Source organism: Neoarius graeffei, chromosome 2 (assembly GCF_027579695.1).
Source record: "Neoarius graeffei isolate fNeoGra1 chromosome 2, fNeoGra1.pri, whole genome shotgun sequence".
NCBI classification, from domain to species: Eukaryota; Metazoa; Chordata; class Actinopteri; order Siluriformes; family Ariidae; genus Neoarius; species Neoarius graeffei.
The window spans coordinates 115,727,151-115,867,155 of record NC_083570.1 but is presented as its reverse complement, the minus strand read 5'-3'; the positions used below and the strand labels follow the sequence as shown (position 1 = coordinate 115,867,155).

At 42.5% G+C, this 140,005-nt stretch overlaps 3 protein-coding genes and 3 non-coding genes across 7 annotated transcripts; 5 read left to right on the top strand and 1 right to left on the bottom strand.

Moving 5' to 3' along the window:
- The first annotated feature begins 36,741 nt into the window (after positions 1–36,741).
- rps5 (ribosomal protein S5) lies at positions 36,742–101,626 on the top strand. Of its 2 annotated transcripts, none has more exons than XM_060915395.1 (6): positions 36,742–36,746; positions 86,810–86,915; positions 87,179–87,388; positions 91,606–91,734; positions 101,089–101,187; positions 101,510–101,626. In XM_060915395.1, the coding sequence occupies exons 2-6, from the start codon at positions 86,811–86,813 to the stop codon at positions 101,576–101,578; spliced, it is 612 nt and encodes a 203-aa protein (XP_060771378.1). In that variant the 5' UTR covers positions 36,742–36,746; position 86,810; the 3' UTR covers positions 101,579–101,626. The 2 variants fall into 2 exon arrangements, with proteins under 2 accessions (XP_060771378.1, XP_060771377.1); XM_060915394.1 differs by lacking the exon at positions 36,742–36,746 and adding an exon at positions 81,574–81,652.
- Positions 38,761–62,855, top strand: ppt2b (palmitoyl-protein thioesterase 2b). Its single transcript, XM_060915393.1, has 8 exons — positions 38,761–39,218; positions 51,725–51,878; positions 52,115–52,210; positions 52,410–52,517; positions 55,377–55,460; positions 57,511–57,595; positions 57,700–57,754; positions 57,910–62,855. Exons 1-8 carry the CDS (start codon positions 39,054–39,056, stop codon positions 58,051–58,053), a joined length of 891 nt encoding a protein of 296 aa, XP_060771376.1. The 5' UTR covers positions 38,761–39,053; the 3' UTR covers positions 58,054–62,855.
- LOC132882333 (small nucleolar RNA SNORA3/SNORA45 family) lies at positions 86,987–87,120 on the top strand. The gene has a single exon (XR_009654199.1). It is a non-coding gene; the product is annotated as a small nucleolar RNA SNORA3/SNORA45 family (small nucleolar RNA).
- LOC132882332 (small nucleolar RNA SNORA3/SNORA45 family) lies at positions 91,365–91,498 on the top strand. Its single transcript, XR_009654198.1, has one exon. It is a non-coding gene; the product is annotated as a small nucleolar RNA SNORA3/SNORA45 family (small nucleolar RNA).
- Positions 101,269–101,400, top strand: LOC132882331 (small nucleolar RNA SNORA3/SNORA45 family). Its single transcript, XR_009654197.1, has one exon. It is a non-coding gene; the product is annotated as a small nucleolar RNA SNORA3/SNORA45 family (small nucleolar RNA).
- Positions 101,627–107,665: 6,039 nt separating the features above from the next.
- Positions 107,666–133,413, bottom strand: ddah2 (DDAH family member 2, ADMA-independent). The gene is made up of 6 exons (XM_060915392.1): positions 133,266–133,413; positions 129,631–130,056; positions 127,200–127,373; positions 114,152–114,271; positions 109,417–109,560; positions 107,666–107,954 (listed from the first exon to the last, which is right to left on the bottom strand). The coding sequence occupies exons 2-6, from the start codon at positions 129,916–129,918 to the stop codon at positions 107,838–107,840; spliced, it is 843 nt and encodes a 280-aa protein (XP_060771375.1). The 5' UTR covers positions 129,919–130,056; positions 133,266–133,413; the 3' UTR covers positions 107,666–107,837.
- Positions 133,414–140,005: the final 6,592 nt, after the last annotated feature.

Below are 140,005 nucleotides of genomic sequence, written 5' to 3'. Positions count from 1 at the left end.
AAGTACTGGATGGCCAAAAATCTTAGAGCCATTGATCGCTGCTAAAAATAAGGCACACAAGTTCTACAAGGAACGAGCTACATGGAGCTCGTTGTTTGCTTTGAAAAACATGCAATGCCAGTTGCAAAAGACTGTATGATATTGCACCAACCGGTACTGGAACGAGCTTTGTGATGAGATCCAATGGGCATCAGACACAGAAAACCTACAAGAATTGTACAGGGGCCTGAACAAGGCCATCAGTCCCTCAGAAAGGAAGGTATGCCTGCTGAAGTCTGCAGATGGAATGCTGATCACTGGCACAAGGCAGCAGATGGTACAATGGATTGAGCACTACTCTGAGCTCTATAGCCTACAAAGCTATGAAAAATTTTACTGTGCAGGTTAAGTGGACACTGTTCTTCTGTGCTTGTGGGCAAGTCCACACAGCCACTCTTTGTCCAGTCTCGCAACTTCTTCTTGCAGCTTCTGACAACACTTCACCCAATGATCGGCCAGTTCCTCCCAGACATCCATTGCAATGTCCAGGAACAATCAGGCCAGGTATAGGATAATTTTCATATCTGAACCTAGTTGTATTGTCGTGGGAAAAAATGTATCTGTAACTTACAAAGATTAAGCTTTAATAACTGTTATGCAAAATTAAACAAAGTAAAATCATTCTTTAAAAGTTTGAGCAGAAATGAAGCTCTCAGACATCTCCTGTTAGCAGGGGCAGCAGGCCATTATTGCAGCACAGCAAACACGAGACTTCAGCCCAGATTAAAGTCTATAAATTCTGCCACCTTTTTATACTCTCTGAAACTGCAGTACACAATTGTGACATAGGGGAGCACCTTGAGTTGTGAAGCCTGTCTTCCAGTTCCTCATTCCCTGAGCTACAAGAGTGTTACAACAATCTTATTCTTGGAATTCACGTGACACATTTCTCAGAACCATGCCCCTTCCTTACCTAGCCCCATCTTTTTTCCACCATCATAACAAATTCTTCCACTTTTTTGGCCCATGGGGCCCCACGTTTCTGTAATGGAATTTTTGGTATAGCCCTGTATGTGTTAGGGATTCATGACCCGTCCATGAACCCAGTGCTCTGTGTGTGTGTGTGTGTGTGTGTGTGTGTGTGTGTGTGTGTGTGTGTGTGAGAGAGACACGGTAAGAAGAATAAACTTTCACATTCCAGATAGCAGACAACACATACTAGAGTATTATTGAATTGGCATAATATAAAATGGAACAAAAAGGCATACTATAAAATGGGACAAAAAGGGGTCCAAGCAGAGGAAAGGTTTAGTTCAGCTACCATGGTTGGCCAATATTATTTTTATGACCACCAATTAAGGGCCAAAGTCATGTTTCCCAGTTCAGATTTTGGGTAGAGAAGTGTGGGTTCCATGAAGGGAGAAGTTTTAGTTTGAAATAATTAAATGCACTCAGAGATGGATTAAATAAGTTGAACAAGATAATGAGAAATGTAAAAAAAAATAATAATAATAAAGTATGTATAGGTTGGCCCGCCTTTGACATGTGGATGGCAGAAGCGCAGACAAGAAATAGACACTCACAATCACTAGAGAAAGGGGTCATTGGCGCTACTGCTGCTTTTGATCTCACTTTGTCTTCTTTTTCCTCTATGTTGTGTGTTAAGCAGGTTTCATTCTCCAGACTGTATTCAGACTTAGATTTATTAGACTCATGCCCACCTCAGGCCCCTCCTCGACAGGGAAATGTAGAAGTGTCACCAGAACAAGACCCACCACTATATCCAGCAGAGGCTGAGACAGCTTTTTCTCCTGTGGCAAGCCACACCTGCAGCAAAAAGAGACTCAGAGCCATGGGAGGAGAGAAAGCTGGAGAGCAGCTGTGAGTCTTCTGTGCTGAATTTAAGCCCATGACCTTTGAGCTCCAGCACACCTGTGCATTGCAGCTGGGCCTGGACATGCACACCTGAAGAATGCTTGGCTGAATGGCATGAGGCTGGAGCTCGCTTGAACACACAGAGACAGCTTCAACACCTGGGAAACATGCAGACTGACAGAACTAATTAACCACGTAGTGCACACAGAGAAGCAGGCAAAAGAACAGACTGAAAAGGTCAACAGAAAGAAGGAAGACATTCTGCACAAAGCCATGCTCACTATGGTCCTAACCCACCCTGAGTGTCCACACATTGGACATGGGAGAGGACGGGGTTGTGGCAGAGGCAGGGGAAGAGGACAGAACATGAATGACCAATGAGGATGTTACAACTGTGGTAAAATGGGGCACTGGGCAAAGGATTGTCCTGAAGAAAGTGCGAATAGGCAGGCATACAACAGCAGTGACTGACTAGAAGACACTCCTTCCTCTTCTTTGCTTCTTTCTCTCTCTCTCTGCCCTCTTGCAATGAAGAAGTGCTTGCTGCACTTCCTATGAATTTACCTATCTCGCTTTCTTACATTGAAGATAAGCTTGCTGAATCATCCCCTGATTTCCGCTGCTTCCTTTATGCTACCTACTGACGTGACTGCTCACCTAGAACAGAAACAGGTAAAGATGGTGGGTAGACATTCAAATTCTGATTATCTTAAGATGCCTGTGATCACTTTGAGTGTTTTAGGCCAAGATATTGATTTCCTGATCGACTCAGGAGCAGGTCATTCCGTCCTTAAAGCTTCTGAATTCACTGAGATGCCAAAGCTCAGTGGGAGGTTCCTGCACACTGTGGGTGCGTCAGGCCAAGCTGTGAATGAAAATTCACCGTGCCCCTACATTGTAGCTATGCTGGGAAGGTAAGCTTTAAGTTCTCATTCTCATCTCATTATCTCTAGCCGCTTTATCCTGTTCTACAGGGTCGCAGGCAAGCTGGAGCCTATCCCAGCTGACTACGGGCGAAAGGCGGGATACACCCTGGACAAGTCGCCAGGTCATCACAGGGCTGACGCATAGACACAACCATTTACACTCACATCTATGGTCAATTTAGAGTCACCAGTTAACCTAACCTGCATGTCTTTGGACTGTGGGGGAAACCGGAGCACCTGGAGGAAACCCACACAGACACAGGGAGAACATGCAAACTCTGCACAGAAAGGCCCTCGTCGGCCACGGGGCTCAAACCTGGACCTTCTTGCTGTGAGGCAACAGCGCTAACCACTACACCACCGTGCTGCCCACTTTAAGTTCTCATTTTTGTTATCACATTACTGTCTGATTAATCTAATACGTCGTGATTTAATGTGTAAATTAGGTATTAGCTTAACCAGCACACCACAGGGGCTACGGGTGGTAGATCCCTAAGAGAGGGACAAACTTGATTTAATCCTAGTAAAGCACAGCTGTGAGCTGCTGCTGTATGTGTATGCATGGCATTTCGTGCCCACGGCAGTGGGATCAGTGAACTGGTGCACATTGCAAAAGAATGCACAAACACACCTGGCACCGAGTACATGCTTACAGAATGCACTACATTGCACTGCACGTGTGTCAAAGGGAGGTCCAGATGAGCATTCTGAGCAAGTGTGGTTTAAGCTGCAGAGTAAAAGCAAAAAATTGGTATTAAATCAGTTTTGGGGCAGACATAGGTGCGCAGCATATGTGAAGTTAAAAGAAAGGTATCCTTTTACAGTGCCAGGTTGTGTGCCACATGTATTCCTGGCAAAGAGGCAGCAGGACAGGTGGAAAGACTTGGAGCCTTGGATAAGACAGTGTTTGAATACTGCTGACTGGGAATATACCTCTGACCCATCCATGAAATATAGTCCAAGCTTGCAAGCATACCAAACTAGTTTAAAATTCATGGCACTAACTAAAAGAAACAGTGAATTAACAGCTGATAGAGCCTGGCCAAGCAAACATGCAGATTATCAATTTACACAGCTGAGGACTGACTCCCCATGTCTCTCTGAGGTTCCACATGAGTTATGGGCCCAAGGTAAACATGATGTAGGCCTTTTTAAAGGTGCCAAGCCAGTAGTAATAACTCCTAAGTGTCTGACTTCCATCCATGTAAACAACAGTACCCACTGAAACCTGAAGCAGTATGGGGAATTCAACCAGTGTTCAAATCGCTGAAGAAGGTGGGGGTAATTATTCCATGCATGTACTCACCAGTACGCACTCCAATTTTCCCGGTGAAAAAGCACACAAAGCCAGGTGAACCTGGAGAGTAGCATTTTCTTCAAGACTTACAGGCAGTAAATGCTGCAGTCCAGCCTAGAGACCCTAATGTACCAAATCCATATACTATCTTGTCACAAATACCGCCAGGAAGCACACACTTCTCTGTGGTAGACCTGGCAAACACATTCTTCAGTGTTCCTGTGCATCCAGATAGTCAATTCTGGTTTGCATTTCACTTTGAGAGCAAGCCATACACATTCACACATTTGTGTCAGGACTACTATGAGTCGCCCACCATTTACAATGAAATGCTAAGGCTAGTCTGCACAAATTGCAATTTGTTCAAACCGAGGTTAAGTTTTTGGGTCATGGTATCTTTGTGCAAGGTAAGGTGCTGGGAGAAGATAGGGTGGCCATGATCCAGAATTTGCCAAAACCTGTCACGAAGAAACAGATGATGTCATTCTTAGGCATGTGTTCATATTGCAGAACTTTTATACCTAATTATGCTGTCCTTGAGTCTCCCCTCAGCAGTCTGATCCATGGGAAAGGATTGCAGGCACATGATGCTGTCACATGGACAGATGAAGCTGAGGAAGCTTTGTCAATCTTAAACTGGCACGCCAAGCCCCACCCATCTTGGGCATTCCTGATCCATCTCGTCCATTCATTCAGACAGTAGATGAGAAAAAAAGGTTGTGTAATGTATGTCCTCTTAGAAGAACATGGAGGTAAGTTATGACTGGTAGCCTATTATTCCCCGAAACTTGATTCGGCAGCAGCAGGGCTGCCAGTTTGTCTATGGGCAGTCGCAGCTGCTGAAAAGGCTGTTGTAGCATCATGTGATATTGTGGGTTATTCTGAACTAACACTTTTGGTCCCACATGCTGTCTCTATGCTCTTTCTTGAACAGAAAACCTCTCACCTATCTGCTGCTAGGCAGCTGAGATACAATGTTGTCCTCCTGGAAATGCCCAACATCACAGTGAAAAGCTGTACCGTTTTGAACCCAGCTACTCTGCTTCCTGTCAAAGGAGATGGGGGAAACCCACTGTTGCCTAGCAACAGTCAATCAGGTCTGTTCTCCTTGTCCTGACTTACAAGAGACTCCTCTTCACAACGCTGACCTAGTCCTTTTTGTAGATGGCTCAGCCTTGAGGGATACGGCTACAGGCCTGAATAAGGTAGGGTATGCTGTCATTACACATCATGAAACCCTACTTTCTGGTTCATTTGCGGGCAACTACTCAGCTCAAGCTGTGGAGTGGTTGCCCTCACTGAAGCATGCAAATTAGCATGAGGGAAGACAGCCACAATATATACTGACACTAGGTATGCCTTCGGGGTAGCACATGATTTTGGCACACCGTGGAAGCAAAGGGGGTTCCTTACTTCTACAGGAAAACCAATTACTCATCATACATTGATAGCTCCACTCCTAGAAGCCATATTATTACCTAAGCAACTTGCCATTTGTAAGTGTGATGCTCACACTAACGATTTAGATCTATCTCCACAAGAAATGCAGCAGCGGATGCAGCGGCCAAGCAAGCCGCGTCCCAAGGGCCTTCCAAACTCATGCTGAGTGCTAACACAAATACTAACAGTACTAACCTTATTGTGACACCTATTGCTGGGTTACAGTTTTGGTCAGAAGTTTACATACAGTGATATGAATGTCATTGTGGATATGAATATCATGGCAATATTTGGGTTTTCAGTAATTTCTTTGAACTGTTCTTTTTTCTGTGGCAGAATGATTGTACAGCATACAGCTTTAATTAAAAAAAACATTAGAATTTGGTGCACAAGTTTTAATTTTCTTTGGGTTTTCTGAAATCAGCACAGTGTCATAATTATACATACAGGGTCAAAAATGTATATATGTTCACTTAGATTATTAATTCAGAGGTGCTGAAACTTCCAAAATGTCTTTTATCTTGCCAAGGCTGAGGTCTCTTAACTTCCTGTTAGTGGTCATGATTGACTACAACTGGTAGCTTCTCTGTGCCTTCATAAAAAGGGTTTGTTTATTGGATTGACCAACACACAATACAATGAGAAAGTCCAAGGAGCTCAGTGCAGATCTGAGAAAGAGGATTGCAGATGTACACAACTCCTGAATATCTTTTGGAGCCATTTCTAAACAACTGCAAATTCCAAGATCAGTTCAAACAATTGTATGCAAGTTATTGAGAGGTGTAGTCACTTTGCTAAGCCACTTTGCCAAACTGAAAACCCAAATTGTCACCTTCAGCTGAAAGGAAATTGGTTTGGATGGTCAGGAACAACCTGGGAACCACCATGGCACAGCCCTGCCATGAACTGGAAGCTGATGGATCACTGTCTACAGTTCAGATCACTGTGGACTAAGAGGCTGCTATCCAGGAAATAACCCCCTGCTCCAAAATTGACACCTTCAAGCTTAACTAAAGTTTGGAGCTGATCACACAGACAAAGAAAAAGTATGCTGTATGGTCAGATGAGACAAAGATTGAGTTATTTGGCCACAATGACCACCATGTACAGAGGAACACCGTACCAACTGGTGGTGGTGGTAGCAGCATTATGCTCTAGGGCTGTTTTGCAGCCAGTGGAACTGGTTCATTGCACAAAGTGGATGGAATAATGAAGGAGGACTACCTCAGAATTCCTCAGCATAAACCGTCAGAAACTTGAACATGATAGTTATAACAAGACAATGAACCCAAACACGCATCAGAGCTGGTTGTGGAAGATAAAGCAGGCTAACATTAAGCTTAAAACAAGTCCTGTCTTCAACCCTATTGAAAATATATGGACCGTGGTTATAAGTTGAGTCCATGCCAAGAAAAAATAATTAATTGAACTCTACCAATTCTACCATGAAGAGTTGTGAAATATCCAACCAGAATTCTGTCAGAAGCTTGTTCATGGAAAACAAAATTGTTTGGTCAAGGTGAATCTTGCGAAGAGACACTTTACCCAAATACTAGGTGTGCTGCATGTATATTTTTGACCCTGTATGTATAATTTTGACCCTGTGCTGATTTCAGAAAACCCAAAGAAAATTAAAACTTTTGCAACAAATTCGAGTGGGTTTTTTTTTAATTAAAGATGTATGCTGTACAATCATTCTGCCATAGAAAAAGAACAGTACTGAAAGCCCAAATATTGCCATGACATTCATATCCAAGATGACATTCATGTCACTGTATGTAAACTTCTGACCACAACTGTATATGTTGAGAAAGGACAATTCCTTCTATGGTAAGAGTTTAAATTCTTGCTTCTGATTGGGTTATGGTTTTTAAAACAATGTTTTACAAGAATATAAAATGCCATTGTAAAGAAGGGGAGGCGCACACGCCCGGAACCATTTTCTTTGTCCTGCATTTCTTTTGCATTGAGAAACCAACAATAAAGATTCTTTGTCCCTGCTTGGATCTAAACGAGTGAGTGTATTTCTTTTTTCCACCACAGTTTTCTTACAATTATTTCTGCTCTCATTATTTCTACTTCATTTTCAAGCCCTATATTAGGCCTCACCCAGACCATCAAAATGTCATATTTCCTTTCTACCATTATCATTACTCTTCACAACTTTAACTTTCCTATTTTCAGGCCCAGTGCTTTTATTTTTACCATTATAACTATCGCAGAACATTTTTACTTCCCTTTTTCTCAGACCCCTGCACCTCCTTTCACTTCTTACCTTTTAGTTCCTCTTTTTCATACAGTTTTTGAATGGTCTCATAATTCTTCTTCTAAGAAGAAATATATGATTGTTCCTCTACAAGGATCACACAGAGGTACATGATTCTTTCCAATTTTCCACCACAGTATCCTAAACCTGAATGTGTTTCCCTGTGGTAAAAGGTGGTAAATGGATAGCCTTTGCTGAAAAGAAATTGTTGTACAAAATATTTTGATGTTTGATACTTCACTATAGTAAACCTGTTGTAATTATTGTAGTTAATCTGATTCTTTGGTAGTGACTGTGTGTCACAGTAAAGGCTGGTGGCATATCATGGCAATATTGTCAACGTTGTCAACTATTATCAGTGTTTGTTTATGTTTGTAGATGTGATTTATAATTGTATTTTTTATTGTCTGAGAATATGTTGAAGAAGTTCAAACTTCTGGATCTTGATGGTCAAAGACCATCAACTTCTCGCCCAGACAAGGCTGACTGGAAGCTCTGTATTATATGCTAAGAACCCAAGGCAGAGGCACCAACATGTCCTTTGCAGTCCAAGTGAGCAAAGGGAATGGATAAATTTCATTTGAAGAGCATTTGAGCCAGCTCAATAAAGTTGGCCAGCTCAACATTCCTACTTGAAAGATTGGATGAGGGCCAAGGTATTGAAGCAGCCATGATTGCAAATAAGCTCAATACCATCATAAATGCAGGCTGAAGTACATAGAGCACAAATATTTGTCTTTAAAGCTGCTTTTCAACAATGTCTACTGATAAAAGCACTATACAAATAAAATTGACTTGACTTGACAAAGTCCTAATAATCAAGTAGAACTTCTGAAATGAGACTAGACCAGTGGTGGCTGGTAGTCTTTCAAACAGGGGAGGCTGGTCGGTTACGATATTTCCAGATTTTAAAAGAAAAAACATCAATTTTGCCCATACTCTTGCCTCTGATCTGGCTGATTGTTGGCAGCGTCACAAACTGTGAAATAACAGGTTCTTTTGGCCCATTAGCCTACTGTCCAATATACATGATGGTGGTGTTGGGGGGGAGGGGTATATTTTAACATTTTATATTTTAAAATTGTGGCATGTTGTTTAAAAATTGATCATTATTGAAAGCAGCTCTTTGTCAGGAACCTCAGCAGTAGAGCTGGGTGCCACACATTTCATTCAATGACACTTTCCCTATATTTTACTTATTTTGACTGAGTAAATTTACTTGTTTTATTGACAATTTTGATAACCTTTCACTTTTAATCCAGGTCTGTAGTGTGAAATGTTCTCGGCTGTGTTTTTGTTTAAAAATGTTTTCCAAATTGTAGCTGTGTTTAATTCATATCCAGAAAAATATATATTCCAATATAATATACTCAGCATAAACATTTTAAATAGATTCTATATTTTTGGTCCATCCATGACATATTACTAAAGTAGCCTATTTACTGTTGTTGATGTGGGTCACTTGCTGTTAGCCAATTCACTTTCTCATACCAGGAGAGCTGAAAGGAACGAGTATTATTCCCTACCTTTTTCACCAAGTCAATTTGAGGCGTTGGTCTACCCTGCTCTTTAATTTAAATTTTTTCCTCGAAAGGAAGACTGGCAAATGGCTTCGCCAAAATTAAATCAGCAATGCTTGGCATCTGTGCGCAGCTTTCTTGCTAGCTGACTAGCCCCCTCAAGTTCTAGTTCAGTCACTCAAATAAACGAAATTTCTGGAACTAAGATAGCAAACTTGACAACACTATATTTACACTTTATTTACAATGAAAATATATACAAACTAAAAAAGCTGGTAGAAACCGTATGTAATGAATGAAATCGAAATGTAAGCTGATCTCTTACAATACACCACAGCACTTGCGAATCTGCATGGGACTGAACTGAAATTCACCGCTGCCTGTCTATATTTGAAACGAGCTGTCAATCAAAGAAAATATCCGGCCGCTTTCACCAGTCACCAGTCTCCTCGCGGAAACTGCCATGTCCCTCCCATGTGAGGCTCGGAGTCCGTGGGGCGGGTGTTTTCACAATATTTGTCCAATAACCGTCTTGCATTTTGAGATTGAAAAGCACATAGTTCCCAAATGCCATTGAAGTGCACGGAGGCTGGGAGTCCGTGAGACTCCGTGGGCGGGCGTTTTCGCAGTATTTGTCCAATAATCGTCTTGCATTTTGAGACTAAAAAGCGCATAGCTCCCAAATGCCATTGAAGTCCACTGAGGCTGCGCTTCATCATGCTGTCACGAGGGGGAAAAACTCACGCGCACATTAAAGTTATAAGGGAATGATTTCGCACTGTAGTGGGTTGAGCACATATATTTCTATGATTCTGGATCTGAAATAGCAATGTTATAAGGTCGGCTATAACATAAGCCTAGCGCAATTCATCCTACACGATGTTCGTCATTTTTAGAGGAGGCTGAGCCTCCCTCATTGTCTTGGAGCAATCGCCCGTGGACTAGACACATGCTTCTTCTGCAGACAGCCTGCTGGCCATAGAGGCTTAGAAGCAGATGCCTAATAGGTCTCTATAATTATGCTGGAAAGGCCAACATAGATGGCCTTGATGATAATAGCCAGGGATCTGGCATCATGTTTGCTGAGCCGGTCCTTTACATAGAAGAGACCAGACAAGATGAGGAGACAGAACCAGTCTTGAACCTAGTTGAACTTGCCCAGCTCTACAAGTCACAAATGGAAGAGCTAGGAGTAGAGGTTGATAACAGCATTCACATTATATAGCTAAAGGAGAGGCTTCTTGCCAAGATCCCTGATATCTAAGCATACACCAAGACAAGAGACATCCTGATGGTCTTTAAAGAAGATGTCGGCACTGATATGGCTAAAGTAAAATTTGAGTAGAATAGAATACCTTTATTGTCACTGCACAAAGTGCAACAAAATTTAGTTCATCATAGGAGAGCAAAACCGCTGTGTACGTGCACGCCACCACTCTTGGGCACTTCAGCCCAAGGCCATCCCATGTTAACCTAACTGCATGTCTTTGGATTTCAGTTTTCGGTTGAGAGTACACTGCGCATTTTGGCTGTGGCTTCTCACTGGAGCTTTTATTTTTCTTTTCCCCCTTTGTTTTTCTTTTTGTGTTTGTATAATTTGATGTTTGTTGTTTGTTTGAATGTTCTTTTTTGAATGTTTTGTCTGCCAGTTGTGGTGTAGCTCCGGACCCAGTTTTGGACATTGGCTCCCTTCAGGCCTTGATCCGCCATGCATGATGCCTGTGCTCCTCACTATGGAATGCAGTGAGCTCGTTGTTCTTTTAACATTGAGGTTGTCCAGTGATTTGTGCAGCGGTGCTTCTGTGCTTGGTGCAGTGTTCTGAGCGATGCTGCCTGGTCTAGGATGGATCCGGCAGGTCCGAGGAGCAGAAGAGGTCAGCATCTCAATCTCAGGACTGACATGTAACTCAGAGGGACAGACGGGTGGACAACAGGTTGTTAGGTATGCCCAATGTCACCTGATGAGTAGGAACAGTATATATTTTGTGCTGAGTGCAAGCAGGGACTCCGGCAAAACTAACTATGACAGCATAACTAAAAGGGGAGAGCCAGAAGGTAACACAGGCATGAGGACATAAAGCAACCAGCCACTACACCATCAACAAACTTGATTGAGCAAGTGAGTGGGGGACTGACAGCATCCATACATCCCAGCTTACCAAAACACTTTATGCCTGAGGATCCTCCAGATCTACTCCTTTACCTAATAAAATTAACAAAAGGCTTGACTAAACATATATGTTTTCAGCCAAGACTTAAATGCTGAGACTGAGTCTGATTCCCGAACACTATTTGGAAGGCTGCTCCATAACTGTGGGGCTTTGTAAGAAAAGCCTCTGCCCCCTGATGTAGCCTTCACTATATGAGGTACCAGCAGATAGCCTGTACCTTTTGATCTAAGTAGGCGTGGCGGGTCATAAAGGGCCAGAAGTTCGCTCAGGTACTGTGGCGCAAGACCATTCAGTGTTTTAAAAGTCAATAGTAGTATTTTATAAACAATATGGAATGTGATTGGGAGCCAATGTAGTGTGGATAAAACAGGGGTGATGTGGTTATATTTTCTAGTTCTAGTAAGGACTCTTGCTGCTGCTTGCATGTTCTCCCTATGTCTGTGTGGGTTTCCTCCGGGTGCTCTGGTTTCCCCCACAGTCCAAAGATATGCAGTTAGGCTACCTGACTACTCTACATTGCCCATAGGTGTGAATGGTTGTTTGTCTGGGGAAGCTCCCTTAGCAAAAAGTAGTATACTTAAAGTTCATTTTATTAAGTATGCTTCAGTATAAGTATAGCAAGTATACTACAGACTATGTACTTTTAGTGTACTAGAAAGTATACAAATTAATACTTTTTCGGACTAAATTGGAACATTTCAAGTTTATAAAAGTATACTTTGAAGTTCATTTTAAGTTTGCAAAAGTACACAAATCTATATACTATCAATGTACTTGGTATATCCTTCTCATATGCTTAAAGTATACCACAAGTACACTTATCGATATACTGCCATTGTACTAGTTATATACTTCTTTTTTAAAGATTTTTTTGGGCTTTTTTCACCTTTATTGGATAGGACAGTGTAGAAACAGGAAATGAGCTGGAGAGAGAGATGGGGAGGGATCGGGAAATGACCTCGGGTCAGAATCGAACCCGGATTTATGGTATGGCGCCTTAGTCAACTGAGCCACAATGCCCCTTAGTTATATACTTCAAGTCCCTATTTTTAGTTTATTATTGTATACTTTAAGTATACTGTTATAAATGTTGGTTATTTCACTAGTTTACTTGTTATACTTTAAGTTTGCTTGGCATATTACTTGTAGCTTATTATTTATATACTGGAAATATACTCCTTAAAGTATTCTTAAAGTTTACTCATACTGTATGTACACAAGAGTGTGATGCATTTACAAAATCACAAGACAGAATGTTGAAAACAAGTTTGATGTCATGGTCCTACCTGTGGGCTTCTCTCTTCAGGTAACATCTCCACTCAGCATTACCGGCCACGCCCGCTCTCACTTCCTCTTATTAACTTTCAGTGACCGTCATTGGCTGTTGCCGATCACCTGCTTCTCCCCTGTGTGCATTTAAGCTGCAGTTCTCCCAAGCCTCAGTGTCAGATCGTCTGCAACTTCCAGCGTGATAACCTGCTCTGTGTTCCTACTACTCTGACTCCTGACGATATTCTGTTCTGTCTTACTCTGTCTGCTCTCCAGCCCTGGTAACCTGATCTGCCTTCTGTCCTGTCAACTCTGCCTCTTGCCTGCCTCTCCTGTACCTTCGCCTGATCTCCAGCTTGCCTAGCCCTGCTGCTCGCCTGCCTCGAGCCTTACTCTTCAGCCCGGTAACCTGACCCTGAATTTCTGTCCCCTATCTTGCTATCTGATCTGTGACTCTGTGTTCCAGCCTGCTCACTAATTCCAGCCTGCTGAGGGACTACTGCTGGGAGACTGTCTGAAACCCAAGTGCTGTCAGCCTACAGCCACACCTCTCTGACAACGCCTGATCCTGTTGGATCTCAGCTGCTAAGCAGGGTTGGGCCTGGTCAGTATTTGGATGGGAGACATCACCACCATGCTCCCACCAATCATCCTTGCCACTGAACTTTACACACAAACATTCTTCCAACTCCCTTATCTCCTGTTATTATTAAACTGTGGTTTGAGTGCATTTGATCTCCTCTCCTGTCTGGTCCTTGACAGTTTGATATATTTTCAAACATTTCAAAAACAAAGACCTATGAAATCAAGTCCTTCCTTACTGGAGAAAATGAAAGGAAAAAGTGCACATTTGCATGTAAAAATGTAAACATAATGGTCTCTTGATCAATAAAGTCAAGTCAAAAGTTTTTGTGTATGATTTTGTTAGGACTGGGACTGTTTTGGCCTCTAGAGGCCGCTGTTATGTTTATCTTGTCATGGTTGTTTTGGCCTCTAGAGGCCACCACTGTGTTTTGTGTTTGTCTTGATTGCCTGTTTCCTGCCCCGCCCTGTTCCTTAATGAGTTTGTGTATAATACCCCTCTGTTTGTTCCCCTAGTCACGGAGTCTTTATGCTATGTTGTCTAGTGCTAGTTTCCTCTGTCCCACGTATCTTGCCTGTGCCCTTGTGTTTTTGATGTTTTTGCTTTCTTTGGACTTTGTATTTTTGATCTTCTGAGCGTTCTGCATTTTTGCCTTTCCTTTTGTTTTTTGGGACTTTGAACCTTTGGATATTTTTATTTTTGGTCATCATCTGAGCTTTTGGATTTTCTTTTTGTTTTTTCCATAGGATTGTATATATTGTAAATAAACTGTTTTTTGATACTCTACCTATGCCTCATGCCTCTGCACTTGAGTCATCCCCCTGGTGGCCTAGTGGGGGTTTGCTAGATTATCACACCAGCGACCCGGGTTCGTATCCCAGCAAAACCCTAACAGAAAGACTCCGTCATGACCAACTCAGCAGAGGCGTCTTCAACGGTCTACCCGGCTAACCTTCAGGGAATTATGGCTTCTTTAACACACTTCGGAGCTACCATGGACGGACTCTTGCAAGCCAACGTGAGACCCTTGCTTGCCATGAGGTACTGCTTCAGCAAATTGGGAAAACCCTGGCACAGCTGACTTCTCTGCCCCCATCTCCTGTTCCTGCTCCAGTGCCTCCTGCCATGCTGCCTCCTTCACCTCATTAACCCAGCTTTCCTGCACCACAGAGGTATGAAGACAAGCACAGTGAGTGTCGGGAGTTCCTTACCCAGTGCCAACTCACCTTTGAGCTCCAGCCTACCACCTACACTACGGATCGCCGCAAGATTGCCTTTGTGATAACCTTGTTAGCTGGTAAGGCACGAGCTTGGGCAACAGCCATCTGGCAGAGACAGGGACCCGAGTGCTCTGATTTCCAGCTGTTTACAGAGGAGATGCTTTGTGTCTTCGATCAAGCAGACATCAGCAAAGACGCAGCCAGAAAGCTCATGTCCATCCGGCAAGGAGGAAGCGTCGCAGACTACGCCATATTGTTCCGGATGCTCGTAGCAGTAAGTGGATGGAACGAGACTGCCCTGGTTTCAGCCTTTCACTATGGTCTGTCTGACCTCATCAAAGATGGTCTGGCCTCTATCGGGTGACCTCGAAACACTGATTTCTCATGCCATTCGTCTGGACAACAGGATTGGAGAACGCCGCCAAGTCCTGAGTCTCCTCGGCCTCACTGCCTCAACATGGAGCCCGTCTACCTCCTCCAGTGACTGCCCAGAACCCATGCAAGTGGGTCGTACACGCCTCTCTGCATCTGAGAGGGAGCGCAGAAGGAGGGACAAGTGCTGCATCTACTGTGGCAAGCCTGGTTACTTCCGAGCATCATGTCCCGAGCTCTCGGGAAAAGGACCGCCCCGTCCAGCCGAGGGAGGGTTGTGACGGGGCCTACCCTCTCTCCCAGACTTCCTGGCCAAGGAATCTACATCCCGGTTTCCATCTCCTGGGGTGAGTCCGTCCACTCTTGCCAGGCCTTGTTAGACTCAGGGGCGGCTGGAAACTTTATGGATATCCACTTCGCCCAAAGTATCAATGTCCCGACTGCGCCTCTTGAAGTCCCACTGTCTGTGTCTGCCCTGGATGGCCAAGCTTTAGGTGATGGAAGAGTCACCCAAGTTACTTCTCCAGTCTTTCTCCAGTCTCAAGGTCACAAAGAAGAAATATCCCTGCACCTTATTCATTCACCTGAGTTCCCAGTTATTCTAGGCCTTCCTTGGCTTACTTGCCACAACCCTCGCATAGACTGGGTAACAAGCCAGGTTGTGGAATGGGGTCCTGCGTGCCATGCCTCTTGTCTGCTCTCTAGCTCTCCTGTGTCTCCTGCTGAGCCTCCTGATCTCACCGAGTTATCTCAAGTTCCCACAGAGTACTGGGATCTCAAGGAAGTTTTCAGCAAGAGCAGGGCCGCCGTTCTTCGTCCGCACCGTGCCTATGACTGTACCATCGACTTGCTCCCTGGGACTACCCCTCCTCGTGGCAGACTGTTTTCCCTCTCTCAGCCAGAATGCAAGGCCATGGAGGAGTACATCAAGGACGCCTTGGCTTCTGGGTTCATTCGACCATCCACTTCACCTGCTGGTGCTGGCTTCTTCTTTGTTGGCAAGAAGGATGGGGGGCTCCGACCGTGTATTGACTATAGGGGCCTGAACAAGATCACCGTGCGCAACCGCTATCCCCTTCCGCTGATGTCCACAGCATTCGACCTGCTCCAAGGCGCCACCGTCTTCACCAAGTTGGACTTGCGGAACGCATACCACCTCGTCCGTATCCGACAAGGAGACGAGTGGAAGACTCCCTTTAACACCCCGTCAGGGCACTACGAGTACCAGGTGATGCCCTTCAGACTCACCAACGCACCAGCTGTTTTTCAGGCCCTAATCAACGACGTCTTGAGGGACATGATTAACCTGTATGTTTTTGTCTACCTCGACGACATCCTAATCTTTTCCAAGACCGTGCAGGAGCACCGCCACCATGTCCGCCAGGTTCTCCAGAGGCTGCTACAGAGCAATCTGTTCGCTAAGGCCCAGAAATGCGAATTTCATGTTCCCGAGGTCTCCTTTCTGGGTTTTATTGTACGGACAGGCCAACTCCAGATGGATCCAGCCAAGACCCTGGCCGTCTGGGACTGGCCCACCCCCAAGTCTGTCAAAGAGGTTCAGCGGTTCTTAGGATTTGTTAACTTCTACCGCAAGTTCAACAGGAACTTTAGTTCTGTAGCAGCGCCCATATCGGACCTCACCAAAGGGACAGGTGGATCATATGTCTGGTCTCCTCAGGCGGAAAAGGCATTCAAAGACCTCAAGCGCCGCTTCTGCATGGCACCCATTCTGGTCCTCCCAGACCCTTCAACTCTTCATCGTCAAGGTGGACGCCTCGGACAGCGGTGTCGGCGCAGTCCTCTCTCAATGCTCGGAAGGAAGGTTGCACCCCTGCGCATATTTCTCCCACCACCTGAGTTCTGCGGAGTCCCGGTATGACGTGGGGGATCGAGAACTGCTAGCAGTTAAACTGGCCCTTGAGGAGTGGAGGCACTGGCTGGAGCGAGCGCAACACCCATTTTTGGTCTGGATGGACCACAAGAACCTGGAGTACCTCCAGCAAGCAAAGAGATTTAATCCACGACAGGCTAGGTGGGCCTTATTTTTCAGTCTGTTCGACTTTACCCTATCATACCGCCCCGGCTCCAAAAATACCAAACCTGATGCGCTTTCCAGGCTGTTCGCTCCCACCAACAGGGAGAGCAAAGTTGGTCCTATTATCCCTGTGTCCCGGATTGTGGCCCCTGTCCGCTGGGGTATTGAGGAGGCCATCCGACGAGCCCAACGCCAGGACCCCGGTCCTGGGACGGGGCCACCGGGCCTCTTGTACATCCCACATCAAGCCCGGGCCAAGGTTCCCCAGTGGGGTCACTCGTCCCCTCTCACTGCCCACCCGGGAGCTTGAAGGACCCTGGACTTTTTGAAAAGACGCTTCTGGTGGCCTAGCATGGAGAAGGAAGTGAGGTCATTCGTCCTTTCCTGCAAAGTGTGCACCAGAAGCAAGAACCCATGACAGCATCCCCAGGGTCTCCTGCATCCTCTGACCATTCCCCGGCGTCCCTGGTCCCATGTGGCAGTCGACTTCATCACGGGTCTCCCTGAGTCACAAGGTAATACTGTCATTTTGGTCATAGTAGACAGATTCTCTAAGGCCTGCCGCTTCATACCACTGTGCAAGCTCCCTTCTGCCCTGGAAACTGCCAAACTCATGTTCAATCATGTCTTCCGAGTTTTTGGTCTCCCACAGGACATTGTTTCTGACCGGGGGCCCCAGTTCTCCTCCCGAGTGTGGCACAGGTTTTGCAAGGTCATCGGAGCCACTGCCAGCCTCTCCTCTGGGTTCCACCCACAGTCCAATGGCCAGACGGAGAGGCTCAACCAGGACCTGGAAACCACCCTGCGAGGCCTGGCTATGGATAACCCGACATTGTGGAGCACCTGGCTGCCATGGGCAGAGTACGCCCACAACACCCTGCAGTCATTGGCCACCAAGCTGTCGCCATTCCAGTGCCAATTCAGGTTCCAGCCACCTCTGTTCCCGGACCAGGAGGAGGACGTGGGGGTGCCCTCGGTCAACCAATATGTGAGACGGTGTTGCAAGACCTGGAGCAAGGTCAGGAAGACCCTCATCCAGACCTCCAAAACCAACCAGACTCAGGCCAACTGCCAGAGAAGACCTGCCCATGCTTTCTGCCCTGGGCAGCGGGTTTGGCTGTCCACCAAGGACCTTCTGCTGCGGGTGGAGAACCACAAGCTTGCTCCTCGCTACATTGGCCCCTTCAAGGTGGTGCGCAGGGTGAACCCTGTCGCCTACCGGCTCCAGTTGCCCCGGACTCTGAGGATCAACCCCACATTCCATGTTTCTCTGTTGCGGCCCGTACTGACGTCCATGTATGCCCCTGCTCCTAGGAATCCCCCACCCCCCACATCTTCCAGGGTCAGACTGTGTTCACTGTGCATCGCCTGCTTGACTCCTGCCGGGTCCGTGGCGGGCTTCAATACCTGGTAGAATGGGAGGGCTATGGCCCTGAGGAACGCTGTTGGGCCCGGGACATTTTAGATAAAGGACTGTGCCGGGACTTCCATTCGGCCCATCCGGATCGCCCTGGGAACGTCAGGAGACGCTCCTGGGGGGGGGTCCTGTTAGGACTGGGACTGTTTTGGCCTCTAGAGGCCGCTGTCATGTTTATCTTGTCATGGTTGTTTTGGCCTCTAGAGGCCGCCACTGTGTTTTGTGTTTGTCTTGATTGACTGTTTCCTGCCCCGCCCTGTTCCTTAATGAGTTTGTGTATAATACCCCTCTGTTTGTTCCCCTAGTCACAGAGTCTTTATGTTATGTTGTCTAGTGCTAGTTTCCTCTGTCCCACGTATCTTGCCTGTGCCCTTGTGTTTTTGATGTTTTTGCTTTCTTTGGACTTTGTATTTTTGATCTTCTGAGCGTTCTGCATTTTAGCCTTTCCTTTTGTTTTTTGGGACTTTGAACCTTTGGATATTTTTATTTTTGGTCATCATCTGAGCTTTTGGATTTTCTTTTTGTTTTTTCCATAGGATTGTATATATTGTAAATAAACTGTTTTTTGATACTCTACCTATGCCTCATGCCTCTGCACTTGAGTCATCCCCCTGGTGGCCTAGTGGGGGTTTGCTAGATTATCACACCAGCAACCTGGGTTTGTATCCCAGCAAAACCCTAACATTTTAAGGTACATAAAGATAATGCAATTGAGCACACATACTATATACTGTAAAGGTTTTAAACTCCAGCATTATATTATATTAATATATACTAAGTAACTGTTAGGATTGCGCTGTGTGCTGTTCAGATGCGTTACCAAAGGAGTACTCCTGGGACAAAAGAGAGCAAACCACACGAGTTAAATCAATCTGGTTTATTCTCAGCCGTGCCCCACGCGCAGCTGCGTCGGGGCATTTATATACACTCCTCGCAGGGAGTATCAGCAGTGGAAAATTACAGAATGTGCTTGCACACACTCAAGGTCACACAAGAGTTATGCACAGTTTTCACAGGATGTTTCACATGAAAACATATACAAAATCAGGATATGAAACGGGAACAGAACATGTGGAAGTGCAAAATGTACAGAGCAGCATGTATTGTAGCTGGCCTAAAGTAAACCCTAAACTACTACACTAAACGACAGTCACCCTTGGGCCGCACATTTACAAGAGTAGGTTTAGGAGTATTCAGGATTATATTCTTACAGTAACTTTAAAAACGCACATTGATAAAACTTGCTGAATTCGTGCTGAGTTTATCTCAAGAAGAAAAGAAATGTATCACAATGGAAAAATAACTTCGTTCCGCCCGAATAAGTTCCAAATCTGTGCTCAAATCAGAATTTAAGGGAGTTGTACTCAATAACGTACAATATGAATCGGGTAGTCAATGACATGGACAGGCTTTAATTTTCAAACAAATTTTGCATACACTGTACACACACAATCTTGCCTATAAATACCCGGGGGAAATGATGGGAAAATTGTCATTATTGAAGATGCCACGCCTAAGCCAAAATCAACGTGAACAGGCCATCGGGATGTTGCGTGCCAGAAGTACACAGACAGAGGTCGCCCGGCACTTCGGTGTTCATCATTCGACCATTTCCCGTTTGAGTCAGCGTTACAGACAGACAGGGAGCACCAGGGATCGTCCACGCCCTGGTCAGCCTCAAGTCACGATGCCAGTTCAGGATCAGCACATCAGGCTAGCTCACCTCCGTGACAGATTCCTGACACCCTCAGTCACTGCTGCCACGAAGAGTGAACGCCTTGTTGCAAGCAAACGGAGGTCATACACGATACTGAACCTGTAATTTCGTGAACATGGACCAACTGTCACTTTGAATTTTTTTATTGTGAATTAATTCTTGAGTTTGACAATAAATGTCCTTTATCGATGTTTCAAGATGTGTGTGCATTACATACAATATCATAAATTTCAAATATATGCATGGATCTAAAGTGATATCGTGTTGAATTCCATTGTGTGTTTTTAAAGTTACTTAGTGTATAAATTAAATGTTAAGCATGAGTCAATGACTTGACCTTATTATGCACTTGGAGCAAGATATACTAAGTATTAGTACTTTGTGACAGAAAAACGTAAAAAGTATACTAAAGTATAAGTTTTAGTATTAAAGTATAAGTGTAAAGGCCAATTTATGCTGACAACGCAGTCCTCGCAGACGGTGTCGCAGATAGCGTCTGCGTAGCCCCCCCACCTTCGCAGATGCTCTGCGCGCACCTCCCAAAAATTGTGACCACCGCAGAAGCCTCGCAGACAGCGTTGCAGACAAGAGGGCTCTGATTGGTCCACTCTACATCCGCTGTACACGCACTTCCGCTTCCCTACTTTCCCGGTTTGGTTTGTTTTCACGACCGCCATTTTTAAAAACACGAGCGAAGATGGAGCAGCACGAAGAGCGGTTTATCGAGGAAGTGAGGAAGTACGTACATCTATACAACTCCAGTTCTAGTCATTATAAGTAACCAGAGGATAAACACTCCACTAACCACACCCACCAACTACTCCTAGCGATTTCGCAACTTCGCGCCCCCTTGCATTGTGGCGGTGAATAACATCGCGCACACCTATTACTCCCCGCTCAACGATAAATTACAACTGTCTGCGAAAAGCTATCTGCGAAAGCCTTGTCGCAACAGCATGCAGAGGCCTTAAGTCTTAGTATTAATGTACTTAGTCTTAGACTTTTGTTTATACTTTTCAGTATAAGCCAAGTATACTTCACTATACTATTCTTAAGTATATAAAATATAGTTTATAAAAAGTCAACTTCAAGTATACTTCCTCAGTTTTAGTAAAAAATAAGTATACTCATAGTACACTTGAATAAACTTCTTTTTGCTAAGGGTTAGAAAGGCTCTGGACAAGGCTCTCACACCATTTATATGAGGACAGGCTGAATCATTCCTGAACAGCCCAGGACTGAGCCTGTGAAGGAAGTGGAATTCCCCCACCACAAAGTCTCTGTACAAATGAAGTATTCACACACGGACATAAACACATACACATTCGTCATGGAATTTCTTCAAAGAGAGAGAGAGGCAAGCAGATATAGTTCACAAATCATTTGCACAAACAGATTCAGAGCATCAGATGAGCTGAGAGCCCAGAGCATTAAAACTTTACAGTTTATTTATTTATTTATTTATTTATTTATTTTCCTGACACCCTGTAGGCTAATTGGCCTGCAGTTGCCAGCCTCTTATGAGACTATCTGCATCTTATTGTGAGCATGTTATCTACCCCTGGCTTGCAAGGCCTGTCACAGCCCTTAGCAAAAAGAAGTTTATTCAAGTGTACTATGAGTATACTTATTGTTTACTAAAACTGAGGAAGTATACTTGAAGTTGACTTTTTATAAACTATATTTTATATACTTAAGAATAGTATAGTGAAGTATACTTGGCTTATACTGAAAAGTATAAACAAAAGTCTAAGACTAAGTACATTAATACTAAGACTTATACTTTAATACTAAAACTTATACTTTAGTATACTTTTTACGTTTTTCTGCCACAAAGTACTAATATTTAGTATATCTTGCTCCAAGTGAATAATAAGGTCAACTCATGCTTAACATTTAATTTATATATTAATATAATATAATGCTGGAGTTTAAAACTTTACAGTGTATAGTATGTGTGCTCAATTGCAGTTATGTACCTTAAAATCATACACAAAAACAGAAAAACTTTTGACTTGACTTTATTGATCAATTTCTCCAGTAAGGAAGGACTTAATTTCATAGGTCTTTGTTTTTGAAATGTTTGAAAATATATCAAACTTGTTTTCAACATTCTGTCTTGTGATTTTGTAAATGCATCACACTCTTGTGTACATACAGTATGAGTAAACTTTAAGAATACTTTAAAGGAACAGTCCACCGTACTTCCATAATGAAATATGCTCTTATCTGAATTGAGACGAGCTGCTCCGTGCCTGTCCGAGCTTTGTGCGACCTCCCAGTCAGTCAGACGCGCTGTCACTCCTGTTAGCAATGTTAGCAATGTAGCTAGGCTCAGTATGGCCAACGGTATTTTTTGGGGCTGTAGTTAGATGCGACCAAACTCTTCCGTGTTTTTCCTGTTTACATAGGTTTATATGACCAGTGATATGAAACAAGTTCAGTTACACAAATTGAAACGTAGCGATTTTCTATGCTATGGAAAGTCCGCACTATAATGACAGGCGTACTAACACCTTCTGCGTGCTTCGACAGCGCATTGATATCTGAGCTCCGTATCAATGCGCTGCCGAAGCGCGCAGAAGGTGTTAGTATGCCTGTCATTATAGTGCGGACTTTCCATAGCATAGAAAATCGCTACGTTTCAATTTGTGTAACTGAACTTGTTTCATATCACTGGTCATATAAACCTATGTAAACAGGAAAAACGCGGAAGAGTTTGGTCACATCTAACTACAGCCCCAAAAAATACCGTTGGCCATACTGAGCCTAGCTACATTGCTAACAGGAGTGACAGCGCGTCTGACTGGGAGGTCGTGCAAAGCTCGGACAGGTACGGAGCAGCTCGTCTCAATTCAGATAAGAGCATATTTCATTATGAAAGTACGGTGGACTGTTCCTTTAAGGAGTATATTTCCAGTATATAAATAGTAAGCTACAAGTAATATGCCAAGTGGGGACATCGTGGCTCAGGTGGATAAGGCACCATACCATAAATCCGGGAACCTGGGTTTGATTCTGACCCGAGGTAATTTCCCGATCCCTCCCCGTCTCTCTCCTGCTCATTTCCTGTCTCTACACTGTCCTATCCAATAAAAGGTGAAAAAAGCCCAAAAAAGTCTTTAAAAAAGTAATATGACAAGCAAACTTAAAGTATAACTAGTGAAATAGCCAACGTTTATAACAGTATACTTAAATTATACAATAATAAACTAAAAATAGGGACTCGAAGTATATAACTAGTACAATGGCAGTATATCGATAAGTGTACTTGTGGTATACTTTAAGCATATGAGAGGGATATACCAAGTACATTGATAGTATATAGATGAGTGTACTTGTATACTTTAAAGTGTACTTTTGCAAACTTAAAATGAACTTTAAAGTATACTTTTATAAACTTGAAATGTTCCAATTTAGTCCGAAAAAGTATTAAATTTGTATACTTTCTAGTACACTAAAAGTACATAGTCTGTAGTATACTTGCTATACCTATACTGAAGCATACTTAATAAAATGAACTTTAAGTATACTACTTTTTGCTAAGGGAAGGGCCATAAATCTCCATTGTGTTGACAAAGAGGATGCCATTTGGTCATAATCAACATTCCAAAGAATGTGGTTCCTGGTAGTGTCTACATACAAAGGAATCTTCGAGTCTATGATTTTTTTTCGGCTGCTTAATAAAGAAACACTTGCAATGTTCAGAGTTTTTTATGGATTTGGTCCTGAATTTGATCCTACAACCAGCAACTATCAATACATTTCAGTATGTTTCAGTTATATGATTTGGACTTGTGGCTTTTAGTTGTCCTTTAGAGAAGATGGGAGAAATAGTTAAAAGAAAATGGAGATGTGATGTACAATACCTCTCTCTCACTATCTCTCTCTCCCAAATTAAGGAACTGTTATTTATAGTTGACAACAATAGACACCTAATAATATTCTGTATGATTTGCTTGAGGATAACCTGGCAACTTGTCCAGGGTGTACCCTGCCTCTTGCCCATAGTTAGCTGGGATAGGCTTCAGCTTGCCTGCGATCCTGTAGAACAGGATAAGTCGCTGCAGATAATGGATGGATGGATTTGCTTCAGTTTTTGAGCTCATTACATTCCAGAAAGATCAGAAAAGTGACATGCTATCTAAATCCACAATAAAGCTCAGACGCACTTACAGTGTTCCTGTGAGTTCCTGAGGTCCTTTAAGCTGCATTTTATTATAATGCATGTCTGATTTTCTGGAGAGATATTCTTTTCATAATGATGGAGGACAATAATTTCAGAGCAACATACTTCTGAAGACCATGTGCATGTGGTGATTTAATTAAGGATCAATATGTTTAATTTTTTATTGAACATTTATTTGTATTTAATTAGTATAATCCCAGTATCATGATTTTCAGGAGTTATCGAATGTCTCTGTTCTCTTGTAAGCAAATATGTATAAAAATATAGCAAATGTTTCAGACCAAATTTCAGATTTTGTCTTCTGTGCAGATGTACATACTCCCATCCTGATAGTCCTGGGTATGACTGTAAACTGCAACTGGTGGTGAGTCTCAGGTCCAGGAGAACTTGAGTACTGGGGAAAGTGGAGTTACTCCTTAATCACCATTGCTCCAAGGTCCATTCTGACCCGAAGTAGTAACACCTGCCTGGATTCCAGCTATAGGTTAAATAGTACATCACCAATAAGGCGCTGGCAGCAGGGCGCTTTTCAGTCCAACCGCATTAATAGCACACCACCAGATGGCATGCAGAAGAGCCACTCAAATAGCCAACGGATGACATCACTCAGCAAGTCAGTTGTCACTGCGGGGCAACTTCTATACCCATCAGGTCTGTGGCACTTTTGTGCACCACTTGGCATCAGGTCTGGAGGTCCAGAGAGACAACACAATGGGGGCATGATATCGTTTGTCTTACCTTACTGTGCAAGGTGCTTTGCTAAGAGAGGAGAATAGTATATGAGAGCTCACAAGGCCAGGCATTCCATGGCGGCTTGGCCGGGTCATTTGTGCCACCACTGTGGGCAACTCTGTCACTCTGGTACAGGCCTCGCAGCCCATCTGCATTTCTGTGCATCCTAATGAAGCAGTCATCATCGCTAGTAATGGACAGCCAACAATGACCACTCCCATCCTGACCTTAACATAGTTGAGATAAGGATGTGGTGTCTCAAGCACCAGTGTATACATAGTTTTCATTGACATCACGGCATTCCGGGGAAAGCCCTCCAGCCGCCATCTTGTGGGTTAAACAAAACGGACCATCGCCATTACCGGCTATGTTATCTCGGACGAATTTATGAAGTTATATAGTCAGTTTTCTAAAATAAAGATCAATGTCGGCAAAATCAAGCAAACAGAAGTATATAGATACATTAGACAACATCTCATGACAACGGTATGCAGCCAAACTGGCCTTGATTGGGGGAATTGACCCCTACGAAGTGGACAAAGATGCATTTTCAAGTGACTATGCAGGGCTGCCATCCATATCGTACCCTGATATTGTGAACTATTTCGTGAATAGTAAAAGTGCCTACACACTTGACGACCTCAAAGCATACAAGTCGCTGGAGTCATACAATTATTTTGTCTGTGGCTGGGTCCGTGAAGTCCACTATATATACTTTATTGTTACAGACTCAAAGGTCCAAATAATACATATAAAAATACACACAATTACAAGACATTATATAAAAAAATAAAAAAAAAACATTTAAGATAGGCCTACATAAAGTTGGCTTTTCCAATGTTTCCACATGTCAGAAATATATAAAATATCACTCTCCTTTATATTACACAAACTCATGATGATAACATTTCTAGATTCATATAACCTATACATAAATTTGTGCATAAGTTTCCTCATCAGAGCCTGAAATGTAGGAACATTAGCATTTACTAACAAAGCACTTGCACTTTCCCACCTCGGAGCCTTAAGCAATATTCTCAGTGCATCATTATAAGCCACCTTAATCTTATTTATCTTTGCTTTGCTATAATTATACCAAAGCTGAGCTGTATACAGTGATGTACAATAAGTTCTAAAAAGACATGTTTTGACTTCATATGTACACATATAGAACAAGTGACAGTGATATATAAAAACAAGTGACAGTCGTGTCCTAATTACAGCCAAGGTATGTAAATATTGGAATTTTAGAGCTCTCAACAAGTGTCAAATAGAAACGTGACAAACGAGCGATATTAAGTGTACATTACAATGTAAACGTACACTCAGCGGTTCCAGTTAGGCATTCTCCAGAGATTGTTTACACGATGTTTTGGTTTCCAAAAACAAACTTAAACACAATTGATTGTTTATTTAAACAACTTACCACTTATAAAATGATCGGAGCAGACTTTGCTGTGTCTGGAAGGCTGATAATCCTTGCGGTTGATTCTCGCAAGCCATAGATTTCTCCTTTGTATGCTGAGTTTCTTTGTTTGCTCGCCTTCGTGCTCCCGTACAGTGGGAATTCCATAAAAGCTCCGCTTGACGTCATCATCTGACCTATTACGACAGCCGTGAATACAACAGGTGTGCACCATTGCTAGCTTTAAATAGCCTGCTTGGGTTCTTTTGAAGACTTTGTACTCGTGCGTTACAATGTGTGCTCAGTGACCCGTACGGTAAGCTTGACCCACAAGATGGCCGCCACTAGGGAATCCCCGACTCTGTGACGTCATGTGCAAACTATGTATAAGTACTCTGTAAATAACTTCAAATCAGTAGCTCCTCTGACTTGGTCAAGGTGCTGCTCAGTTCTTCGTAATGATTTAATAAAGGCCTACATGTTTTTGCTTTAGTTTGGTGTCTCTCCATTTCTTAAAGTTAAAACAGCATGTGTGAACTTTATGTAGTGAAGGCTCTATAAATAAAATATTTCTTTTGTGAATTTTGGGCCAGTTTATACAGAAATACGACCTTTGAAAGCAAAAAGAATCAGTTCACCACAAAGCTATTTTTATATATAGCTGAAGTCATAGACCAGAGACAGAGAGAGAGAGAGGGGCGGAAACAGAAAATAGATTGCTACATTCAGCAAAGTGCTAAACAAAGACAAAGGTAAAGGCGAGACTACCGTTGGTTGCTGCTAATTCTGCTGAAAGCAGGAAACCACACAATAACACTGGCAACTTGAGTAAAGGAGCTGAGTTTAAGTACATGGCTGAACAAAACGCTTATGCATGCAGAAGAAAAGGTGACAAGTAAGCCTCGGGTTAACCGAGCAAGTATAACCTTAAAGGACCTCGACATTATATCACATTAAAGGTCAGATGTTGCAAATGTATACAATATCATGTAATTATACATATTATGTGGTTCAGTTCTTGACTGTGAAGTTGTAAGGTGATGCTTATTTAACATTTCTGGAAGGAGTCTCCAGTGTTAGTGTTTTGTAAGATTCAGAGATAAAGGTGTAACAGGATAGGGGCAGAGGAGATTACATTTTGCAGTTTCTCTGTAACATGATAAACTATGTGGGGTTTTTTAACTTCAAGAGAGAGAAAAAGAGAGGCTGATGAGGGAGCAACTGTTTATAACCACTATAATGTAAGTGAGAACAGGAACTAACTCATTTTGTGGCTGTTCCACAACACTTTATTAAAAAACATCCATCCATCCATTGCCGCTTATCCTGTGCAGGGTTGCGAGCAAGCTGGAGCCTATCCCAGCTGACTATGGGCGAGAGGTGGGGTACACCCTGTCCAAGTCGCCAAGTCATCGCAGGGCTGGCACATAGAGACAAACAACTACTCACACTCACATTCACAATGTTAAAAAAACAATGTTAAACAATGTTAAAAACAAATTGGGAAAAAAGTATGATGTATTGTTCTTTACTGAATAAAAAAAATTATTGTTGGTAAACTGCCGTGGTATAAGAGGACTAAAACACTTTGGGTCATGCTATTCTAGAAAAATAAAGAGCTTTGGTTAAGGAAGCTTTTTCCTTAGACATACATGTTTTAACCAAAGAAATCAGCTTTGGCTCTTGGCTCAATATTTATTGCTTGAAGTCAAGTCTCATCTCATCTCATCTCATCTCATTATCTCTAGCCGCTTTATCCTGTTCTACAGGGTCGCAGGCAAGCTGGAGCCTATCCCAGCTGACTACGGGCGAAAGGCGGGGTACACCCTGGACAAGTCGCCAGGTCATCACAGGGCTGACACATAGACACAGACAACCATTCACACTCACATTCACACCTACGGTCAATTTAGAGTCACCAGTTAACCTAACCTGCATGTCTTTGGACTGTGGGGGAAACCGGAGCACCCGGAGGAAACCCACGCGGACACAGGGAGAACATGCAAACTCCGCACAGAAAGGCCCTCGCCGGCCCCGGGGCTCGAACCCAGGACCTTCTTGCTGTGAGGCGACAGCGCTAACCACTACACCACCGTGCCGCCCTGAAGTCAAGTCAAGTCAGATAAATGAATTCATTTGTATAGTGCTTTTAACAACAGACACTGTCGCAGAGCAGCTTTGCAGAAAATTAAAGACTTAAACATATGAGCTAATTTTATCAATAATAAATGTATTTATCCCTGATGAGCAAGCCTGAGGCGACGGTGTTGAGGAAAAACTCCCTCAGACGACACAAGGAAGAAACCTCAAGAGGAACCAGACTCAAAAGGAAACCCATCCTCATCTGGGTGATAACAGATAGAACATGATTATAAATTGGGTGCGATTTGCTGGGGGGGATCATCCCCCCCTCTGGTTTTTATCTCTGCTGAAAAAAAATCCTCGGGGACAACCCCGTCAATAAAACAAACAAACCAAAAAAGAAGTTGACATGACAGGCATGTTGTGACACAGTTTTCTATGGTCTACATTGCACTCACTTTCAAAATGACCCGAAGTGGCAGCTTTGATGTTCACAAACGTCCCCAGCAAATAGATACATTGTAGATAATAACAATATCTTTGCGTTCTATGCAGGGATGCAAACAGTGCGCCTTTTGGCGGATGCCGCCTTTTTCACGGCCAATTTTTTTTTTAGGGGGGACGTTGGAGTGTCTGATTATAATTTCAAAGTAAATTCTGTATTAAAATTACTAAATAAGCAAATCCGTTACAGTCCATGAAACAGGAAGTATAAGGATGAGAAAAAAACAGTTTAAATCGGAAAGCTGCGCACAATGTGAACTGCGCCATCAGAGCAAACTGTTCATTTAGTATTCATGTATTTTAGTGATTTTCGAGTCACTGTCCATTTAATCCGGAGGGAGAGAAACATCACAGCAACGCGACAAGCAATGCGAACTTTGTTGTGTTAGTGTTCGTGTATTTAGTCAGAGAGATAGGAAGATGAATTTACTATCTCTGGTTTAGTGTTCATTTTCATTTAGTGTTATTCATTTGATATCATCAGATGTTATTGAGCTGTTAGCCTATTGTTACCTTAATTTTGTGACGTTTCATGATTAAAAAAAAAACATCCCCCCTTCTGGTTTTTTGACAAATCGCACCCTGATTATAAATAACTCACTTCTATAACTGTGTCCCATAGAGTCACAAAGTACAATTGTGTAACCAGGAAATTCATTATAATTTTTACATGAATTCTGTTTTGTTGAAGTTACGCGTATAAACTGTTCATTGATGGAGACTTGAGTGTAAAACTGTTCATGACAACTGCAGTCCTAAAGTTAGCAAGTCAAATGTCATCCTCAGCCATAGATGCATTACTGTAAGTGCCCAGAGCCATTTTCCAAGTGTGACTTTCCACTGTTCATATGGGGCCATCCTGCACAGGAGGGAAGTGATGAGACTCCAGACAGAAGTAGGGCATCAGGATGGATCAGGCACGTCTGGAGGGCAGAAGAGGTCAGCATCTTACTGGTGCGTCAGGATCGACATGTAAGTCAATGTGGGGTGGGGGGGACAGAGAGAAAACACAGGTTGTTGGTATGCCCATTGTCATCATTGAAGTTTCTGTTACTTTTATTTTGTTACTTAGAGGTCCCCATGGTGTCTCTATATATATTCACTTTCAAAAATGCTTGTCACCAAACTCCAGGAAATACTAAGGCATGGGATGCACATTAATGGGTGCAGATATATTCAGAATGCCCTTTTCTTGACCTGCAACAGTTTGGCGACAAACTGAGAATGAGAAACTGAGAATTTCTCTGAGAATGTATTCCATTCATCTTCTTGTTTAACTTGTTGGGGATTATTTCTGCTGAAATGTCAAAAAGGCCTTGAAAAAACTTGAAATATGAAACAGTTTATTCTTCTTACATTGTGCATGCTCTGCATCATAATGTAATGCTTTGGATCTCATTGACACTATGTGTAATTGTTAGGCTAATGACACATGTTGTCCAATAAATCAACAGCATAGATTGGCCTCAGGTGGTGTAGTGGTTACCACTGTCACCTCACAGCAAGAAGGTCCTGGGTTCAAGCCTAGCGGCCAATGAGGGCCTTTCTGCATGGAGTTTGCATGTTCTCCCCATGTCTGTGTGGGTTTCCTCCAGGTGCTCTGGTTTCCTCCACAGTCCAAAGACATGCAGGTTAGGATAATTGGTAGCTCTAAATTGACCGTAGGTATGAATGTGAATTTGTCTCTGTGTGTCACCCCTGTGATGATCTGGTGTCTTGTCCAGGGTGTACCCCACCTCTTGCCCATAGTCAGCTGGGATAGGCTCCAGCTTGCCTGTGACCCTATACAGGATAAGCGGTTATGGATAATGGATGGATAGATTGGCCTCCTCTGTTGCTTCTATGCTTTCTACAGTGAAAATGACAAAGAACTATGACAGATCAGCAGACTGATCAGCTTTTTTTTCTTTGAATACCATAATAAGCTCTTTGACAGAAAATTGTGATTGAAATTCCAGAAAAAAATCATAGAAAAATCCAGGTAACTGACCATTCATAACGCCTGCATGACCGCCTACAAAAATGCTGTCGGGAGGGGCCTCGTGTTCCTTGAACACATTTCTAGTTTTAAATTATTATTATTATTATTATTATTATTATGACATGTCGGTAGTTGGTCTTGTTGTGGAAACTCTCCCAAGCAAAAATAATCCAATAGTTTGCAGAAAAGTTTAGACTTTTATTAAATCGATTAACCAAAGCCGAGTCAGTCTGCAGAGTGATCTGACTCCAAGTCACAAATCATCAATTTTTATAGTGTTCTGGCATAAAGTTTGATAAGTATAATGAATACAGATTGGTTCACACATCTCAACATTCAGGACCTCGTTTCCACCAATATTTCCAGCGTGGCACTGATGTCATTTTTTTTTAAAAAGGTATTTTCAAGGTCTTGCTCCTCCAAAATTTCCAGGCCATACTGCACTATCTAATAAGAGGATACATTCCAGTCTCACTCCTCCAAAATGTTCAAGGCCTCCCTGAGCTAACTAAAAAAATATTCATCAAAATAAGATTTTATTCTGGTTCAAGGTTATTCTGGTTTAGCATGCTTCAAGGTTCTATAACCATATAATGCTTTAGCCAATCTATTTGTAATTTTAAGTAAAATCAACTTCATTAACTCTTTACTGAAAATCAACATGACTGGCTCTGAATCGAAATACAATCATCATAAAATAAATTACTGTTTGTATGATTAGACCAGAGTGACACGTGGTGTAGTGGTTAGCACTGTCGACTTACAGCAAGAAGGTCCTAGGTTTGAGCCCAGTGGCCAACGGGGGCCTTTCTGTGTGGAGTTTGCATGTTCTCCCTGTGTCTGCATGGGTTTCCTCTGGGTGCTCCGGTTTCCCTCACAGTCCAAAGACGCAGGTTAGGTTAATTGGTGGCTTTAAATTGACCGTAGGTGTGAGTGTGAATGGTTGTTTGTCTCTATGTGTCAGCCCTGCGATGACTTGGCGACTTGTCCAGGGTGTACCCCGCCTCTCGCCCATAGTCAGCTGGGATAGATTCCAGCTTGCCTGCGACCCTGTACAGGATAAGTGGCTACAGATAATGGATGGATGGATGATTACACCAAGGTATGTGTGTGTGGTTACATATATGCATATAAAATCACCACAGTCTCTGCAATCTGTTTAGTACCACTAGACGGGGATGGACAGGACTTTCCTCAGGATGTGCGCCGATCCTAACAGAGCTGTTTGTTGAATGTTTCCTATTCTCTTTGGGTGTACTCCCAGCAAAGCTAGCCTTTCAGTGAGCAGATACAGTTGTGCGTGAAGGTTTGTGAACCCTTTAGAATTTTCTATATGTCTGCATAAATATGACCTAAAAGATCATCAGGTTTTCACACAAGTCCTAAAAGTAGATAAAGAGAACCCAGTTAAACAAATGAGACACAAATATTATACTTGGTCATTTATTTATTGAGGAAAATGATCCAATATTACATATCTGTGAGTGGCAAAAGTATGTGAACCTTTGCTTTCAGTATCTGGTGTGACCCCCTTTTGCAGCAATAACTGCAACTAAATGTTTCCAGTAACTGTTGATCAGTCCTGCACACCGGCTTGGAGGAATTTTAGCCCATTCATCTGTACAGAACAGCTTCAACTCTGGGATGTTGGTGGGTTTCATCACATGAACTGCTCACTTCAGGTCCTTCCACAACATTTTGATTGGATTAAGGTCAGGACTTTGACTTGGCCATTCCAAAACATTTAACTTTATTCTTCTTTAACCATTCTTTGGTAGAACGACTTGTGTGCTTAGGGTCATTGTCTTGCTGCATGACCCACCTTCTCTTGAGATTCAGTTCATGGATGGATGTCCTGACATTTTCCTTTAGAATTCACTGGTATCATTCAGAATTCATTGTTCCATCAATGATGGCAAGCCATCCTGGCCCAGATGCAGCAAAACAGGCCCAAATCATGATACTACGACCACCATGTTTCACAGATGGGATAAGGTTCTTATGTTGGAATGCAGTGTTTTCCTTTCTCCAAACATAACGCTTCTCATTAAATGAGCATTAACATTAGCCAATGTGAGAGAGGCCTTCAGTTGCTTAGAAGTTACCCTGGGGTCCTTTGTGACCTCGCCGACTATTACATGCCTTGCTCTTGAAGTGATCTTTGTTGGTCGACTACTCCTGGGGAGGGTAACAATGGTCTTGAATTTCCTCCATTTGTACACAATCTGTGTGACTGTGGATTGGTGGAGTCCAAACTCTTTAAAGATGGTTTTGCAACCTTTTCCAGCCTGATGAGCATCAACAATGCTTTTTCTGAGGTCCTCAGAAATCTCCTTTGTTTGAGCCATGATACACTTCCACAAACGTGTTGTGTAGCTCAGGCTTTGATAGAGCCCTGTTCTTTAAATAAAACAGGGTGCCCACTCACACCTGATTGTCATCCCATTGATTGAAAACACCTGACTCTAATTTCACCTTCAAATTAACTGCTAATCCTAGAGGTTCACATACTTTTGCCACTCACAGATATGTAACATTGGATCATTTTCCTCAATAAAAAAATGACCAAGTATAATATTTTTGTCTCATTTGTTTAACTGGATTCTCTTCATCTACTTTTAGGACTTGTGTGAAAATCTGATGATGTTTTAGGTCATATTTATGCAGAAATATAGAAAATTCTAAAGGGTTCACAAACTTTCAAGCACCACTGTACTGTATAGTATCTGCTTATTGATTTTTTTCCCATTATACTCATATATCTTAACCTCAGCATCAATCCTGGACTCTTCTATCTTCTCTTTATGACTCAGATTTATTAAAAAAGTTAATAAAAAGTAACACTGACATGTACACCAGAAATATCGTCTCAGCGAGATGTAGACAGACTGTAGAAGCAGATGAGATTTATTTGCAGGAGTTTCTTCAGGTACAGAAGGTAAGCTCAAGGTTATGTTTTGGCTTTGTCACACTACACGCCTTGTTTCCTGTCTGCCTACGTGTGGGAAGGTCTACTCAATATATAGCAAACTTTATCTGATCACATATCTGCTCTTATCTCATCAGAAGGTTGTGAGTTCACACCTCGGCACTGTAACTTTCAGGCCCTTGAGCAAGACCTAGAATCCTTTCTGCTCCAGGAGCTGACCCTGTGCTCGGACCCTCAACTTCAAGAGAGCTGGAATAATGTGAAGAAAAGGATCTTCTTCTTTGACCCTGATATACACTCACCAGTACAGAAGTCTGTGTCTGCCATTTCAATCCTGAAGTCCAAAACACTGACACGTTTTTCACATTGTGTTAGAGCGCCTACTAGTGGAAGTCGCATGAATTTCTCTTAGAAATGTATGCACCTGTTTATTACATAATTTACATGTATGTTTATATTTTGTCTTTTTTACACTGGATATATTATTTTTACATGATTCATTTATAGTCACATGTTATTTTATTTATAATATTTCATTATATTATGAATTATGATTAAATTATGTTGCTTAAGTTCACATGTGGGCGGCACGGTGGTGTAGTGGTTAGCGCTGTCGCCTCACAGCAAGAAGGTCCTGGGTTCGAGCCCCGGGGCCGGCGAGGGCCTTTCTGTGTGGAGTTTGCATGTTCTCCCCGTGTCCGCGTGGGTTTCCTCCGGGTGCTCCGGTTTCCCCCACAGTCCAAAGACATGCAGGTTAGGTTAACTGGTGACTCTAAATTGAGCGTAGGTGTGAATGAGAGTGTGAATGGTTGTCTGTGTCTATGTGTCAGCCCTGTGATGACCTGGCGACTTGTCCAGGGTGTACCCCGCCTTTCGCCCGTAGTCAGCTGGGATAGGCTCCAGCTTGCCTGCGACCCTGTAGAAGGATAAAGCGGCTAGAGATAATGAGATGAGATGAGAAGTTCACATGTACAATTTCCAGGGCATAACATAATGAAATGCACCTTCATATGATTTTCATGTGTAAAATATTTTGTGATCACATGTGATGTTGGGTCATTCGTTCATACATCTCCAATAGGCCTGGTGGTGAAGGGAATGAAGGAGTACATCCTGAGAACACTGGGCGTGAGGCAGGAATACACTCTGGATGGGACACCAGTCCATCACAGGACACCATACATACACACATTCACACATGGATTCACATCAAGGAGATATTTACCAGAGGCAGTCTGCTTACTGGCATGTTTTTGCACAGTGGGAGGAAATTGGAGAGCCCAGAGGAAACTGGAGAACCTGGTGGAAACCCACATGGACATGGGGAAAAACATGAAAAACTCCACAGAGATAATAACCCGAGTTGAGGACTGAACCAAGGACCCTGGAGCTGTGATGTGACAATAAGCTGCTCTCGGCTTCTGTAATATTTGTAATAAACTTTCCAGATACAACTTTATTTGTAAAGTCCATAATTACTGAAAGACATGAAGTGTCTTAATTAATAAAAATAATGAAAATTTGTTGAATTAGAAGGCATGTCCAAACTTTTGATTGGTACTGTACATCCAAAAGTATGTGCACCCCTGCCCATCACATTCATATGTCCTTGTTGAACGTCTCATTCTAGATTTATTCCCCCTTGACTGTTATAATAAGCTCCACTCTTCTCCTTTGGGAAAGCTTTACACAAGATTTTGGGGTGTGGCTGCTGGGATTTGTGTTCATTCAGCTACAAGAGCATTAGTGAAATCAGACACTGATACTGGGATATTGAGGAGGCTCCGGTTCCAGTTCATCTCAAAGGTGTTCAGTGGGGTTGAGTTCAGTCAGGGTTCTGTTCAGGACACTCAAGTTCTTCCACTACAATGTTAACACACCATGTCTTCATGGAGCTCACTTTGCATACAGGGGCATCATTATGCTGGAACAGGTTTGGACTTCTTAGGTTCAGTGGAGTGAAATTGTAATCCTACATCATACAATGACATACAATTGTGTGCTTCCAACTTTGTGGTAACAGTTTGGCAAAGGCCCACATATGGGCATGATGTTTGGTATCCACATACATTTGTCCATATAGTGTACGTTAAAGCAGCTATGAATAGTCATTCCTTCACCAAAACAATCACAGCCATTGTGTTAGCATAAAAGTCCTGAAGATGTCGATAAACCTGTGATTTACAGCTGCACTACCATCAGAGCTGCCGTTATAGAAAATTAATCAACACCCTCTGACCAATAACAATCCATGATTCAAAAGCACTGTGGTGTAAAATGTATTAACAGAGTCCAAATGAAGTGAATTTGATACTGTGATAGGATTAAGTATGAGTTAATAGTCAATAGATCATCAAAAAGCTATAAATTGTACCATTAGAATAACTTTAAAAGAAAATGACAGCCATAAACTGTTGACATTCATTCATTTCCAATGGTATTTATTTATTGCGGGTCATGTGGGAAGCTGGAGCCAATCCCAGCTGATTTTGGGTGAGAGGTGGGGTTCACTTTGGGCAATCTATCACAGAGCTAACACAGAGATGAACAAGCTAAATCGCCTGTGGGCAATTAGAGTAGTCTTCCTCACTTTTCCCTTCTTCTTTCAGCCGCTCCCATTAGGGGTCACCACAGCGGATCATCATGTTCCACATATTTTGATTTGCTACAGGTTTTTACACCAGATGCCCTTCTTGACTCAAACCTCCCCAATCTATCTGGGCTTGGGACCGGCACTAAGTATGCACTGGCTTGTGCAACCCCAGTGGCTAGGTATTTTACCTGATCTGCATGTGGGAGAAAACCAGAGCACCCAGAGGAAACCCACACAGACACGAGAACATGCAAACTCCACACAGAAAGACCACAGATGACGGCGAGGTTTGAACCCAGAACTTGCTTGCTGTGCTGTCCATATTTACCTCCGCCAACTTTGTTAGAGGAGATTATGTTTTCACCTCCGTTTATTTGCTTGTTTGTTTGTTTGTTTGTTTGTTTGTTTGTTTGTTTAACTTTTCTCAACATAGCTCAAAAAGTAGTGAACAGATTTTGATGAAATTTGCAGGAAAGGTGACTCATAGGTCAAGGAACAATTGATTAGATTTTGATGCAAATCCAGATATGTATGTGGATCTAGGATTTTATTTATTTATTTTTTTGCCTGTTCCCAACGTAACTCAAAAAGTAGTGAACGAATTTGGATAAAATTTGGTGGACAGCTTTAGTATTATCCTAGGTTCAAGTGATTTGATTTTGATGTTGATAATATGTGTCTTGATGGAGGTATGGACTCTACTAAGTGTTCTTCTAGTTGTTTATGTTTTCGCCTCAAGTTTTTTGTCTTTTCCCAAAGTAACTCAAAAAGTAGTGAACGGATTTGGATGAAATTTGGTGGAAAGGTGAGCCATGGGCCAAGGAACAATTGATTAGATTTTAATGCGAATCTGGATATGCATGTGGAGCCAGGATTTTTTTTGTTGTTGTTGATGTTTGCCTGTTCCCAACATAACTCAAAAAGTAGTGAACGGATTGGGATGAACTTTGGTGGACAGCTTTAGTATTATCCTAGGTTCAAGTGATTTGATTTTGCTATTGATAATATGTGTCTTGATGGAGGTATGGACTCTACTAAGTGTTCTTCTAGTTGTTTATGTTTTCGCCTCAGGTTTTTTGTCTTTTCCCAAAGTAACTCAAAAAGTAGTGAACGGATTTGGATGAACTTTGTTGGACAGCTTTAGTATTATCCTAGGTTCAAGTGATTTGATTTTGCTATTGATAATATGTGTCTTGATGGAGGTATGGACTCTACTAAGTGTTCTTCTAGTTGTTTATGTTTTCGCCTCAAGTTTTTTGTCTTTTCCCAAAGTAACTCAAAAAGTAGTGAACGGATTTGGATGAAATTTGGTGGAAAGGTGAGCCATGGGCCAAGGCACAATTGATTAGGTTTTGATGCAAATCCAGATATGTAACATATCAGATCCAGGATTTTTTTTTTGTCTGTTTCCAATGCAACTTAAAAAGTAGTGAACGGATTTGGATGAACTTTGGTGGACAGCTTTAGTATTATCCTAGGTTCAAGTAATTTGATTCTGATGGTGATAATATGTGTCTTGATGGAGGTATGGACTCTACCCAGTGCCCTTCTAGTTGTTTATGTTTTCGCCTCAAGTTTTTTGTCTTTTCCCAACATAACTCAAAGAGTAGTGAACGGATTTGGATGAACTTTGGTGGACAGCTTTAGTATTATCCTAGGTTCAAGTAATTTGATTCTGATGGTGATAATATGTGTCTTGATGGAGGTATGGACTCTACCCAGTGCCCTTCTAGTTGTTTATGTTTTCGCCTCAAGTTTTTTGTCTTTTCCCAACATAACTCAAAGAGTAGTGAACGGATTTGGATGAACTTTGGTGGACAGCTTTAGTATTATCCTAGGTTCAAGTAATTTGATTCTGATGGTGATAATATGTGTCTTGATGGAGGTATGGACTCTACCCAGTGCCCTTCTAGTTTATGTTTTTGCCTCAAGTTTTTTGTCTTTTCCCAACATAACTCAAAAAGTAGTGAACGGATTTGGATGAACTTTGGTGGACAGCTTTAGTATTATCCTAGGCTCAAGTGATTTGATTTTGATGTTGATAATATGTGGCTTTATTGAGAATTTGTTGTTAATTTCCGTTTCAAAACAAAGAGAGAAAATCATAATCACGTCAATTTAAACTAAAATTATAATCTTACTTGATAAATTATACTGCAATATCAAAGCACGAAATATGTGAAAACTAAAGTTACTCCTCGCATCCAGCTATAAATATACCGGACGCACTTTTTTGAAACCGGAAGTGACGTGACCTGAAACCGGAACAAACAAATCCGGATGCAAATAGCGTTGTTAGAAAGCGGATTTGTGTGCATGTTCAGCTCAGGTGTTGGATGTAGTTTCTGTGGATCGGATATTTACAGGAATATCAGAAAACAGATGAAGTGAAGATGTTTAAGGAGGAACAGGAGTTATTCCTGGTGTTTAATTCAGCTGAAAGAGAGAAAACAGACGGTTTGTAGGAGATGGTTTAAGAGGAAAAAGAGATATTTGGTGATTATTTTTTTAATCATAAAAGCGAATCGGTTTTTAATTGTATGTGATCACCATGAAAAGGCTGGGTTTGAGAGAGCAGTGTGCTCACAGCTCAGTGCCCTGGCTGCTGCTGCTGTTCTCACTGTGCAGTGTGCTGGGTTACAAACCTGTTATTGTTATTCATGGACTCTTCGACACCTCTGCTGATTTCATCAACCTCAAACGATTCATCAATCAGGTGAAACTTTATTATTATTATTATGCATATCAGAGAAATTCAAATTCTTTTTTTTTTTTACGTTTTTACAGGTATGCATTTTACCAAATAAATCCATTACATTCTGTTACTTCAGTCTCATCTCATTATCTCTAGCCGCTTTATCCTGTTCTACAGGGTCGCAGGCAGGCTGGAGCCTATCCCAGCTGACTACGGGTGAAAGGCGGGGTACACCCTGGACAAGTCGCCAGGTCATCACAGGGCTGACACATAGACACAGACAACCATTCACACTCACATTCACACCTACGCTCAATTTAGAGTCACCAGTTAACCTAACCTGCATGTCTTTGGACTGTGGGGGAAACCGGAGCACCCGGAGGAAACCCACGCGGACACGGGGAGAACATGCAAACTCCGCACAGAAAGGCCCTCGCCGGCCCCGGGGCTCGAACCCAGGACCTTCTTGCTGTGAGGCGACAGCGCTAACCACTACACCACCGTGCCGCCCCCAATGAGATCAAATGGTTTTTTTCTTAATAACTTTTTTTTTTTTTTTTTTGCATGGAAGTTGGCAGCACATAGATGATTTGATTAGATAGAACTTTATTGATCCCTTTGGGCGGGTTCCCTCAGGGAAATTAAAATTCCAGCAGCATCATTACAGATAAATCTCATCTCATTATCTCTAGCCGCTTTATCCTTCTACAGGGTCGCAGGCAAGCTGGAGCCTATCCCAGCTGACTACGGGCGAAAGGCGGGGTACACCCTGGACAAGTCGCCAGGTCATCACAGGGCTGACACATAGACACAGACAACCATTCACACTCACATTCACACCTACGCTCAATTTAGAGTCACCAGTTAACCTAACCTGCATGTCTTTGGACTGTGGGGGAAACCGGAGCACCCGGAGGAAACCCACGCGGACACGGGGAGAACATGCAAACTCCACACAGAAAGGCCCTCGACGGCCCCAGGGCTCGAACCCAGGACCTTCTTGCTGTGAGGCGACAGCGCTAACCACTTCACCACCGCGCCGCCCATCATTACAGATAAATAGAGAATAGAAAATTTCTAGATAAACTAAGTATTTACATATACAAATACGGTGGTGTAGTGGTTAGCGCTGTCGTCTCACAGCAAGAAGGTCCGGGTTCGAGCCCCGTGGGCGGCGAGGGTCTTTCTGTGCGGAGTTTGTGAAATTGAAGCTGTTGAACTATAGATTACCAGGTAAACCATCTTGTTCACATTTATTATTTATGTAGTTTTAACTTATTGTTCATTGTTATCATGAATACGTAATGAAAGAGACCAAAAGAGCAAGGGAAAGCCATATAGAAAGTCAGGAAGAAAAGAGTAGGCTTTCTAAGCTGAAGAAACTGCTAACAAATAAAAGGAAATAAATATAAATATTGACTTGTAAATAGTTGTATATAGTTTTTGACTAGAATCTGTCTAACATGAACAAAGACATTTTGGTATTGAATCAGTTCAAAAACAAGAACATTAGTGACTATTATTTAATATTCAGTCTAGAATTCCCCCCCTGGAAAAGACATTATGGTACCCAATGAATTGATACGAATCGACACAAGAATATAAGTGAATTTATAATATGAGGTATGTTATTGATATATTTTCATTCTTCAAGTGAACCCTTATCAGTTAAAAGGTAAATCAGTTCATATTGTATTATTTCAACATAATAATAACAGTTCAAATTAAATGGCATGGTTGAGAAAATATTTGCTTTCAGATGCTTCAAATCTATCAATATACACAAAATCTGTTCAGCTTCTGGGGCCCTGCGGCCCCCAGGCCCACATCTCCTGGGGGGCTGCACCCCCCAGAACCCCTGCTAAAATTGTTTCCTTGGATTTTGTCATTTCTATTTCACAGTCCTGTCCTTGGATGTGCTGCCCCCCCAGCACACCACGGTGTAAAACAGGACACTGGTGACCACGGACTGATAGAACATCCGCAGGAGTTTCCTGCAGATGTTAAATGTTAGATAGTTGTATACTGAATACAACGTTTGAAATGTTAGTAAAAACAATTGTAGAAATTAGTATTGATTATGCTAATTGGGTAAAAACGTTAAATCGGTACACTCAGTAATAAAATATTATTTCTAATCCCCTCTTTGTGCTCTGTAGGCCTTTGTATTTCTCAAAAGCAGGGCCTACTAGTGTTTATATGAAAGAATATAAATGATAATATTCATAGCTTTCAAGGCGAACCTTGAAAAAACTGTGTGACCCATGTCCAATAATTCACATGAATAGTCCTGGGTATGACTTTAAACTGCAACCGGTGGTGAGTCTCAGGTCCGGGAGGACTTGAATATTGGGGAAAGTGGAGTTGCCCCTTAATCACCATTGCTCCCAGGTCCGCTCTGACCCGGAGTGGTAGCACCTGCCTGGATTCCAGCTATGGGTTAAATAGTACATCACCAATAATACCCCTTTTCCACCAAATCAGTTCCAGGGCTGGTTCGGGGCTGGTGCTGGTTCACAACTTGTTCAACTTGCGAGCCAGCTGAGAACCAGTTTGTTTTTCCATAGCTCGGGGGTGCTAAGGGGAGTCACGTCAGTTACGTCGCTGCGTTTGCATAAACCTTGGCGCGAACATCGAAGCAACAACAACATGGAGAAGAAGCAGCAACAACAATAATAATGGATGACTTCGTTTGTACAGCTGCTGCTTCTCATCGCTTAAAAATGGCGACCTTTCGCGGTCTTGCTATTGTTGTTGGTCTTAACAACCCCCCCCCAGCTGACGTAAGCGGTTCTTTCCTCTGGCCCAGCAGAGAGTTGGTGCTAGCCTGGAACCAGTTTTTCTGGCCCCAGAGCCAGTTCTTTGTCAGTGGAAACAGAAAACCCGGTTCCAAACTAAGCACTGGCCCCGAACCAGCCCTGGAGCTGCTTTGGTGGAAAAGGGGCATAAGGTGTTGGCAGCAGGGTGCTTTTCAGTGCAATATAGCAGATGAACCCAACAGGGTCAATGGCACACCACCAGCATGGCATGCGGAAGAACCACTCAAATGGCCAACGGATGTCATCACTCGGCAAGTCAGTTGTTACTGCGGGGCAACTTCCATACCCATCAGGTATGTGGCACTTTTGTGCATCACTTGGCATCAGGTCTGGAGGTCCAGAGAGACAACATGATGGGGGCACGATATTGTTTGTCTTACCTTACTGTCCAAGGAGGTTCATTAGGAGAGAATAGTATACAAGAGCTCACAAGGCCAGACGTTCCGTGGCGGCTCAGCTGGGCCATCCATGCCACCGCTATGGGCGACACTGTCTCTCTGGTGTGGGCCTCACAGCCCATCTGCATTTCTGTGCATCCTAATGAAGCAGTCATCATCGTTAGTGATGGACAGCTGACAACCAACTAATTGACTTGAAATTGACACTCGCATTTCTGACTTCTGTTTTTTTTAAATCTCATTCCGACCACTAAGTTCTCAATATTTTTCATCAAAACAACTCCAGTTATATTCTAAAATAGTTACTTATTGACAGGAATCAGTTTGACTTGGGAAAAAAAAAGTGGGTAAAGCTATGAAAACTCACTTCAGTCTCCCATGAATCATAACATCAAAACTAGCAGATGGAAAATTGTCCTGAATCCTCCATCAGAAACAGTGAGAGTGAGAGAACATCCTTATAAAAGTGAACTGATTGATATTCATGAGTAATCCAGTGGGATACCGATCAGAAGAGAGGGGGAGAGAGAGAGAGAGAGAGCCTGACCGCTTTCCCGTGACTCAAAAAGAAAAGCACTGGCAGTTTCCAGACATCACGCGAGCAGAGTTTTTATTCTGTTGTACCGACTTCAACCTGCCATTACTCCCAAAGTACTGAACAAATCTTAACCAGATACATTTCTTTGGAAAGCAGAGAGTAGAAACTTTTTTAATGAGAGTATTCATGATGATAAATATTCAAGAGTTAAGCAATGACAGATTTGGAAACTCAGATGGGTGTCTGGATGGACAATTTTCACACCATGGCCAGCAAGCGTCTGATACGCTTCTTCTTCTTATTATTATTATTATTATTATTATTACAATGCAACTCGGAGATGGAGCGAAATTACAAATCCACGGTATAACAAACCCAAAACATATCACAGTTTTTGGTAAAACCTCTTAACCTCACTGTTTATGCTTTAACCCTTTTAGTATTTAATCAGTTTTTTTTTTAAATTTAGGTTTCTTTAGGTATGACTAAACCTTTCACATCATTGAGAAATCTTCTAATCCTTTCAATAAGAGAATCTGAATCAAATTTATTGTCAAGTCCGTTCTTGCATACAAAAAATTTGCTTTGGTGATTAGTACTTGAACAGTTAAGAAAAAGAAGCTGTCTGTGCTGCGATTGAGCTCTAGTCAGGAACAGGTGCATGGGGATTAGTCCTAATGGTGCCGCGCACCAAGGTGAATGGACATGAAAGATGAAACCAGACACCTGTTTGATGTATCAAGCTCTCTCTGTCAGATATTAGATGGTAACTCTACAGTAGTGGTGTAAAGTGAAAGCGCTGGTTCACTGCTGTCCCCCAGGCACCCAGCAGAGTCACACCATAATAAATGTGGCGGTGTTGCTTGTGGCGTCAAAGAAAGGAATAAATATGCATCGTAACTGCGATGCATCTCTCATTATTGGTCTCACTGTCACAAGACAATGCAGTGATTTTTATTGAGGTGAAAAACACAGTGCGACACAATTCGATGTTTCATTCGTGGTGCTGTAATATTATTCTATTCAGGGGGATTTTGTGCCGTTGGAAATATTTTACTCATAAACTCATCAGGAGCTCCGCTTTCAGGCACTGACTAAATATCTTTATTCGCAGCTATAGACAGTCATTCCCTCACTCGCCTCTCTTTTACTCTTGTGTTAGAAACCGCAAAGCAGCGTAAACATCTCTGTACTGAAGATGCTGGGAAACCTAAAGTTACAGTCAAGTCAAGTCAACTTTGTCAAATATGCTATACATGCTCGACATACAGCACAGATGAAATTTCAGTCCTCTCTGACCCACGGTGCAAACAGGCAATGCAATAAATAAAAATAGAATAATTGAAAAAAAACAAACAATATAAACAGTATAAACACTAGATAATAAGAACTAGCCATAGACTCATCTCATCTCATTATCTCTAGCCGCTTTATCCTTCTACAGGGTCGCAGGCGAGCTGGAGCCTATCCCAGCTGACTACGGGCGAAAGGCGGGGTACACCCTGGACAAGTCGCCAGGTCATCACAGGGCTGACACATAGACACAGACAACCATTCACACTCACATTCACACCTACGCTCAATTTAGAGTCACCAGTTAACCTAACCTGCATGTCTTTGGACTGTGGGGGAAACCGGAGCACCCGGAGGAAACCCATGCGGACACGGGGAGAACATGCAAACTCCACACAGAAAGGCCCTCGCCGGCCCCGGGGCTCGAACCCAGGACCTTCTTGCTGTGAGGCGACAGCGCTAACCACTACACCACCGTGCCGCCCTAGACATAGACTAAACACTCATATTTTATATATGCACATAAATTGGTTCAAATAAACAAACGGTCAAGGGCACTTGAGGTATAGCAGGTAAACATGAAATAAGCAGTATAAACAAACTAGCAGCTGTTAAGATGAGGTAGTGCGGAATAGTGCAAATGAGCGAGGTAAAGTGAGATGTGCGGTCCCTGAGTTCAGTGTGTTAATGAACGATAAGGTGTGTGTGCGTGCGTGTGTTGGTGGGGGGAACTGTGAGGATGACATGTCAGATGCTGAAGGGGGGGCAGGGGGGTGTGCGAGCAGAATCTGTGGCAGAGGGGGGAGGAGGGGCAGAACAGGGAGGGAGTTGAGCCTCCTGACCGCCTGGTGAAAGAAACTGTCCTTGAGCCTGCTGGTTTTGGCCCGGAGACTCCGCAGTCTCCTCCCCGACGGCAGCAGGCTGAAGAGGCTGTGAGATGGGTGGGTGGGGTCACCTGCAATCCTGATGGCTTTGCGGGTGAGGCGGGAGTTATAAATATCCATTAGAGAAGGGAGAGAGACACCAATGATCCTCTCAGCTGCTCTCACGATGCGCTGCAGAGCCTTGCAGTAGGACACGGTGCAGGCGCCGTACCACACGGTGATGCAGCTGGTCAGGATGTTCTCGATGGTGCCTCTGTAGAAAGTGTGCATGATGGGGGCTGGGGCTCTTGCTCTCCTCAGTTTGCGGAGGAAGTACAGACACTGTTGGGCTTTTTTGGCTAGTGAGGCGGTGTTGTTGCTCCAGGACAGGTCTTCAGAGATGTGCACACCCAGAAACTTGATGCTGCTCACCCTCTCCACTGCAGCACCATCGATAGATAGTGGAGCATGCTGGGTGTGCTCTCTCCTGAAGTCCACAACAATCTCCTTCGTCTTCTCCACGTTCAGACAGAGATTGTTGTCCTTGCACCACATGGCCAAGCGGCTCACCTCACTCCTGTAGATTGTCTCATCGCCGTTGTTGATGAGACCCACCACAGTCGTGTCATCCGCAAACCTGATGAGATTTGAGCTGGATGTTGGTGTGCAGTCGTGGGTCAGCAGAGTGAAGAGGAGGAGGCTTAGCACACGTTACAAGTTACAGCTTTACCTCTGACTGTGATGCTGGAGGAATGTTATATAAACATCTCCTTACTTTAAGAAAACCTCACCATGTCAGCGATTACACACGTTTTACTTTGTTTACATGGCACGTTTGCTGTACAAGTCTCTATTAAATACGTTACTGTATTTTATATATAAACCTGTGATTTGCTTCTTATTGTTTACAACCCCAATTCCAAAAAAGTTGGGACAAAGTACAAATTGTAAATAAAAACTGAATGCAATAATTTACAAATCTCAAAAACTGATATTGTATTCACAATAGAACATAGACAACATATCAAATGTCGAAAGTGAGACATTTTGAAATTTCATGCCAAATATTGGCTCATTTGAAATTTCATGACAGCAACACATCTCAAAAAAGTTGGGACAGGGGCAATAAGAGGCTGGAAAAGTTAAAGGAACAGCTGGAGGACCAAATTGCAACTCATTAGGTCAATTGGCAATAGGTCATTAACATGACTGGGTATAAAAAGAGCATCTTGGAGTGGCAGCGGCTCTCAGAAGTAAAGATGGGAAGAGGATCACCAATCCCCCTAATTCTGCACCGACAAATAGTGGAGCAATATCAGAAAGGAGTTCGACAGTGTAAAATTGCAAAGAGTTTGAACATATCATCACCTACAGTGCATAATATCATCAAAAGATTCAGAGAATCTGGAAGAATCTCTGTGCGTAAGGGTCAAGGCCGGAAAACCATACTGGGTGCCCATGATCTTCGGGCCCTTAGACGGCACTGCATCACATACAGGCATGCTTCTGTATTGGAAATCACAAAATGGGCTCAGGAATATTTCCAGAGAACATTATCTGTGAACACAATTCACCGTGCCATCCTCCATTGCCAGCTAAAACTCTATAGTTCAAAGAAGATGCCGTATCTAAACATGATCCAGAAGCGCAGATGTCTTCTCTGGGCCAAGGCTCATTTAAAATGGACTGTGGCAAAGTGGAAAACTGTTCTGTGGTCAGACGAATCAAAATTTCAAGTTCTTTATGGAAATCAGGGACGCCGTGTCATTCGGACTAAAGAGGAGAAGGACGACCCAAGTTGTTATCAGCGCTCAGTTCAGAAGCCTGCATCTCTGATGGTATGGGGTTGCATTAGTGCGTGTGGCATGGGCAGCTTACACATCTGGAAAGACACCATCAATGCTGAAAGGTATATCCAGGTTCTAGAGCAACATACAGTATGCTCCCATCCAGACAACGTCTCTTTCAGGGAAGACCTTGCATTTTCCAACATGACAATGCCAAACCACATACTGCATCAATTACAGCATCATGGCTGCGTAGAAGAAGGGTCCGGGTACTGAACTGGCCAGCCTGCAGTCCAGATCTTTCACCCATAGAAAACATTTGGCGCATCATAAAACGGAAGATACGACAAAAAAGACCTAAGACAGTTGAGCAACTAGAATCCTACATTAGACAAGAATGGGTTAACATTCCTATCCCTAAACTTGAGCAACTTGTCTCCTCAGTCCCCAGACGTTTACAGACTGTTGTAAAGAGAAAAGGGGATGTCTCACAGTGGGAAACATGGCCTTGTCCCAACTTTTTTGAGATGTTGTCATGAAATTTAAAATCCCCTAATTTTTCTCTTTAAATGATACATTTTCTCAGTTTAAACATTTGATATGTCATCTACATTCTATTCTGAATAAAATATGGAATTTTGAAACTTCCACATCATTGCATTCCGTTTTTATTTACAATTTGTACTTTGTCCCAACTTTTTTGGAATCAGGGTTGTATTTCTTAACTATTATGTTCTAATCGGAGTACTTTCTCCTGCTGGTATGTGGAAAACGGGACACTGATAATGGCCCATTATATTTACACACGTCTGAATGCTGTTTAAATTAGATTAGATTGGACTTGAGGTAAAAGAACAACCTCTGTCCCTCTGTGATAAGCCACGTGGTGGTGTGATGTACTCGGTTTATTATTACCTTTTTTTATCATAATTTACTTTGCATCAAGAAAGAAAGCACAACTTTATTCATCACACACTTGTGAAATTCCTCTCTGCATTTAACCCATCTGAAGCAGTGAAAACACACACACCCAGAGCAGTGGGCAGCCATGCCAACAGCGCCCGGGGAGCAGTTGGGAGTTCGGTGCCTCGCTTAAGGGCACCTCAGCCCAAGGCCATCCCATATTAACCTAACCGCATGTCTTTGGACTGTGGGGGAAACCGAAGCACCCAGAGGAAACCCACGCAGACACGCGGAGAACATGCAAACTCCACACAGAAAGGCCCTCGCTGGTCACTGGGCTCGAACCCAGAACCTTCTCGCTGTGAGGCGACCGTGCTAACCACTACACCACCGTGGCAGAAGGGTGGTGTTTTTTTTTTGTTTTTTTTTTAATTAATTAATTAATTAATTAATTAATTAAATACTAGTAGTATTTTTGTAGAACCGAACTATACTTCTTTTTAAGTTTTGGCAAATATTTAAATGCAGGAAGACTGTAGTACTGTGTGCGAGACTGATTTTCAGGTGTCACTTCATACTTTTTGACCTAGGTTTGAAAAGGAAAATCTTTTTTCTGTTGGTTTTTTTTTTTAAATGGAGGAGTTGGTCTGTAATTGATAGCAATAATCTAATATGAATCTAATTTAAGAATAAATAAACAAGTTGTTGTCGTTTAAGAATCCCACTCAGGGATAATATAATCTTTATGATACAGAGCTGAGTTTTATTTCGTTTTATGTTTTAAACGTGGTGTAACATCACATCCATAATAAATATGATCACGGGTTTGGATTGGTAATTAACTTCTTCAGGTAGGGGTGTGTGTGTGTGTGTGTGTGTTGTAATGATAAAGATAACGTGTCATGGTGTTAAATTGAGGATCTGTGTGAATTTCCTCCAGGACCAAAAAAAAAAAAAAAACAATTTAGTGCAGCCATCAGCATGTGGAAATCGCTGACTAATCCTCGTCTGTGGCTGAAAAGTTTCCCCAGAGTGAACTCCCTCTCGTTTGGGTTTGTTCAGTAATTACACAACTAAATAAACCATGTACTGGATGCAGAACATGAAAAGTACAAATTAATATTCATGTGTGCTGATGAAGGTATTTATATGGAAAATTGTGCTCTGTGATTCCCTCTGTCTTGACTCCAAATCCAGCAAGACGGGGGGAAAAAGGCAACTCCAAAAATGCAAATTAGTCTTATTGATCTACTGTCTAGAGATTATCGATTTCTCAAAAAAATAAATTTGTGGAATAAGGTGTATTAATTTAGATTATATAATGTCCTCGGAGACCACACCACATGATCTTTGTCACCTGTGGTCAAGCTAGTATTAACAGTGAGTTAGCGTCACAGCTAAGTGAAGAAATGTGGGTTAAAACCTAGCTATGTGTTTTGCATAACGTGTTACTGTGACATGTTGAAATGGCGTATTTACTTAAGTCGCTTTCCAATAATACCAACATTTTTTTGACCTCAGGTTAGCTAACCAGGTGGCTACTGTGCTATTCCAGGTACGGTAGAAAGGCGGTTTCATTGTCAACATTTACAAGCGACTCTAATGGCACTGGTCAAGGAAAAGAGTAAAAATTAATAAGATATGTGGTTAATGGTCACATCAGGGAATTTCATAAAAAGCAACGGCTCTCTAATCTTGAGTGGTGTTGCTTTTTTATTTTTGATTTTATTAAACATAAAATTAACAAACTCCAATCCCAACTGAAAAGAAGCAGCTCCATAGCAGGATGCTGCCACCACCATGTTTCATCATGGCTATGGTGTTCTTTGGGTGTCATCTTTTCACACCAAACCTGTCTTATTCCCAAACGTGTTCTACTATGGTCTCATCAGACTATAACCCATTTTGGCACATGGTTCGGAGTGGTTTAGGCAAGATTGTCACATGTCGGGTGTAGCCAGGACTTTCTAGATGTTCCTGCAGCTCCTTTAATGTTGCTGTAGGTCCCTCAGGAGCCTCCCTGATAAGTTTTTTATTTTTTATTTTTTATTTTTTTATCAGTTTTAGACGGACATCCTGTTCTTGGGAACGTCACTGTGGTACATCGTTTTTCTCCACTTGTTGACGAAGGCCTTCACAGTGTTCCCTGTTACATGTAATGTGTTGGGAATGCTTTTGCACCCCTGACCTGATGGAAACCTTTCGACAGTGAGACCCTGTACATGAGTTAATTCTGAGTGCAGTCACGTGCCTCATTATAAAAAGGGAAGAGATTGGGCATGATGAGTTTGTCTTGTTTAAAGATTTTTGCATCACAAAAACCTGCTATTTTAACAGGGGTGTGTAAATTGTTTACATTTTAATATCCACTGTATGTATCCAATGATGAGAAACAGTCAGTGAAAAAGACTGAAGGTTATATGGATTAAATAGATCCATTATAAAAGGTGTGTAATGCTTTTATATGAAGGTCAGGTGGACATGCTTTCTAATCCAGTATTTATTCTTTGTTATTAATTAAGTCACTTCATTCTTTACTTAGTTGTTTGGTTCTTGACATAATATAGATTACTAGAGTTGTGGTGTTGAATAGGGTTATTTATTTATAGCGTTATTATTTACTGTTTGATCTCAAACGCATTACGAAGGCAAGAAACTCGTCCGCTAATTACCTTTTGACGAGACACCTGTTAATTGAAAAGTATTCCAGGTGACTAACTCATGAAGCTGGTTTAGAGAATGCCAATAGTGTGCAAAGCGTCAAGAGATACACTGAAGAATCTAAAATATCAAACTTTTTTTTGACACTTTTGTTTACTACATAATTCCATACTTGGGATGTTAACCGATGACCGGTTGACCGAATCAGCGTCAACCGGTTAATTTTTTTTGATTGTCAGTTAAAAAAAAAATCAATTGTTTTGGAGCGGAGAACCTGGAATTCTGTGTTGTAAACGCTTGGGGCATGCCATGCGGTGTAAGGACGACAGCTGACAAATCAGAAACACCCATTCAGTTATATCCCGCCCTCCCGCCCCAGTTGAAAACAGCTGCCACTCGGCGAAAGAAAAGTGTAGACACCGGCTTTTTAGCTTACAAATTACTATTCTGTTTTTTTTTTTTTTAATTATTATTAGAAGGCACATCGAGTTTAGTCCTGCCTTGGCCAGTGCATTCTGAAAGTATGTTTCGGTCTGTAGCCAACAATGCATGTTATTGCAGATCATATCTCTCCACACAAACTAAAGGCGCAGATGCCAACTTTTTCACGGCTGAATCGTGCAGATCCGATTTTTTTTTTTTTTTTAGGGGGGGCGTTGGAGTGTGAATAATTTCATCAGAGTAAAATCTGTATTAAAATTACTAAATAAGCAAATGCCGTTACAGTCTATGAAACATAGGAAGTATGAGAAGAAAACAGTAAATCAGAAAGCTGCGCACATTTGCGCAGCTTCCGCGAAAACGTTCGCAGCTTTCTGATTTACTGTTTTCTTCTCATACTTCCTATGTTTCATGGACTGTAACGGCATTTGCTTATTTAGTAATTTTAATACAGAATTTACTCTGAAATTATTCAGACACTCCAACGCCCCCCCTAAAAAAAAAAAATCGGATCTGCACGATTCAGCCGTGAAAAAGGCAGCATCCGCCAAAAGGCGCGCTGTTTGCATCCCTGTTTAAACTCATAGGTTAACTGACTTTAACCGGCTAATGAGGCTCGGTGGTCGGTCAAGATTTTTTTTTTTAGTTTTCACCATCCCTATTCCATACATGTTCTAGATGTTGTTTTCATAGTTTTGATGTCTTCAATCTTGTTCTACAGTATAGAAAATAGTCAAAATGCAGAAGAAACTATCAATGAGTAAAGTACGGGTGTACAAACTTTTGACTGGTACTGTATATAACTTTTTTTTTCTCTCTCTCAGTCTCACCCCGGGACGAACGTGTCGGTGATAGACCTGTTTGACCGCACAGCCAGTCTGGAGCCGTTGTGGAAGCAGGTGGAGGGTTTTAAAGAGGCCATTTATCCCATCATGCAGAATGCTGCAGACGGAGTTCACCTTCTCTGTTACTCACAAGGTGTGTGTGGTTTTTCTCCCTGCTCCTCGTTGCAGATACATACTAACATGATCAACATCTCTCTGTCGCGGTCTCTCTGTCGCGCGCTGTCTGTCGCGGTCTCTGTCATGTGCGCTGTCGTGCACTCACTGTCTCATGCTTTCTATCTAAAAAAAAAAAAAAAGATGTGATGTACAGTAGTTCTCTCTCTCTCTCTCTCTCTCTCTCTCTCTCTCTCTCTCTGTGTCTCTGTGCAGGAGGGTTGATATGTCGAGGAATCCTGTCTATCCTGAATGACCACAACGTTCACTCCTTCATCTCTCTCTCGTCCCCTCAGGCTGGACAGTATGGAGGTCAGTCTGCTCTCTTCACTGTTAAGATTATATTCAGAAGCAAATTAAAAACAAACAACAACAACAACAAAAACCCTCCACCCCACATCAGCACATGGAACAACCACCGGCGTGGCATATTTACAGAAGGCAAGCTGGAAAGTGAGAGTGTGAAATGCAGCAGGGTGTGTATATTGAAGTGTGTGTGGTTTCCTGTTAGACACGGACTATCTGAAGTTCTTCTTCCCTGAGTTCGTCAAGTCCAACCTCTATCACCTGTGTTACACCGCTGTGGGCCAGAGGATCTCCATCTGTAACTACTGGAACGGTGAGTACGGTGGGGGAGAGAGAGATGGATTGAGGGAAATTAATAAAGGAAGAGATGGGTGGGGTATGAGAGTACATCAGTGGACATGAATAGAGAAAGGGATGGATTAAGAAAGGGAGAGCTTGAGAGGTGGATGTATGTATAGAGGCTCCAATGGATGTGATGAATGGAGAGATGCTTGGTGTGACTGGGTGGATAGAAAAAGGATAGATGGAGGCATGGATGGGTGGAAGGCCATCCTTAAAAAAAATCCGTTTCCTGTCCACCGGGTGAGCAAAAAAATTTTCAGTCGGGAGGGGAGGGATTTTTTTTTATTATTTTTTTATATATGGATGGATAAGAAATCGCAATGCTGTTTGCTTTTTCTTTCAGTACTTTTTTTATTACAAAAGCAGACACATTTAATAAAATATGACGGTTTAATCAACTGAAACTTGTACAAAAACTAAGTTAGCATTTTAAATGCTGACTGCAACATTTGCAAAACTTTTACAAAGGTACTTAAAATGTCCGACACACGGACTTTTTGTAGTTCTAAATCGGCCGTTAGGCCTAGTTCGGATGAAATTACACTATTAAAATGATCACTGAGTGATTTGTTTTTCTGAATCTTTACTATTTTGTTGTTTGCTAGAATACCATTTTGCGATTTCACACTTAAGCAAATGTTTGAAAACTCCGGATCTCCTTCCTTCATGGTGGCTGCCATTTTTTTGTGCTGCACAGCGCATGCGCAGAGCTGTTTCGATTCTATATTCTGCGCGGAATGCAGGGCTTTCCACAAGCGCCGGCTGCCGGCCGTACAATTAAGTCCAGCCGGCTACTTTAATGACTATTATTTTTGTAGCCCACAGGCTCTAAATATTAATTTTCGATTTTAATAAAATTAAATGTTTATCTAACGGACTGACCATAATGTCAAACTGAACCGCACTCATTTAAGTTGTGATTCGCGCTGTTTGTACCGATAATAACCACAAATTCCCCGCAGACTTTGTTGATCAAGGGAGAGTAACTCATCCGCGGCCCGACATGCGGTGTGCGCGCGCGCACTCGGCGGAGGCAGTAGTGTGTCGGAGGGAACAGAAGCAGAGATGACGCTTATTTTGTCTCTGGTAAACCAGTCTTCTCTCGTTCAATTACGTGCTGGCATCAAAAGACACCGTTGGTTGTAAATGAACCCAAACAGAGTGGTTGGAGTGTATTTTCATACACAAATAGAGAAATGTTGGCTGAGTGTGTAATTGTGTCGCCCCACTGCAGACCGTTGTCATTGTTAATTCATAGCATGCTCAGCTGCGTGAATGTGTCATGCACCGAAAATAAGAGATTTACAAGCCAGGAACGCCTCATGATGCAATACGCAAGAAAAGAAAGACGATTTACTGCCATTTTACTTTGTATTTGAGTAAAGTGAATAAATAAATGGTCTGTGGAAAATACATTTAATCCTGAGAACTGCGTGCACAGGAGTTTATTTTGTGTTTACTCCCCCCCCCCGCTGGCTACTTATTTGTCATGGCTGGCTAGTATGAGCCTTAGTGGAAAGCCCTGGGAATGCGGAAATGTCAAGTTCGAGTTTAGATTTACGAACCCGAAAAAAAATGTCGAAAAACCGGCGTTAAAAAAAAAAATTTCAACCGCACAAACGGCGCTCACCCGGCCGGTGGGCTGGAAACAAGGCAAGGCAAGTTTATTTGTATAGTGAATTTCATACACACAGGCAATTCAATGTGCTTCACAAAAAATAAAAGCATAAGAACAGTAACAAAGAATTAAAGTAAAAGTGAAATCATTAAAATACAAAATTAAAAAGAAATTTAAAATAAACTAAAATCATTAAAATCAAAATTAAGATAAATTACGTTAAAGGAAATTAATTACTTAGGTAAAAATTAATCAAGTGAAAGCATCTGAAAACAGCTTTGTCTTGAGCCTGGATTTAAAGCTAACAACAGTAGGAGCATTTTTGATCTCATCTGGAAGTTGGTTCCAAAGCTTAGCAGCATAGCAACTAAAGGCTGCTTCACCACACTTCGTTTTGACAGCTGGTATTACTAGCAAGTTTTTCTCCTGTGATCTTAGAGACCTAGTTGGTGCATATAATTGAATCATATCCAGTAGGTAGCTGGGTCCCATCCCATTTAATGTTTTAAATAGAAGAAGTAATGCCTTAAAGTCAATTCTGTAGCTCACTGGGAGCCAGTGCAGAGACCTTAGGATTGGAGTGATGATCATAAAAACAGAACGTTTTTTAATAATGGCCGAAGGATGCAGAAATGGACTGAGAGTGATTGATGTGCCACATAACAGTGAATGAAGAAATGAATGAAGTGATTGTGGTACAAGAGATGAAGAAATGGAGAGAGGAAGGAGAAATGGAAGTGATCTACAGAGGAGTAAATGGAGATGGAATGGAAAAAGGAGTCAAATGGATGAATCGATGGAGGAATCGAGGCGGGGATGGATTAATGGACAAGGCAGGAATGGATAGATGGAAGGATGGAGGATTTGCGGTAGGGATGGATAGATGAAGGATAGTGGATTCAAGGCAGGGACTGATAGATGGAAGGATGGAGGATTTGAGGCAGGGATGGATAGGTGAATGAGGCAGGGACAGATAGGGATGACGCACACCACTGACTCATTTAAACACTAGTCGTTAACATTAAATCAGACTTGTATACAAGCGGGAAGAACATTAAAATGGGTGTGGCTGGAATTTCCTACATACTTCCTCGTGTACAGTGTGTGACTGGAGTGTGTTTCCCCTCGTGAATGTCACACGCTGCTCAGTCCCGTGCTGCTGCATGTGAAGGTGTGACTTCTCGTTAAGTTTCTCCTGTGTTCTCCTTTCAGACCCTCATCACAGAGACATGTACGTGAACACCAGCGATTATCTCGCACTGCTCAACAACGAGAGACCACATCCTGAATCCCTAGGTCAGCACTTGTGCCCCACACACACACACACACACACACACGGCAAGTTTATTTGTATAGCGCATTTCATACACACAGGCAATTCAATGTGCTTCACAAAAAATAAAAGCATAAGAACAGTAACAAAGAATTAAAGTAAAAGTGAAATCATTAAAATCCAAAATTAAAAAGAAATTAAAATAAAGAATTAAAGTAAAATCATTAAAATCAAAATGAAAAGAAATTATGTTAGTGCTGATGACACGTTTCTGACATCTTTGGCGATGTTTTATAACACAAAAAGTAATTCCCGATGATCCATATATTAATTCACGAAGGCGCCTATTTTACAAGTTATGATAAAAAACGCGGCTATTTGGGCAAATTTGACGGGGCTGCAGCACCCAGGAGATGAAAGAGGAGGAGGAGCTATATGACGTCAGCGAAAGAACCTTCCTCCTAACTTACCAGTTTGTTGTTGATGCGACAGCTGTTCAGTTTGTCATTATTAGTATTATTATACATTTTATATATATATATATATATATATATATATTAGTTATTATGCCTTCGCGTTGTGTTGCCGGCTTTTGCTCCAAAACCCACAAGGATGGGGTAAGTTTATTCAAGCTTCCCAGAGATCCCGAGCTGCATGCGAAGTGGGTGAAGCAAGTCAGGCGCACTCGTGACAAGTGGGAGCCCTCACCAACATCCATCCTGTGCTCTGAACACTTCGATTTGGATTGTTTTGACACCCTTCCCAGCTTAAAAGAATCTCTTGGGTGTGCAGTTCAGCACAAACGTGTGCTGCTACCATCAGCAGTGCCTACACAGTGTTGCCAGATTGGGAGGTTTCCCGCCCAGTTGAGCGGTTTCAAGTGCATTTTGGTGGGTTTTGAACATATTTTGGGCTGGAAAACGTCAGCAGTATCTGTTGCCAGATACTGCTGAAGTTTTCCAGCCCAAAATATGTTCAAAATGCACTTGAAACCGCACAACTGGGCGGGAAACCTCCCAATCTGGCAACACTGCCAGTATTCCAGAGGGGATCTACTAGTAGCTATGCCGGATCCAAAGACAGTCCTCCTGTCAGAACATGTGTTGTGAAATGACATAAGATAAAGGTACGTAGAGCTATAGATTCTACATGATAATCATAAATGTAATCATAAAGTCGGCGTGATATCAGTCATGTATTTGCTTGTGAAAGCTTGCGGCTTTCATGTAACTGCCGCCTAGCAACGAGAGGCAAAGGGTAAAGAGGGTATGCTATCATAGATTCTATTCGGAAGAGATCAACACAATTCTAGACTCCCAGAAGAGGAAGAGCTAGCACTAGAGAGTTCACCGGCGTTTTCATGCGCCATTTCCATTGAGTAGAACCAGAGTAGAACAGCCAGTGAACCGCAGCGTGTTCTCCCGCTGACGTCACAACATGGCCGCGAGCCACGGACCCAGTTTTCTTGCGCTGTGCAATTAAAAGTTGGATATTTGCGTAACAATAGCTTCTTTTCACGTAATTATAACAGAAATCTAACATGTTTGCCATGTTGTATAGTTTATTTAAGAAATTGCATAGAGTCATGTTCGTGTCATCAGCCCTTTAAAGGAAATTAATTACACTTTAGGTAAAAATTAATCAAGTGAAAGCATCTGAAAACAGCTTTGTCTTGAGCCTGGATTTAAAACTAACAACAGTAGGATCATTTTTGATATCATCTGGAAGTTGGTTCCAAAGCTTAGCAGCATAGCAACTAAAGGCTGCTTCACCACACTTCGTTTTGACAGCTGGTATTACTAGCAAGTTTTTCTCCTGTGATCTTAGAGACCTAGTTGGTGCATATAATTGAAACATATCCAGTAGGTAGCTGGGTCCCATCCCATGTAATGTTTTAAATAGAAGAAGTAATGCCTTAAAGTCAATTCTATAGCTCACTGGGAGCCAGTGCAGAGACCTTAGGTCTCTGGTACACACCTTAGGTACACACACACACACACACACACACACACACACACACACACACACACACACACACACACAAGTTACTCATAATTTAATTTTACACTGCAGTGTGGAAACAGAACTTCCTGCGTATTAAAAAGCTTGTGCTGATTGGTGGACCTGACGATGGCGTCATCACGCCGTGGCAGTCGAGGTGACTCCGCCCCTTCCCCTTATACTTTAACTAATAAGAGCTGAATGTCTTTCACACGTTGTCACTGTTACTATAGTAATGTGATTTGCTTCTCTTTCATACAGTCAGTTTGGTTTCTATGACGATAATGAGATGGTCGTGGAGATGAAATCTCAGGAAGTAAGGTTTTGTTTTTTTTTGTTGTTTTTTTATGAAAAGGTGATTACCCATAATCCATCATTGTACTGTATTTATCCATGATGATGAAGTGAGTGAACGTGGAGTTACTGTTCCAACCCCAAAGTGTTAGACATTTTCTCCTGATGTTTCTCCAGGTGTTTCTGAGGGATGCGTTTGGTCTGAAGTCTCTGTACGCGAGAGGAGATCTGGAGCTGTGTTCGTTTGCCGGGGTCGAGCACATCTACTGGCACTCCAATGAAACCGTATACAAGAGCTGCATTGATAAATGGCTCACATAAATACACATTAGGGTGCATCAGTTGCCCTCACTTTCATAAAATCTGATGCATTTTTGTCTGGGTGTTCCTTTTCACCAATAAAGACATCCTGTAAAATTTTTTGATCATATTCAAAAGTCTAATGGTGGCACCATGAGGTTCATTTTTTTTTTTTTTGCCAAAAAATGCTTATTTTATGTTTTTGCGCAAGGTTTGAATCACAATGTTGGTGATTTCTTGTGACATATTTAGAATATATACTAAAAATGTGTATCTAAGATATTTGGTATACTCTATAAAGCCTAGGTCACAACCGGATGTACGATTTTTTGGCCGTGCGATTTTTGGCGTTTCCCAAATCACTGTGTTTTTTTTTTTTTTTTTCCAATGGAGAAAGACGCACGTTGGCCGTAAATTTGTCTTGCAACCTGAAAAAAACATAAGCGCCCGTAGAGTTTGTTTGACATGACAAAGAACCTCTGCAGCCGGTCTTCGGCTCGAAAATCAGCATGTGTCACGCGCGCCCTCCGTGCGTTTCTTGCGTTTTTTGCACGTAGACCGGCCGTAGGAGCACGTACGGCCGGTTGTGACCGAGGCTTACAGGGCTGTGAAAAATCCGCAGAATTCCGTGAATTTGGCCCCCAAAAATATCATTTTAGTAAATCATCTAATTTTGCAATAAAAATTTGGGGGGGGGGGAGGTTTCTTTTGCGACAATAACAGACCGGTTTACGGCATTTGCGCCATGCTTACAAACCACGGCGCAAATCTTGTGCTCTTTAAACACGCTTTCAATATCACCGGTTTTGAAAAGGAGAATTTCGCGGCATGTCCGCGTCACGGAGGGACATCGTTCAGAAAGAGGACGGTGAGACCGACGATGTCAAAAACATTTGACAAGGAAAACGGCATCAAAAATCCATGGAATTGGCGATGGCTGGAGTTTAAAGCCGGTAGTGAATATCTCCATGAGCACATACGGAAGATAAAAGAACCGGGGAAAGCTTACTGCATCTTGTGCCATCAGGATGTGAAGTACGGTTCTGGTGGAAGAACACGTTTGGTTGACCACGTTAAAGGAAAAAAACATGCGGAATTGGTGAAATTGAAGCTGTCGAACTATAGATTGCCAGGTAGACCATCTTGTTCACATTTATATATTCAATTTATAATAATAATAATAATAAACAGTTCAAATTAAATGGCATGGTTAAGAAAATATTTGCTTTCAGGAGATGCTTCAAATCTATCAATATACACAAAATCTGTTCAGCTTCTGGGGCCCTGCAGGCCCCCGGCTCCTGGGGGGCTGCTCCTCCCAGACCCCCTGTTAAAATTGTTTCCTTGGATTTTGTCATTTCTATTTCACAGCCCTGGGCTTAAGGTGCCATAATGTTTCATGAAAAGTGATCAAAATTGTCATAAAAGTCATAAAATAGCAGCTTTTTCCATAACTTTGAGCTCCTGGTGCCACCATTAAACTTTTGAATTTTGTCAAAATATTTCACCCAGTGTGTTTTCTTACCAAAAGGAACATAGAAACAAAAATGCATCATGATCGGAGGAACTTTTCATTTTTAGGGGGCAACTGATGCACCCCAATACATACATACATACATACACACACACACACACACACAGTTTTTCTCTCTCTCTCTCACACACACAGACACACACTGATATAGAGACTATTTTTACACACAGGATTTTCACTTTTCTATCAGCACCAATGCCACAAACAAATGATCATCAGCTGCGTTTGTTCCAGTTCAGTGTTGCTCCAAGTCACAGCAGCACTTTATCTCTTTTACCTGCTTGTGTGTGTGCGTGCCACATACAGTTCATCACTCAGGCCTGCTCAGCTTTTTACACACACACACACTGTAAATACCTTTTATTCATTTATATGCTTTCGTAAAGCACAACACAATGCAAATTAGTGCCTCAAGAAAGTTTCTCATCACTTACAAAACTGTTACTGATTAAAAAGGGGTTTTTTTGTTTGTTTGTTTGTATATCCTGTTTCTGGGTGAACAGGGGCGGGGCTTGATCTAAATTTAATCATAAACTCGATGACGTCTTTATAATCTTCAGCACATCATACCACTTGGCGTAAAACCCTGCAACATCAGCTAAGCAACCTGAATGCAGTACAGCAATCAAATTTAATTTAAGCCCCGCCCATCTTTGACATTTTTTTTTTTTCACTCAAAATCAAGGTTTTATTTTTTAAGCCTTTTGTTTCAGATCCTCATCACTATTTTATTTTGCTTGTTATTTTTAAAGGAGGAATTACGATTTTAAAATGAAAATCTCACATTTTACATATCGCTCCTTTTAATCTTTCACCACATGGAGGAATTGTAGTCGAGTTGCAGTAAGAATAATTTTATATTTGTACCAGTTTTATCCTTTAACTGTGGTTATTGGACGACATGGAATGGCATTGTATAAAAACTAGTAAGTGGTTGTAAGTCTATCCCATTATCACTGTCTATTTTAAAACAGCAATAAGTACAATTATGCCACGTTAAGAAAAAAAAAGTGTCATCGGGAAGTGCACAATGTGCAAGGTGGTTATGGTTTAAATTCTCATATTTTGAGAATCATGATGTTAAAATATTGCATATTGGTCCTTTAATACCCCAAAACAAAGCGGTATTGTGGGTACTGGAGTCCAGTTGCAGTAAGAATGGATTGCCTTATGTTTTATTACATTTGTACATATTTTATCCTTTAACTGTTTTATTAGACTTCATGTAGCTTTATGATGAAAGTCGGAAATGAATGTAAAAGACGGATAAATGATAAGGTAGGATTGAAATGACGACAGATACACATAGATGCTCAGGTTGACCTACTAATTTTAAACTTTTGTCTACTTGTTTTAAAACTGACAACTATTAGTCACTTAGCAGTTGTAACTGTAGGCCGTTAGATAAGAATAAGACATTTTAGAGTTGATTCCTACAACTTTACAGTGGCATAAAAAGTCATGGAGAGCATTTGAACGTTGCATATTGCTCCTTTAAGAGCACGCAACAAGGAAGAATTGTAGGTATTTAGGCATGCATCAATAGTACAGTAATTGTTTAAGGTTGTATCCGATATTATAATGATGTAGCAGTCAGTGATGTTATTTTCTCTTTTCTCCTGAATCGTGGGATTGTTTTCTCCAAGACAGACTCGGAATAAGGACCCCGAATGTGAACATGGCCTAAAACAGTCACCTCCTCCTAATAAGAACAATTTCATCCACAATAACAATAGGTTTTTTTCATATAACAGGATTATCAGTGTATGTCTATCAGTGTTTTACAAGTTTATTCTTTAGACTACATGAACGAAATAAAGGGAAAGTAACGAGTATTATATTTTTGATCATGATAACTGATAAAATATGAATCACTGTTTCTGATATCATGATTATTTAGGCAATAATAATCATGAAATACGAGGTGCCAAGTAAGGACCCGAGGAAGATGGCTGGTCTCTGAATGATCACTGCCCCATATTCTACCCACAGTGCCTTGCTTTGGTATTCCCCTTGAACTTTTCCACAATTTTTAAAAAAAGTGTTGCAACCTGGAACTTAAATGGACTTGTTTAGGATTTTTTTTTTTTGTCGTGAAAAAGGGACAACCACGTCCTGGACATGCCACAAGGCCAGATTTTTCAGAGTGACGCAAAGAAAGCCGTTAAGAAAAAAAATGTCAGATGAAATTCCATTTGGTGACTCAGGAACCGTGTGGAAAAATGTTCTCTTGTTTTATAAGACCAAATTTGAACTTTTTAGTCTTTGTGCAAAGCACTACATAAAGTGGAAACCTGACCTTGCTCATCACCTCATCATGTGAAGCATGGTGGTGGGAGCATCATGTTGTTGGGATGCTATTCATCTTCAGGGTTCATGATGCATCTTGAAGAAAACCTGTGCCAGGCTGCAAAAAAGACTTGAGCTGGATGTGGAGCTCCACCTTCTAGTTGGAGCGGTTCAATACCAAGAACCTGAGTGCGTCGGAACGGCCCAAAGCCCAGACCTCAGTCTGATTTGAGAATCTGTCGCAAGACTGACAAATTGCTGCTTATTAATAATGTTCTCTGTGAAATCTTGAAGATCTTGCTTCCAAGAAGAATGGGCAAAAACATCAGGATAGAAACATAGACTGAGCTGTAATTACACTCAAAGGTGATCACCCAAGGGGGTGAATACTTTCAGTGTGAGGCACTGTGTTTAGGGTGTGAATAGGGAGTGATGATATTTTAAAGCCAATATCTAATCATAATGCATCATAAAACTGATTGTTGACTCATACCTCACTCAGCACAGCATGTCAGACCCTCAGGTGGACAATGAAGAGTTTGTGTTATTTTGAAAAGAAACATTAAGCCAAACTCAATGACGTTTTATTAGTGTCTGAATGCAAAGGAGATGCACCAAGTTTTAACAGTTTAGTAGTTTCAGGGGATTTTAGTGTTATTTCGTGAAAAGGAATGAAATTTGCGCAAGATGGTTTAAAATACTCTGAACAGTGTCTTGCGTGGAAAAGTGCGGCAGTACTGGATGTGTGGTTTGATCCTTATCCTGTATTTGTCTGCATTTTAATTCATATGAAACTCATTTATATACACTTTTATTTTAATGACTAAGAGGAGATGAAGGGATTTATTCTGTCTGCTCTCGTTACTAAATGCACTAAACTGTAATGTTCAGTTGTTAAATCCTTGGAACATGAAATAAGTTTTCAAAGCTAATTCTCCAGTGTTTAAGAGTTTTTATAGAAAGTGTTGGTGGGTGTTTTTTTGTTTTGTTTTTTTGTGTGTGTGTGTGTGTGGGGGGGGGGGGGGGGGGTCTGGATACGTTTTAAGCATGTGGCCCAAATGTTGTCACTGCAGATTTATTCTAATAAAGTTTGAGTTTTAAACTGACCATCAGTCTCATTTTTATGTTGGTGAACAAGACATTGTAGGTAATTTGTGCTAACAGCACTGGTGCAAATTTTTACTCAGGATCTCATCTCATTATCTCTAGCCGCTTTATCCTGTTCTACAGGGTCGCAGGCAAGCGGGAGCCTATCCCAACTGACTACGGGCGAAAGGCGGGGTACACCCTGGACAAGTCGCCAGGTCATCACAGGGCTGACACATAGACACAGACAACCATTCACACTCACATTCACACCTACGGTCAATTTAGAGTCACCAGTTAACCTAACCTGCATGTCTTTGGACTGTGGGGGAAACCGGAGCACCCGGAGGAAACCCACGTGGACACGGGGAGAACATGCAAACTCCACACAGAAAGGCCCTCGCCGGCCACAGGGCTCGAACCCGGACCTTCTTGCTGTGAGGCGACAGCGCTAACCACTACACCACCGTGCTGCCCTTTACTCAGGATCTTTCTACTTTATTCTTCTTATTATTCTCAATGTGTTTAGGATGCTATTTCTCCCTCAGTTTTCAACCAATCATTACCAAATTTCACATGACGAATACCTCTGGGCTGACTATGACTTTTCGTGCTGATCTGGATCACTGATCCAGAATGAGCCATGAAAAATGGGATTTTTTTTTCAATCACTTATAACTCGGTCAGTTTTCATGATTGAAAAAAAATCAGGTTTTTTTTCTTTTGTTCAGGGTGGCAGGATGCAACTTTTCCTCACTAAGCGCCATTCTCTATCTCTTACCGTTCTGGATCTACAGGGTACGGTGACCAGATGTCCCATTTTTTTAACAGCTAGCACAAATTACTGTGACTTTAGTCACAGTGTATGTCTAGTTTTATTTCTATTTTCTCAATCACTTTACAGGCATCAGTAGAAAGAGAAACTCCCTAAAGTGGAGCTCAGGAAGAAAAAAAAATGTGAGGAACTCCTCTTTCTCAGACCAGGATGTGAATCAAAAGGCTTTTTAATAAGTTCGAGTACTTTATTGTCATTGTTAAGGCACAATGGAATTTCTTTTGTGCTGGTCTCAAAGGTGCAAGAAGTTAAGGTGCAAAATATTAAGACAAACCCTTACCTAGCAAGTACCTGAGAGCTAAGAAAGGTGATAAGTAAATAAATATATGTGCAAAATGAGCATAAATACTCTTAACAGAAATGATATGGGGAAAAAAATATATTTTTGAGAGTTAAAATTGACCACAAAGTTGTCATTGGAGCTGCCCCACTGAGCCAGCCAGCCCTGAGTGCGTGATGTCGCAGCAGGAACCGGTTTTAAGGCCGATACAGCTATGGACCAAAGTCATATAAATCAAAATTTATGGTGAAAGTAAGAAATCCCGTTACCGACTTGCTCAACTAAGACTAATTTGACTTCGTTGATTGTGGGTTGACTCTCATTAAAACAGGATAGGTGTTATAACTTATGTAACATACATGTACATGCATGCATTTTCACTGATAAAACATAAAAGGCTAATTAAATAATCAGATGAACTGAGACAATCACATTCTGAAGCAAATTAAATAATCTTACACCGGTAACTTAAACACACAATACAAGTTACATGTATTAATCTAAATTCGGGTAAACAACGAGTTGTTTTTGTTGTTTTTTTATCTAAATGAGAGTCGGAGCTTACCAGTCTGCGTTCTCGCTTCTTGAAGGCCGATCTTGTGGCCGATTGTTTTGAAACAATCTGACTTTCAGTTGTTAGTTCAGTTCTCCATTCATTTACTTCTTCCACGTAAGGGTGAGATGGCAACAATATCCAGTGGAGAAATCAGACAGCTGGTCCACTTATTCTCCATTTTCTCCATTACTGAGTACTCCACCATTACTGCTCAGCTCAGGCAATTACTAAAACCCAGGACGGGATGGAACGGAACATCACCAGTTTTAGCAACAACTGTGGGGAGGTCACTGCCCAAGCAATATGTCATGTCCCGTTCCAGCCCGGGTTTTACCAACAACCCTCGGCTCACGCTCCTGGAGAACTGGTGCAACTGAACTTTCCTTTATAAAATAAATAAATTAAATAATTTCCTTTTCTTGTAGTTTTCTTTTCCTTTAATTGTTGGTACTGCACCCTCTTTCAATACGGGCTTATAGCCAACGCTCCTCAACAGATCAGAGGTCTCGTACAAGTCTTCAGTAAAATGTGCAGAGCAGAGGAGAGACCACTTCGTAGGTGCCCGATGTGCCCGTGAACTTCTCGCAAAATGCGTCCAAATCTTTGCAATTTGAACATTCTTGAGCCATGAATGCAATGTAAATCCACCTTCTGTCGTGTTACTGCACCGTCCAGCAACACATCTACGTGGCATGACGATAAATTGGCTCAAAATGGAGGATCGGAGTTGCAGTCAGCTCTTTGTTTTAGTATAGCGGAAATGGTGATGAGACTGATAGACTTCCTGCTGTGACGTTATGAACGTCAAGGTCATTCACTCAGACCACTACCTATATAAATCACTTTAATCATAAAAATTACTATATTAGATGTATTGTTAACACTTAAAACTATTCCTTTGCCATTCTTGAGGTCTCAAGGCATTTATAAACAAAAGTGAGGCCATGGCTCTGCGTATATGCTTTAAACTCCTCAGAAAGTAGAGTCGTCATTGTGCTTTGCCTACTACCCTTGAGGTGTTATCAGTCCAGGAGAGGTCCTCCATGATGGTCACTCCCAGAAACTTCAAGCTGGAGACTGTCTCCACAGCCTCTGCTCTGATGGTTACTGGGCTGTGTGCTGTCTTTTTGGAGGTCCTGAAGTCCACAGTGATTTCTTTGGTCTTCTTGGTGTTCAAGACCAGGTTGTTGGTGTCGCACCATGCTGCCAGGTTCTGAGTCTCCTCTCTGTATGCAGCTTCATCGTTGTTGGATATAAGCCCAATGACCATCGTATCATCTGCAAACTTAACAATAATGTTCGATTTGTGGGTGGGTTGATAGTCGTGGGTGAAAAGTGCATAGAGGAGGGGACTCAGCACACAGCCTTGCGGCACACCGGTACTCAGGGTGAGGATGGAAGATGTATGTCTGCCAAGCCTGACAGACTGGGGGTGATTGGTCAGAAAGTCCAGTAACCGTTTACATATGTGTGGAGTGCAAACAGCTTGTTGATCAGCTGGCTCAGCACAATGTTAAACACTGAGCTGTTGTCAACAAACAGCATCCTAATGTAGGTGTTGGGCTTCTTCAGGTGTGAAAAGGCTGCATGAAGAGCCACACAGATGGCATATAAAAGATGTGTATTAAACTGTGTAGGATTTCTCATTGATACAGAATATAAATAATTGTTTGGCAATAAGCACACCAAAATATACAGTGGGGTCCAAAAGTCTGAGACCCCACAATTTTTTTCCCATTTTAAATTGGAAATAAACAAGGTTTTAGAAAATATTTAAAACAAAATAAATGTTCAGTATTTTGAATATTAAAGATTATGCACTATTTCTAAATCCTTATTTAAATGTAAGCAGATGTATGATGTTGACTGTGTTACCCGCGTTGTTCAAAAGGTCAGATTTTCCTCGTGTAATCTCTTCTGTTGAAACGCCTGATCAGATGACTCTGATAGATTTGATCTAAAATGGATCACGAACTTGTGGAGTCCACGCAGCTCGAGTGCACATCGTCATTAAAGCAAAAAAAGGGGACGAACCAAATACTAAGAAACTCCGAAATTCATATAAATATTTTAGAGATTCTACTTTTCAATCAAGTTGTTTTCAGTAATATAATTTGTAATAAAAACTGGATTAGATAAGAAAAGCATGCAGAATTGAAGCACTTTCACAGGTGCTCTTAGACTTTTGGACTCCACTGTACACTGTAAGCCTGTTACAGCTGTTTGCAGTCCACCTCTGTTGACTACCTGTCATGACTCAGAATCTGAGCACATAGCCAGAAGCATTTATCTTTAAAAACAAAACTAAACCCACACTGTAGTTAGTGTTTGTTTTATGCCGCTCTCTCTCTCTTCTTCTTCTTTCAGTTGTTCCCGTTAGGGGTTGCCACAGTGAATAGTGTCCCTCCATTTCCTCCTGTCTTCCATATTTTTTTCTGTCACACCAACCATCCTGGGTGGCACGGTGGTGTAGTGGTTAGTGCTGTCGCCTCACAGCAAGAAGGTCCGGGTTCGAGCCCCGTGGCCGGCGAGGGCCTTTCTGTGCAGAGTTTGCATGTTCTCCCCGTGTCCGCGTGGGTTTCCTCCGGGTGCTCCGGTTTCCCCCACAGTCCAAAGACATGCAGGTTAGGTTAACTGGTGACTCTAAATTGACCGTAGGTGTGAATGTGAGTGTGAATGGTTGTCTGTGTCTATGTGTCAGCCCTGTGATGACCTGGCGACTTGTCCAGGGTGTAGCCCGCCTTTCGCCCGTAGTCAGCTGGGATAGGCTCCAGCTTGCCTGCGACCCTGTAGAACAGGATAAAGCGGCTACAGATAATGAGATGAGATGAGAAGTTGTCTTACAAAACAGTGGTCTGCGCAGGACAGTTTGTAGCCATACAGTCTGTTAGAGCAAGCCTAACAGCTTGAGCACGGAACTTGTGAACACGGAACTGCCAGTGTTGCCAGATTGGGTGGTTTTAAGTGCATTTTGGCGGATTTGAACATGTTTTGGGCTGGAAAACGTCAGCAGTATCTGGCAACACTGCTGATAACTTTGTTTATACTCTTGAATAGCTCTTCTTCATGATGACAACCAGAAGTGTACCAACACGATGGGACGTGTAGCGCCACCTGTGGCTCGGGTGCACAATGTACAGTGGTGCTTGAAAGTTTGTGAACCCTTTAGAATTTTCTATATTTCTGCAGGAATATGACCTAAAACATCATCAGATTTTCACACAAGTCCTAAAAGTAGATCAAGAGAACCCAGTTAAACAAATGAGACAAAAATATTATACTTGGTCATTTATTTATTGATGAAAATGATCCAATATTACATATCTGTGAGTGGCAAAAGTATGTGAACCTCTAGGATTAGCAGTTAATTTGAAGGTGAAATTAGAGTCAGGTGTTTTCAGTCAATGGGATGACAATCAGGTGTGAGTGGGCACCCTGTTTTATTTAAAGAAGAGGGATCTATCAAAGTCTGATCTTCACAACACGTTTGTGGAAGTGTATCATGGCACGAACAAAGGAGATTTCTGAGGACCTCAGAAAAAGTGTTGTTGTTGCTCATCAGGCTGGAAAAGGTTACAAAACCATCTCTAAAGAGTTTGGACTCCACCAATCTACAGTCAGACAGATTGTGTACAAATGGAGGAAATTCAAGACCATTGTTACCCTCCCAGGAGTGGTTGACCAACAAAGATCACTCCGAGAGCAAGGCGTGTAATAGTCGGCGCGGTCACAAAGGACCCCAGGGTAACTTCTAAGCAACTGAAGGCCTCTCTCACATTGGCTAATGTTAATGTTCATGAGTCCACCATCAGGAGAAGACTGAACAACAATGGTGTGCATGGAAGGGTTGGAAGGAGAAAGCCACTGCTCTCTAAAAAGAACATTGCTGCTCATCTGCAGTTTGCTAAAGATCACGTGGACAAGCCAGAAGGCTATTGGAAAAATGTTTTGTGGACGGATGAGACCAAAATAAAACTTTTTGGTTTAAATGAGAAGCGTTATGTTTGGGGAAAGGAAAACACTGCATTCCAGCATAAGAACCTTATCCCATCTGTGAAACATGGTGGTGGTAGCATCATGGTTTGGGCCTGTTTTGCTGCATCTGGGCCAGGACAGCTTGCCATCATTGATGAAACAATGAATTCTGAATTATACCAGCGAATTCTAAAGGAAAATGGTCAGGACATCTGTCCATGAACTGAATCTCAAGAGAAGGTGGGTCATGCAGCAAGACAACAACCCTGAGCACACAAGTCGTTCTACCAAAGAATGATTAAAGAAGAATAAAGTTAATGTTTTGGAATGGCCAATTCAAAGTCCTGACCTTAATCCAATGGAAATGTTGTGGAAGGACCTGAAGCAAGCAGTTCATGTGAGGAAACCCACCAACATCCCAGAGTTGAAGCTGTTCTGTACGGAGGAATGGGCTAAAATTCCTCCAAGCCGGTGTGCAGGACTGATCAACAGTTACCAGAAATGTTTATTTGCAGTTATTGCTGCACAAGGGGATCACACCAGATACTGAAAGCAAAGGTTCACATACTTTTGCCACTCATAGATATGTAATATTGGATCATTTTCTTCAATAAATAAATGACCAAGTATAATATTTTTGTCTCATTTGTTTAACTGGGTTCTCTTGATCTACTTTTAGGACTTGTTTGAAAATCTGATGATGTTTAAGGTCATATTTATGCAGAAATATAGAAAATTCTAAAGGGTTCACAAACTTTCAAGCACCACTGTACCTCACACAATAGCTCGATTTCCTTGTGTGCATGTAGGATTGGATTTCTCTGGCACCCCTGCTGGGACCCTTTGCTCGATTACCGACAGTAGCTCGATTTGGATGTGCATGTAAACGCACTGAGTGTCTCTTCCAGCTTTTGCTATCAGGCAAGAGATACAGAGCAATGAAAACCAGGACAAACCGCCTGAAAAACAGTTTTTATCCCAAAGCAATCATGGCTTTAAACTCAAATGTGCAACAGAACTATTCTTGGCCAATGTGCAATTTGTGCAATATATATATATATATATAGAGAGAGAGAGAGAGAGAGAGAGAGAGATAATGAGATGAGATATATATGGGTGTATATTTTTTCTTATCAGTGTAATCTGTGTACATACAGAACCAAAACAATTCTGTTCATACTATTTTAAGTGCAATCTGTGTACATATAGAACCATACAATGGATTTCTGTTTATATTCTGTTTATACCATTTTACCAGTGCAACTCTGTATACTTTACTATTTATTTTTATACTTTATTTGTTCTCCCCCTTTTTTTCTTTTTTTCTTTCTATAACTCATAATGAGTCAACAGCATTTTCAATTTTGTTGTACCTTTGGAAAAGTGACAATGACAATAAAGACTTATCTTAATATAACGTAATGTGATTGATCAAAACAGAGGCAAGGTCAAATGTCTTCAATAGAGAGCGTGCACGTGACGTCACGAGGTCACGTGATATTTGTTTATCCGCCATTTTGGACGGCAAGGTCGCGCATCGAACTTAGACGAACCCGTTCTAATTATCAAGTGTGTAGGAGTAGATCTTTCGAGAATGGTTATATCTTGTTCAGCATTTGGTTGTACCAATAGACAGGGCCAAAAGGAGGGCCTGTCATTTTATAGATTCCCCGCAGACAAGGAAAGACGAGCAAAATGGGTGTCCGCTGTGCGAAAAGAAAACTGGTACCCCAGTTCTACCAGCCGAATTTGTAGTAAACACTTCATATCAGGTAGGTGTAATCTTACTCCTAGTACATCTGTTAAGTTGATTTTCGGATTGAATGATAACTGCATACTTAGAAACTAGACAGTCTCTAACATTTAAAATGGCTATGCCTAGCCCTACTACCCTCATTAGCCGGTTAAAGTCGGTTAACCTATGAGTTTAAACAGGGATGCAAACGGCGGATGCGCCTTTTTCACGGCTGAATCGTGCAGATCCGATTTTTTTTAGGGGGGGCGTTGGAGTGTTTACTGTTTTTCAGACAAAAACATACATATTTACAACCCTGTCATTATCTGGAACTGAGTTTAGATTTCGAACATTCTTACGATAAAACATCCTGCATAGTCTCTTTATGATAAACGTCTTAATGCCACTTACCCGTGAGGTTATCAAGTAGACATTCTTCTTCGGAACCTTCCAGAGGTATAGTTGAGATACCCATCCCGCAACAAAATATTTATAAGCTTCCAGGCTCTTGTAAGCTTTGAGGGCTTTGCCAGTGTAACACGATTCACGATTAACGAGAAAATTGTAAATGTCGTGGTCGGCCAGATCGGGCAAATCGCCGGCACCGCAGCTCCGAATTTCCCTGAACAAGGATTGCAGCAAGTTGTACGGATCTGCAATCCCCAACCTGGAACACTTTTCCACGTAACGCTGCCTCACGTCACCTTCAAAATGCTGAACAAACTTAGACAAGTAATCGCGCGATGTAGATGGGGTATTTTCCGAATTTTCTTGGGGATTACTGCCTGGATCCATTACGCTCGCGCAAGGTAAACAATCCTGAAGCCATCCAATATGGCAGAATAGGCAGAGTAAACACGGACGGGTCATGTGACTGCACATCCTCTATAGTTCCCTCTGTGTTTGAAGTATATTTCAGGTGTACAAATGAGCAAGAAGATGAAAGACTAGACTTGTTACAGGCCTTAATGAAGTCATATGCCGCTTTTCCACTACAAACGCGGCTGAGTTGGGCTGAGCCGTGCCGTGCTGAGTCGGGGTGAGCGGGGCTGTTGGAGTTGCATTTCGACTGCAACCGCGCTGAACCGTGCTGGCTGGAAGTGGGTGGACACATTGGGTGGAGTTAGCGAAAGTGGGTGGACGTCAGGTGATGTCGTTAAGCAGCGCAAACAGTGACATCAGTGAGCTTTTAAGCGGTAGTCTCACGACCCGAATAGTAAACAATAAACATGGAGGACATGGAGTCGTTAGTGTTGCTGGTCTTGGTGCTGTGGCTTGTTGTCACCGACAACGCGGACAGATACTGGCAAGAGCGTATAGATGAGGCGAGGCGCATAAGGCTTCAGAAATTCTCGTAATTCGTAATTATTCTCCTTCCGGGTTTACGGCGTTTACAGATCCCAGCGCGCTCGCGGAGCGTGTGTGGGCATGTGAGGACACTCCTCCTCACCAATCAGTGCACAGGGGAGTGTCTGCTCACGCCCCCAGCCTCACTCGGCACGGCTTGGCTCGCTTCAGCCCCACTCCAAAACGGTGCGAGTTTTAGGGGCTAAGCAGGGCTGAAACGAGCTGAGTCGTGCTGGTTTTTGGTAGTCGAAACGTGAGCCGTGTCGGGCTGAAGTGAGCTGAAGCGAGCTGAAAAAGGGTAGTGGAAAAGGGCCAATAGACATCTAGGTCCCCCCCCCGCCCCTTTCAACTGTGTATCATGCTAACTAGCTAGCTAGGCTCCTTTAGCTGTCATGTCCTAATGGAAGATTAAAATAGTCTTTGAATAGTTAGTTCTTTTGCTATAAATAGACTCAGATAGATGTGCTTCAATAATCTGTTAAAGATCATTTTAATTAAAAAAGTGCTAAGTAGGGTTGGGGTTAGCATAGCATATCTTTTTTTTAATGTCCTATATTTACTCGCTTTTAAGTCAAGTCATTTGTATAGCACTTTTAACAATAAACATTGTCGCAAAGCAGCTTTACAGAATTTGAACGACTTAAAATATGAGCTAATTTTATCCCTAATCTATCCCCAATGAGCAAGCCTGTGGCAACGGTGGCGAGGAAAAACTCCCTCAGACGACATGAGGAAGAAACCCCTAGAGGAACCAGACTCAAAAGGGAACCCATCCTCATTTGGGCAACAACAGACAACATGACTGTAACATTAACAGTCCTAACATAAAGTCAGCTTTGTGGATGCTATAAACCCCCCACCGACGGAAACCCGAGCGCAAAACCTTTCACGACAACCGCAGTCCCAAAGTCAGCAAGTCAACTGCAGTCCCCAGCCACAAAAGCACCACTGTAAGAGCCCAGAGCGTCCTCCAGGTGTGACCCCCAACTGTCCACATGGGGCCGCCATCCACAGGAGCGATGCGATGAAACTCCAACCAGACACAGGGCACCAGGATGGACCAGGCAGGTCCGAGGAACAGAAGAGGTCAGCATCTCGATCCCAGGACCGACATGTAACTCAGAGGGACAGATTTGGGGGGGAGAGAGAGAGAGAAAAAAAACACAGGTTGTTAGGTATGCCAAATGTCACCTGATAAGTAGGAACAGTATACATATTGTACTGAGTACAAGCAGGGACTCTGGCAACTAACTATGACAGCGTAACTAAAAGGGGAGAGCCAGAAGGTAACACAGGCATGAGGGAGCCCCGGGACATAAAGCAGCAGCCACTACATCGTCAACAAACTCGAGTGAGCAAGCGAGTGGGGGACTGACAGCATCCATACATCCCAGTTTACCAAAACACTCTATGTCTGAGGACCCTCCAGATCTACACCTTTACCTCATAAACACCATTAACAAAAGGCTTGACTAAACAGATATGTTTTCAGCCGAGACTTAAACACTGAGACTGTGTCTGATTCCCGAACACTATTTGGAAGGCTGTTCCATAACTGTGGGGCTTTGTAAGAAAAAGTGATTCAGAAGCACAGATCATCACTTTAGATTCTTCTTCTTCTTTTGGCTGTTCCAGATTAGGGGTCGCCACAGTGGATCTTTCGTCTCCATTGCTCCTTGTCTTCCGCATCCTTCTCTACCACACCTGCCACTTTCATGTCCTCTCTCACCACATCCATGTATCTCCTCTTTGGCCTTCCTTGTTTTCGTTTGCCTGGCAGCTCCATCCTCAACATTCTCCTTCCCACATGCTCTGCATCCCTTCTCAGGATGTGCCCATACCATCTCAGTCTCATCTCTCTTAGCTTCATTCCCAAGCTCTCCACATGTGCTGTTCCTCTGATGTGCTCGTTCCTTATCCTGTCCAACCTCATCACTCCCATCGCAAACCTTAACATCCTCAACTCTGCCACCTCCAACTTTGCCTCCTGTCTCTTCGTTAAGGGTACTGTCTTCAATCCATACATCACAGCTGGTCTCACTACTGTCTTATACATCTTACCTTTCACTTTTGCTGGGACTTTCCTATCACAAATGACTCCCGAAATCCTTCTCCAACTGCTCCACCCTGCCTGCACTCTCTTTCTCACCTCACTATCGCAGCCTCCATTTTCCTGCACAGTTGACCCCAGGTACTTGAATTCACCAACTTTCTTTACGTCGACTCCTTGCATCTTCACTACACTCTCATCCCCATTCTCATTGATGCACATGTATTCTGTTTTGCTACTGCTCACTTTCATTCCTCTTCATTTCAATGCATACCTCCATCTCTCCAAACCCAGCTCAACCTCCTTTCTACTTTCACCACATATCACAGTATCATCTGCAAACATCATGCTCCATGGTGACTCTTGCCTCATTTCGTCCATCAAGCTATCCATCACTATGGCAAACAAGAAAGGACTCAAAGCAGATTCTTGATGGAGTCCCACCTTCACCTTCAGGCCTAGAAATTCATATATTTTTTCACCAGCCAGCCGGACTAGTTACCTTCCAAAGTAACTAGCCAAACAGAAAATCAACTCGCCAAAATTTGTTATGTATGAATTTTACCTCTGTCAAAAATAACACAAAAGAGAGTAGTTACCATTGTTCATGACTAATGTGCATTTATTTCAAGACCCGAGTATTTTGATACTGTTGTTAAATACATAAATGAGAACAACACACAGCACCATAATATCTCTCATCTCATTATCTCTAGCCGCTTTATCCTGTTCTACAGGGTAGCAGGCAAGCTGGAGCCTATCCCAGCTGACTACGGGCGAAAGGCAGGGTACACCCTGGACAAGTCGCCAGATCATCACAGGGCTGACACATAGACACAGACAACCATTCACACTCACATTCACACCTACGGTCAATTTAGAGTCACCAGTTAACCTAACCTGCATGTCTTTGGACTGTGGGGGAAACCGGAGCACCCGGAGGAAACCCACGCGGACACAGGGAGAACATGCAAACTCCGCACAGAAAGGCCCTCGCCGGCCATGGGGCTCAAACCCGGACCTTCTTGCTGTGAGGCGACAGCGCTAACCACTACACCACCGTGCCGCCGCACCATAATATAATATCAACAAATAATAATATATTGGAAAACTTGGCAACTTGGTGGATGAGTATTGAAAATAAATATACTTACTATCATGACTATAGCACCCAAAATATGTTCAACATGCTTTCTGTATTTAACCATTTATGAGAGAGAAAGCATTAGGAGCTTTATATTGACTAGGAATCAACTTGAAAAAAATTAATTATTCCATAAAAATCGTATTGCAGCCAAGGCCTACCCTGCTCCCACATTTGCTTATAAGTCCTTTGTCGTTTCTCCTTCTCGTACACTTTATCGGTGGCCTTTTTCTCCTCTTCAGACCGAGGTCGCTTTGTCCCTGTCTCTGGCGGTTTCTGTACACCTTTCAGAAAATTCCACATCGCAACATAGCTTTGGCAGATGTAGATGTAAACAACAACAAAAACACGTGTTTAAACGGGCAATAATGTGGCCACATTTATTGAATTTGATAACGTGATTACCGCGATATTCAACGAGATGAATTATATGCATGCGCAGTAGTGAAAAAACCGACAGCCTGACTCGTACATGATATGATTCGGAATTCTTCGGTATTTTCCGTCCTGCCGATAAACACATCAATTAACACAGACACGGCACACGCTTAATATGTGGCGGCTTTAGTTGACGGTGTGTCTGAATCTTTGCTTCATATATATTTTTTATTTTCAACTAGCCAGCCAGGCTGGCTAGTGACAGGAATTACCCGCCAAATGACAAATTAAGTCGCCTCGGGCGACCGGACCACCGCGAATTTCGAGCCGTGACCTTGAACCATTCACGCCCCTTTTCCACCAAAGCAGTTCCAGGGCTGGTTCGGGGCCAGTGCTTAGTTTGGAACCGGGTTTTCTGTTTCCACTGACAAAGAACTGGCTCTGGGGCCAGAAAAAACAACTCCAGGCTAGCACCAGCTCTTTGCTGGGCCAGAGGAAAGAACCACTTATGTCAGCGGGGGGCGGAGTTGTTAAGACCAACAACAATAGCAAGACCGCGAAAGGTCGCCATTTTTAAATAAGCGACGAGATATCATGGATGCAGTAAAGCAGCAGTCATCCATTATTGTTGTTGTTGTTGCTTCTTCTTCTTCTTCATGTTGTTGTTGCTTCGATGTTCGCGCCAAGGTTTATGCAAACACAGCGACATAACTGACGTATACAGTGATGTAATGACGTGGCTCCCCTTAGCACCCCAAGCTATGGAAAAGCAAACTGGTTCTCAGCTGGCTTACAAGTTGAACGAGTTGTGAACCAGTACAAGCACTGGCCCCAAACCAGCCCTGGAACTGATTTGGTGGAAAAGGGGTATCAGTAGGGCGACCAGACGTTCCGGTTTTACCGGGACAGTCCCGATTTGGGGTTGTGTGTCCTGAGTCCCGACAAAAATCTGTCGGGACACGGATATGTCCCGGTTTTCGCCACTCGCAACGTTTGTGACTGAGCAGCGTGGGAATCATTAGCGGAGAAATGTCTGCATTTACTATTTTGATGAATTGACAGGAATCGCAAACTTTCCTGGTTACTGCCCCCTGGCCCTGTGGCATGGGTGTTTATTTAGCCACATTATTCCAGACAACAGAACGTGTTGCCATGCAACAATAAAATAAACATTAACTGGCGCGAATGTTCTTTGTCTAGGGCACTTTCACACCAAAGGTTGCCTTTTTCAAGTTTAGCTTCTAGGGTCATAAAAGTAAACTAAATGCGACATAATGTATCACTTTTGTTCACTGTTTTTGTCTGAGGGTCGGAAAGAAGCTACACAGTCAGTGGTTCTTCCATCCTATTATTATTGTGGAAATATTAGCCATTTTTAACATGTTTTTGACAGAATCTGCAGTCCCAAATTAAATTTTAAAATATTGCATTGAGTATTAAATAATTTCTGTCCCATGCATGGCTGAGCATGCTGCTTCCTTATATAAGGAGTGAGTCAAGAAATGTCCATTCCAAATTTCATGAAAATCTGTAAATTCGTTTGGCCGCTATGGTGATTTAACTGAATCATGGCATTCCGTGTTAAAACAAATAAAGTGATTGTCCTTTCCTGAACAACATGAGTAACTGATAATGTGTTGTGCATTATCAGTCTAGAATACCATTTAAGAAATTGTTTTTCATCACTGTTTTCACCTCATTTTCAATTTGAACTGTTATTAAGCAGGTAGTGAGTTTTTCAGCTATTCGAAATCCTGATGTAGAATCTGCGTTAAAAATCTGTCCTCTCCAGAACTTAGGATAATCTGTAAAACTTACCTCAGTTTTATGGAGAAATATTCTTACTGGATTAATTAGGGCCCAACAATATAAAACCAACGAGAAACTATCGCATTCAAATGCATGGTTGAGATACATACATAAAAATGTTGTTAAAGGGGATGTCCTCTCCAGAACAAGGGGATGTCCTCTCTTCAATTATGGCCATTGGAAAATAAGTAGGCATAGTTTTGGTGTTGTTGTGTTTCACTGTTATGTGTTGTTCATTGTTATTTGATAAAAAGTTAAGTTTTTGTAGCATTAGGCCTTCTTGACAGGTTTTTCTACTGATGTGTAGGAAAGCGAGAATAGACAGACGAGGAACTTCTGAGATTGAACTAGGTGGCAATTTGAGAAAGAACTTTCACCTCAAAGTTACCATCTGGGGACTAGTACTAGTACAAACAAAGACCTGTCGGTCAGACAAGTCAAATAATTTGGATGTAAATGTGCCCAGGTTACAATATTGGTTAATTTTCTGAGAAAATTAAGCGTTAAAGAAAAATGTCCTCTCCTGAACAAATGCCCAAGACTCCCAACACTATTAATTCTCTCTCACTGACTAGATGTTAAATGTTTGCTCTCATCAAATGCATAGTTTAACATATGAAATTTGTGGCTCCAGGAGTTTTGGATGTAAATTGCTAACTTATATGTTAAGTACTTTTAGGATAATAAGGATAAATAAACCTTCATTATTGTAAAGGTCCAAGAAATAATATAATGGTCCAAGAAACTGTGCAAAAGGTTCTTTTTTCAATCAGAAAACATATTCAAAATTGTTGCCATAGTTTTCCTGAGTAATTTTTCATTTGAAAAGCGATGTTAAACATTCTGTCCTCTCCTGAACAGAAATATGGATTTTGTGACCTGATTTGATTTGCGCGGTGACCAGAAAGTAGATACAATATGAAGTTGAAATTTTCTAGTCACCTACCAGATTGGTGTATCTTTCTAAAAAGGCATTTTAGCTGATTTCCTGGACCTATTTCTCATTTCTAGCTCTATTGATATGTGAAGTGACTCCTAAAATAGACTGAAAAAATTCAACAAAAACTAGATTTTCCAAAATATGTCCACCATTGATGGATATTTTGGTGTCTCTTTGTTCCATTAACATCTCTGCAATAATTAGGTGGAATGTAGGGGACCCAATCCACCAATTAGGCTTAAATCTGAATGATAATGTAAAAAAAATCCAAATTTGTGAATTTTACCTTCCTGCTATGTTAAAACTAATAAATTTTGGAATTTGAAATGACTTGTAGCCTTGATACTTGAGGTACATGTTACCCAATATGTATTCTATGGAATTCAGGATGGATTTTTGCATTACATTGAAGTTCATTTTCAACTGTTTTTGGGACTTTTAAGGCAACCTTTGGTGTGAAAGTGCCCTCTAGCAGCTAGCAGCAGTAATGCCACAGCAATTATGCAGAAAAGAAAATGTACCTTTTCCAAAGATTTACAGGGCACCTACCCCTTGCTCCGAGAGGTGCAGAACAATGCGCACGAAGCCTACTGCACACACTGTAAGTGTTCCTTCTCCGTAGCCCACGGTGGTAACGCCGATATACAGGATCACATTAGATTCACTCTTCTTGTAAATATACGTAGGCTAATGCATTTTGTTTAGGGTGGGTGGATTGACAGTCGCCTTAGCTTTGTTCCTGTGTTTTGTTCTTGTACTGAGTTGGGTAGCCTATGTTGCAAATGCTGTGCGCTCCTGTGGGGGCTTTCCTCGGGCTGTCGCCCCTCTCCTCCTTTACTGCTGTTTTGTTTGAGTGTATATTCTTAAATCACTTGTCTCTTTTTTGTTTCTGTTTAACATACCATTCTGACAGTTTGGCCATATTGCTGTGTTGAACAGCTTGTCGCACCTTCCATTAAAGTGTTCACTTTTGTACACATCTTCTTGCTTTATTCATTCAGTTGTGGGGAATGGTTAGTAAGGTTGATTCTGACCTAGGCTATGTTGAGGTCACATATCTACTTTTTAAGTTCATGCTATAGTGCATACAATTTTAGAGATATAGCCTACATGTGCATATGCATTCTTCTTGGTGTTCTCACAAACAGGTGAAATAAATCAGTTTAAATTTGGCCTATGGACATAGCCTGGCCTATTCTCAGCCATTACAAAATCTGTTGTCTGACCATAATTTAACTGATCTGTATACCACTATGCTACTAGATAACAAAATGCCTGTTTGTTTTATTTCATGTGAGATGTTGATAAATGTGAGCTTCAACAAAATGATAAGAGCACCTCTCTGAGTGTCACGTTTACGTAAAAAAAAGGTGCGCCGGTTTCATCTCATGTCATCTCATCTCATTATCTCTAGCCGCTTTATCCCAGGGGCGATTCTAGCATCTGATCTTTGGGGGTGCTTAGCCCCCACAGCTGACAGAGGCACCTGGCTTGAACGACGGTGTTTCCACGTTTATTCCGCATTTAGACTAGACTTAACTAGACAAGAAGACTAGACTAGACAAGACTAGACTTATGCAATGTTTTAACAGAAGCTGACCCAATAAACTATGATATCTACACATTTACAACCACTGACACAAATATTTATGTTATATTTTTAACTAAACAAGACCTACTACTGCATTTGTAATGTTGGAGCTATTCATTTTGAACAGTGGTAATTGTTAATTAATGTGTTATTGTGTATTGTGTAATAATAGTATGTATTATTATGATTTTACATTAGTTTACATTAGTAAACGCTATGTTACATTAAATAAAATTGACTAACACATGGTGGTCTAGCACCGTAGCACTTGTACAGCTTTGCACAAAAGTATCTCGATATGGATGATAAATGTCGTTTTTATCATTCTGTTCATAGACCAGGGAACATCAATATTGCATTATGCATATTATTGTGTTGTGTTTAACAATTGTAACTCCAGTCCGTACCTTCACATTATCTCGCTATGCCAGTAATACTCAGGTGCTACTTCGAGTTCCTCATCGGCGTGGAATCCAGTTAAAAAAACCACCATGTCGTAGCAAGCACTCGCGCGGACAGGCAACCCAATCAGAGGGGACGCAAGGAGGAGAGGTATTTTACTGATCATAGAACTATCACGTAACAGGTGAATTCAAGAACACACACACGCCCGCGCACACATTCATTGCGCAGTGCGCAAGGGCACTTATTTCTGAAAATTACGTCCAAAAGCAGTGTTTTTGAGGGTGCTGAGCTAGGGGGTGCTGAGCTCGTTTTTGGGGGTGCTTGAGCACCCCCAAAAATAGGCTAAACACACCCCTGCTTTATCCTTCTCCAGGGTCGCAGGCAAGCTGGAGCCTATCCCAGCTGACTACGGGCGAAAGGTGGGGTACACCCTGGACAAGTCGCCAGGTCATCACAGGGCTGACACATATGGCCCTTTTCCACTACCCTTTTTCAGCTCACTTCAGCTCGCTTCAGCTCACTTCAGCCCGACATGGCTCGCGTTTCGACTACCTCGGAACAGCACGACTCAGCTCGCTTCAGCCCTGCTTAGCACCCAAAACTTGCATGGTTTTGGAGTGGGGCTGAAGCGAGCCAAACCGAGCTGAGTGGGGCTAGGGGCGTGAGGAGACACTCCCCTGTGCACTGATTGGTGAGGAGGAGTGTCCTCACATGCCCACACACGCCCCGCGAGCACGCTGGGATCTGTAAACACCGCAAACCTGGAAGAAGAATTACGAATTACGAGAATTTCTGAAGCCTTATGCGCCTCGCCTCATCTATACGCTCTTGCCAGTATCTGTTGGCGTTGTCGGTGACAACAAGCCACAGCACCAAGACCAGCAACACTAACGACTCCATGTCCTCCATGTTTATTGTTTACTCTCCGGGTTGTGAGACTACCGCTTAAAAGATCACTGATGTCACTGTTTGCGCCGCTTAACGACATCACCTGACGTCCACCCACTTTCGCTAACTCCACCCAATGTGTCCACCCACTTCGGTTCAGCGCGGTTGTAGTCGAAATGCAACTCCAATAGTGGAAAAGCGGCAATAGACACAGACAACCATTCACACTCACGGTCAATTTAGAGTCACCAGTTAACCTAACCTGCATGTCTTTGGACTGTGGGGGAAACCGGAGCACCCGGAGGAAACCCATGCGGACACGAGGAGAACATGCAAACTCCGCACAGAAAGGCCCTCGCCGGCCACGGGGCTCGAACCCGGACCTTCTTGCTGTGAGGCGACAGCGCTAACCACTACACCACCGTGTGTGCTGGTTTCAGACTAGGGAAATCTGGTCACCCTAGGTATTCGTTCCAACTGCACACCTCACTGCTGTTTCACTGTTCTCATACATGTCTTGCACCGCTCTGATATCAGATAATGTTCGTTTATTAAATTCACAGATTGAAATAATAAATTATTGTAAAAACAAACAATTAACAAAAAAAATTTATATTAATATTTGTAGTCATCGAAGAAGAAAAAAAACTACAATTCCCGACAAGCTAAACCGGATATTGAAATCTAGCGTTTCCGGTGCGAGGCCGGATGTCCGTTGTGCACGCGGCTCTGAGGCCCTTTTCTCTCTCTGCGACGCGCCAGTGGACTTCAGACACGAGTGAGTGAGGAATAATTGTGCATTTTAGTGTGTAAAACGGTACAGAACCGGGATATTCCGCATCGTGCAGGTTTGTAAAGGTGTTCGGAGCGGAAGCGGGTCGGTTTGGAGACAGAAAGGTTTAAAAAGGAATAAATTGAGCGAGATGGATTAGCTGGAGCGCGCGCGCGAGCGAGGCGGCCATTAGGGTCCGGAGTTAAAGCCGGATTTCAGACTTTACAGATCACCATAGCAACCCGGGCTCGGTGTTTATTCTAAATATACAAGTGTGTGTGTGAGTATAAATACATATCAGTTTCGTAGTTGCTTTTTATATATTATAAACGCGTTAATACTTGTCCCGCGGCCTGCATTAGCATGGATAGAACACACACACACACACACACACACACGTGGATTTGTTAAACGTTTTATTTTGGATAATTTGGTTTATTAAATAATTGTGTAATTCTCAACAGAAGTGTTAAAATTAAAATGAGTTCTGTATCGGCATTTTTTCACTCAGGGTCACATTTGGAGAAATAAGATGTTATGCAGGTGTATTAAAAAAAAAAGTCGTCAAGTTTCTTGTATTAAGCTTGTGTGTTATCGGATCACCACAGAGAACACTTTTTTAAAATTTTGTTTCTATGTTTCACTTTTTTTATGCCTTTTTGGTCCATTTTAGGGCTGTTTTGGCGTTTTATACTGTTCCACTGTACATTGAAGTATATAACATCATACAAAGTGCCACATTAGTGCATTTTGTGCTATAAGATTGATCTCATCTCATTATCTCTAGCTGCTTTATCCTGTTCTACAGGGTCGCAGGCAAGCTGGAGCCTATCCCAGCTGTACACCCTGGACAAGTCGCCAGGTCATCACAGGGCTGACACTTTTACCCTGTCCACACTAGGGATTTTGTACCGATACGATACTACTTTCATACCGCAACACCTGTCCACACTAGCAACTATACCGGTACTGTAGCGGTATAACTGTATCGGTACGAAACCCACAAATGTATGGGTTTCGTACCGGTACTATAGCGCTTCACTGTAGTGTGGACAGATGAAGCGGTTCTGTATCGATACAAATATAATGCGCAAAGTCACACACCTCAATCGATGTCTTCGCTGAATAAAATGGTGAAGAACAGAGATTCGTTTTCTTTGTTTCTTTCTCAACTGCCTCGCGCGTTTTATACGATTCGACTGAATAAATGACCACCAGAAATACAGACTGTACATTGACAACAAAAAGCACACATGCCGTTTCATCCGCCATATTCTCAGAAGGACGTTACTTGGTAACCACGGAAACATTTCGCGCATGCGCATTTCAACTACCGTGAAAGAAAACCGCAAACATTTCTCGCTAGTGTGGACAGACACACTAATGCCGCTTTTCCACTACAAACGCGGCTGAGCCGTGCCGTGCTGAGTCGAGCTGAGCGGGGCTGTTGGAGTTGCATTTCGACTACAACCGCGCTGAACCGTGCTGGCTGGAAGTGGGTGGACACATTGGGTGGAGTTAGCGAAAGTGGGTGGACGTCAGGTGATGTCGTTAAGCAGCGCAAACAGTGACATCAGTGATCTTTTAAGCGGTAGTCTCACGACCCGAATAGTAAACAATAAACATGGAGGACATGGAGTCGTTAGTGTTGCTGGTCTTGGTGCTGTGGCTTGTTGTCACCGACAACGCGGACAGATACTGGCAAGAGCGTATAGATGAGGCGAGGCGCATAAGGCTTCAGAAATTTTCGTAATTCTTCTTCTTCCGGGTTTGCGGTGTTTACAGATCCCAGCGTGCTCGCGGGGCGTGTGTGGGCATGTGAGGACACTCCTCCTCACCAATCAGTGCACAGGGGAGTGTCTGCTCACGCCCCCAACCTCACTCGGCTCGCTTTGGCTCGCTTCAGCCCTACTCCAAAACCGTGCGAGTTTTAGGGGCTAAGCAGGGCTGAAGCGAGCCAAGTCGTGCTGGTTTTTGGTAGTCGAAACGCGAGCCGTGTCGGGCTGAAGTGAGCTGAAAAAGGGTAGTGGAAAAGGGCCATAAACTGTACCGGTATACTTTGTATCGATACAGTTATACCACTTTCGTACCGGTATATATGTGAACACAGCTACTGACACACAACCATTCGCATTCACACCTACGGTCAATTTAGAGTCACCAGTTAACCTAACCTGCATGTCTTTGGACTGTGGGGGAAACCGGAGCACCCGGAGGAAACCCACGCAGGCACCATGCAAACTCCGCACAGAAAGGCTTTCGCCGGTGTCACGGTCTGATCGTGCGCTGGTATAAATTTACCATGCGCATGCGCAGACTGATATGTCACTAGCAGCCCATGTCACTAGGTATTGAGGGGCTGTCGGGGTGTTGTAACTAGAGGTCTGCGCGGGACAGAATTTTCAGTCCCGCTCCCGCAAAGAATTATGATTTTCAGTCCCGCTCCCGCCCGCGCCTGCCATATTTTATCCCGCTCCCGCCCGCAAATCCCGCATGATGCAGACATTCGCGTTACTTCTCACGAAAGTTCTTGTCATTGGCTTGGGGAATTAAACATGCTGAGCTTAGCTGAGCTGTCCACTGACCGATCCTTCATTTACTGTAAGTTTATTGTTTAGACTCTGACATTCTGCTGACACATTCCAAGTTGAGCGCTGCATGCGCTCATGATTGACAGCTCTCGCTTTGCGCACTCCCACTTCCGAGTCTGTGGCGTTACGATTCCAACCGCGATTTCATTCTCCTCTCATATGAAGTGCTGCGCAACCACAACCAGCTCCTCAGATTATACACTGTCTATTTCTCGCTTTAAATTGAACAATCTGTGCGATACACAGTCCTTTTTAATACTAGCTAGGTAATACTTTTTAATACTTTTTTTTAATACTTAGGACTAATACTCTTGACTTTTTAACGGTAAATGTACCTCTTTTTAAAGCAGCACTTACTTCTGAAGCACTGTGAGCTTCACTAGAGGAGCTCTGCTCTTCTGCCATGATCGGAGATCTCAAACACGGAAGAGCGGAAAGGAATCGGAAACGTACGTGAGATTAGACCACATCCGCAAATTTAGGCATCTTAAAATGTTTTTATTAATGCCAAATAAAATATCCAGCACAAATTATATACGATAGACATAAATTAATAATTTATAAATTTTATTTTAAACACGTTTTTAGTTCGCGAGACTGCAGCTTATCACCTCTCCCGCCCGCGCCCGCATTGTGCACTCCCCCTCCCGCCCGCGCCCGCAATGAGCTTTCAAAATTTGTCCTGCACTGCTTTGCGTCGGGTCCCGCGGGAGTGCAGGGCTCTAGTCATAACCTCACAAACTATCGCTCAAAACATGAAATCAGGGTTGTCATCCACCCAAAACACCATGTTCCGAATATGCAATGAACATTTCACGATATATTCGCAAAAAGAAACGAAACACTGTTGGAACTGAAACAGTCGTCTTCTGAAGTAAATCAATCAGAACCGAATAAGTAATCTGACTTGATATTGATGAGATTAAAAGTGAAAGGAAGCTGATAAAAATTAAAAGTAATCAAAGTGACTTGACATTAATCATGGGAATAAAAAGGAAATGGACATGTTCCAGTACAACTATTTGAGTATTTGCTAATTGAGTGTTCCAGTATGTTATCTATAAATATTGATGGTATGTAATCTGCATTTGTGTACCGTATTTTCTGGACTATAGAGCGCACCTGTATATAAGCCGCATCCGCTCTATTTTTAAAAAAAAAAAAAAAAAGATATACAAGCCGCACCGGGCTATAAGCCGCAGATATCTATGTTGAAAAATTAGATATTTACTGCATGTACAGAACGATTTTGTACTGTAAATGTACATGTATGTACCTGAACAGATTCTTTCCGAACAGTGCCTTTTAACACGGCAGCAACTCTATCTTATTTTTGATTCTACTTCCGGTTAGAGCGCCCCTAGCGGCGGAAGAAAAATCCACAGAATAGCCGCACCTTTGTATAAGCCGCATGGTTCAAAACCTAGGAAAATACGGTATAGTCCAGAAAATATAGTCCAGAAAATACGGTAGTAAAGTTAAGAAAATAATATTCACTGTTTGAAAGTTGATTGTATACCAATTACTAGAGAAGTCTTTGTGTGAATGTGGTGAGTTATGAGTATCACTCATGAGAAAATCATGAGTGATTGTGGTTTGGTTTTATTTTTCAGATAATTGAAAAAAAAACCCAAATCAACAATTTTCTCCCCACAAAACCAACATGTCCCAGTTCGTTTTAGTCACTACACATTGATTTCACAAAAGGTTGGCATCTCTTTTTTTTTTTTAAAGATTTTTTTGGGGCTTTTTTCACCTTTATTATTGGATAGGACAGTGTAGAGACAGGAAATGAGCGGAAGAGAGAGACGGGGAGGGATCGGGAAATGACCTCGGGCCGGAATCGAACCTGGATTTATGGTATGGCGCCTTATCCACCTGAGCCACGACACCCCCAAGGTTGGCATCTCTGGTAGTGGTTTAATTGAGAAATGTAGTCTCCGTAGCCCCCAATTCTTTGTTAGGCATTTCTTCATTAGAAAAGATATTTGATTCTGTTCATTGCCATACAAATTGTATTTTATAATATTTCCAATAAAATATATCTAGTTATACCTTTTAAATCTTTTTTTTTTTTAATTCTGTGGAAAAAAAAATATACACTGGTGTAGTCTCTGTAGCCCCCACCAATTCAACAGGCCATATCTTCTGAATCAGATGAGGATCCCTCGTGAAATGTTCACACTGTAATATTAAGATATGTGGAAACAAAACGCACTGACTAAAGATCTGAAAACTAAACTTTCAAAAAAATGAGTATTTTGGAACAGAAATGTGCACCCTGAGTGATATCAGTTTGGTATCAGTGACTGGTGTGTTCACATAGCTCCGTCAGAGAATGCAGATTATTAATTAATATACAGATGGGTTTGCGGTTTATTTCCCAGACGAAGTGATTGTTTCCTGTGCTGTTGTATAGTTTTATTCTTGAGCGACTTTAGTAACTGCATCTCAGAGTCAGTCAGCAGCAAGAGGGCTTGTAGGTAACTCAGGAGCCATAGTTCAGTCTCCATCATGCTGAAATAATATCACCAGACTGATTTCGGTGTGTACTGTTGTGGTTCCTCCTCAGAATGGCGGACTGGGAGACTGCACCAGCTGTGGCTGAGACGCCCGAGATCAAGCTGTTCGGGAAATGGAGCACCGATGATGTGCAGATCAATGACATCTCCCTTCAGGTGAGATTTCTGAACAGAATAATTGATACTCAGTGTATTGACTGTGACTGAAAAGCTGACAGGCACGTCAGAGCGAGACTAGAGTCACACCCCGACGCTGCTTGTTGTCCTGGTGTGCTATAGCTCTCGCAGATTAACCGCTCTCTGCTAATTCATTGGCTGCTGCTTCTCCATCACTCAGCCAATCACCAGCTCAGAGACAGTCCTCATGCGTGACTCGCGTGTGTGCTCTGATCTAATCGTATGATCGTTCTCCACTTCAGGACTACATTGCTGTGAAGGAGAAGTATGCCAAGTACCTGCCTCACTCCGGAGGGCGCTACGCCGCCAAGCGCTTCCGTAAGGCTCAGTGTCCCATCGTGGAGCGTCTCACCAACTCTATGATGATGCACGGCCGCAACAACGGCAAGAAGCTGATGACCGTGCGCATCGTTAAACACGCCTTCGAGATCATCCACCTGCTCACCGGAGAGGTACGAGTGGGGGGTGGGGACACACGCTTCACTTCGACACCATGTTCGATTCTGTTTGACTACTTCAGTAGTGTTCCACATACTCATTCTCCTGTTTTTTTTTTTAAACTTTAGTATTGTTAAATATTCAGGTGAGCGCTCGAGTTGCATTGCGTGCGAGAGAGAATCTACTTTGATGGATTTTTCTCCTGTTTAAAGGGGAACTGAAGTCATTTTTAAACTTGCTTTATTTCTTAACGTGTTATTCAATTACGTTTTCGGTTTTAGTAACCTTATATCATGACTCGTATTGGCAACTAATTGCAATTAAATATTATACTTATCGGCCTGTTCGTTTTTTAGCCGTGTTGAATTTAGTTCGTTTGGTCCACGGCAGGCGTCGCTTATCCACGCGATCCTCACAAGACTTGTGCGAGACTTCGAAACGTTAAGTGTCAGCCAGGTGTCAGTGCCGCCATTTTGAAAACTGTTTTCTAAACGAAGTATTGCACAAAAATGAGTTTAAAGGTGGGGTATGAGATTTTTTTCAGGAGTATTTTTTGCCATATTGCTTGAAAAGCTCCTCACACCCATGTTGCAAGCAGTACAATAGAAGGTTTGACCCAAAAACGAAATATTTTAATCCAGTCTACAGTGTAAAATAAAGGAAAAACGCCATCCAATCCTATCGAGGTACCACCTCAAAATGATTGGATACTGACACGTCAATCAGACTGAAGCCCGCGAGCAGCCCGGCCCGTGTGTGTGTGTGTGTGTGTGTGTGTGTGTGTGAGAGAGAGAGAGCAGCCCCTCCCCCAACCCGCGCACTGAGCAGGGAGAGACAGAAATGCATAGAAAAAGGTCCCTCCAAACAATGGGGATTTACATGAAAACGGAAGGAGATATTCACAAAATTCTTTCACAGTGAGCGCCACAAGGCTCCCTTGAACACACTGATGTAATTTTTTGTCTGTAGTGTAAAAAATGAGGTCACTAGAGTGAGTTAAAAACGAGTGACTTTTCTGCCAAGTTTATAATGGCAGTCTATAGGGCTGGGCGGCTGTGCTCTCCTCACTTTCAGGCTTCTCATTCAAAAACTGCAAGTCCGATCGTGTAGGTAGACACATTGTGTGAATCAGGACAAGTGTGGCTACTACTTTTGAGAAAATTGTGTGGAGTGAAAATTGGGGCTGAAAACAGTTTAAATGAGAAAGTTTGAGCTATTTTTCCAAGCTCTCTACACTCTAACTTAACGAGACGCGGGGGGTGGGAACATGGCGAGGGCAGGCTTGTTTCTTTTCAAAATATGGCTTGCGGGAACCGTTATTCCAAAATCTCGTACCCCACCTTTAAATGACGATTACTGCCTACTTTTTTCAAACTTTCCTGATTGCTATCAAAACAAACAAAACTTCCGGCTTGATTACATCAGCATTCGAAAGAGGGCGCGCGCGTCTTTTGACAACCCCTGTGTCCGAAATCGCTCCCTACTCACTATATAGAGAGCGTGCACATGACGTCGCGTGATATTTGTTTATCTGCCATCTTGGATGGCATGGCCACGCATAGAACTTAGACGAACCCGTTCTAATTATCAAGTGCGTGGGAGTAGATCTTTCGAGAATGGTTCTATCTTGTTCAGCATTTGGTTGTAGGAAGCATACTATATCAAAAAAATTATAACTGGTTTTCACATGGACGTGTAATATTAATGTTCTTAAAGGGATAGTTCGGGATTTTTGACATGAATCTGTATGGCATCCCCATCGATAGTGTCATGCAAACACACTGACTTACCCCTGACAGCATCCTGTGAGTCCAGTTCTTGTCCAGTTTTGGTCCAGACGAAAGTAGTCCGGCAAGTTTGTTGGGGTCACGAAAGTAAAACGTTTTTCGTCTCAAAACAGTACGTGTTCAAAAGAGTGATATATTTGCATCACAAAACCGTTGGCAAATAAAAAGTCAGACCTCGAAATCGCTTGGTGCTATTTTCTCTCCCTTCTTATCACTGCGCGCTGCCGGCTTCATCCAGCTGCGGCTCCAGCTTCAAGGATAAGCTGGAGCCGCATAAGTAGGAGTCCCGGCGAGTGGTTTGTATTCGATTCGTTTATATCCCGACCTTGTCAGCTGTCAGATTTATGTTCATGGACCCGGTAAGCTGGTAAATAATATTTATTTATTTTTTTCTTTACCAAATTCTAACAGAAAACGAGAGCGCCCGAAAGGGAAAACCGAGCCGAGCCGCCTCATGGCTGTAATGCAAATTGCTTTCCTCCTCAGTATACAAGTGCGCTTCCATGGCAGGGAAAAAGAAACTACCACTGCTGCCTATGTAGTGCCCTATTTATACAAATAGGAGTCATTCAGGATTCAGCCATGACACGGAGCAAAAACATGGCTGAATCCTGAATGACTCCTATTTGTATAAATAGGGCACTACATAGGCAGCAGTGGTAGTTTCTTTTTCCCTGGCATGGAAGCGCACTTGTATACTGAGGAGGAAAGCAATTTGCATTACAGCCATGAGGCGGCTCTTCTCGGTTTTCCCTTTCGGGCGCTCTCGTTTTCTGTTAGAATTTGGTAAAGAAAAAAATAAATAAATATTATTTACCAGCTTACCGGGTCCATGAACATAACTGAGTTTAGATTTCGAACATTCTTACGATAAAACGTCCTGCGTAGTCTCTTTATGATAAACGTCTTAATGCCACTTACCCGTGAGGTTATCAAGTAGACGTTCTTCTTCAGAACCTTCCAGAGGTATAGTTGGGATACCCATCCCGCAACAAAATATTTATAAGCTTCCAGGCTCTTGTAAGCTTTGAGGGCTTTGCCAGTGTAACACGATTCACGATTAACAACAAAATTGTAAATGTCGTGGTAGGCCAGATCGGGCAAATCGCCGGCACCGCAGCTCCGAATTTCCCTGAACAAGGATTGCGGCAAGTTGTACGGATCTGCAATCCCCAACCTGGAACACTTTTCCACGTAACGCTGCCTCACGTCACCTTCAAGATGCTGAACAAACTTAGACAAGTAATCGCGCGATGTAGATGGGGTATTTTCCGAATTTTCTTGGGGATTACTGCCTGGATCCATTACGCTCGTGCATGGTAAACAATCCTGAAGCCGTCCAATATGGCGGAGTAAACACGGATGGGTCACGTGACTGCACATCCTCTATAGTGGGGACGCCATTTTGTAGTGCTGTCCAAAAACTTAGCGAGGATTATTTACACCCTATATAGTGCACTCAAAGTATCCCATAATGCATCACGAAAAGTAGTGCACAACGATGGTGACTAACCAAAGCACTATATCCCATCATGCATTGCGGTCGCGCTGAAAGAAATCCAATTAAAAGTCTCAAATTTGATTTAATAAAAGGCCGCGGCAAAGGAGAAAGAAAGGATTCAGCCTTGATTTTAAAGAACTGAAAGCTGCAGGTACTTTGTATTGATTAATGTGAATGCGCTCAGTATAATATGGATTTATCACAAAAACACATGCGTGTATTTATTATTTTGAAACCCACCAGCCGACTGATCTGGCACGTTTTAATTGTGCGACAGTAATGACGTAAATACCAGCGCGACGGAGTAGCGTCTGAAAGCGTTTTTTCATTTTACCCATGAGCTCACTGTATAGTCCTCTATAGAGTAATTCCCTGTATAGGGAAGAGTGAACGAGTGAGAGATTTCAGACACAGGGTTGGTCACTTTGATTTCTGCTGTACGTTTTACTTCCGTCCTACGATGTCTCGCACAGGTCTCAACAAATCTCGTTTACAGCCATCGCTTTGACATGCGGACTGAGATATTACAGAGCATATTTCAAACACTCATAACTTGCTATAGCAGCGACAAAAATGCATTCCTATATTTAATAAAATGAGAGAAATAGAATTTTGATAATAAAAAATTTGCTTTCAGTTCCCCTTTAAATAAAAAAAAAAAAAAAGTGTGATATAGACCTGATCATCATCCAGACTCTCCAGAGCGAGACTAGAGTCACATCCTGACGCTGCTTGTTGTCCTGGTGTGCTACAGCTCTCGCAGATTAACCGCTCTCTGCTAATTCATTGGCTGCTGCTTCTCCGTCACTCAGCCAATCACCAGCTCAGAGACACTTCAACATCTAGACCGTCTTTAATTAGTGTTCGTGTCTGGAGGTGGATTTATCTGACAGTACTACTGATGGTTCTGATGTAACGGACCTTCTTGTTGTGGGTGTTGCAGAACCCCCTGCAGGTTCTGGTGAACGCCATCATTAACAGCGGCCCACGTGAGGACTCCACCCGTATCGGCAGAGCTGGAACAGTCAGGAGGCAGGCCGTGGACGTGTCCCCACTCCGCAGGGTCAACCAGGTACGCACACGGAGAACCTACAGTTGATGATAGATTTATTAAAGTAAAATTACAAGCAAGTCGGACAATATACTCATGTATAGTTGATCTAGATACATGGAACTAAACCAAGGATCGCACAACAGTGTAAAACACTTATTTCCATCCTGGTCACCTCTTAAGATCTGTTGGGAGGGCGTGGCTTGCCTGGGCAGACACGCACAAAGATGCCACTTTTCTTCATTCAGCAACTACTTGAGTATAACTGTGTATATTAAAAAAAAAAAAAAACCTTAGAGATACTACAGAAGTTTTAGTGAGTAAAGAACCAGGTGGATTCTGTTTGTCCATTTGGATACCCAAAGTGTGCAGTGTTCTCCGCTATCGTTAATGACTCAGCGGCCCGCCGAGTCATAATGGCTAGAAGAGCTATTACCGCCGACTCATAAATGCGCCGCCGAGCCTTAAGTTTTGGCCGCCCAGTCAAAAAAATAAAAGTTTACTTCAAAGTAAAGTAAAAAAAAAAACAAAACACGCCAATACAAACACCAAAGTAATTCTCTGATCACAGATCGTTGATGCGCTTTACTTTACAATAGGTTCAACAGAGGCCCTTAACGCTTGCTCGCTCACTTGTCACTACGCATGTGTAGTGCGGCGACAGATGCCCCTTTTCCACCAAAGCAGTTCCAGGGCTGGTTCGGGTTCAGTGCTTAGTTTGGAACCGGGTTTTCTGTTTCCACTGACAAAGAACTGGCTCTGGGCCAGAAAAACCGGTTCCAGGCTAGCACCAACTCTCTGCTGGGCCAGAGGAAAGAACCGCTTACGTCAGCGGGGGGGGGGCGGAGTTGTTAAGACCAACAACAATAACAAGACCGCGAAAGATCGCCATTTTTAAGCGACGAGAAGCAGCAGCTGTACAAACGCAAAGTCATTTATTATTATTGTTGTTGCTGCTGCTTCTTCTGCGTTGTTTTTGCTTCGATATTCGCGCCAAGGTTTACGCAAACGTAGCGACGTAACTGACGTATACAGCGACGTAATGACGTGGCTTCGCTTAGCACTGCAAGCTCTGGAAAAGCAAACTGGTTCTCAGCTGGCTCGCAAGTTGAACGAGTTGTGAACCAGCACCAGCACTGGCCCCGAACCAGCCCTGGAACTGATTTGGTGGAAAAGGGGTAATAGTGTCAGTTAAGTGGCTTTGATTGCCTCAGACCTCCAAGAGGAGTACGGTGGAAAGAAAAGACACATACTGCACATCAAATGGAAGGTAATTTCGTATAGAATTCAACTAAAAACAAAGGTATTCTATTCAATAAACATTTCAGTAACGGAGTGACAAAATAAATGCAAAGTCGGCTCCCAGTGTCAGAAGATTTTGCACAAAAGCAGCTACTTGCGAAATAAATAACATGCAACTTAGATGCCAGGAAATGGCGTCTGAGGGGTTTATTTCAAAATTTTCTGGTGCAAGGGGGGACACCCCCCTCGTGAACCCCCCAGCGACGGCCGCTCAATACTACCTATATAATATATAATAGCTATAACTTCAGGTAGTGGAGAACACTGGTGTGCTAAATGTTTTCTTTTTAAACCTGTTGAAAGGGAAGCTGACTACAGCATACTACTGATACTGGTGTATCATCAGATTCTACAATTCTCCAAAATCAATAAACAACTAAATTGTACTTTTAATAAAACTTGATTTGCAAATGGAAAACAAACAGCAATAATAATAACGTCGTGCCTTTCTCACACCCAAGGCTGCTTCACAATTGCAAAAAAAAAAGTCCACCAAAAGAGGGTCAGGATGTAATTCCTGTGGCGTAGCTGCCCACAATCCCACCAAAAAGCGCACGAGGGAATGTCCCAAACCACCTGCACAGCTGCTGTGCCGCCACCGGGAAACGTCGCTTGGAACACCGTGCCATGGATCCACAAATTTAGCACGGAAGCACCGCCGCATAGAGCACTGGACAACCCCGATGTTAAAGAGAGCAGTGAGCTCGCTGCAGTCCGTACTGAGCAGAACAGGCATCACCCGTGGCAGACTAAGGCACCCAAAGGAAGCCAGTGCCCAAAACTGGGTCTGGAGCTACACCATGCACATTTTACATGTGTAGTTAGTAAAAATGTGTACCTTTTTTAGTGCAATTTCAGGAGTAATAAACAATTCTGAAGTAAACCACACTGATTGGGTGCTGTGGAGTCTACATCCTCATATGGTCTTCCTGAAAACAGGTCCTGGTCGAGGTGAGACACATTACATTCCAGGCATTTAGCAGATGCTCTTGTCTAGAGTGACGTACAACATACCCAAGAGCACCCCGGAGAGCAGTTGTAGGATGGGTGCCTTGCTCAAGGGCACCCCTGCTGGTCCAGGGAATCGAACCGGTGACATTTTGGTCCCAAAGCTGCTTCTCTAACCATTTGGCCATGGTTTATGACATGGTCCACCAAAGTGACCCTAATGTTGTCGGAAATGGGGCACTGTTGCTCTTATTGCAGTATAGTGGGGTCTTTTCTTGGTTCCGCCTGGTCCTTATATGGAACAGACCCTCTGCAGGGCAGTCAGTTTGTCTGAAGTACATCCAGCATACAAGTGGGGCAAGAGGAACTGCAGATTTGGTCTCTGTAACCAGCTCTTTCATCAGGACCTCCATACATTTGTGTCATGGGAGTTTCTGGTCGTTCAATAGCCAAGAGTTTGTACAGGATGTAGTGATTCACAATTGCATGGTCAATAAAATGGTCAAAAAAGGTCTTATAGCATCTCATCATCTTCCTTCGAATGGCGCAATATTGGATGAGAACATCTGACAGATGCACCCCACTCACGTAGCTATTACAATCCATGATGGCACCAGGAATAGGAATGGTTTTATAGCACCACTATCCAACCTCCTTCACTTTTCTACGTGTCGTGTCTCTACTGTGTGCCTTGTGGAAAATAGGACAAAGAGGGCGTTGTCCTTTCCTTCCATAGCCACCTCTTATCTCTTCTTTCAGCCATCTTCAGTAAATCATTCTGGGTTATTTTTGAGAGAGCCAGTGTGTGAGTGTCAGATGGTTCCACAAGTTTGTGAAAGTGCTTGACTTGAGTAAAAATGGTCAGCATACAGACAGATGCTAACCTCATTCATCTCATCTCATTATCTGTAGCTGCTTTATCCTGTTTTACAGGGTCGCAGGCGAGCTGGAGCCTATCCCAGCTGACTACGGGCGAAAGGCGGGGTACACCCTGGACAAGTCGCCAGGTCATCACAGGGCTGACACATAGACACAGACAACCATTCACATTCACACCTACGGTCAATTTAGAGTCACCAGTTAACCTAACCTGCATGTCTTTGGACTGTGGGGGAAACCGGAGCACCCGGAGGAAACCCACGCGGACACGGGGAGAACATGCAAACTCCGCACAGAAAGGCCCTCGCCGGCCCCGGGGCTCGAACCCAGGACCTTCTTGCTGTGAGGCGACAGCGCTAACCACTACACCACCGTGCCGCCCAGATGGTAACCTTTTCCCAGTAATTGATGTGTAACTGAGGTCCTCCCCCAAAGATTGGCAGTTTCTTCTTGATAAACGAAGTTGTTCCACGTGTATCCAGTCTGGGATTCAGCCATGACAAACAGTTTGGCTTGTCTTTAATGAACTGTTTGAATCCAGTTCTGGTTTTGCCTGAAACCATCCTTTCATCAGTAGTTACTTCTCTGCCTGGTTGGAAGAGAGAGTTGTAAGTGTTGACAAATCTGGCTGTAGAGGGGTTTGAGTTTAAGAAGCTGGTTGTATTGTGTCCGTCCCCCCCCTTTCTTTTCTTCATCCTCTTTGTCAGAGATGAAAGGACCAAAAAATGGTCTGTCTGTCCCTTGTCATGCTGCACCATGGAAGGGTGAAGTTGTAGGGCCAGAAAAGGTGACTGGCCCAAAATATGTAGAGGGGAGGCCACTTGAAGTGCATCCTTCATGCTTTTCTTCTTTCAGCTTTGACATAGGTGTTACTGATGATTGCGCGAATCATGCTGGAGCCGAAGAGAGGTTTGAACAAACTCAGTAGTGACCATCACAGTTATGATAATGCTGGTCCCTGCTGGACGTTTGGCGTTGGTGGTTCCACATCCAGCTCTTTTGGGTTACTCCACATTTCTTGCTCATCACCACCATGTCCTGCTTTGGCTGTTGACTGACAGGGTCAGGTTGTCTCCGCTGACCCCTCTTTGATGGTTGACCCTGTGGCGGGGGAGGGGGCATCTGTGTCACAGGCCTTGAGGTAGCAGAACTTGAACATGTCTTCCATGCAGGTGATACAAAGACTCACCTCATCTGTTCGAGGGCTTCTGAGGCTGAACTTACCTCGTCTTAGTTTTCTGGGGTTTGTTAGACGTTTTGATTTGGAAAAATATGAAAAACCAAAATAAACAGGTAAATGCAGGTTGTGCATAAAATCTTTAAAGCTCTGTAAGACACTTGCCTTTACACACATTTCGCTACTCCAGTAAAATGAATCTTGTGATTTGAGATACAGTTGGAAAGCTCATGAGAAGTGGAATATTCTGGAACTTCGTTGCCTGTAGTCCCATCAAACGCGCACAAGATGGCAGCAAAAGATCGTGAAGCAAATTCAGGCATCGGGATCAGTGGCTGCATTACAAGCACCGATGTTGTCTGTTTTGATCAGAGAATTGTATGGATGAACCCAAAATGACGATGACATGGGAATGAATCAGTACTGGTTACTTTTGATAATCACTTTTGGGGTTTTGATGGAATATTGAGGCAAACACAGTTAGGCATGTGGATGGCAAATTGTGAAGCTTGGCTGCGTGTTTGCTATGGGGCTGATGTGAGCTGGTTAGTTGAGTCTGTGGGTTGTGTTTGGTATCGATGGAAAGAAGAGCTTCTCTAGTTTCATACAACCCCTGGCAAAAAAATATGGAATCACTACTCTTGGAGGATGTTCATTCAGCTGTTTTACTTTGTAGCAAAAAAACAAATCACAGACATGACAAAATTGTTTTATTTAACAGCTGAACATTCTGGCTTTGTAAAATATACCTCAAAAAAATTATATGAAATTGTTGTAATTAATGGCACATTTTTTTAAAGATCAAGTAGAAGAAAAAAATTATGGAATCAAGCTATAACTTGCATTTCTAAAACAAATATCCGCACAAGCCTAAATGTGCAAATTAGTCTGCAGTTAAAAGAAAAAGCTTGTAGACCTGAATGAGCTGTTGCACCTGGCTGATTGACAGAAAACATGGCCCCAACAAGAGAGCTGTCAGTTGAAACAATGGAAAGGATTATAAAACTCCTTAAAGAAGGTAATTCAACACGGAGTGTGGTAAAAGATGTTGGGTGTTTCCAGTCAGCTGTGTCTAAAATTTGGAGCGAGTACAAACAAAATGGGAAGGTTGTAAAAGGGAAACATACAGGTAGATCAAAGCGTCAGGACAGGAAACTCAAAGCAGGATGCCTTGAAAATAGACAATGCACAAGAAAAGAAATGAAAAACAAATGGGCAGAAACAGGAGTCAATGTTTGTGACCAAAATGTAAGAAATCGGCGGAAGGAAATGGGATTTACAGACAGAAAAGCCAAACGTTAACCATCATTAACACCTAAACAGAAGAAAACAAGGTTACAGAGGGGTTAAAGAGAAGGAGTCGTGGACTGTGGGTGATTGGATGAAAGTTATATTCAGTGATGAATCATGAATCTGCATTGGCCAAGGAGATGATGCTGGAACTTGTGTTTGGTGCTGTTCCAATGAAACATATAAAGATGACTGCCTGAAGAAAACAAGCAAATTTCCACAGTCATTGATGATATGGGGTTGGATGTCAGGTAAAGCAGCGGTCCCCAACCTTTTTTGTGGCATGGACCGGTTTGATGTCAGACAATATTTTCACGGACCAGCCTTTAAGCTGTGGTGGATAAACTGTGGTATTTTCTAAATATAGTAATAAACGTGAATCCACTGTGTACTCGTATGCAACTTTATTAGCAGCATCCTCGTAACATCGCGTCAGCAACATAACATGAGTAATGTCCTCTCTCCAACATTCTTGGTCGCTGAGATAAGCGTCTTGACATGCGTCAAGAGCAGAGCATGTGAGCGGAGCGGACGAATTTTGAAAAGAGCGCGGAGCGGGATTTTTTTTTTTTTCAAGGATGGGAAGGATGGAGCGAGGCAATGGCCCGCTCCAGTTTCGCCCCGTTACCGCTCACATCACAAGTCTGAAGCATGCCCAACGTGGCTCAGAATGAACGACAGCGGTGTTTGTTTGCTACCTGCGCTCCGCCTGCTCATGATGCGTTTAGAGGCGGCTCGGAAAAACGCGTTTCCACGTGTTAAAAATTAAGTGGTTGTAATGGCTGTAAAAAGTGCGGGGGACAGAGGGCAGAGATACAGGAAGTGCTCTGCGTCCGCTACGCGCATGCGTGCACATTTTTTGAGCGAGCGTGGAGTGGAGCGGGATGCAATCTTGGTGGAGCGCTGAGCGGTAACGGGCGAAGCGGCATGGTGCAACATTGAGCGGGGAGCGAGCGGAGCGACCACCTCGGTGAGCGAGGACCGAAATTCTCGCCGCTCCACTCCGCTCACATGCTCTGGTCAAGCGTGAGTTATAGACGGATGTAACGGAGAGAATCCGGTCATTTTTCAAAATCAAACATCGTTCAGACTCAGATAATGAATGAAACGGAAATAGTGCAGGTTATTTATTCTTTCTGTGTGGCCCGGTACCGGTCTGTGTGGCCCGGTACCGGTCCGCGGCCCGGGGGTTGGGGGCCGCTGAGGTAAAGGACCTGGGCAGATGGCAGTCATTACCTCTTGAGTAAATGCACAGGTGTACATTGAAAGTTTGGACACTTTTCTCATTCCATCAATCAAAAGTACTTTTGGTGTTGAAGAAGTCATTTTTCAGGATGATAATGCATCTTGCTACAGAGCAAAGAGCATTAAAACGTTTCTTCAGGAAAGGCAGATCAACTCAATGGCACGGCCAGCAAACAGTCTGGATCTCAATCCAATTGAAAATATATGGTGGAAATTGGAAAAAAAAAAAGTCCATGACAAGGCTCCATCCTGCAAAGCTGATCTGTCAACTGCTATACGAGAAAGTTGGAACCTGACTGATGATGAATATCGTTTTTCATGAGTGAAGTCCACGCCTCAAAGAATTCAAGCTGTCATAAAAGCCAGGGGAGGTGCAGCAAAGTACTAATTGTGATTTTTTTTTTTAAATTTATAAATCCATAATTTTTTTCTCATCATTGAGTGATTCCATACTTTTTTCTTCTACTTCATCTTGAAAAAAATGTGCCATTAATTACAAAAAATTCATTTAATTTTTTTAGGTATATTTTACAAAGCCAGAATGTTCAGCTGTTAAATTAAACAGTTTTGTCATATCTGTGATTTTTTTTTTTTGTGCTACAAAGTAAAACAGCTGAATGAACATCCTCCAGGAGTAGTGATTGATTCCATATTTTTTGCCAGGGGTTGTGTAGGAATTATACATACAGCACACCTAATATTTGGTTAAATGTCCCTTGGAGAGTTTCCTCTTGACCAGACGCTTTTGTTAATAAACAAGCTTCTGGCAGAATTCTAGTTGGATATGTGTCCCCTCTTCTTGGCAGAATTCGTGGACATCAGTTAAATTTGTGCGTTTGCTGGCAGAGACCTGACTTTTAAACACAGTCCACACATTTTCAACAGGGCTGAGATCAGGACTTGTTTTAAGCTTAGTGTTATTCTGCTTTATCCTCCGCGACCAGCTCTGATGTGGAACTCCACATTGTGTCCAAGTTTCAACTATCTAGCTGATGGGACGAGGCTCATTATTTCATCCACTTTGTGCAATGCACTAGTTCCAGTGGCAGCAAAACAGCCCCAGCGCATGATGCTACCACCACCATACTTGAACAGATAGTGTTCCTCTGTACCTTTGGTCATTGTGGCCAAACAACTCAATCTTTCTCATCTGACCATCAGACTTTCCTCCAGAAGGCTTTTTCGTTTGTCCATGTGGTCAGCTGTAAACTTTACTCAAGCTTGGTGTTGATTTTTGGAGCAGGGGCTTCTTTCTTGGATGGCAGCCTGTCAGTCCGTAGTGATGTAAATGTCACTTGACTGTAGACAGTAACACTGGTGTTCCAGCCGCTTCCAGTTTCATTGCAAGCTTGTGCCTTAGTAGTTCCTCGGTTGTTCCTGACCATCCAAATCAGTTTCCTCTCAGTTGAGGGGGGACAGTTTGGATCTTCTAGCAAATTGGCTACACCTCCCAATAAATTGTACTTATGTCAGTTGTTTGAACTGATCTTGGAATCTGCAGGTTCCTCGTTGGCGACTTCATCGAATCCTACTAGCAGTTACCCACTCACCTTTTGGCATTTCAAGAAATCTGAATATTATTAAATTGAGAGACACTGGAGGAGTGGGTTCACAACATGATCCTTTTTAGGAACTCCAGAAATTGAGCTGAATACAGGAGGAATCTCTGTTGCCCCTTTTCCACCAAAGCGGTTCCAGGGCTGGTTCGGGGCCAGTGCTTAGTTTGGAACCGGGTTTTCTGTTTCCACTGACAAAGAACTGGCTCTGGGGCCAGAAAAACCGGTTCCAGGCTAGCACCAACTCTCTGCTGGGCCAGAGGAAAGAACCGCTTACGTCAGCGGGGGGGGCGGAGTTGTTAAGACCAACAACAATAACAAGACCGCGAAAGATCGCCATTTTTAAGCGACGAGAAGCAGCAGCTGTACAAACGCGAAGTAATTTATTATTGTTGTTGCTGCTGCTTCTTCCGTGTTTTTGCTTCGATATTCGCGCCAAGGTTTATGCAAACGTAGCGACGTAACTGACGTATACAGCGACGTAATGACGTATCTTCCCTTAGCACTGCGAGCTATGGAAAAGCAAACTGGTTCTCAGCTGGCTCGCAAGTTGAACGAGTTGTGAACCAGCACCAGCACTGGCCCCGAACCAGCCCTGGAACTGATTTGGTGGAAAAGGGGTATGTGAGGAACAGAGAGCGGCGCTTAAACACTGCAAATTAGTTGAATTTGAGTTTTACAGGGTGACAGACTTTTTACCTGCCTTTTGAAGTTGAATGTGAAATTTCAAATTTAGATGTACAGGTGTATAATTTAGATTATTATTTTTAAGTGAGTCCTGCAGTCCTGTCCTGACGTTCTTCATGGTCTTGGCATGCTGCTGAACTCGCAGAGTAAATCTTTGTCAGTTCATTGGCTGCTGCTTCCTATTGCTTAGCCAATCACAAGCTCAGATACAGAAATCTCATCTCATCTGCAATAAACACTAGTGATGGTTATTATACAGTTTAATATTGTGTGTCTGTCTCTCTCTCTCAGGCTATCTGGCTGCTGTGCACTGGGGCGAGAGAGGCTGCCTTCAGAAACATTAAAACCATCGCCGAGTGTTTGGCTGACGAGCTCATCAACGCCGCTAAGGTAACCGGAGTTATGATCTCATCCAGCAGGGCATTTTGGGAAATCTGCAACAATCTCAGTCAGGATTTAAAAAAAAAAAAAGGCGAGACTAGAGTCACATCCTGATACTGTCCATTGTCCTGGTGTGCTATTGTTCTCGCAGATTAAACTCTCTGCTAATTCATTGGTTGCTGCTTCTCCATTACTCAGCCAATCACCAGCTCAGAAACACTCCTCACATTTATACCCTGTTCTTTAGCACACCTAGTATTTAATCTAAACCGTTTCAAAGTTTAGTCTTCATGGTAGCTGATATGCTCTGTCTGTCTGTTCTGGTTCTCAGGGTTCGTCAAACTCCTACGCCATCAAGAAGAAGGACGAGTTGGAGAGAGTGGCCAAGTCCAACCGTTAAAACTCCTTGCTTTCTACTAAAAGATCAAATAAATTTAGAGAAACCTCAGATTGATGTGTCTGATTTCACTATAAAACAAAACTACTCAGTGTTGAGCAGCAAGAAACAATAGATGGGGTTCCATTAACATGCTTGTGCAGTTTGTAACTTTGTGCCAATACTTATCAGGCTTTGGAGACGCGTCTATAGGGGTGTTCACACGGCACATATTTGCATCCATGTATTTTGTTGCGATATATCTTACACCGGTGTTGATTTTGTGGCGCGTTCACACGTCACAAACCTGCTTACTAGAGAGAAGCGTGTTCGCACCGGTGCAGCCCCACTTGCGTTCACACGGCAGTTTTTGCGACCGTGCTATACGATAGTCATAATGCGGAAATGAAATATGTGCATGCGTGAAAATGTACTTCCTTTTCCCGGTTGTCATGGCATCACCAAGCGCCGGGAAAACAACGTGGATGAAGACACCAGTGTTGCCAGATACTGCTGACGTTTTCCAGCCCAAAATATGTTCAAATCCACCAAAATGCACTTAAAACCGCCCAATCTGGCAACACTGGAAGACACGCAGTTCTATTGTTGGTATTCGCCATTTTGGAAGCGCAAAATACCAGGATGCAAATTATGCAATGCCCGTATGTAATCAACTCTCCTCACGAGTAGCGAGTCTACCCCTGTAGCGTTCAGACGTCCCATTTTATATCGGTGCTGCCCCGCATTTACTCCGGAGTAAATTTCTTAAACCACCTCCCGAGCAGGGTTAGATTTGCACCGGTTTAAGCAGCTTTCAGGGGCTACACCGGTATAACTTTGTACCGTGTGAACGCTCTACCGGAGTAAAAGTTGCCGTGTGAACACCCCTACTGTGTTGAATTAAAACGACTGTCTCAAGCAGAAAAAACAGGTTTAATGAACATCACTCAGTGGAGAAACGGACCTTCCACAATGGTTAAAATGGTTTCAAAGGAAACCTGCTTAATGTTATTTCATCCCACAATCTAGAATGAATAAGATTAATAATAGCCAGCATAAGCCTAAATGACTATTTTATTCATTAAAGAGCATGTCATACGTTTTCTGTTTATAGTTACACTTAATATTGTAAAACATTCTGCAACAAGTTCATTCCTGTTCTCACTTGTTATAGCGGCAGCGTCTCTCAAAATAGTTTTATGGCGGTTCCACAAGATTAAATGCAACTCTAAATGGACAAAGTATGACGTTAGGCTAGTATCTCACTGGGCTGCGACTAGTTGAGACACAACAATCGCGATAAAATATGAGAATCCAGTTCTCGCACTTCCTGTCTGACGGAAACTGACTTGAGAAGGGTTTGCGGCGGCTTTGTGACACCAGCGACGCATTTGCGGCTATTCTGTGGTTGGGAGAAGAGAGCAACTGGACTTGCTTGAAGAATCTTGAAGACGTTTCGCCTCTCATCCGAAAGGCATCCTCAGTTCTGTCTGACTAATAGGGAGTATCCAGTATTTATCCTCTCATGGATCATCATAGAATCCGAATCAGAATGCTGATGGCTGCATTGTAGGTGGCTGATAAAAGATGTCAGACACCCACCTCTGTTCAGTGATGGTCGTTCCAGGTTGACAAAAATGAACGATCCTCTCTGGCTAAAGGGGCGGTCACACAGCACTCCGCGTCTATATCACGTACAAAAATCTGGTGGACGTGGTCGTAAGTGCTAATTTTTGGTCAATTTTGGCTTTGCTGTGCTTTGTACGGGGTATGGCCGTCGGCGGCTGTTTCACTGCTGCAGCACTGCCTAAGCACAGCTAACCAAGTCCAGCCACGCACCCAGATGTTCCGTACCACCCTCCTCCTCCTTCTCCTCCTCCTCCTCCTTCTCTCAGCAAGGATATGTTGAGCCTGTATCAGTTGGTTCTGGAGCATTAAGATGAGGACATCACAGCGTTGAGGGTTCATGTTCACCCTTTGACATCTAGACTGCAAGTGCCGAGGTCTCAGAAAATTACGGTATTTATACATGCCGCAAATCAGAAGTGATTAGACAGTGATCAATCGAATTTAGAACTTGTTTGAGACGTCGTTTAACGGGCTTAGACAGTGCTATGTACGCGGAAAAATCCATTTCTCAGTGATAAGCCGCTAAACACACGCTATATCCCGTGATACCAACGCGTAACACCCGTCCGATGACCGTGCTCTGCCCGTGATAGATCGCCAAACTTTCGCGTCTTACCACGTCTCCCCAAGTTTTAATAACGGCCGGGACACTGATTATCACGTGTTTTTCACGTGTGTTGCACGTCTTTACCACGTGTGCCGGCCGTGGTTGTCCGCGGTCTAAAGTTTTGAGCAGTCCAAAACTTTTTGCCGTGTCCGACGCCGTTCCGATTTTCCCCTGCGTCCTGTCACGTCTGTATATCGACTGTAACACGTCTTAACTTCGACATCAACACGAACAACATCGTCTGCTTCACGGGAAAGCACTTTTTGACGGGTTTTGGCCGTGATAAAGTCGTAAAGCGCTGTGTGACCGGGCCTTAAGATGTCTGCCAGTTTTCTGGAAGTCCTCTCATACTCCCGCACCAATCGAAGGGAACTCATCCCAAAGTGCGTAGAAATATATCTGTGAAGATACTCAGTCATCCAGGTACATAGTAATCTGTGGTTGGTAGAAGAGAGCAACTGGAGATCCCTTCGACTGGTGCGGGAGTATGAGAGGACTTCCAGAAAACTGGCAGACATCTTAGCCAGAGAGGATCGTTCATTTTTGTCAACCTGGAACAACCATCATTGAACAGAGGTGGGTGTCTAAGACATCTTTTATCAGCCACCTACAATGCAGCCATCAGCATTCTGATTCGGATTCTATGATGATCCATGAGAGGATAAATACTGGATACGCCCTATTAGTCAGACAGAACTGAGGAAGCCTTTCAGATGAGAGGCGAAACGTCTTCAAGCAAGTCCAGTTGCTCTCTTCAACCAACCACAGATTACTATGTACCTGGATGACCGAGTATCTTCACAGATATATTTGCGGCTATTCTGAGACAAGTCTTGTCGCACTAATTTTTTGAGCGTGTTCAAAATTTCAGCGATGAAATAGCGACACTTTGCGACTCATGAGGAACTTGAGAAGCCCTGTGAATGTTTCAAGACACTTTTGAAACTCGCGAATGACGTTTGCAAGCTGTCAGCCCAGTGAGTTACTGGCTTTACAATTCGCGCAATTAAAACTTATAATCAATGGTGAGCTCTTGTGTGAAAGGAATAAAACATTTCAGGTTCTCTTAGTGGACGGGAGGAAAAATTGTAAGGATAGTAACAGCAACTCCACTCCATTACACCACAGTGTTTTAATCTATATCTGGCCACTTTGCATTTTTGAACATTATCAGTTAGCATGCAGCTAAAAATGAATTGAGAGAAATTTACTGATTCTGTCTGAAATGTCTGATCACAAAATGAAAGTAAAATCAAACAAAACATGAATATGTTTAGCCAGAATATGAAAAACAAGATATTCAGAATTTGTCTGCCATCATGGAAAAGCATGAGGGAGAATTTGGATTTCTGACAACTGCAGATTTATCTGATTAAACCGGGAAGTGAAGTAACATACTACATAAAATAAGGCCTTAAAATGAAAATTGTAATTTATAATTCCGATTCATGAGTTTATTGAGGTCTGTTTAAGAATAAAACGCTGGAGTGCTGTTACTGTTTCACCTGAAAACAGCTGCATGCTAATGCTAACAAACACTGAGGTAAAATCTACAGCCGCCATTTTGTTTTTTTCTTGGCAGGAATGTGTGGATCACTGAGTTTCTCACAGCTTTACGGTTTTAAAAATATTCTTTCACTGGATGGAAAAATACAAACAAAGAGAGAAATTTCCTTTTAAATGATTCATGTAATGTTTAGAAATTAGCGAGAAAACCAAACAGCAAGTTTGTTTTGTTGTTTAAATTAATCCCCACTTTTTTGTTTCATTCATTCATTCATTCATTCATACTCCTGTACTGAAAAATGCAAATGTTTTAATGAGATTTAAAAAAAAACTTCAGGCACCTTATATGGTATCTTTCCTTTGAACTATACACCATATAAAAGCCCTCTGGTTTCTTAACTAGCTCTTATTCCTCTATCCTAACTCGCACGCAGAATAAAATAATGCAGATTCATCAGGTATGTTTTGTAGATCAGCACTGGAGTGATAAAATAATTGTTTTAAAATATTTTACTGCCTAACTGGGAGGACCTCACTGTGTTAAGCCTAGGTCACAACCAGACGTGCGATTTTTGGCGTTTCCCAAATCGCTGCGGTTTTTTTGTTCGTGGAGAAAGACGCACGTTGGCCGTAAGTTTGTCTTGCAACCTGAAAAAAAATTTAAAAAAAAAAGAACGTAAGCGCCGTTAGTTTGTTTGACATGACAAAGAACGTCTGCGGCCGGTCTACGGCTCGAAAATCAGCACGTCACACGCGCGCCCTCCGTGTGTTTCTTGCACGTAGACCGGCCATAGGAGCACGTACGGCCGGTTGTGACCGAGGCTTAATGCAGCAGTGTAGTAGGCGTTTTATTCCCTGTAAACTTTGTCCTGCCTTTAAAATGACGCTTAGTTTTTGTCTTGTTAGCGTTACTTCTACCATTAAAAAAACCCCCCACAAACACCAAAGTAATTACCAACTATTTGTTCAGCAGCAAATCTTATACAGTATACATGATCTAGCGAAGATAAGCTTGCCTTGTAACTCTAAAGCAGCTCCTGAGGGTTCTTGTTGAGAACCCTGATTAAGAGCCTAAATGGGTGCATTGGAAACAGGGAAGATACTCGCTCACACTCTCTCTGGAGGATGTCCAACAAGATAGCGCAGCATCAAGGACTATTCAAAACTAACTGAATTCTCATTTCCTGTCAAAGATGTCTTCAAAATTGCCTCCAGGTGAAGGCAACGTCGACGTATCCTCGATGCTGCCTGTTCCTCATAAGTGTGTGCAACTCCCTCAAGCAACAGAAAAAAATAGTGGCCAGAACTTCACAGAAAAGTGATTTCATACACAAATATGAAGTTTTTTGCTTAGACTTTTGCCAAGTTACCAAGAAATAAAACATTGTACTATATTATAATCCTGTAACTGTAACCAAATACATACATGTTATTTACCAGCTGTGAGGTCCGTATCGTGAAATACTGTGACCGAGGTCTTGAAAGTACTAAGCGAGGCCCTCTGGCCCGAGGTTCAGTATTCAAGGCCGAGGTCACGGTATTTCACCATACGGACCGACCTTAAGCATGTAAATAATATTTTTTTTTCTTTACCAAATTCTAACAGAAAACGAGAGCACCCGAAAGGGAAAACCGAGCCGAGGCGCCATTTTGACTCCTCATTCACGGCTGTAATGCAAATGGCTTCCTCCTCGGTATACAAGTGCACTTCCATGGCAGGAAAAACAAAACAAAAAAAAAACTACATTTTGCCGCCTATGTAGTCCCCTATTTATACAAAACTGAGTCATTCAGGATTCAGTCATGTTTTTGCTCGGCGTTAGCAAGTTAGAGGTTTTTAGCTTTCTCCTGAAATGTTTTATTTTATTTCTTCTTCCTCAGGGTCGTAAAACTCGCTTTCGTTGTGAACACTGTCGTTATCGCCATCCATACTGTAAAATTAATGCTATTCTCCTGAGAAATGCGAAAATAAATGTTGACAAAAATTGCTACTATGTTTGTTGTTGTGAACGAGCGAGTCGCCAGAGGTCCGTAACCAGGGTCTGTAACTGGGGTCCGTACCGTAGGATATGGACCCGCTCACCAGCCAATCAGAGCGCAGGATTTGGACCGCGAAAAAAATAAGTTGATTTATGATACGTAAGGCATCTGTTCAACTAGCAAACTCTTTGGTTTAGTTAGACAGTGTTCTGATGTCAGACCTTGCTGTAAATGCTATCCTAAAAGGCGTTTCAAAACGAACATCCTTAGAAGACGCCTTCAGTCAAAAGTCTTTAGGGTAGCAAGGCAACCCAAAATAAAAATTTTTTAGGATAGTTGAACAAAACCTAAAAATCATCAGAAGGTATAAAAAGAAATGTATCCGAATATATATGACTGAAATGACTTTTATTTGTTGATGTACATACAGTAACAGGAAGGCCTGAAATTTGATGTATAAAATTTGTGTATGAAGTTAATGCACGTGTTCGCAGATATACGTTGGAGTAGCAGATGAACGCAGATGCTGCAAGTGTAGAGAGATGTGAAGTGTGTGTTGTGTTAGTAAGGGAGTTTCCTATTGATGAGCAGGCAGAATGAGGAGAGCGCCCCTCCGAGTTTGGAGGCCTCACTACATGCTGTAGGAAGCAGTTTGTAGCCTGGAAACTTCTGGAAGGCCTGCAAAGAGAGAAAGAGAGAGAGAGATACCGTCATGAGCATTAATAATTCTTTTTGACCCAGTCTGCGCTTATTTATATAACTGGCAGATTTCAGTGGAGTCTCTGAAGAGAAATTACTGCACACTTCTGCTACAGTGTGTTTCTCATCACTGGAACAGAAACATTAATAATTTTGGAGGTTTTTCTCTAAAAATGTCCTTGTTTACAGATTCAATTGTCACTCTAAATCATTCACTAAATTAGTTTTTTTTTTCGACCTGGTGGAGGACTGTCACGGCAAACAATTGGTTTTAAAGTTGTTGCGTCATAATTCCGTGCAACTTGCACAGAATAGGAGTTGGTGTGTTATTAGTGCCACCCTGGGGCTGTTTAGGCCTTGCGTCATGAAGTGGTTTTGCTCAGATTTGGATTCTCAGCAGTTTCGCCAAGATATTTTGGCTACGTCAACCGAATGCTACCATCTCGGCACCTAAAAATAGCAATGCTTGGCAATATACACAGCAACCAGCCTAGAGGAAGACCAGCAAAGAAGTGGATGGATTGTGTCAAGGCAGACCGTGTCACCAGAAACCCTGACTCCCTTACCCAAACTACAAGGCTAACTCAAGATAGGAAGATCTGGAAAGCCATCACACGTCCTCGCGATGGTGTGGACGGCTTAGTCAAGTCAAGTTCTCATCACGTACATGAAATGCCAAATTTAACAGGTTTGGATGCCTGAATTATACAATTTAGAAATACACTTGGGGGGAAAAAGTTTGTAACGGACAAAAATAATAAGCGCTGAATCAAATGCAACTTATTGGATTTGGAACACAGCCATTTGTGTAGGGAGCATCTGGGTGAAGATTTATTAGTGGGCGGCACGGTGGTGTAGTGGTTAGCGCTGTTGCCTCACAACAAGAAGGTCCGGGTTCGAGCCCCGTGGCTGGCGAGGGCCTTTCTGTGCGGAGTTTGCATGTTCTCCCCGTGTCCGCGTGGGTTTCCTCCGGGTGCTCCGGTTTCCCCCACAGTCTAAAGACATGCAGGTTAGGTTAACTGGTGACTCTAAATTGACCGTAGGTGTGAATGTGAGTGTGAATGGTTGTCTGTGTCTATGTGTCAGCCCTGTGATGACCTGGCGACTTGTCCAGGGTGTACCCCGCCTTTCGCCCGTAGTCAGCTGGGATAGGCTCCAGCTTGCCTGCGACCCTGTAGAACAGGATAAAGCGGCTACAGATAATGAGATGAATGAGGAAAGTGAGAAAGCAGTTTACATAGTGTTCAACTCATACAGGTCATGTTTTGAAGAAAAGAGAGACTGAACCTGAATGAGGCGAGGAGTTTCGCAGTACAGGTTATACAAAAATAAAAAGCAGTAAAACCTTATTTGACTCCTGAAAAGATCTTAAAATCCACTTCCTCCCCTCTGTTGCTGAATATTTCAGTGTGTGGTATATGAGTGAAGAAGTGAAACTCACAGACACGCTGCTGGGACACTCATCCTGCGTGGGGTGGAGCAGATAATCCACTTCACCTGCACCACGCACGTATACACAGTTAGCAGCAACGTCGTCCGGTACAGACAACACGTCATAGTGATGATCAGTCAACTGCTCCATCACCTACAGAGACACATTAAATCAGCCTGCCAAGATCTTTCTAAATTTTTATTTCTCATAGCACAGCAATTTGCCAACAATTTGTTATTTATATTGTCAGAACACCACCTGCCTTTTATCGCTTTATAACTAGTTAATGCTGTTGAACTTCCCTGAAATCTGTGCCAGTTCCTGAGGTCACTTTGATTACAGCAGTTATCAACAGTCACTCCCTCACCAGCCTCTCTCTTGTCCCACCACATCAATGATTATACATTTAAAACAAAAAACTGTTCATGTGGCATATCTGCCCTACACATCCCTGATGATTAAAGGAGATATGCAGAACCATGGCCTCACTTTCGTTTATAAACGCCTTGAGACCTCAAGAATGACACAGGAATAGTTTTAAGCGCTAACAATAAATCTAATATAGTAATTTTTACAATTAAAATGATTCATTTAGGTAGAGGCCTGAGTGAACGACCTTGATGTCTGTAACGTCACAGCAGGAAGTCTATCGGTCTCATCACCATTTCCGCTATACAGAGCTGACTGCAACTCTGATCCTCCATTTTGAGCTAATTTATCGCCATGCCACGTAGATGTGTTGTTGGCTAGTGCAGCAACACGACAGAAGGTGGATTTACGTTGCATTCATGGCCCAAGAATGTTCAAACTGCAAAGATTTCGACGCGTTTTGCGAGAAGTTCATGGACACATTGGTCTCTCCTCTGCTCTGCACATTTTACTGAAGACTCGTACGAGACCTCTGATCTGTTGAAGAGCGTTGGCTATAAGCCTGTATTAAAAGAGGGTGCAGTACCAACAATTAAAGAAAACTACAAGAAAAGGAAAGTATTTATTTTATTATTATTTTTTAAATGAAAGCAAGTTCAGTTGCCCCAGTTCTCCTGGAGTGTGAGCTGAGGGTTGTTGGTAAAACCTGGGACGGAATGGGACGCGACATATCGCTGGGGCAGTGGCCTCCCCGCAGTTGTTGCTAAAACCAGTGACGTCCTGTCATGTCCCAGGTTTTAGTAATTGCCTGAGCTGAGCAGTAATGGCGGAGTACTCAGTATAGAGAAAATGGAGAATGAGTGGAGCAGCTGTCTGATTTCTTCACTGGATATCGCTGCCATCTCGCCCTTACGTGGAAGAAGCGAATGAATCGAGAACTGAATGAACAACTGAAAGTCAGACTGTTTCAAAACAATCGGCCACAAGATCGGCCTTCAAGAAGCGAGAACACAGACGGGTAAGCTCCGACTCTCATTTAGATATAAAAACACGTTGTTAAAGGCCCGGTCCCACTGGCCGATGGACACAAAACGTATGCAAAAAGGACACCGCGGACGAGCAAAATTTCGGGGGTGGCTCTATCCGTTTTCATCCGCTCCAGAAATGGACAAAATTGGCGAAAATAGAACGGAAAAGAACAGCCGTGGGTAGTATATAGCGGGGATGTTAAACGCATGTTCATAGGAAGCTTAGCGGATGAAAGCGGATGGAAGTGGATGACAGCTCCGAAGGGGTTACCGGTGATAACTGAGAAGCAGACGCATAGCAGAAAGAGCGGATGCATAGCGGATGAAGGGGATGCATCACGTACGCCTAACGGAAACAAAGGGGATGTTGCGCGGATGTATATCGGATGCAGACCGTTCACTGCGCATGCGGGGGGTATGAATTGCGTCTGCTCCGCGGATATAAAGGGATGCAGCACACACGCCGTCAGCATAAAGCGGAAAGACGTGCTGGCGGCTACATCGATACATCTCTACTACTAGATGATTTTCTCCCCCTTTTTATACAAAATATCAATTGTCCGCTAGGTGTCCTTCTACATACTCTAGACATACTCCAGACATCCTAAATATACGAGATACATCCCAGATATAAACGCTTTGTCCGTTTTGAATACTTTATATACGAGATGCATACGCTTACATCCTTTCTATTTCCGTGCTACTAACGATGAATAGACGTTTCATGTACCTTATCTTTCCTCCCTCTTTCCGTTTTCAGCTGCAGCGGATGTGAGTTGCGAGGATGCCCAGAGGATGCAGAGAGAATACAGCAGACGTTTAACGGATGATAACGGACATAGAACGTTTGTTGCTCGTATATGTCGCGGATTTACATCGTACACGGCGGAAAGTTCATCCGTTCTAAAAGTTTTGTGCAGCTCAAAACTTTTTGCGCGGATGAAATCACAGTGGACGGATGCTCGATGGATAGAGCGTATGAAGAACGTATGCAATGAGTACACAACGGATGCATAGCGTTTTCCAACGGATGGCAAAGATTTTTTTTACGTTTTACATCCTCTTTGCATCCGTAAGTGCAGTGGGACCGGGCCTTTACCTGCATTTAGATTAATACATGTCACTTGTATTGTGTGTTTAAGTTACCGGTATAAGATTATTTAATTTGCTTCAGAATATGATTCTCAGTTCATCTGATTATTTAATTAGCCTTTTACGTTTTATCAGTGAAAATGCATGCATGTACATGTGTGTTGCACAAGTTATAAACACTTATCCTGTTTTAATGAGTCTCAACCCACAATCAATGAAGTCAAATCAGTCTTAGTTGAGCAAGTCGGTAACGGGATTTCTTACTTTCACCATAAATTTATATGACTTTTGTCTATAGCTGTAAAAGGCCTCGGCCTTAAAACCGGTTACCGCTGTGACACCACGCACTCAGGGCTGGCTGGCTCAGCGGGGCAGCTCCAATGCCAACTTTGCAGTCGATTTTAACTCTCAAAAAAGTATATTTTTTAATTCCCATTTATGCAGCATACAAGAGTCAAGGATGGAGATACTATCCACTCAGAAATTTATTTAAAAATAAAAGGTTCTGAGTATATCCTTTAACTATTAGGCAAGGTAAAAATGAAGTTCCTGGTCTGAACACAAGATGTCGCTGTAATGTAAACCCGATTTTCCAACTTTCTTCTCTTTAAAACATTAATAATGCACAGAGGAAAATAAATGTTCCCTATTAAGTGCATTATTTAAGGTGCAGTCCCTTTAGGGACAGTACACCACCGCCAGTAATGTTGATTGATGGTGGGGGTCTTCAATCTTATCTACGGTACAAAGGTCCGGTGTGGCTGCAGGCTTTCATTACAGCCAATAAGAGACACACTCGAGAGCTGATTGGAGAATAAGATGAACTGATTAATCAGTGAAACCAGGCATGGCTCCTGCTCAGCTGGAACGAAAGCCTGCAGTCACACCAGTTCCTTGTGTTGAAGATTGAAGACCCTTGCCAGAGACCACCACTGTTGTCGTTGTTGCGGTGGTGTAGTACACGCCCTAAAGGAATACAATTTGTCCACTGAGAATTGTAAATAGTACTTCCTTAACAGTAAATGGGGAACAAATCCCCCCCCCGTCAGTGCAGTAGGGCTCTGCCTCAGAGTTTACACATAACGGGTAAATTCTTATTTTAGATTCTCCTCGTTTTTTCATTGTAAGCTTACAGAAATTGAGACGATGCTGATTTATAATGTTGTTTGAAGATTTGCGGACGTATTCATGAAAACATTTCAAAGGAGGTAGAATTCCATCATGTCTGAGCTACCGTTAATATCATAGCTCCAAAACTAAAGAAACAAACCCCAGACATTAAACATTTCTCATCTGATTGACTGCAAGTGTGGAGATTTGATGTTCTTTGAACAGGACTCAAACAGACTGCTTTTAAAGCTAATGAGGTTCTAACATGGAATGGGGGCGGAGTCAGGGATTAAATTGCACCAGCAGCAGCATTTACTATTACTAATGCTACATATAAAATGTGTGTGTGAGTGGACACCAGGGTCAGGACCTGCTCTAATGGAACCTGATGAGATTGCGGTTAGATACAGCCAGGCTGAGTGCAGTACCATGAAGTGTTCTCATTTCATAACTTCATAAACATGCACACATCATAACGTTCAGAAACAAAAATCCATTAAACTCCAACATTTTTCACTAATATACCCTCCCCGGCCACTTTAACAGGAACTTGTTTTTGATTCTAAGATCCCTGTTCTTGGCTGCAGGAGTGGAACCCAGTGTGTTCTTCTGCTGCTGCATGCTGAGATGCTTTTCTGCTCACCACGGTTGTAAAGAGTGATTATACACGAGTTACTAGATCCTTCCTGGCCAAAAAGCTCGAACCAATATGTCCATTTTCCTCTGACCCTCTGTTATCAACAAGGCATTTGTTTCCACCCACAGAACTGTCCCTCATTCACTTGATGTTTTTTGTTTTTCGCACCATTCTGTGTAAACTCTAGAGACTGTTGTGTGTGAAAACCCCAGGAGATCAGCAGCTTCTGAAATACTCAAACCAGTCCATCTGGCTCAAACCGACACCCATGCCACAGTGAAAGAAAGTCGCACTTTGAGATCACAATTTCTCCGGTTAACTGAAGCTCTTGATTTGTAGCTGCATGATTTGATGCATCATGCTGCTGTCGAGGCTGATTAGAGAACTGCATCAAAACAGCAGGTGGGTGTAGGGGTGTTCCTAATAAAGTAGCCAGCGAGTGTATATCCAACACTGTTAAAATTAGGGTTCCCGAAGCGCTACTTAAACAAGACCCACGCACACTCACCCTCAGGGTCCGCCTCGCTCCCTCACTATTACTGAAGATGATGGTCTCAGGACCCCCCATGGAGCAGATATTCTTCAGACGAGTACCAGCAGGTACAGGCACTGTGGACACGGCAAAGTCCTACACACACACGAAACGTTGTAATAAGGGTTAGTATAGTACAGTTTGAATATGGACAGGTGTCTCTGAAGGTACAGTTGTATAGTGATTGTGTTTTCTATCCCACGTCCGAGCCATTTAATAATTAATCTCCTTTGGTTTATGTTATACAGTGGGGCAAAAAAGTATTTAGTCAGTCACCAATTGTGCAAGTTCTCCCACTTAAAAAGATGAGAGAGGCCTGTAATTTTCATCATAGGTACACTTCAACTATGAGAGACAAAATGAGAAAAAAAAAATCCAGAAAATCACATTGTCTGATTTTTAAAGAATGTATTTGCAAATTATGGTGGAAAATAAGTATTTGGTCAATAACAAAAGTTCATCTCAATACTTTGTTATATACCCTTTGTTGGCAATGACAGAGGTCAAACGTTTTCTGTAAGTCTTCACAAGGTTTTCACACACTGTTGCTGGTATTTTGGCCCATTCCTCCATGCAGATCTCCTCTAGAGCAGTGATGTTTTGGGGCTGTCGCTGGGCAACACGGACTTTCAACTCCCTCCAAAGATTTTCTATGGGATTGAGATCTGAAGACTGGCTAGGCCACTCCAGGACCTTGAAATGCTTCTTACGAAGCCACTCCTTCGTTGCCCGGGCAGTGTGTTTGGGATCATTGTCATGCTGAAAGACCCAGCCACGTTTCATCTTCAATGCCCTTGCTGATGGAAGGAGGTTTTCACTCAAAATCTCACAATACATGGTCCCATTCATTCTTTCCTTTACACGGATCAGTCGTCCTGGTCCCTTTGCAGAAAAACAGCCCCAAAGCATGATGTTTCCACTCCCATGCTTCACAGTAGGTATGGTGTTCTTTGGATACAACTCAGCATTCTTTCTCCTCCAAACACGACAAGTTGAGTTTTTACCAAAAAGTTCTATTTTGGTTTCATCTGACCATATGACATTCTCCCAATCCTCTTCTGGATCATCCAAATGCTCTCTAGCAAACTTCAGACAGGCCTGGACATGTACTGGCTTAAGCAGGGGGACACGTCTGGCACTGCAGGATTTGAGTCCCTGGCGGCGTAGTGTGTTACTGATGGCAGCCTTTGTTACTTTGGTCCCAGCTCTCTGCAGGTCATTCACTAGGTCCCCCCATGTGGTTCTGGGATTTTTGCTCACCGTTCTTGTGATCATTTTGACCCCACGGGGTGAGATCTTGCATGGAGCCCCAGATCGAGGGAGATTATCAGTGGTCTTGTATGTCTTCCATTTTCTAATAATTGCTCCCACAGTTGATTTCTTCACACCAAGCTGCTTACCTATTGCAGATTCAGTCTTCCCAGCCTGGTGCAGGTCTACAATTTTGTTTCTGGTGTCCTTTGACAGCTCTTTGGTCTTGGCCATAGTGGAGTTTGGAGTGTGACTGTTTGAGGTTGTGGACAGGTGTCTTTTATACTGATAACGAGTTCAAACAGGTGCCATTAATACCGGTAACGAGTGGAGGACAGAGGAGCTTCTTAAAGAAGTTGTTACAGGTCTGTGAGAGCCAGAAATCTTGCTTGTTTGTAGGTGACCAAATACTTATTTTACCGAGGAATTTACCAATTAATTAATTAAAAATCCTACAATGTGATTTCCTGGATTCCCCCCCCCCCCCCCCCATTCTGTCTCTCATAGTTGAAGTGTACCTATGATGAAAATTACAGGCCTCTCATCTTTTTAAGTGGGAGAACTTGCACAATTGGTGGCTGACTAAATACGTTTTTGCCCCACTGTAATTGGTCATTTAGGCTGTATGCACTACTCAATACTTACCTGAATGCTTACCCAATACCACCCTGTATTGTGTGTATACTAGTCACTACACCAAGTCAGGTATAGAGACAGGAAGTAGCACCTGGGTACCTGTGATTATGGAGGGAGGCAGTACAATATAAAGCCACTCCCTCTACCTTCATGCAAAATGTTTATTTCGTTACTATGCGTGGAGTTAATTCATTTTTAAGAATTGAACCACTGAAAAATGAAGCTTGTACGATTGAAAATAAAATGTACAGCTGATAGAATGAAACATGGCATGGGGCTCTACTTGAGCTTCCCCACCCCACACACACACAAAGGTGATGATTGTACTGGCTGGTGACCACGTTCTGGACTCGGACAATAAAATGGATTATAAGACAGGATGTGAGCAGCAGCAGCAGCGGAGAGTGAAAGTGGCCTAGAAACGTTTGCGACTACAGCACATCCATGCAAAGTAAAAGAACTTGAAACACACACGGAACGTTACGAGAGCTGCACATCAACCTGAGAATGATGTGAAGTAAAAGGACAAAATCACTTAAAGGTGGTGTAGATTGTGAGCAGTTCAGATGACACTTTGAATAAAACCCTTATTTCTCGTAAAGGAAAATGGAGTCTCCACACAGACAAGAAACTGTTAACTGTTGGCTCTCTGACAAAAGGACCATGGGGTTTGTTGGATTTAGTGCAGTCAGTCAGTCAATGTTGGATGATGTTAAATGCATTAACGACAGAACGAACTGACCCCAAAATAGCCAACTTTTAAAATAAATAAATAAATTAAACAAAAAAAAAAAAACGCATGATGGATGCTGAGAAATGGTTGCTTGAAAAATCCCCAAATTGGTTATAGTGCTGAATTAGCAATGTTCTCTCCATGTAAAGTTCATTCCAAGAGTTCAAGAGCCTCACCAGCCTCCTCAAACAAATCTAGCAGGAAATAATCTGGTGTCCCCTACAGCCAGAAAGCAGAAGCAGAGACAGCTGCTCTGATGGCATGTGCTGCAGCATTAGCAGAAAAATGTTGCCCTGAAATGGAAGAGACCTGAAATTAAACAGAGGAACTGAAATTAAAAAACAAGGAAAAACTACACTCCAAAAACAATTCAGCATTTCCTCAGCCATCGAGCTTATTCTCACAGGACAGTGAAGATGGTTTGTCAAATTATCTGTATTTTGAATCATTTCGACCAATCCATTTCAGTTTTTCTATGCATATTCCATCGCAACAGACCAGAACCAGCCTTGGTCGTCCAGCGAGCTGCTGCGAACACGTTTTGGTCAAAGCTTCCATGTATGACGTGTAGATAAAGAAAAATTTCGAGATGGGTTTCAAAGGGATCACCAACAGTGAATTTGTGGTGGTTCTGCTGCACAGAGAGCTAGCAGGTAGCGCTAATGTGCTTTCAAAACAAAAACGACGGACTGGATTCTGGGACGGGCCCCTTTAAAGAAAACTTTGGTGCTGATATCAGAGTCTCAAATGCCTACATGGACACAGAGTATGCACTTTTCTTAAAAGGTTGCTGCAATGTAATGTGAAATCTGAAATGCAGTGGAGGAATTTGATATCCTATCAAACCTGAATTTAATCCTTTCCTTTCAAAGCTGCCTGCGAATAATATAGAATACGACATTCCAGGGTCATTCCTGGAAAAGCAAGCAGAAATTAATTCAGACCCATTGTTTGGTGATTTAAGAGAGTGTAAAAGATTCCAAAATGTCCAAAACAGGAAATCCTAACCTACAATCAGTAGGCAACTTAAAATACAGTAGAAGCAGTTATGCTGCATGAGCGACACCCGTGGCAACTTGAACATCAAAAACATCTGCATCTACAGGTATGAGAAAGTCCAGTCTCCCTGACTCCTTCACAGCTTCACATCCAGTGTCTGAAAAGTAGCTGGTCCTGACAGCAACTAGCTGGCCCCTGTCCCGACAGATGAATGGTCATTTTCGTTTTTTTTTTTTAATGTAAAAACGTGAATTTTCTAATGTTAATAATATTAATCCACATATGATGCATGTTATTTATTCTGGTCATAATTATGTTCCATTTTTCCTCTGGTGTAGGTGAGCGCATGATGGTGTCCTGGGTATTTTATGTACGCATGTGTGTATGAATGATGGGAGATGCTACCCGGCTTGTAACCTATTCCCAAATTCTAAGAGTGTGGTGGTGCATGTGCTTCATGGTGTTCACGAGTAATATTTAAATGTAGATGTAGCATGCATTACTTTTAAGCCTCGGTCACAACCGGCCGTACGTGCTCCTACGGCTGGTCTACGTGCAAAAAACGCAAGAAATGCACAGAGGGCGCGCGTGAAACGCACGGAGGGCACGCGTGTGACGTGCTGATTTTCGAGCCGTAGACTGGCCGCAGAGGTTCTTTGTCATGTCAAACAAACTCTACGGGCGCTTACGTTTTTTTCAGGTTGCAAGACAAACTTACGGCCAACGTGCGTCTTTCTCCACGAAAAAAAAAAAGCAGCGATTTGGGAACCGCCAAAAATCGCATGGCCAAAAAAATCGTACGTCCAGTTGTGACCTAGGCTTTAGCTAACTGCACAATGCACATTTTCCAAATGCAATACTGGATGCACACTCAGCTCGGAAACTATGGCTACATCCACACGACAACAGCAACGAGATTTTTTTTTAAAAATATCGCGTCCACATGGGCAACGGATCAGTAAAACTTCAGGTACATATGACAACGCAACGCTTGCTGAAAACGATGCAATACACATGCCACACCACTACGTGCGCTGTAAGACGGTCCCATCAGAGACACCAGAACAATAGAAGTAGACGCATGCGCATAAACCCCTTCTTCTGTAGCATTAGCCACAAAGTTTTGATTATTAATCAGTAGCATAAAACGAAAGACGCAGAAAGAGGAATGAATGGGGGTAGATGGAAGCCGGTACGCCAACATTCTGATATCCTCCAGAATTCTTTAATGGTCCGGAATAAATTGAATGCTACACGTTGATGGATTACTTTGTTCTTCTACGCCCTTTTTGAGGAATGTATTGTCGGACTTAAACCAACATCTGAAGAGGTGAGATCGCTCCTTTTTTTTCCCCTATGTTTGCTGGTGGGATTGTTTTTGGAAGGCGCACGGGCGGTGCGCGGTTTGGTACTGCTTCCGCAGTGTTTGGACTAAAGACTCTGCCCTAAGGGCTATTCTCTCTCTCTCTCACTTTGCACCATTACACAAAAAATATTCACAGTGAAAATATTTTGTAAGCGCGTTTCATGAACCAAGTTATAGGATTTGTTGACAACTTGCATCGAGTTCGTTACACTTCTACCCGGCGTGAAGCACTGACAGTCATGTGGTTGTGACGTCATCGTAAACAAATTCGTTCTACTCATCCAGACAACTTCGCAACGGTGCCATTGCCAGATTTTTTCACTCTGGAACCCGTTCTCAAAAGATTTCGTTTTGGGGCACCCAAAACGCCGGTGCCGTGTGGACGCCAGGCCGAAACGATAAACAATTTTATCAGATTCACCTGAATCCGTTGCTGTGTGGACAGGGCCTATATCTGGATATGGGGACTTGGGTGTTGTTTGATCATTAGCATAGGACAGTTTTAGGATTCATTATTATTTGACGTAATATGAAATGGATAATAAACTCTGATCTAGCTGGGCACGGAGGCAAACCCATTCTCTTTCTGCCTCATATTCATGTTTGTTGTTTTTGTCTGTCAGGAGAGCTTGAGCGCTTTTTGGATGATATTTATCTATCCATCTATCCTTCCTTTAACCAGGGTAAAGCACATTGAGACGGAAGTCTCTTTTCCAAGTGAGCCCTGGCCAAGAAAGGGCGTCACCTAGCTAGAACATAAAACATATAATACAAAATACAAAGGAAATAAGGAAGTAAAACAGAATAAGGAAAATATGACAACGACAATCTAAAAGCATTCACAGGGATCATTTAGAGTGTTTGCAACACAAAGTTTAAAATCACAAAGTGGAATGAGGAGGTCAAGTTTTAACTGTTTCTGAAGTGCATTCCAGGATGAAGGGGCATTGAACCGAAAAGCTGTTTTACCGAATTCAGATTTCACAGTTGGTACCCTGAAAAAGATGATGTTGTTGGACCTGAGGTTATATCTCTTGTTAGTTGTCTGTGAAAAAAATAAATAAGATGGTAACAAACCAATAACTACTCTATAAATGAGCCAATGAAGCAGTCTACGTATCGACAGTGAAGGCCAACCAGATAAACTGTATAAACTGCAGTGGTGAGTGGAAAGCCAGCCTTAGTTATAAAGCGTAGCGCGGAATGATAAACACAGTCTTTGCAGCATGCATATAGAGAATGTTTTAGATTATGGTGACAGACAAAAAAAAAAAAAAAGTGGCTGCAACAAGTTATTTTCTGGCTTTTAAAATAAAACAAGCCTTATTTCTAAAACAGAAACCTAGCTTGACTTTTAAGCTGCTTTACCAAAGTTAGCAACATGGGAATTAAAAGAAAGATTTTCATCCAATAGAAAAACCAAATATTCATAGGATGACACCCTTTGTATTTCTTGTCCCTGTAAGGTGGTAACTTGAGGCAAAGCTTGAATGTGGGAATTCGTAAATAACACATTTCAGGTTTTTCTGGAATTTAAAACAAATTTTAATTTAAGTAAATTTTCTTGCAGTGCAAATGAATGCCTCCTGAAGTTTCACCAGTGCCTCCAAAGGAGAAGGGGCAGAGCAATAGATAATGGTGTCATCTGCATACAGGTGCATACTTGATGTGTACAAATGTCATTTACAGTGGTGCTTGAAAGTCTGTGAACCCTTTAGAATTTTCTGCATAAATATGACCTAAAACATCATCAGATTTTCACACAAGTCCTAAAAGTAGATAAAGAGAAACCAGTTAAACAAATGAGACAAAAATATTATACTTGCTCATTTATTTATTGAGGAAAATGATCCAATATTACATATCTGTGAGTGGCTAAAGTATGTGAACCGCTAGGATTAGCATTTAATTTGAAGGTGAAATTAGAGTCAGGTGTTTTCAATCAATGGAATGACAATCAGGTGCGAGTGGGCACCCTGTTTTATTTAAAGAACAGGGATCTATCAAAGTCTGATCTTCACAACACGTGGAAGTGTATCATGGCACAAACAAAGGAGATTTCTGAGGACCTCAGAAAAAGGGTTGTTGATGCTCATCAGGCTGGAAAAGGTTACAAAACCATCTCTAAAGAGTTTGGACTCCACCAATCCACAGTCAGACAGATTGTGTACAAATGGAGGAAATTCAAGACCATTGTTACCCTCCCCAGGAGCGGTTGACCAACAAATATCACTCCAAGAGCAAGCAGTGTAATAGTCGGCGAGGTCACAAAGGACCCCAGGGTAACTTCTAAGCAACTGAAGGCCTCTCTCACATTGGCTAATTTTAATGTTCATGAGTCCACTATCAGGAGAACACTGAACAACTACGGTGTGCATGGCAGGGTTGGAGCCACTGCTCTCCAAAAAGAACATTGCTGCTCCTCTGCAGTTTGCTAAACATCATGTGGACAAGCCAGAAGGCTATTGGAAAAAAAAGTTTTGTGGACGGATGAGACCAAAATAGAACTTTTTGGTTTAAATGAGAAGCGTTATGTTTGGAGAAAGGAAAACACTGCATTCCAGCATAAGAACCTTATCCCATCTGTGAAACATGGTGGTGGTAGTATCATGGTTTGGGCCTGTTTTGCTGCATCTGGGCCAGGACGGCTTGCCATCATTGATGGAACAATGAATTCTGAATTATACCAGCGAATTCTAAAGGAAAATGTCAGGACATCTATCCATGAACAGAATCTCAAGAGAAGGTGGGTCATGCAGCAAGACAACGACCCTAAGCACACAAGCCGTTCTACCAAAGAATGGTTAATGAAGAATAATGTTTTGGAATGGCCAAGTCAAAGTTCTGACCTTAATCCAATCAAAATGTTGTGGAAGGACCTGAAGGAAGCAGTTCATGTGAGGAAACCCACCAACATCCCAGAGTTGAAGCTGTTCTGTACGGAGGAACGGGCTAAAATTCCTCCAAGCTGGTGTGCAGGACTGATCAACAGTTACCGGAAACGTTTAGTTGCAGTTATTGCTGCACAAGGGGCTCACATCAGATACTGAAAGCAAAGGTTCACATACTTTTGCCACTCACAGATATGTAATATTGGATCATTTTCCTGAATAAATAAATGACCAAGTATCATATTTTTATCTCATTTGTTTAACTGGGTTCTCTTTATCTACTTTTAGGACTTGTGTGAAAATCTGATGATGGTTTAGGTCATATTTATGCAGAAATAGAGAAAATTCTAAAGGAGTCACAAACTTTCAAGCACCACTGTATGTAAACGGTAAACAGCAGTAGCCCTAGAATGGAGCCTTGTGGAACTCCAATCTTAATAGCAACCTTCTCTGATCCAATACCGTCGCATAGAACACACTGAAATATGTTTGTAAGATAGTTTTTAAACCACCTCAAAGCTTTTGCAGACACACCAATTTTACCCAAACATCGTAACAAAATGTCATGGTCTACTGTAGCAAAAGCCTTAGAAAGATCAACAAACAGCGCTGCACATGAGCTTTTACAATCAATCAATCAATCAATCAATAGGACTGACAATATCGTCAATCACTTTGATGGCTGCTGTGATGACTGCTGTGCCTCATCCTGAAGCCTGCTAAGAATATTGTTGTAAGTGAAAAACTTTCAACTGATCACTGACTAGAGACTCGAAGATTTTAGCCAACACCGGAAGTTTAGAAATAGGGCAATAATTATTCAATACAGTTGGATCCCCAGCTTTTAAAAGGGGTGCCACATGTGCCGTTTTCCAAGAGTCAGGAATAATAGTTTGCTCCAAGGACAAATTAAAAATATAAGTTAATGGCTCAGCAATAACATCAGCAGCAATAACTTTCTGCAGTTTATATTTTTTTCGAGGCTGACAGAACCATTTCCCTTTTGAATGGCACAAAAGGCATATCCCCCGCTGGCAACTCTGCCATAACTCTGGTAAAATGTGACTAAATTTAATGAAATTGCATGAAAATCCTCAAAAAATTGTGAGGGAAGTTGATTTCAGAAAGCAAGCACACTTTGATGAAATTGCCAAAGTACAAGTTTGTTAATAATCAAGGGCATAACTCTGGGAAAATTTGCCCTAATTAAATGAAATTTCAACATGCATATAACAGTCATATAACAAAGCCTTTTGCCAAGTTTGGTGAAATTCCTCCACAAATTGTGAAAGAAGTTGATTTCAGAAGAACGTACACCCTCATGAAATTGTCAAAGTACAAGTTATTTAACCAAGGGTCAAAACTCTGGGAAAGTTTTCACAAACAAAATTAAATTGCAATCTGCATATTACCATCATATAACAAGGCCTTTTGCCAAGCTTTGAGAAATTCATACAAAAATTGTGAGAGGAGTTGATGTCAGAAGGCGAGCACACCTTCATGAAATTGTGAAAGTACAAGGTTGTTAATCAAGGGCCACAACTCTGGTAAAATGTGACCGAATTAAACGAAATTACAATATGTGCATTACCGACATATAACAATGCCTAGTCAAATTTCATGAAATTCCTCCAAAAATCGTGAGAGGAGTTGATTTCAGAAGGGGAGTACCCTTCCTGGGACGGATGGACATTGCCACAACATAATCCCCCTTCAGGCCTTTCGGCCAGCCGGGGATAATAAAGTGTCAGCTGTTCCATTACCTGAGACATGTATATCTGCCAATGTTTGATTAAGCACTGATTTGAAAAGGAGCCCAGCAGAAGCAAAATGCTGATTAAAGGAGTCTGCCATCTCTTTATCAGTAATTTGTAGAGTCAGCTCTAATCTGCTTTGGTGGAATCAAAGGTGAGGAATCAGATTTCAGAGACTTGGTGGTTTTCCAAAATTTAGCCGGATTTTGTAAATTTCTGGATGTGTCATCTAAATAAAATTGTGATTTAGCTTTGCGAACCTGCATAGTGCATTCATTTCTCAAACACCGTAAAATAGACCAATCAGTTTCTAAACCAGATTTCCTTGCTTTTGCCCAGGACAGGTTCCTTTCATTCATCAAGGAGGATAAACGTGTCAGAAAACCAGGGGTTATCCCTCCCCCTAACCTTGAACTCTCTTAGGGGGGCAGGTCTATTTAAAGGAGAACTGAAAGCAAATTTATCAACAAAATTATATTTATTGGGCGGCACGGTGGTGTAGTGGTTAGCACTGTCGCCTCACAGCAAGAAGGTCCGGGTTCGAGCCCCGTGGCCGGCGAGGGCCTTTCTGTGCGGAGTTTGCATATTCTCCCCGTGTCCGCGTGGGTTTCCTCCGGGTGCTCCGGTTTCCCCCACAGTCCAAAGACATGCAGGTTAGGTTAACTGGTGACTCTAAATTGACCGTAGGTGTGAATGTGAATGATTGTCTGTGTCTATGTGTCAGCCCTGTGATGACCTGGCGACTTGTCCAGGGTGTACCCCGCCTTTCGCCCGTAGTCAGCTGGGATAGGCTCCAGCTTGCCTGCGACCCTGTAGAACAGGATAAAGCGGCTAGAGATAATGAGATGAGACTTATCGGCCTATTCTACAGGGTCGCAGGCAAGCTGGAGCCTATCCCAGCTGACTACGGGCGAAAGGCGGGGTACACCCTGGACAAGTCGCCAGGTCATCACAGGGTTGACACAGACACAGACAAACCATTCACACTCACATTCACACCTACCGATTGATCAGATTATTTCCCGGTCCGTACTCGTTTTATTTGATTACGGACCGAGTGTCTGGCACTAAAATCGTTCGCTGTTCATACGTGTTCTGTGGAGGTGAGGATTCCCTTGCGAGGTGCTAACAAATCTCAACATGATGAGAGTTTGTAAAGTCAAATGGATTAGACTTTGCATACCAAACAAAAGGACAACCGAGTAAGAATTGGGGGAAACCATGGTCTGCCAAATCTGTGAACAAAAAGCATCCTTCTCTGCTGTATTTAGATAAGAAAGATAAAGAAAAGTAATACTGGAGCAATACCTACCATCAAGCCAGAAAACAAAGTTCTCGATCTAGAGATGTCAGTGGTAAAGGATGATACATCTGTCAGCAGTGCACTAGTCTCTCTTGGGTCTTGCTCAAACAGTACATTAGCCATCGAAACATTGCAAGTTAAGATACCAAAGGGTAACCAGTTCATCACAACCTTTCCCTTTCTAGAGCCTGGCAGCTCAACCTTGTGCATGGAAATTATTATGAGAAAGCTGAATTCAAAGGGCAGAAGGACAACCATACTACTGAGAACCATGTCCCATAAAAACAGCCGTTTCTACATTTGAAGTATTGGACCTGGAAATGGGTGAATGAAGTTAATTCATTCATTTCACTGTCTGTGTATATACTGTTAGAGTGCCTCTGTATCCAGAGAGACTATATCTGCACAATATGATTTAAAAAACCTTGAAGATGCCCATGTCCCAGAGACTGATGAAGAACTTCTGACTGAGGTTAATATTCCAAAGCCTAAGGAGCCTTAGCAGATCATCAACAAGGAGCGTGATGGCCTTTATGCAGTGAGGAAATGTCTTGTATGGATGGTCAATGGTCCACGTCATAGTGACACTTCAAATAAAAACATTGTCCAACCATAACTGCAAATCAAATATCAGTACTAAACTTTGAGGATCTACTTATTGAGTAGTACAACCATGATTTCAGTGAAAAGGACAACCTCACAAGAGAAGATGGCAAATTATAGTTCTATAAAGACACCATTCATGTCGTGTTCTACTTTCTCATCCCACCAAAATACTTCAGTCCACAGTGAACTGCTTCAAGGCCCAGTTTGACCAACATACATTGATGTCTTGCTGAAGTTCTGGAAAGAGAACATTGTTGTAATGGCAGACAAAGAGCCATGTCTGCTATGTTCGATCAAGTCAGAGTTAAAAGTTGAAAACATGAATCATCTCCGATCTCTGTGGAGGCCAGATGGAAACATCAATAAAGAACTGGAAAAATACAGAATTATATCCGTTTAGAGCTGCATCATCTCCAAGTTGTGCTAAAGTAGCACTGAAGAGGACAGCACATGATAAGTTTGCCAAACTGAATCTCTGTCTAAAGCCAGTAGCCATCGAACAGCAAACTATATCCATGATTAAGGAGCTCAGAAATGCAGGTATGGCATCAGTTCCAGAAGAAAACCAAGCTGGTGTAGTAAAGGATCTGGATCTGGACAGGAACAGATACTGGATGATGAACGACTAAAAACTCATGTGCAAAGTGGAAATATTCATGAATTATTGATGGCTTATTGATGGAATTATCATGTCCAATGATACTCGAGATTTAGAAACACTTACACCAAACCATCTACTCGTGATGAAAGGTAAACCAGTTGTATGTTCTCATTTGTTCCATAAAAAGAATTCATACTTGAGCAAAAGATGAAAATAAGATCAGTATATTACTGATCTTTTTGGAAACATGAGACAAAGGAATTCCTTCTGTTCATGCAGAAGAGGTGTAGAAACTTTGCTCCTAATGGCTTGGTGGTCATTGTGGAGGAGACAGAACACAGGAACACTTGGCTACTAGGGTGCGTAATCAAGACTTCTCCAGATCCACAAGGTCTGCCACGAAGTGAAAACTAAAACAAGCATCAATAGATGAACTGTAATACCTATTGTTACTTGCTTTAAAAGGACTATATAAATTATGTAACTGAACTGCAATTGACTAATATACAAATTATTTCACACATTGAGTTTGTGTGTGTAAATTTTTACAAGATATAGCCTCATCTATTTGTAAAGCAGTACAATTTTCAACTGTTTTTGCTCCTGTGGTGTAAGATGTCTTTTTGTTAATATGCACTGGATTAATGTTTCTTTTTCAGGATCAAATCACTGAACACCAAAGCTTGTAAATTGGAAAATAAACGTGCAAATGATAGTACAACGTGCAATATGACGCTTCTGTACCCTGAAGGTCCTGGGGGGGGGTCTGTAGTTTGAGCACAGCGATGCTTCTGTACCCTGAAGGTCCTGGCGAGTATATAGTTTGAGCAAAGTGATGCTTCTATACCCTCAAAGTCCTAGCAAGTATAGCATTGCTTTCATACCCGGAAGGTGTTGGCAAGGATCTCAGCTCCACGCTGGTTAGTGTGTTTGGACAGGCCGACAAAGAACTCTCTCCCGGTGAAAAGCACATCACTTCCCTCCAGTATGGCTCCATCATCCTCCATCTCCACCATGGTCAGGTTCAGCTCAGCAAGGACACGCCTCACTGCCTCTGTCTGAACACACACCCACCCTCAGATCAATCATAGTCAATTTATTGTGAATAACTTAAAACCCACCGATATCAATTGGCTACCATGCTAGGATTGTTTCCATGGTTACATCTCTGAGGTCATTCCTGTTGATTTTACTTTAAACATTTCTAAACTATAGAGCAAGTGTGCCGTGGGTCTTTTTATATTATATTACACACACATACACACAGTGGGGCAAAAAAGTATTTAGTCAGCCACCAATTGTGCAAGTTCTCCCGCTTAAAAAGATGAGAGAGGCCTGTAATTTTCATCATAGGTACACTTCAACTATGAGATACAGAATGGGGGGAAAGAATCCAGGAAGTCACATTGTAGGATTTTTAATGAATTGGTAAATTCCTCTGTAAAATAAGTATTTGGTCACCTACAAACAAGCAAGATTTCTGGCTCTCACAGACCTGTAACAACTTCTTTAAGAGGCTCCTCTGTCCTCCACTCGTTACCTGTATTAATGGCACCTGTTTGAACTCGTTATCAGTATAAAAGACACCTGTCCACAACCTCAAACAGTCACACTCCAAACTCCACTATGGCCAAGACCAAAGAGCTGTCAAAGGACACCAGAAACAAAATTGTAGACCTGCACCAGGCTGGGAAGACTGAATCTGCAATAGGTAAGCAGCTTGGTGTGAAGAAATCAACTGTGGGAGCAATTATTAGAAAATGGAAGACATACAAGACCACTGATAATCTCCCTCGATCTGGGGCTCCACGCAAGATCTCACCCCGTGGGGTCAAAATCACAAGAACCGTGAGCAAAAATCCCAGAACCACACAGGGGGACCTAGTGAATGACCTGCAGAGAGCTGGGACCAAAGTAACAAAGGCTACCATCAGTAACACACTACGCTGCCAGGGACTCAAATCCTGCAGTGCCAGACGTGTCCCCCTCCTTAAGCCAGTACATGTCCAGGCCCGTCTGAAGTTTGCTAGAGAGCATTTGGATGATCCAGAAGAGGATTGGGAGAATGTCATATGGTCAGATGAAACCAAAATAGAACTTTTTGGTAAAAACTCAACTTGTCGTGTTTGGAGGAGAAAGAATGCTGAGTTGCATCCAAAGAACACCATACCTACTGTGAAGCATGGGGGTGGAAACATCATGCTTTGGGGCTGTTTTTCTGCAAAGGGACCAGGACGACTGATCCGTGTAAAGGAAAGAATGAATGGGGCCATGTATCGTGAGATTTTGAGTGAAAACCTCTTTCCATCAGCAAGGGCATTGAAGATGAAACATGGCTGGGTCTTTCAGCATGACAATGATCCCAAACACACCACCCGGGCAATGAAGGAGTGGCTTCGTAAGAAGCATTTCAAGGTCCTGGAGTGGCCTAGCCAGTCTCCAGATCTCAACCCCATAGAAAATCTTTGGAGGGAGTTGAAAGTCCGTGTTGCCCAGCGACAGCCCCAAAACATCACTGCTCTAGAGGAGATCTGCATGGAGGAATGGGCCAAAATACCAGCAACAGTGTGTGAAAACCTTGTGAAGACTTACAGAAAACGTTTGACCTCTGTCATTGCCAACAAAGGTTATATAACAAAGTATTGAGATGAACTTTTGTTATTGACCAAATACTTATTTTCCACCATAATTTGCAAATAAATTCTTTAAAAATCAGACAAAATGAGAAAAAAAATCCAGAAAATCACATTGTCTCTCATAGTTGAGGTATACCTATGATGAAAATTACAGGCCTCTCATCTTTTTAAGTGGGAGAACTTGCACAATTGGTGACTGACGAAATACTTTTTTGCCCCACTGTGTGTGTGTGTGTGTGTAATTAAAAAAAAAAAAAAATATATATATATATATATATATATATATATATATATATATGTGTGTGTGTTTGTATATGTTTAGTAAAGACAGTAGCAAAACCAAAAATGTAGTTTTATTTTGAACCATTATTTTTGTTGCTGTTTTTCCAAAATGGTTACACAGGAATGCAACCTTGCAAACTAAAGCTCACCTAGTCAGTGAAACCTCGATGACTTAATTAAAAACACACAAGAATAGTGAAATAACACCCTCCGCGATGTGAACACAAGAATAATTGTAACCTGAAATTTTATATTTGATTGTGACTGTGGTTACATTCCAAAATAGTTACACTAATGAATATTATGTTCTTTAGAAAGGGTCCAATATATAAAAAAAACCCCACAATTAAACAATGGGTATTAAGTAATGTATTGGTCACGTGTGTGTGTTTGAGACCTCCTGGCGTCTCTCTGGGTTGAGCGGCTGTGTGAGGAGTGCCATGTCCCCCTGTATGATGGCCATGTCCTCGACCCTCCAGCTCTCAGGAAGGTGTGCGTTAGAGTGTGTATCTGCAGAGATCTCCAGCACCTGCAGTCCCACCTTCTGCCTCAGTGTTCCCACCAACACACCGTACTGACGCTGCAACTTTGCCACCTCCACTTCCACCCCGCCCACACCAGGGGACTGAGGGATACCACACACCACAGCATGGGTGAACCGCCCATACGGACACACACTTGCCATAGCCCTCTGTGTGTGTGCACGCGTCAGATGTGGTTACAGGGTGTGCACATGCACACTTTCTCTCAACTGGCACCTGTGGGTTCTAATGGATCCCTGTGAGGAGAATCATTCACTCATCTACATCAGCATCACCCACACCTGAGAAAGAGACAGACAGACAGACAGACAGACAGGTTACTGTGACAATATTTACTTCTATCCATCCCATCACACCACACTCTCCCAACCCCCCACACACATTATACATGACTGCTGTCATTACTGCAGATGGCATAACATCAGTAAATTAATTATTAATCAGCATGTTGGTCAATGCATACAAATTTGATCAACTACCAGTTGGTTTGGAAATCCATGTGTGTAGCCAACAAGCTCACGTAAACTGACAGGTTCCGCAAACCAACAACATTCCCAAAACTGACAAGTTCCCCAAACCAACAATGTTGCTAAAAACAACTGGTGTTCTTAAATCAATAAATATAACTTCCCAAACCCAACAAGTCAAGTCAAGTTTATTTGTATAGCGCTTTTAACAATAAACATTGTCGCAAAGCAGCTTTACAGAATTTGAACAACTTAAAACATGAGCTAGTTTTATCCCTAATCTATCCCCAATGAGCAAGCCTGTGGCGATGGTGGCAAGGAAAAACTCCCTCAGACGACATGAGGAAGAAACCTCAAGAGGAACCAGACTCAAAAGGGAACCCATCCTCATTTGGGCAACAACAGACAGCCTGACTATAATATTAACAGTTTTAACATGAGGACAGTTTCGTTGATGTTATAACTCTTCATTGATGGAAACTTGAGTGCAAAACTGTTCATGACAACTGCAGTCCTCAGCCATAAAAGCATTACTGTAAGAGTCAAGAGCATCCTCCAGGTATAACCCTCAACTATCCTCATGGGGCCGTCCTTCACAGGAGTGATGCGATAAAACTCCGACCAGACACAGGGCACCATGATGGATCAAGCAGGTCCGAGGGGCAGAAGAGGCCAGCATCTCAATCCCAGGACCAACATGTAAAACAATGGCATGTTAATATGGTAAAAAATATATCATGACTGCTCTGGCTGGATGCTTGATTGGGTGATGGAAGCACACTCCTCAGCAATGATGAGATGCAGATGGGACCCTTAGGGCTGGCCAAGACAATTCAGTTACATTTCACCGGGTCTGGGACATGTGACAGAAGTCTGACGGCCGATTCCCTGCAGGCTACGATAGCCAGTCGAGGTCTCCACCCTCCACCACCAAACCCAACAAGGTTCTCAGAACTGATGGGACCCCCCCACCAAACCCAACATGGTTCCCAGAATTGACAGGACCCCACTACCACCAAACCCAACAAGGTTCCCAGAACCGACAGGACTCCCAAAACCCAAGAAGGTTCCCAGAACTGACAGGACCACCAAACCCAACAAGGTTCCTGAAAAACAACTAACATTCCCAAAACAACTGTTCTCTAAACTAGAACCTCCAGCTTTGAAATCAAATGGTATATGGCAAAGCAAATATGTACCCCAAACTAATGGGTTTCTTGAACCAGGAAGTTTCTGGAACCAACTAGCTCGCCCAATCTAATGGGGTTCTCAGAAACCTCAGAAGTCTCAAACTATGTTCTCAGAACCAGTGGTGTTTAAACAAAAATGTAGTTCCTCAAACCAACAGGGTTCACTGCAGGCTAAAAAGTGTTGAAAATATCACGGAGATGTACAAGTTCTAAGCATGGTGGATGCTCTGCTCTCTTAGCTGCCCAGGTTCCAGCTTGTAAAGTAGAGGAGCCTCACTTCACTCTCTCTACAGACACATGAACTTCACATTCTACAGGTGATGACGTGATTCTTCTTGTAAAAGAGCAGGAAAGTCCATCAATTACTTTTTATATAACGGAGGCATTAAAGTGATGTCATTGTGATTTTTAAAAAATGATGTTATAGCAGATTTTTTTTTTATTCTGTACTACTTTTTATGCTTTGGCAATGTTGCATTATACACACCCAGAAACACACACACACACACACACACTTCTATCTTCATGATCACAACTAAATCTCTCGCCCCAAACCCTCATTCTAACCTGAAAACTAAAACCAAGTTTAAACCCTCAAACAGCCCTTTGCCATGTTGGGCGGCACGGTGGTGTAGTGGTTAGCGCTGTCGCCTCACAGCAAGAAGGTTCTGGGTTTGAACCCAGCAGCCGGCGAGGGCCTTTCTGTGTGGAGTTTGCATGTTCTCCCCATGTCTGCGTGGGTTTCCTCCGGGTGCTCCGGTTTCCCCCACAGTCCAAAGACATGCGGTTAGGTTAATATGGGACGGTCTTGGGCTGGGGTGCCCTTGAGCGAGGCACCTGACTCCCGACTGCTCCCCGGGTGCTGTTGGCATGGCTGCCCACTGCTCTGGGTATGTGTGTGTTCACTGCTTCAGATGGGTTAAATGCAGAAAGGAAATTTCACAAATGTGTGAAGAATAAAAGTTGTGCTTTCTTTCTTTCTTCTTTAAGAAGTGGGGACCAGCCCAAATGTCCTCACTTCCCAAAAATGTCCTAACTCTGTTGGCGGGAAAAAAAAAAAAAGTATTCTAGTCCTCAATACATAGCAAGTACACACACACACACACAGCTGATCCAGCAGGATGAAGTTGTTTAGTGATGCAGGAATGAGAGCTGACCGGATGATCTCCCTCTGCCCCATGAAAGCTGAGAGAGAGAGAGAGAGGGGTGAGATGATACATGTGTCTCTTTATCACACAACATGGTTAGAGTTGAGGACGAAATGTACCTTAGAGAGTGAGATTGTTTCCAGGCTTCACTATTTCACAAACAAAACTCTCTCTCTCTCCCTCTCTCTCTCACACACACACACACACACTTTTGTCCAGAGGCTCTACAACAGCCTTGAAGATGCAAAATATGAACTTTACCCACTGTAGGCATGCAGTTTGAACAGTTAAGCTCCCATTACTTGTTCTCTACAGTATCCTTGCAATGCAAAAATAAAGAAGGAAATTTTAGAGACCAAACACTGACCAACTACATCTGGAGCAAAGGGGAAAATACGGGTAATGTGTAACCTGAACCAGAAGGGCTTATTTTTTTCTGCAAAGTTGCACAAGATAAAGACATGCAAAAGCAAGGATTTACTTACAAAGCTACAAAACATTTCCCCAAACCTCACAAAATCCACTTTCAACCCAAATATTTTTACCTTCATCCAAATAACACACACACACACACGTGTTACATTGTAACAGACAAAACACTCAGCCATGCCACACTTTCTGATCCCAACAGAGCTGCAAGAGAACTTTGTAAACAAAAATATAAATATCCCACATCTGAGCTTACCTTACAAACAAATAAAGCCTCGGTTTGAATCATTCATATCCACTTCTCTTCTCTTCTCTCCTCTCCTCTCCTCTCCTCCCACACCCACACAGCCCCGTTATCCCTGTTCTCTTTCTCTCTCCTCCCTCTTGTCTTTCTCTCTCTCTCTTCCTCCCCCTCACCATTCCTCCTGCTCGCTCATATCCAACTCCCTTTCGACTCAATGAATCGGTTCCTTCGGGTTAGCGGATCTTTGGGATTCGATTCGTTTAAAAATCATTGCCTTGTTCCAAATTGTCGTAAGTCAGTTTAATTAAACCAAAAAACACCCCAAACACGTGAGTAAGTAAGTAAGTATTTATCCAGATGTGTACACACATAGTTCTTATATTTAAACATATATATATATATATATATATATATATATATATATATATATATATATATATATATATATGTGTGTGTGTGTGTATATAACTATGTAAATAATGTCCACCAGCTGTTTTGCCACTGCAGCAGTGAGAGGAGTGGGAGTGTCAGTAAAACAATAACATACTGATATGTTCAATAATAAATCTTATGAAAGATTAATAAGTCTTTCCCAGCCCTCGTTTTTTTCTTTAGAAAGCGTGTGGGACACGCCCCGTTACGCCCCCATCTCCTCCCATCCAGTGGAATGATCCGTTTCCATGGAAACGTGCGATAACGCGATTTAGCCATAAGCTAGTCTGTGAGCTAGCTACTGTTTCGGTGTTTATGATTACAGTAATATGAGTTTAGGTCCATATTATGAGGAGGCAAAATAATTTTTATCTGCTATCAAACAAAAATATAAATGACTTTAATTGATTAAAGCAATACAGAAACAGCTTTTTGCTGTGTCAGGATGAAAGGAAAACAAAGGGTCACTTTTGCTTGTGAATCGGTTCCTCGAGGGATGATTCATCAATGCTCACTTTCTGTAAATGGAGATGAATCGATTCTTTAGAGTGAATCTATTGAACCAACTTTTTGCAAATGGAAATGAATCGATTCTTTAGAATAAATCTATTGAACCAAATTTCTGCAAATGGAGATGAATCGATTCTTTAGAATGAAGCTATTGAACCAACTTTCTGCAAAGGAGATGAATCGATTCTTTAGAGTGAATCTATTGAACCAACTTTCTGCAAAGGAGATGAATCGATTCTTTAGAGTGAATCTATTGAACCAAATTTCTGCAAAGGAGATGAATCGATTCTTTAAGGGTGAATTTATTGAACCCATCTATTGAACCAACTTTCTGCAAAAGAGATGAATCGATTCTTTAGAGTGAATCTAATGAACCAACTTTTTGCAAATGGAAATGAATCGATTCTTTAGAATGAATCTATTGAACCAACTTTCTGCAAAGGAGATTAATCGATTCTTTAGAGTGAATCTATTGAACCAACTTTCTGCAAATGGAGATGAATAGATTATTTAGAGAGAATTTATTGAACCCATCTATTGAACCAACTTTCTGTATATCTAGATGAATCGATTTTTTTAGAGTGAATCGAACCAATTTTCTGCAAAGGAGATGAATCGATTCTTTAGAGTGAATCTATTGAACCAACTTTTTGCAAATGGAAATGAATCGATTCTTTAGAGTGAATCTACTGAACCAACTTTCTGCAAATGGAGATGAATCGATTATTTAGAGTGAATTTATTGAATCCATCTATTGAACCAACTTTCTGTAAATCTAGATGAATCGATTTTTTTTAGTGTGAATCGAACCAATTTTCTGCAAAGGAGATGAATCGATTCTTTAGAGTGAATCTATTGAACCAATCTATTGAACCAACTTTCTGTAAATCGAGATGAATCGATTCTTTAGAGTGAATCTATTGAACCAATCTATTGAACCAACTTTCTGTAAATCTAGATGAATCGATTTTTTTAGTGTGAATCGAACCAATTTTCTGCAAAGGAGATGAATCGATTCTTTAGAGTGAATCTATTGAACCAATCTATTGAACCAACTTTCTGTAAATCGAGATGAATCAATTCTTAAGAATGAATCTATTAAACCAATCTTCGAACCAACTTTCTGTAAATAGAGATGAATCGATTTTTTAGAGTGAATCTATTGAACCAATTTTCTGCAAAGGAGATGAATTGATTCTTTAGAGTGAATCTATTGAACCAACTTTCTGTAAATCGAGATGAATCGATTCTTTAGAGTGAATCCATTGAATCAAGTGCACACACACAAATGCATAATGTTTGTTTGTTTGGTTGGTTGTTTGGTTGTTTGTTTTTCCATCTGAAACTGGGCTGGACTGTTGTGGAGTTGTTGTTTTTTCAGTTTGTAATACTTAAAATAATATAAAAAATAAAATAATGTTGAAGTACAGTTTAATACCACAAACTACAGACAGATAAATTGAACAGATTTCCTGCAAAACAGGGTCAATCTGTAAACAACTGCTGTTAATCTGTGTGTGTACAAGGCCACACTGTCCTGCTTTAAGCAATGAACACATCAGCTGAAGTGACAGATGGTGGAGGGTTTTGTTATGCTTCATGATGACTACCGCCCCCTAACGGGGACACACACACACACACACACACACACACACACACTTTCTTCTTATCCTCTCCTCCATCTATACATTTCTTTCTGTCTTTTTATCACTTTGTATTTTATTTGACGTAAACTGTAGTTAATTATATTTTCTATCCTTCTTTCTTTCCATCTTTCTTTACACCTTTCATTCTAACCTTCTTTCCTTTACCCCATTCCCTAAAGTCCCCATACCCATCCCCCCCCCCCCCCCCCCCCAATAACATGCTTATCCATGCCCATGGACTTCCTGCCTCATGAATTATAACGTCGTATCTGGTCTCACATCTTTTATGTCTCACGGACTTTTCCGTCACAGTCCGTTAAATACAGTCAGGAGCGAATACATGACACCCGTTCACCTCCCGTTATGGAAGATTTGCGATCTATTCTGTGTTGTTTTTACCTTATACAATAACAGATTTCGTTTTGGGGCTTCTCTTTCTTTTGCGTCTTCATCCCTCCGCCTTTCTTTCTGTCCATCAGTCTTCTTTATTTTCATTCTCCGAAAGTCTTTTTCATCTCTTACCCTTTCTTTCTTTCTATTCTGAACTCAGATTGGTCACAAGGTGTTGATTAATTCTCAAAAACAGCAGCTCTGACAGTAGTGCAGCTGGTTTGAATCTTATACGTTATCATTTCTATAGTAACAGCGCCTTCGCAGGGACGTGGACTAAAAACCTTTGTAATCGTTGATATTTTCTGGAAGGAGAAATGTATTTATGTAACATTTACGGAAGGAGTCTCCAGTGTCAGTGCTCTGGAACAGACACGCCACTTTTCCACCAACAGGGAATGGGTTCTTGAACCTGTTGTGGGAGAAGCCGTGGCCTAAAAGTTAGAGATGCAGCTTGGGGACCAAAAAGTTGCTGGTTTGATTCCCTAGACCAGCAGGAATGGCCCTTGAGCAAGGCACCTAACCCCCAACTGCTCCCCAGGCTGCTCTGGGTGTGTTGTACATTACTCTTAATAAGAGCATCCGCTAAATGCCTGTAATGTAACGTTCAGGATTCTTTGAACCTTGGTGCCAGCCCACATTTTCACCAGTTTTGATCAGAACCGTTGTAATCAAGGATTCTTCATGAATGGAGGGCGTGGCATAATTCACAATGAGAGTAAACAGTTGTAGCAAGATGGCAGTGCACACTGATTACCTCCAAGCTTTAGTTCTGTTTTTGCAGATATTTGTTTTTGGTCCATTTTTTTTTTTCTGAATGTAACATGGGCAAGGGGTTGCTCGATTGGCAGTAGGTGCCTTTAAGGGGTGCGGTGTAGTGTAGTGGGCGTGGTTGTAATTAAGATCAGGTGCCCTGGTAATTGACATGACATCTTAAGAGTAGCAGCGTTTCCCACTCGTGTTATTTTTTGGGGGCTTTGTTGCTCCATCTCCGTTTGGTCGGTTTGCCTCCTTATGAGCTGGCCTCTTGCTCACTGGCCTCGTGTTTTGCATCTCTTTGGAGAGAAATCCACGTTAGTGATTTGCTGTAATCCTTCGTGCTGCTGTAATCCTGTGGCGTGTTGTGCTCTGTTTGTGTTCAGAGAACCGTGAACATTGGTGATTGGCTGAGGACCACAAAACCTAGTGCATCAACTTTGCTGTGAAGGCGACCGACTAACCCCTGATTCTACGTTGTGGCTGACATTCATACAGGTGGAGCACTCTACGCCACCCCAGCCACTGTTTTCCTGTGCCCCATTTTTAGTTTAAAGTGTGTGCGTGTGTCCGTGTGTCGGTGTGAGAGGTCGGCTCACGGTGCGTATTTGGCAGTCGCTACCGGTGGGCTGGGTGTTTGTATGCTTGTGTGTATGGTGCGTGCATGTGTGTGCGGTGTGTAAGTTGTGGGTCATTTGGGTTAGTGTTGAAGGGTAACAATTTTTGGTTTTGGCCACTTTGTGTTTTCGTTGCTTCACTGGTTTGTTTAAATTTATTTTCCTTTTTCTTTGTGTGGCCATTGGCATGCAGTGTAATCAGTCAGTGATTTGTGCATTTTTGTATTGTTTTCTTGTCTGCTGAACTGTTTGAAACATTAAGATCTGTCCATTCTGATTGTTGTTGCCCTCAAGGTGTGTAGCCCAAGGACTGAATGAAGGTGTGTGTGTTTTATTTATATTTTTATTGGAAAAAATAAATTGTTTATTTTAATACTCCAGTCTCTCTCTCTCCTTCATTGTTCCCTTCATTGGGATCCCCTGCTTGTGGGTTTGGTTAACGTTCAGATTTAATAGTAAACTGTACTGGTTGGTACTCCCCCTGGGGGTTACATGAAGATGTTTCCTTTCCTATTGCTGGGCTTCACTTCCTCTCCAAACTAATGACATGCCCACTGATGTCATCATGGTTCACGCTGGAAAAAACAGCTATAATTTGTTTTCAAACTTTTCAGGTTCCAAACCAAGTTATTTTTGGCCGAAATGCTTCAACCGGTTCAAAATTTGTTGCATGAACCAGAACGTAACCCGGTTCCTGTTGGTGGAAAAGAGATATCAGAGGTCAAGGTGTAACTTTTGTGTTTTCTGACATCATCTTCAGGACATCTTCTTCAGTTCCTCAGTAACATGCAGGGGCGGTCCTGGGGGTGGGCCGACCGGGCAGCCGCCCGGGGCGGCATTGCGGGGGGGGTGGCATGCGCGCGGGCGCGAAAAAAAAAAAACGGTCCCCCCCCAAAAAAAACCCAAGACGGGCGGGGGGGTGAACATTTTGGATGGGGAAGCCCAATACCAAAGTTGCGCAGGTGACGTCATCAGTGTGTGTGTGTGCCTAACTTGTCGTAGCCCCATAATATGCACAATCCCGCCAGCGGAACGTTGTACTAGTCATCAAAAAGACTTTACTACCATAGTACCAGGGGCGCAGATACGCTTTTGAACTGGGGGGGACAAAAAACTGGGGGTGACAAAGCTGCCAACAAACCAACCCCAACCCCGATATGCCTGTCAAACTTGTTGTGGGTAACCATAGCAACCAAGCTCGAGCTCGCAACCTGTGCAGTCTGCGCAGCTCAACCAACCGAATATCAGTCTTTGTTTTGTTTTATGTGAGTTGTTGCAACTATGTATACACTGCTGTGCACCTCAATAAACCGAATGGTAATTAGTCTTTTGATTTTTCCGTGAGGTTTGCCTTATGCAAAGAAAGACAGCATAGACGCCAGCAGGGGGTTTCGCCCGGGGAGTAAATCACTCTAGGATCGCCACTGGTAACATGACAAGCTACTAATTTTTTTGTCTTCTTAACTTCATGAGGCGCGGCACGGTGGTGTAGTGGTTAGCATTGTTGCCTCACAGATTAGATTAGATTAGATTAGATTAGATTAGATAGAACTTTATTGATCCCTTTTGGCGGGTTCCCTCAGGGAAATTAAAATTCCAGCAGCATCATTACAGGATAAACAGAGGATAGGAAATAGAGAAAAACTTGTAGATAAATTCAGTATTTACATATACAAATATAAAAAAAAGATATGAAAAAAGTCCAGCAGGAGAGGTATTGCACATTATATTGCACATTGTCCAGTATTGCTTTTTGTCAGGCTAGGCTACTGCTCCTTCCCATCCCCTGTCCTCCTGTTACCCCTCCTCCCGCCCAGAGAGGAGTTGTACAGTCTGATGGTGTGAGGGACAAAGGAGTTTTTAAGTCTGTTCGTCCTGCTCTTGGGAAGGAGCATTCTGTCACTGAACAGGCTCCTCTGGTTGCTGATGAGGGTGTGCAGAGGGTGACTGGCATCATCCATGATGTTCAGTAGTTTGTCCATAGTCCTCTTCTCTGCCACCGTCACCACAGAGCCGGCCCGCCTGATCAGTTTGTCCAGCCTGGATGTGTCCTTCTCGGATGTGCTGCCCCCCCCAGCACACTACAGTGTAAAACAGGACACTGGTGACCACAGACTAATAGAACATCCACAGGAGTTTCCTGAAGATGTTAAAGGACCACAGCCTCCTAAGGAAGTACAGCCTGCTCTGTCCCTTCCTGTACAGGTGGTTGGTGTTGCAAGTCCAGTCCAGCTTGCTGTCCAGCCACAGCCCAAGGTACTTGTAGGAATCCACACCCTCCACCTCGACTCCCTCGATCAGAACTGGTCGTGATCTTAGTCTGGACCTCCCAAAGTCAATGACCAGCTCCTTGGTCTTTGAGGTGTTGAGCTGTAGATGGTTCCTGTTGCACCAAATGGTA

Coding starts and splice junctions, on each gene's coding strand:
- ppt2b (XM_060915393.1), top strand. CDS start 39,054: ATGAAAAGGCTGGGTTTGAGAGAGCAGTGTGCTCACAGCTCAGTGCCC. Junction 52,518..55,376: donor CATCTGTAACTACTGGAACG/GTGAGTACGGTG, acceptor TTCTCCTTTCAG/ACCCTCATCACAGAGACATG. Junction 57,755..57,909: donor TGGAGATGAAATCTCAGGAA/GTAAGGTTTTGT, acceptor ATGTTTCTCCAG/GTGTTTCTGAGGGATGCGTT.
- rps5 (XM_060915395.1), top strand. CDS start 86,811: ATGGCGGACTGGGAGACTGCACCAGCTGTGGCTGAGACGCCCGAGATC. Junction 91,735..101,088: donor CACTCCGCAGGGTCAACCAG/GTACGCACACGG, acceptor TCTCTCTCTCAG/GCTATCTGGCTGCTGTGCAC. Junction 101,188..101,509: donor AGCTCATCAACGCCGCTAAG/GTAACCGGAGTT, acceptor TCTGGTTCTCAG/GGTTCGTCAAACTCCTACGC.
- ddah2 (XM_060915392.1), bottom strand. CDS start 129,918: ATGGCAAGTGTGTGTCCGTATGGGCGGTTCACCCATGCTGTGGTGTGT. Junction 127,374..129,630: donor ACCCAGAGAGACGCCAGGAG/GTCTCAAACACA, acceptor GTGTGTGTTCAG/ACAGAGGCAGTGAGGCGTGT. Junction 109,561..114,151: donor GAGCGAGGCGGACCCTGAGG/GTGAGTGTGCGT, acceptor GTGTCTCTGTAG/GTGATGGAGCAGTTGACTGA.